Source organism: Acipenser ruthenus, chromosome 3, assembly GCF_902713425.1.
Source record: "Acipenser ruthenus chromosome 3, fAciRut3.2 maternal haplotype, whole genome shotgun sequence".
In the NCBI taxonomy this organism is placed as follows: domain Eukaryota; kingdom Metazoa; phylum Chordata; class Actinopteri; order Acipenseriformes; family Acipenseridae; genus Acipenser; species Acipenser ruthenus.
Genome location: NC_081191.1, coordinates 85,104,332 through 85,222,639, shown reverse-complemented (window position 1 = coordinate 85,222,639; position 118,308 = coordinate 85,104,332). Strand labels below are relative to the sequence as shown.

At 37.3% G+C, this 118,308-nt stretch overlaps 2 protein-coding genes and 1 long non-coding RNA gene across 4 annotated transcripts; 1 reads left to right on the top strand and 2 right to left on the bottom strand.

The window, feature by feature from the left end:
* Nucleotides 1-7,765: 7,765 nt before the first annotated feature.
* LOC117435594 (aquaporin FA-CHIP-like) lies at nucleotides 7,766-12,499 on the bottom strand. The gene is made up of 4 exons (XM_034058908.3): nucleotides 12,088-12,499; nucleotides 10,600-10,761; nucleotides 10,125-10,205; nucleotides 7,766-9,353 (listed from the first exon to the last, which is right to left on the bottom strand). Exons 1-4 carry the CDS (start codon nucleotides 12,451-12,453, stop codon nucleotides 9,177-9,179), a joined length of 786 nt encoding a protein of 261 aa, XP_033914799.1. The 5' UTR covers nucleotides 12,454-12,499; the 3' UTR covers nucleotides 7,766-9,176.
* Nucleotides 12,500-38,620: 26,121 nt separating this feature from the next.
* On the bottom strand, nucleotides 38,621-95,437 carry LOC117435455 (probable ubiquitin carboxyl-terminal hydrolase MINDY-4). 2 transcript variants are annotated; one of them, XM_034058610.3, is made up of 18 exons: nucleotides 95,212-95,437; nucleotides 94,410-94,529; nucleotides 93,203-93,426; nucleotides 89,451-89,733; nucleotides 83,281-83,636; nucleotides 62,854-62,912; nucleotides 62,275-62,384; nucleotides 61,082-61,198; nucleotides 56,874-56,962; nucleotides 53,988-54,089; nucleotides 53,065-53,128; nucleotides 52,719-52,784; nucleotides 52,391-52,458; nucleotides 46,870-46,933; nucleotides 45,122-45,283; nucleotides 43,407-43,587; nucleotides 42,728-42,800; nucleotides 38,621-40,689 (listed from the first exon to the last, which is right to left on the bottom strand). In XM_034058610.3, the coding sequence occupies exons 1-18, from the start codon at nucleotides 95,272-95,274 to the stop codon at nucleotides 40,641-40,643; spliced, it is 2,250 nt and encodes a 749-aa protein (XP_033914501.2). In that variant the 5' UTR covers nucleotides 95,275-95,437; the 3' UTR covers nucleotides 38,621-40,640. The 2 variants fall into 2 exon arrangements, with proteins under 2 accessions (XP_033914501.2, XP_058873946.1); XM_059017963.1 differs by lacking the exons at nucleotides 83,281-83,636; nucleotides 89,451-89,733.
* A 1,042-nt stretch (nucleotides 95,438-96,479) lies between these two features.
* On the top strand, nucleotides 96,480-106,981 carry LOC117435736 (uncharacterized). The gene is made up of 4 exons (XR_009320354.1): nucleotides 96,480-96,638; nucleotides 102,412-102,497; nucleotides 105,517-105,677; nucleotides 106,709-106,981. It is a non-coding gene; the product is annotated as an uncharacterized LOC117435736 (long non-coding RNA).
* Nucleotides 106,982-118,308: the final 11,327 nt, after the last annotated feature.

Genomic DNA, 118,308 nt, shown 5'->3' with positions numbered 1-118,308 from the left:
TTATGGACGAGCGAGGCAAGTATAAAGAGAATTTAAACAAACAATTGTAACTTAAACCACCAGCCTTAATCCTTGACTGACTCAAATTCTGAAACAAACGCTAGCAGGAACTTAAATGTTGTTTTGCTTATCACCAAGAGCGGCACTGTGAGAGTAAGAAGACCAAACGGACGTGTAACTTTTACTAGTACAGCAGGTAACGTGAAGTGGCTATCAGCGTTGGGTTGTATTTGTGGTTTGGGGTCTGCATGAAACTTGAGCGTTGAGCAGATTTAGGGGAATGTCAGGTTGGATGGAAATGATGATAAGCAGCACTTGCTAGGTCATGCATCTGGCTAATGCAGCGGTCACTCTAAATTTCAGTTTATGATCAGAATAAACACGCATCCCTGGTATGGATAGTACGTTTGTCCTCAGATATGTTCGTATTGTTGTGTTTTTTAACTGGTTGTGGTTGTTCAAAAGTAGTGTATCTTGATTCAAGTCCTGTTGCTGAAAATGTCTAAAATCGAGTGATTATGGTCCAGGCTCTTAATTAATCCAGTTAGAACATAAGAACATAAGAACGTTTACAAACGAGAGGAGGCCATTCAGCCCATTTTACACGTTTGGTTGTTAGTAGTTTATTAATGCCAGAATTTCATCAAGCAGCTTCTTGAATGATCCCAGGGTGTCAGCTTCAACAACATTAGTTGTTGCAAGCTTGACATTTGTATACTATACAATACCAATCGAGTAAACATGTGTTCCAAATACCAACTGGTAGTCAACAGCAGGAAAAGGACCATCAAAGAATATTAACTGTCTATCCCCTAGTCAGTTAGGAACTTGTTGGTTTTCAACTTGGTTCAAGAAACAAAATCATGGTTGAAGATAAATGATATGTAGACATATAGAATGGAGCACAAATGTCAACATACAGTATACATTTTTGTATATGTTAATTTAAATGTTACTTGTCTTAAATTCCCCTTATCAACTGAATGTATAACAAGTATATATTTAAATTAGACATAAATCCATATTGTAGTTTTACCATTCAAAATCAGACATCATTAAAGGTAATGCTCCTGGGGGAAAGTCCCCTTAAAGAGATAAGCAAACATCTTACACAATTAATGTATTCATTGTAATTCTCAAAGTAAAACACAACAAGATAATACCTTTACTGGCTTCAATAGGAAAAAAAAAATACAAATCACTGTAGCTTACTACTCATATCTACTGTGTTGCAATATGAGACAATTTAGAGAACATAGCAAGCTTCTTGTTTCAGGGTCTATAGTATTTGTTAAAATGTCAGCTTTTATTAGCCTCTTTTGGATTAAACCTCTTGAAAAATCTAAAGGGGAAAGAATATCAAGATAATGTTTTGCAATGAAATCCTGTCAAGGATTTATAACACCACTTAACTATGATGTGTATATGGGTTTGTGTGTGTGTGTGTATATATAGAGTATAGTGTGGAGTAGTGGTTAGGGCTCTGGACTCTTGACCAGAGGGTTGTGGGTTCAATCCCAGGTGGGGGACACTGCTGCTGTACCCTTAAGCAAGGTGCTTTACCTAGATTGCTCCAGTAAAAACCCAACTGTATAAATGGGTAATAATATGTAAAAAATAATGTAATTGTATTTAAAAATAATATGTGATATCTCGTAACAATTGTAAGTCGCCCTGGATAAGGGTGTCTGCTAAGAAATTAATAATACAAAGGTTTACAGCTTTCACTTTAGTTGCAACTGAGACGTATTTTGCAGAGTTGATGGGTGTTTGATGAATGAGAAAAATATTTTAGATGTCTTGATAAACTTGGATAAAATGCAAGGAACAAAACATTTAAAGATGATGCTAAAAGATGGAACTAATGTCACATGAGACAAGCCCATGTTGCAAGTATTAACTTTATACTAGATTGTTATTTAACTTTTATCAGTTTATAAAAAAACAACCACCATGCTTTTATCTAGGTAATTTACTGTATTTGCTCGAAATAGAGCCTGGGCGCTCTTATTTTCTCAGTATTCTCTTTACCTGGGTGGTTATTTGAATAATAGCATCTAGAGTAGGCACAAATTCACTTGAATGTTTTACAGTGGTTGAATCCTGATCTCCACAGTGTATTCATTCCTAAAGTTAAACGCTTTGTCCAGCGGCTCAGACAAGCCTGACATGCAGGTTTCACATTTGATCTCAATACCATCAAATGCTTTGAATGTTTAATTATAAACATGCTACAACAGTAGATACATAATATAGATTTAAAATATGGTAAATGACTTACCAGGATACACTGACAGAATGTGCTTAGGGAGACACTTATCTGCTTTTCGGTCATTTTTTTCCTAAAACAACACAACTTGTCTGTACATTAGAGCCCATGTACACTGGATGCGAACGGAGCAAAAAAATAAATACAATAAACGTATTGATTTAAATTAACTAATGCAGACAGCAGGTGAAGCAAACAACACTAAAGCTTAATTCTGTAAAAAAGCTTCAATTGTTCATTTAATGTGAATTGGCCCATGAGTGTTTATTACTTGCACAGTCCTCATGTTTGACCTAATTGAATAGGTATGTTAATTGTTTGCATTTGAATGATCGACAAAACCAAATTAAATCATGTTCCAAAAATACCAAAATCCAAAAGTCTAACACGCCTACTAAACAAATGCCACCACCTGTTGTTTTCAGCCGTGAAAGGTTGCTTGCGGGCTCAATTTGCCATGGCAACATACTTTTTTAAAATGTTATTTTATTACAAATAAACACTAAACAAAATATTCGCAAATAATTATTTTCATTGTGTGTAAGAAAAATAAAAGTTTTTTGACTTGTAATAATATTTTAAGATATTGAAAAATGAATGGGGTGGGGGGCGCTTTGGAGAGCGTGGGCGCTTATTAAACTTTTTCCAGGAAAACTGGATGCTAATATGAATAAGGGTGGACAATCTAGACATGGTGCTATTTCGAGCATTTATGGTATGTAAATGAGAAACAGGGGTCCCGGTATTGGTACCTGTAACAGAGCGAGGAGCCCTGTAAAATGTATTATTTATTTATTTTTAGAACGGGGTCTGCCCCTCCGCCCGTGTTATTTTGTGTTTGTTTATGTATTTATTATTTATGACGACGAGGCACCGTGTGTTCTGTTATTATTTCTGTATTTAGTTATTGTATTTAAATGACGACGAGAGCCGTACGCCGTAGGTTTTGTTATTGTTTTGTTTTATTTAAAGTGTTCTGGCAGAGGCGAGATTGGTGCTCGTCCTCTGCCAGGAATAAATTAAAAACCTCGTGCAGAAGGTGGCCATCTCCCGAATTAATTAAGTGATTTCATTTGTTGCTAAATCGGGAGATGGTCATCTGCGTAAAAGCCTGCAGCTCTCTGCGCTCTGTATGGGGTGTATGAGGAGCGAGAGCGAGAGCGAGAAAACGAAACTTAAAAATTAAATACAGGAACAGTGACAGCAGTTGCCCAGCCTGACCTGTGTTATTTTAATATTTTGTGTTCGAGATTTGTTTTGTTTGAACTTTTATTTTGCTCTGTGAGCACAGTGATTTTGTGTTTAAATATTTATTTATTTTAATCTGCAGTATTTGGTGTCAGTGTTTTTAGTTACTGCTTCTGACCTGACATAACCGCCCAGCCACCCTGTCACACGTGGTGTCCAGAGTGGAATCACCAGCGCCTCCTGGACTCAGGCAAAAGAGGGTACTGCAGTTTTTTTCGTTTTTTTCATTTCTTTATTATTACGTGTGGAGTGAGGAGGAAGAAGGATGGGAGGAAAACGAAGGATGGGAAGGAGGAAGAGCTGCAGAGAGCTGCAACAACAACAGCAGCAGCAGCTGAACAAGAGGTGGTGGTTCCGGGTGCCAACTAAGTTTGGGCCCCCGGACTGGGCAGCCGAACAGGAGCAGTGGAGGATGGAAGGAGCTCCCACGTGCGGCGCCTGTGGCGAGTTTGGGCACGTCCGGGAGGACTGCCCTTACGGGGACCCCCAGTATGAAGAGGCATGGAATCAGGGTCTGGTGGGGGACGCTGCAGAGTGGTTCTGGACAGTGGACCAGACCCGGACACGTCCTGCGCCTGAGTGGGAGGAGCCTGAACGTCCTGCGCCTGAGTGGGAGGAGCCTGAATGTCCTGCGCCTGAGTGGGAGGAGCCTGAACGTCCTGCGCCTGAGTGGGAGGAGCCTGAATGGGAGGAGCCTGAACGTCCTGCGCCTGAGTGGGAGGAGCCCGAGCGTCCACAGCCCAAGAGGGGGGAGTCGGTGCGTCCACAGCCGAAGAGGGGGGAGTCGGTGCATCCACAGCCCAAGAGGGGGAAGGCAGAATGTCTACAACCCAGGTACCCGCCAGCAGAGGGAGAATACCTGCTGGTTCCACCTCCACCTCCGTGGGAGGACTGCGTGTCACTCCCACCTACACCAGCAGAGGGAGCATGCCTGCTGGTTCCCCCGCTACAGCCAGAAGGGGAGGAGCCCCTGCCGCCTTCGCAGCCAGTAGAGGAGGAGCCCCTGCCGCCTTCGCAGCCAGAATGGGAGGTGCCCCTGCCACCTTTGCAGCCAGAATGGGAGGCGCCCCTTCCGCTTTCGCAGACGGAAGGGGAGGCGCCCCTGCAGCCTTCGCAGCCAGAAGGGGAGGCGCCCCTGCCGCCTTCGCAGCCAGAAGGGGAGGAGCCCCTGCCGCCTTCGCCAGGAGCAGAGCAGCAGGAGCTCCCTCTGCCTCCACCACCACCACCACCCGAGGGAGAGGAGCAGGAGCTGCCTCTCCCATCAAGACAGGACAGACCAGGACAAGATGCTGGCGGTCCACAGCCGAAATGGATCGGGAGGTTGACTGAAGATTGGATGTTGGATTGGAAGTGGTGTTGATTGGTTGAGAGTGATATTATATGCTATTTTAAACCAAAGGAGTTTCCATTAGGGTAGTGCCATCATTATTATTATTTGTTTGTTTTAGTAGATTCCTTTATTCAAGGCGACTTACAGAGACTAGGGTGTGTGAACTATGCATTAGCAGCTAGGGCAGCAGTGTGGAGTAGTGGTTAGGGCTCTGGACTCTTGACCGGAGGGTTGGGGGTTCAATCCCCAGTGGGGGACACTGCTGTTGTACCCTTGAGCAAGGTACTTTACCTACATTGCTCCAGTAAAAATCCAACTCTATAAATGGGTAATTGTATGTAAAAATAATGTGATATCTATATAATGCCCCCCCGCCCCCCCCCCCCCCGCCCCCGCCCATATAATCTACTAAATAAAAACATTGTTTTTCTGTCATCTATATGCAGGTGTATGAAATCAGTGATCAGCTTAGCAAAGAAACATGCAATATATTGCTGACAGCAAGTAGCCTACTACTAAAGTGTTAGAAAATATAACCTTTTACAGACAGTTATTTAGTAAAAATAGTAGTGAACTACAGAAATAATAAAAAAGGCAGGAAAGATGCTTATGAAATATGGGCCGGATCAAACACTTCAGATGTTTCCTGGCAAGCATGTGTTGTCGGCACTTGGCTGTGATTGGTTAATCCACCGATGGTACTGCACAGCAGCCGGAAAAAATCGCTCTGGTTTCGATTTGAGCGGTACCGGTCAGCATCACCGCCGGATTAGCGATATTGACCTGTGCTGATCTGTCCAACACCATATGAAAGCAATGGCAGCGATACAGCCGGCAATATGCCTCGCGCGCCAGTTAGTCCCAGGCTTAAGAAGAGGTGTCAAGTTTTTGGAGGGTCAGCAATTGCCTAAGTTCAACATTTCTGCCTTCAAACATCAATAAACTAGTGTAAATGAGACAGCTATGAACTGGACCCAGCAAATTGCTTGGAAAAAGGATTAATAATAGGATTAATAATAATAATAATAATAATAATAATAATAATAATAATAATAATAATAATAATAATAATAATAATGCCAGAATTAATAATAATTCATAAGGCCAAATAATTCATAAGACCAGGCCTTATGAATTATTATTACAATAAATATGGAATATATTTCTCCTGTCACTTCACATTGACCTGAAGATCTTAGGGGAAATTAACTCTTAGCCTTGGGACATTATTCATCATCATAACGTACCTTGTGATTTGTTTATTAAGTTGGACACAAACATACATGCTGTAAACACAGTAAACATGATTTAAAAACCATGTAAAGATTTTTAGTATTGTAGTACATTATATGAGATGCAGATATTGCTGTATGTTCTAACTGGGAAAAACTGTAACTTTGGTCAATTGAAAACATAGGCTTGTGAAATGCCTTGCACAAATGTGTTATTTTTGTTTTTGCTGCCATCTGCTGTTAAAAAGTTTGACTGCGACACAACTACAGTTGGCAGTTGCTTTTCTTCAAGCACTAACTGTATACTGTTCCAATTTTAAAACATATTCCACACAGTAATTGTCCATATTTATCATTTCTTCTATCACGAACAATTCAGCAGATTGTTATTTGGATCCTATTCAAATCTGTATATTTCATTTTAAGCAGGGATACGTTTTATCAGCCGAGTTCTTCATATACTTGTCATAAGAATAAGTTGTCTTCCTAAGATTTTGAAAGTGATTAGTGTTTCTGATATGACTATCCTTATGAAAGTTTTAAAAAGTAATTTTGTAGTTTTACATGATTTTCCTATGTAGCTTTTTAAATCATGATATGTATAATGATTTACAATGCATGCCTAATTTGCAGTATCATGATTTAACTGAGCTTTTTAGAAGTGGAAAGTATTTTGGTGTGGATTACTTTGTGTATTGAGAGCTATGTGATTCAATCATGTATAATGTCCAGGATTGCCTCTTCTGATGAGCTAATTTGGACCAGTTAGACTTTCTTTATCTGCTTTTTGGTTAGATTATATTAGATGAATTATTGATGGCTTTTGATCCCCACATAATTAGCTATTGCTGTCTCATAATAGTTTTCCTCACGGCGTGTTTGCCGTACTTTTCAGGAAATGCGTTGCTATGCAGTTCTGATTTAGGAAAAAAAAAAAAAAGAAAAAAAAAAGCGGCCGTACCAATGCTGATTACTCAATTCATAGTCATTTAGGGGAGGGGATATTTAAATGTCCGTGTCTGCTTACTAAGTAGGAAAAGAACAGCTCTGAATATCGTGAGGAGAGCTTCATGCATTGCCATAAAAACATTTAACAAGAGAAATTAATTCACGTGTTGTCGCGCACATTCTGAATTACGCCGCGCATTAGCTACTTGTTTGTCTGGTTACCTTTCCAACACACACACACACACACACACACACACACACGTGCGCGCACACACACACACACACACACACTTACATAAAACATATCGGGTTGTACGGTTTTTCTGCTGGAGATTATGTGAGATTAAGTAGGAAGAACAGGATCTTAACTGCTGAAATCTCATGAGCCACAAGAACGATTGCTCTTCTGGTTTACATGGGGTTTTACTATTTTTAAAGTGAGAAAGTGATTGACCCTGCATTTAAAATCGCGCCGCCAAAAGGACATCCTTTTGCTGTTTCAGACAACGTCACACAGTCATGACTGTAGAATCGATTTTCACGTGCATGTAAACCATGCCATGGTTATTATATCTGATTCACACTACCTACATAGTGCACACTCGTCACCGCTTTGGCAATCACATGATTTCAATATGTAATGTGACTAGGGTATCATTATATATATTTTTTTACTATTATTATTTTCTCAAATACCAAAAGACAAAAAGAAAAAAAAGTAATAAAACAAGATAAAGATTGAGGGTAATTTAGGATATCATATTTTGTGTGTCTTGATTTCGACATACCATTTATTCATAATTGAAGCAAATAAAGAACTTATCAAACCTGTAGTCCAGGTGAAAGGATGTTTTTTTCAATATCAGAGATAATAGCATTAGGTAAAAAGAACCATAAAAATACACATATCAAACATTAAAGTAAACAAATGAAATGTCTACACTGGAGCCGAGCGACTGGAGCAAATTTTGTATCTATATCAAAGATGAACGTTTTAAGTCCAGAAACTTTCACAAGACCCTGTCCGTATATATTTCTCATATTTGTTTTTGACAGCTGATACAAACATGGACTGACAGATGCAGTGCTGTACTTCTCCTGTGTATGTATTTATTTATTTTTATGGTAGCTGCGGTTCAGATTACCAAAAGGAAGCCATGGCATAATATTAGACCCACAGAGGAAGACGTGAAAATCAACAGCAAGCCTGTCATTTCTGTTTTAACCAGTTTGTGAAAAAAAGAGAAAAGCGCACACGAGCACCACACGAAGGGCATTTAAAAAACAATTATAGTAGGCTTTATTTTTCCAGAGTAAAAGCCCCCTTACCCCAGTATATTCATTAAATTCACTCACCAGACATACTAGTGTATGTATGTATGTATGTATGTATGTATGTATGTATGTATGTATGTATGTATGTATGTATGTATGTATGTATATATATATATATATAATTGTCCTTTTTACTGTTGTGTTTGTATGAATTTAATGAACAATCGTAGAGCACAGGATACCGCGAAAATAGAACACAGTTCTAATCCGGTGTCGCTCACTTCACCCAGCCTGGCCGCTCGCTCGGGTGGTGTAGACGCATCCATACATTCGTCACTTCTAAATTATTTTCTAAATTCTTCTTCTATATAACGGTGGCATTTCAATTTTGTATATAATAAATGTGGCTTAAAAAACAGTAACAGTTGGCTAATACTGGTCAGGCCCCCATCTAATCTTGGCGGGTATCTTGTTTTCACAGGGAAAAAAATATATATATACATATATATATATATATATATATATATATATATATATATATATATATATATATATATATAATCAAAGTGACTACATACTAGTAGTATAGTACTCATATATTTAAAGTGATCTTATCATATAAAAACATTTGTACAAAAATCTTAACATAAATTGTTTTACAGGACTATTTTAAAAATAAAAATATCATAACATCACTAAAACTATTGCATAATACTGTTAAAATACCATGAAGCCTTTTAGATTTAAAAATAAACAATACTGGGAAGCAGAAAATGTGTAATTTTCTGTAAACTTCCAGTATCATTTTGTTGCATGGATCAGTATAGCTCTAGAGCAGCTGTATAAATAAAGCATGTGTTACATCATCTTCTGCTTATTTTGATGTCATTTCCACTCTGTTGTCTTCAGGTGAGCTGACATCGTATTCTCCAGCCTGACCATTAACCAGCACTTTCAATCGATCCGGCAGATCATCAGGTTTGGGATACAGGATGAAGTCATAAACAAGTGCAGCGGCGACACCGCCAACCATGGGTCCCACCCAGAAAACCTGAGATATTGAATTAAACAAACAAATAAAAAAATCAACACTATGATCAACTATCTTGACATTTACCAAAGTATTAAGTGATTCCATGTTCTCGGCCTATTTAATATTTACAGTAGACACAGTGCTGAATTTTCATACACATAACAAGCCATTGAGAACACGACACAATACAAAATTGCCCATAGTGGCCCCTGTTGAAGCAATATCACATGGTGATCACATTCTATATCTACCATGTTGTGATTTTAAACAGAGCAATAGCTGGATGCTGGCATGATTTGGTATGATTTGGCAATCCATGGAAAGTGGGGGGCAGAAAGGGTTAGCAAATCAAGAGAAACAGAATTTCCCTTTAATGTGGGATACTTCTTACTGCACATGTATTTATAATATTAAAATATGCATTAATTGGTTCTAATATAGTAAACTGAACATGATAATGAGGCCAATCACCACATTTTTGACCGATAACTGGCAGTAGCTTATTGGCTAGATAAGCTACAAACGAAGAAACATTATGCCAGACCTTTACAGCAGGTCCTTCATTGTGAACAACACACTTACATAAATAAGCTGTTCATTTGTTCTGGCATTCCTGACATACAGAGCTCTACTGACTGCCCATGGTTACTGTACAACCTGTGGCTACAGATTTTTTTTGTCCTACGCGATACATTGGGTTTAATCGGTTGTTGTTGTTAGTTTCTGCTTCACATTTATTACATTGCATTCATTAATCATTTGGATGTTTGATTGAAACAATGTGCTTACCCAATGATCTTTGAACTCCCACATTACAGCAGATGGGCCAAAGGACCGGGCAGGGTTCATTCCACAGCCAGTGTAGCTAATCTGGAGTGAAAAATACAGACTTGATTAACAGTCTGATTCCAGAATATACAAATAGAAATGTATTTACATTCATAAATTTAAAGATGCCCCCTAAATTGTTGGTGGGTTATTATGTTTGTTTGTTTTAGTACCTTTAGTGTCATATTTTTTAAATATATAAATGACCTTTAGTTCTCCATAATGGCTTGTATAGACTGTTTTGTTAACAGAAGGAGGTATTTAATCTGTGCATAATAGCAATGATAGTCCTCAGTTCTTCACCCCCCCCCCCCCCCCCCCCCCCCCCCAAGGTAAACTGTTTCTCAGTAGAACCCTCTTGTGATTATTTGCATTTTTTGTGATTAGATGGATGTGTTTTGATATAATATGTAATGCCATATACATTACAACTTACAGCCCCAAGGTGTCCAAGAGCAACCGACAGTCCAATGGCCAAGGGTGCAGAACCAGAGACATCACTCCTTTTCTTGTCTGTGGTTGCTATGACACAGAGGACCAGTTGGAAGGTGACAAGAAGCTCAATAAATACAGCCTGGCCAGGACTTGTGTTGGTTAACTACACCAGAAATGGAAGAAGGTAAAGGAGATTTAGTCCACAAATTAAAGGTTTACACTGGCAAACTGACTTGTTTGAAACATTATATTTTAGAAAAAGTATCATTATATACCATTAAATACAGTCTATACCTATAGGGAATAATAGGGAATTTCTATATATTAACTTACATTCAATTTAAATAAGGTAAAAAAAGAGAGAAAGTTTATATCCATCAGTAAATTGTATATCATGTACTACATGTAGGTCTAAAGGTATTTTTTATGAAGAGGTGTGTCATGATGTGTTTGTAGGTTAGTGTTAGTCAGGGTACATGCGCGTCATACTTGGTGGTTGTTTTTGTGTTTTGATGTGCTGCAAAACTTAACGATGCTAGAGGTGTTGGGGTGCATGACTTTCTTGGCACTGATTAAAACGTGGTTATGAGTCCTGCTTTAGCATCACATATTATATCCTGTAGTTATACTTTTTCTTTGAATCAGGTGATCAGTTTTTTTTTTTTTACAGCAGATGTCAGAAACACTTCATAGAATATACCAGTAGGGTTCTGAATTCATGAGTAAAAGCAATACAGAAAGTTTCAATACACTATAAGCCTGTAGGTCAAAGTCTAGAAGAACTTCATCATAAGCCCTAAATGTGTAACGATTTATAGGATGCAATGTAATCACAATTTTACACCGTACAAATATGTTACTTTCAATTTTAGTTTTCTTTGTCTTTACTTGCTATCTGCCTAATTTTCATAAAATGGGTTTATCATAAAAACAGTGGATACAGAATAATTGTCACTAACTGTAATTAATTGTATTTGTTTATTGGTTCTGTTCTTTTGTGTTTATTTACATACTGAAGGTATAATTTGTACTAGCAGTGGGTTATGTTTTTATCCATAAGTAAACAATGAAAGCAGAAATAACCAGAGATACAAAATGGTAGATCTTTTAGGAAGCTGTGCAAGTGACAGAATATGAGTAACTTAAAGTGTAAGAAAGGGAATTGAATGCACACTTTTCATTTAATATGTATGATAAAATAAAGTACAAACCAAACAAGTCAGCCGTTAGTATAAATAAAACTACAGTGAAATTCAAAAATCAAGGATTTCTGCCTTAAATACATGAAATTAAAACAAAAATACAAAAAAAAACATTATATATTCAACAGAAAAAATTACTAACATATACTATACAGTACCAGAAATAAGGAAAAAAAAAAAACATTAACTACAAAACCCAGCTGGAGTAAAAGCATAGTGCTCAATGTACAATTTATTTCAGTACTTCATCAGCATTTTCTGTAAAGAAATGTAAGTTCCACACTTACCTTGTTCAAACCAAGGCTAGTGGTATTGTTTTTTGGTTGGAGTCCATAGACAATTCCACTGGCCACTGTTGCACCCAGGACCTGAACAATTATGTACACTACAGCCCTGAATACACTGATCTGGCAGCTTGTAAGCAGCCCTAGAGTCACTGCTGGGTTCAGGTGAGCCCCACTAATGTGACCCAAACTTTGTGCCAAAGTAGCAATAGCTAGCCCAAAGGCTAGCGACACCTTCACTTCTTGGTCAGCACCATTGGATCCTGAACCAAGAGCTGCTGTTATGCTAATGAAGACAAATAAAGTCATGCCTATCAGCTCGGCCATCACACCCCTCCAGAATGCATGGTTACGGAATTCTTTGGCCATGATTAGGGCTCCTTGGTGGTCTTGGTTGAATTATCCAAGCACAGCAAAGATCTTGGAGAATTTATAGAGATCCCAGTTGTTAGTGGGAGGAAGGGGGAGGTGCAGAGTTTAAGACAAGCACTGACCATCAGGATTAATCCCTGGCTCATTTTCCCTGGCATGTTTTCTTTCCCTTTTGAATTCTAAATGTTAAGCAGTTATAAAATGGATAACATATACATATCCCCGGGATGCTTTAAAATAGTACATGAAGGCGATTCAATATTGTATTAAGTAAATATTTTATTGTGATGTCAGTAAAACTAAAATATGTTTTGCGTAAGACTCACAAATTGAAAAATACACATTTATTTTCTTTTTTTTTACCACTATATGTTGGAAAATACACCTGGAATAAATTTTGTAAAGAGAAAGTAATCCCTATATTTTCTAGAGGTAGCAAAACTCGAATGTGACTAATGAAACAGAAGATGGAGGAACTTTCAAATCCAGCTGCTGTGGATAGTTACTACAGTGATAGTTACTACTATAAACAGCTTTTCAGAAATGGGGTAGATTGAAGTGATTATTACTACCCCTTCCCTTCGAGCTCCTGACTCTTCTCTTCACAGTGCATGGATAGGATATCATTTTATTTACAGGACATACATTTTGATGTTATTATTATTATTATTATTATTATTATTATTATTAAATATAAATAAAGGAATATAAAAAGGAAAAGATATAAAAAGGAATTTACAAATAAAGGTTGAATATGTGGGTTTTAAGAAGACAGCAGAAAGCAGTAAAATTGGTATCTGGTTCCACCACAGGGGACAAGGGAAGAGAAGGAGTGATCACGGCAGGAAGTTGAAACGTTGTTGTCCATCTATTTGTAATAAAGTTATGGAAGTTCAATTTAAAATGTTCATCAAATACACTTGCAAATATCTGAGGCCATTCTCTCTGAATTATTACAAAATGTGATTAATCTATTTAAAAATGCAAATTCCAGTATTTACAAATAAACAAACAAATAAGCTTTCTGTCTTGATAATGAAGGCTTTACAGGCTTGCATATACATTCAAACTTGATATGCTTTTTGTATATTTGCATAAAATGTTAACCCTTCTTTTTCAAAAAGGGCCTCCTGCATTAAATACTGTAAACACCTTTGTCTCAGAGAGAAAATCACCTGGCAGGTGAAGGTGGCTGTGGAAGGTTACTGGACATGATGCAGTCTTATATGTCATGACCAGTAACTTTCCATAGCCACCTATCTTAAGTTATTTATGGCCCCATTATTAGGGTGTTAATTGGGGGCATTTACGGGTCATACTTCATTTGCAGCCAATACTAATCGAGTTAATTAAAACATGCCAGAACAATCATTCTAAATATTGCTGTGCTTTCACACAGTAATATACAGATTCATTAGGTGTGTATATTTATGTACAGTTTGTATTACACTTAATTTGTCATAAATTGTCTTCAAATCATTAAGAAATATAGAAGGAAGAGTTTTCTATTTTTTGTCATCGCCACTAGGTGGCATTGTAGTATTTGTGGATAGGCAGGCAAGTGCTTTGCTTGGAAGGTGTGTTCAGTTCCTTCCTTTTTTCTTTTTTTTTCACAAAACAGTGAAAAAAAGAAATTACCTAGATTTTTTTTTTTTTTTAATTTTTTATGGTAGTTGACTATATTTGATCAGTTTTGGTTTTGAACTATGCAACAGTGGGTAAAATAATGTGTGTTCATGTATCACAATGGTTTCTCTATAGTACCACATTCTCTTGTGCTTATCAGGGGGCTTCACAGCAAAGCATGCTAGGAACCTCGGGTATCCTTTGGTGTTTTGTTAAAAAACAGAACACGGGATCAGCAGGGTTTTCAAACAAGGTTTTAGTGACATTTCTGTGCCTCCCCATTTAAAGATAAGGATATATATTACAGCTTGTTTTCAGACAAAAAAACTTTTTAGGATTAATCTGTTTGGCCCTCCCTTTGTATCTGCATAGTAATGTTTAGGCAGACTTTGCTTCGGAAGAGACTGCAGATACATTTTTTGTAACCAACGTGTGGTTCAGGGTCAGGAGCAAAGGCGTCACCCTGCCATAGAGGTTTGGCAGCACCAGGCCTTATCTAAGGGTGACCTCAACGGGATGGAGGGGAACCAGATCCAAACAAACCACTCAATCATATCTGACTTTTACCAAGCATTGCTCCTGTCCAGTGAATTTGCCATCAATGGATGTCCTGTTTACAAAGTGCTTCAGGCCAGCTCTCAAAGCTGCTGATCATGTATTTTTTTCCCCTTTATTGTTGCAGACCATGCCATAATGGCTGAGAAATACCAGCTAATTCAGTAGGGGGTTAACCTTATGTTCTTCTCTTAAGACAACTATTGACAAGGCATCAGTTTGAATTTGAGGGGTTATTTTATATGTTTCCTTTATTATGCTGTTAAACCCATTTGTCAAGCTCCAGCTTCCAAAGCGCCATGCAGAGATATTGCAAGTTGATGATTTAGCCTGTTCTACAGTATGTCAGTGAACTCCCCTGAATTAGCGTCATCATTCTTTCTCAGCACAGTGCGATAAAAGTCTAACTTTTAAAGACGCTGCTCAGGTTGCTAGGATATGGTCTGCCTGGTGTCCCATGCAGCAGTGTCATCTCAGATGAATGTTTTAGACCATTTTAGACATTTTTTTTTTAACTTTTTGACACCACTAAATCAATTTAATATGTTCATAAAATGCCTACTGCAACTTAAATTATATACAATAAATTAAATACCAAGAGTGCTCTGGTGGTGACCTGAGGTCAGTACCAGGGGTGGGGGCTGAGGGGTAAGCAGTGGCATTTGATTTGTGTGATAATAAATGTAATAAGATTAGACATAACAAAAATATTTTATATTTAACTGAAGTCATTATACAGTATATTTGTCGTTATTTATTCAAAGCTTTTTATTCTTTTTTTTTATTAACTATCTCCAAAGCCACCCATGATAGGTTAAAAATTCAAAGAGGTATGTCTTCCTGACACATATCATTAACCAATCATTAACTTTTTGAGCGATTGATAGATGGTTACAGCTTCGAGATACTGCATCAAAATTTGTACACTGGACACAAAATATGACACGAGCCAAACATGTTGATTGGACCAGTGCATTCTGAGAGTGTTTATTCCACTATCACCAAGAGAATTCAGTAATCAGTTCCAGACCCATGGTATCTAAATTGCAACACTTTCCTTAGTTCTTGAACAATTGAGTACCACAGTAAGAGTAACAGACACATATCTATATAGCTGAATACTTTTCAGCCAACTATTCAAGCAATTCAATTTGCATTTGTTTTTGAGGTGGTCTAATGTATAATATCTGTAGAGAAAAATATACCTTAATTAACAATAGAAAAAGGAAAGAATAATTGTTTTCTAGGAAATAGAAAATGTATACCCTACCCTTTAAATAAACCTAAATATTCTACCACTAAATGAACTCCTAAACTATGAAATTATCAAAAAGTGAACTGATATTAATTATTTAGAATTATACAAGCAGTCTTTCTTTTAGTACCTAAAAGGAAGGTTATTGCTTTAGCTAGCAGGTGGCAGCACACTCCACATACACACACAAACACACACACACATCTAGATACTTATTATACTTCCGCTGTCACACGTCTCCCAGTCCTCCAAGGATGGCCCCAGACGGTTTTACTTGTACCGCTGTGTACAGTTCCAAAAATACTGATGGTTCAACAGATGGTGAGTGTGGAAACAGTACCGTGGGCTGTGGTTTGGGAAAACGTTTGTTGTCCTGCTTCTATCCCTCGTAGTCCTTATGGCCGCAGAGGATCACAGAGAGAAAAAGACCCCATGACGTCAGTCCTTCAGCTGTGAGTCTTGGTACTCTAGTGGTGCTCCTTGTTACCGTCAGTGTAGAAGGCCCTCCCCTTCAGGCTGGTTAATGGGTCATGAAGCAGTCCCTCCCCAACCCGGAATAGACAACCTGAAAAGAAAACAAGGTATCAGGAACTTTAGCCCCGTTCTTCTGACAATGGGAGAGGAACGCTAAACTAGTGTGTTGATTAGAAAGAGGACAGACTTGCAAGAGTTTGTCTTCATCCCAATCCTTAGCAAACCACTTCAGCAGACCATTATTACCGCTGCTAGTTACTGTACCCGTTACAATTTATATTGACAACCAGCTGACTGTTTTAGCTGGTATTTTAAACAATAATATTGCAGACCTGATGAGCTCACCCAGAGCTCTTTCCCTGCTTCAACAGTCTCTCTCCCAGTCCAACCGTGCTCCCCTGAATGTTAGCAAATTTAAAAATAATAATGCTCCCTGGATGACTGATTGGGCTTGTCATGAGGTTTGGGGTCCTCTGCATTGTAACTTCCAGGAAGTTCTAGCTGGCACTTTCCTTTCAAACTGTCCGGGGAACCACTTGAATTAAGGCTTCAAGCGATCGTGATAGATGGGAGTAGTTTCTTGTAGCCATGTAGAGATCTTTTAACAGTATATGGTTCCCTCCAAGGATACTGTAGCTTAGGAGACAAACCCTGTTTCCGTTTTGGGAAATGCACCCAAACTTTTTCTCTAACAGCGTAGGGCCCATGCCAGGGTCGGTCCCTTTGTCGTTTTTGTCTCTGAGTCACACTTTGATTGTTTTGTGTAGGTAATTTTTTCCAAAGCTTTAGCTATCGCTTCATTTCTCTGACATAGTCAGAATGTCCTCAGTATTGGCACTGGGGAGCCAACCATTATATAACGATTCCCTTCATGTGTTACAGGGAGCTCTCCATACAGGTCCACTGCAACACGTTCAAAAGGTCGTGAGACAAGATGGGTCACGTTGGTTCTCTATCTCTTTCGTTGGGATTTTTCCGGCTACCACAGATTCTGCAGCTGCGACACCAGTCTTTTCATCCTGATGCAAAACTGGCCACCAATACCTTTCCTGAACCACCTTCTATGCTTTGTTTTGGTTTTGTGACAGATCAGCCTCTGACAAGTTGCAGTTCTTTCCATTTGATGTATGGTAGGGCAATGGGATCATCTCTTGCAAGCGTGGCTGGAGGTATAGTCTCACTTCGATCCAGTCCACCCTTGACGATGCAAAATATTGGATCTTCAGCCTGTGCCACTCACATGCATTTCACCACACTTTCTTCTGGGAGTACCCACACAGGACAGACATCACTACTATCCTGTTTCAGTAAAGGAGATATCACATCAGCGTGTTGATGTTTTTTTCCTGCCTGGTGCACAATGTCAAAGTCAAACTGTCCAAGCTGTTTTACCCAAGTTGATCTTCAGGGTTCTTAAAATTCTTTAGTCATCTGAGTGACTCATGGTCAGTTCTTATCAAAATCTTCTTTCCCAACAGGTAATGATGGAAATAGGTTGTGAATACCACCACTACTAGAATTCCTCTCCTGGTCACAGAGTAATTGCGTTCAGCCAAAGACAAAACCCTGCTAGCATAAGCTATTACTTTCTCTTCACCTTCCTTGCACTGTGAGACAACTGCTCCAATTCCTGTATCACTAGCATCTGTGTCCAAGATAAAAGGTTGCTCAAAATCAGGATAAGCAAGTACTGGGGCAGAACGTTCTTTAAGTTCCTCAAAAGCTTCCTGGCAATCTGCAGTCCACTGAAATCGTCGTCCCTTCTCAGTGAGGTTGAAGAGTGGATAAGCAATAAGAGAGAACCCTGGTATGAAATATTGATAATAAGATGCAAGCCCCCAGAAAACTGTGAACATCCTTTGAGGCAGTCGCCATTCTTGGACTGCAGCTACCTTCTGTGGGTCTGTGGCAACCCCACTCCTTAGACACTACGTGACCCATGAACCGTGTCGCATAGCAAGCGACACTTGCTTGGCTTCACCTTAAGGCCAGTTTACTGCAGTCTCTGGAATACTTGTCCCAGGTGTCGTATATGATCATTGAAGGTGCAGCTGAACACAATAATGTCATCCAGATAAACTAGACAGATTTGCCACTGTAGACCTGCAAGGGTGAGCTCCGTTAGCCTCTGAAAAGTGCTGGGGGCATTGCAAAGTCCAAAGGGCATCACAATAAACTCAAACAAGCCTTGAGAGGTAGCAAATGCTGTCTTGGGTCGGTCTTCTAGACAAACTTCGACCTGCCAGTAGCCACTGGTAAGGTCAAGTGTAGAGAAGTACTGGGCCGACCCCCAAGGCATCAAGGGTGTCATCTATTCTTGGGAGCGCATCCTTTTCAGTTGCTGCATTGAGTTGCCTGTAACCTCCAGGTCCCATCCTTCTTCCGAACCATAACTACTGGAGCAGCACCACAACTAGTTTCTTCCAGTTTCTTCCATAGGGTGTAACTGCAGCTCTTCCTCGCGTTTCACCCAGGCTTCAGGTAGTTCACCTTCTTTCAGCCAAGGGATAGTTTGATTCCCCATGTACAATATTTTCTGATTGCAGTTTAAGATGCATCGATTTCTATCTAAGAAATCTCCTCCTAGTAAAAAAAGGTGTGCTGAGTCGTGGCACGATGACCACTTGATGCTCCACTTTCTTCGTGGTGAACCTGGTATGCCAAAGTCCCAAAGCTGGTATGTCACTACCATTTGCAGAGCAAAGTCTGATCTTAAAGGGAGCGAGGGAAGCATCCTCCTGGTTCCTGGTCTGCCAAGGTGCATCCAGCCCCTGAATCTACACACATTGGAACTATATTTCCTCCCACAAGTCCATGAATGTAGACACCCTAAAATGGCTGCCCTGCCCCAATTTCATTTCGTGTCTTCACTACAATACTGCGAATATTCTCTCCTGGGTGTTTAGGAGACGCTCTATCTGAGGAACATTGAATTTAATTTCCTGTGGCCCTCGATGACTGTGATGCAGCTGGGGGCTGGGCTATGCCTCCAGCTATTCGGAGTTTAAAGACTCTGTTACTGCTTGCTTTTTAGGGCGCTTTTGGGAAGGCTGTGCAGGACAGGGCTGGTCCTTCCATCTTTGCTGTGCATTTACTGGGTCATAGAAGGTTTTGGGGCTGCCTACCTGCAGTCAGCTTTAATACTGTAGTAGTGCTGGGAAAGGAAATGTGAGCCACTCGTTCTTCGGGTTGGGTCGGGTCGGGTAAATAACTGTCGGTTCCGGGTCGGCTCGGTTTGATTTATTTGGACCCGTTTATTTTAAACTGAATGATTTTTGCTAATTGTAATGTGACAGAGTGGCTGAGGAGAGTGTAAATTATCAGCCTGGAGTCTTGATTTACAGTTTTAAACCAGTGTTTGTTTTATTTTCCTTACATTGCAGTGGTGAAACAACCGCTAATAAAACAAACAAAATAAACCTAGCTCTCAGTTGGAGTACTAAGGAAACAATGCAGTACTTCGTGTGGAACAAACACTAGATCTCTTACTCATGTTTTGGTTTATGTTTCTCTTTCTTTCTTTTTCTTTCTCTTCTCTATACCTATACATCACAAAGCTGTCGGCTAAGCCCTTTTTATCGAGGTGCCATTAACTTTAACAAGCAGACAGTTAGCCAATTGACCATTATCCTTAATTTGTTAAGGAAAAGCAGCTGTGAATTTTTCATGCGGGAACTCGTGACATCTAGTGGTCAACCCATTACACTGCAGGGAACGAGATCTTATCATTCTCAGACTAACATACTGATTCTCCACCACAGCAATCATATCGGTTTGCTTTTAAGAATCAAGCGCTTATAAGAATCAAATCACCCGGGACGGATGTGATTCTTATAAAAGGAGTGCACTGTATTATTATTATTATTATTATTATTATTATTATTATTATTATTATTATTATTGGCAGACGCCTTTATCCAAGGTGACTTACAGGTGTTACAGGGCAGCACTGTGCAGGGTCACAATGCAAGTTTATATTTAAATACAGTATAGTTTACAGTAAGTGCAAATATTACTAAATAAAATGCATGAAATCTGGGATTAGTGTTTAGTTTCTGCTAGCTAGATACTTTTTATATGCAATTGTACCTCATAACTATAGATTAGGAACATAAATCAATTTGAAATAATGTAATCACTGTGCTTTGATAAGGTTCTGCAGACTGTGACTGGGCTATTTGGAAATTACACTTGCATTGATATGCCAGTGGTGCATGTCCCATGTGTATTAAAAACTCTGCATTTTAAACATCATCAGTAAATTAGAACTCAGATTTGGGCACAAGGCATTTTATAATAAGCAAGAATATGAACAGAACATACATCAATTGCACAGTATATCTGAAAATCTACAGTTTTGTTTTTTCATAATACTGCAATTTTTTTTCTGTAAGAGAGTATAGTTTTATGCAATTGATCGGTATAACTTTAAAGCAATCCGTCAATAAAATAATGATGATCATCAAGTAATTGGTGATGCGTTCTGTCATTTAGGTTTCTGTTGCTTCTGGCGTGGTATCAGCCTCTAGGTTACACAAGTTTAAGTTATACAAACAGCACAGTGGAGAGGTGAGGAATGTTTTAGCTATAAGCAGGCTAATCTTTGGAATTCAATTGAAAATTGACTGTTTATGTTTAAAACATTTAAGTGAAAGACAATGCAGTTTTACTGTATACAAAGAAGATCAATATAGCATGCAGCACAAGATCCTTATCTTAACACAAATAAGATAACGTCCTTATCTTAACAAAAATAATTAACCTGCAGCAGTATATTTCTTAAAAACTGAATTTATCTGAGACCACAGACGTGGCATTGAACAGGCAGTTAATCTAGTGGTTTAGTCTACTGAACTCTAAAACAAAATTGGAGTTTCACTCCGTTTACTCATTGTGAACATTGTGTATTGTGGACCTATTCACAATAAAAATGCACTTGCCATTTCTGATTGTCACTTGTTACGAGACTGGAGTCTTACCAAGCTTTTCAAGGTAAAATCCTTTGCAGCTGTAACACTGAATACAAATATATTATTAAATTGGTTTTGGTGAGCTGTATCCTTCTGTTGTGATATTGCTACCATTAAATATTTAAACTGTGATCTATACAGCAGCTGAATCATTTTCATATTACTCCTCACTGTACTTCTTTTTAATCGTGTCCTAAATGTTTATGATATTTTTTAAGCCAGTTGTTTATTTGTTACAGGTTTATAGTTTAGTGGCATTTTTTTTTTTTTAACAAAAACAATTTGTTGTTTGTTTTGTTTGTTAATGCATTAATGTAACCTAAACTTTGGGGACTATGAAATCAATTTGTAACCCATGATTGTACTGTTGACCACATCACAATACCTCCATAGAATTTAGCATAGCATTAATCATTTCTGCAGACTAAGGTTAATGTGGTTGGATCAATAAATAATGACCTTGGTTTCCTGGCCTGTGTTCATGAGATCCCTTTAAACACGCCTTTGTCTCCATGTCTGCATCCTGCCAATCTCTCACGTCTGAGGGATGCACATCTGAAGAAATGAAATTGTTTTCTTAAGGACCTTCCCTGGTAAAATGTTTAGAAATAAATAACTGCACAACAGACTGTAGTGTCTGGGGATATATGGTTTATTGTTGCTTGAAAATATAATTGTATGTTTGAATAATGAATGTCAAAACATACATTACACATAATATTCTATGCACAGAGACAAATAAAAACAGAAAGTCACAGCTGCACAATTACAGTGGTTAATGGAAAAATAGAAAAATACAAATGTGTCCTGTGATCTCGACAAATCGGTTTGAAATGTCCAGCTTGTGAAATGTGAAATACTCTATGGTAAGACAGACAGATAGGGTGCTTCTAAACTTTTCAAATAGTTTTAATAGTCAAGAGTATGTGCTAAACATTCTTTGGCCAGTTTCATCATAATCAGATATGTGGTTCTCTACATATGTGTAAATGTGTAACAGACAGGCAAAAAATAAATATTATACTATCAACTTGTGCTAATAAATTAGCAAGTTTAATGAACATTAGATAAGTGGTTCATAGAAAAAAAAAGTGACATACTGTATGTAATCTAGTGGGGATAATAACTGCAAAACAGACTGTAGTGTCCAGTAATATCTGGGTTGTTGTTGCTTAATTTGTGTTGCATGTTTGATTTGGATAGGCTTGAAGGGTGTAAAGATGTCCAGCTCATTTGTACAGCAACTTCAGAATCACCCTGTACAATACGTAGGGGTAGGTTCCATTCTGTAATACTATGTCTGAAACACTATTTTCACTAAATGAGCAGAATTGTTTGTTAAATTAGGTTAGCTATCAGCAGCTGTTCCCTGATGTTTATTAAAAAAAAATACTTTTAATGCAGATATGCATACCATTTAATTAGAGCTCATACGAATCTTCTTGTCCCTTGCCTTAACACCTAAGAATTAAAATCCGTGTTTCACCACATGTTGAACCAAGACAAACATTCTTTTTTTTTTTTTTTTTGCAATTTTAGTATAGGATTAACGCTATTACCAGCAAATATAGATACTGGTACATGATATAATTTAGTCGTCAGAGAGGGTTTTTTGGTGTTAATTAATCACTAAATGGTATCATTTTGATAAAAACATAAAAAAATACAATATAATCCTTTTTAAAACTCGATTTCAATTTAAAACTAAATCAACTGGGCAAGGGTATTTCATTCCCAACAGTCCCTGAATCCAATGCAAGTACGTACTTGTAGTAAAAGCTTCACATATTTATTTTTGTAGTCAGCTCCATGCTGTGAACAAACTGCTTGTGAAGTCAATAAAGGCAGTTTCCAACACTCCCACTGGCATAGAACAAAAATCTAACCAGGGGTGTAACACGTTATATTGTGACATTCAGAGACGTGGTGTCCATACAAATGTGTTTACTATTACTACAATAACAGTGAACAGCCTCCAGAGCCAAAGAAGCATTCATTTTAAAGATTTTGAAGCAAGATTAAAGTATTTAAAATATGACATTCTACCTGGTTGTTCTAGTCATTATAGGTCAGTATACAAATTACAGAAGGTCCTGAAAAATAAAAATGATTAATGGTCTGTGCAGCTATTTTCAGTAAATAAAAAAGGCAGTCAGCTGCTGATCCCCTGGCACTTTTGAGAGAATGATTTCCAGAAATGAAACAAAGAAAAACTTGGTTATACAAAAGCTGATTTGAAATGCATTCATTGTCCATAGTTTCATGTTGAGAAAAAAACAGCAACACAAAAAAACATTCGAACATAACATACAGTTCTGAGGGAATGTCACCATGGAAACACAAACAACAAACATACTGACTACCAATGAAATTGCCACAGTATACAGTTTGTTTAATTTACAACCAGCTAATCAGTATTCTAAACTATATTTACAATATGATCTGCATAATAATAAACACATTTCTTTCTGCAGGCATACTTTAAAGCGATAGTGGTTCGTAATTTCAAAGTGTTTACACTTTAATGAAACCTTTTTTTTTCTTTTTTAAATGAGAAAATGACATTTATGTCAGAACATGAGAACAAACCCATGTGTTTTACTCTTAGGCACTGGGAGTTAAAAAGGCTGGAGTAAACTCTTTGAAAATAAGCCTCAGTAGGTCTGTTGTTTTAGGAATGTAAGAGTACAGTATGGTTAAATTGAAATCAGGTAACCAGACCTCAATTTAGTTTCTTGAAAATGATCTATGTATACTGCTTTGTTTTTAACAACACATTACCAAATTATTTAATGGTTATTAAAATGACAATTAATATTATCGCCTTGGATAAAGGCTTCTGCTAAATAAACAAATAATAATAATAATAATAATAATTATGATTTATTTTCAGTTTATCTCATTAACCGAGATACAGTTGTTTTAAGTGTTTATGGAAGGGCATTTAATAATGGCTTGTGTTTGTCTTCTGTAGTTTATTTGGTTTAACATTTACTGTGTTTTGAAAACTACACATTTTGTCATTGTCATCCCTGTTACATAAATATATGAATGCCACCTTCCTTATCTTCACTTTGGACCGCCACTTAAACAATAGCAACACTTCCCTTAATCAAGAACTCATTACTCACAATGTACAATAAACATCTGAGTAATAAAAGCAATGCTAAAAAGCTTCTGACATGAATCGTCTGCTCCAAGAACAGGGTTTTTATGACCTTGATCCCTATTCACAAAATCCATGAGTGTTTTAAATAATGTTTTCTTTTTAGTCTGTTTTGATGGATTAAAGGTACATTATCGAAGTAGATGCTATAGAGTCATTTTTATCTCATAGATAACTAATTACTACAAGAGTTAGGTGTAAGGGGTATGAAGGATATTAATTATATTATAAACCAATTCTTTTTTTGGGGGGAGTGCAATATTTTTTTTTAAATGTGTTTTTTTAAATATTTTGTTATGTTTATTAGTCTGCTTTTAGTTTATGTTGCCTTTCAAAGTGAGAGTATAGATCGTCCCTTTAGCTTTGAACACTGCTGTAGGACAACAGGAAAATGTGCCAAGGTGTCATTTTGACCCTTGTTTGTTTTCCTATGTTGTGGTTGACAGTGGAGTTACGTTATGTTAGCATATTTTTTACTACTGACATTGTCTGTTATGAAAATGAATTATTTTTGGACAAAAGTCCTGTAAGCAGGTACTGGTCTCTCCTGAAGGCATGGGTTCCAATTCAAAGGCAAAAAAAGAAGTCAAATCTGACCAAAAACATTTTTTATGTAACATCCCAGTTAAATATACACATAAAGATGTAATATCCTATCTACAAAAAGCAATGAGGTAATTGTGGGCTAGTTCATTTATAATTTAACATGCAATTTTTATTGTTTGTTGCCTATAGTCCATTTTAACTGGTTGCAATTCTATCGCTACGCAGTCAATCCTATTCATAATTCAGTGTCAGCATTGTGGTTGCTTGTTTGGGGTATGGGTGATATTAGTGCTTAAGTTTTGGCCACTGGTCCCGCATCTCAGGGGGAGAAGGAGGACACTGTCCTCTGAAAAAGAAACTTATCTTAAGCGGCCAGGTCAGCAGTGTGACAAGGCCACTTAGATTAGGTGAGTTTCTCTGAAGTTTAAATAAATTAGGCAGGACAGCTCAATAGGGGAGGCAATAGTGATTTTAATTTGGTCCTGGCACTTTAGCTGAGCTACCCATACATTAATGGCCACTTTTAATATCCACATTAGCCTCGTATGAAGACTAAATGCCAGGAGACACACAGTACCTCATCTGCCAATGACTGGACTAATTTTAGATAACCTGATTAGATAGATGTAGCCTTACACATCACTAAAAATAACAAAAACATAACGATAAATTAGGTGCATGCAAGAATAAAATGCAAGTTAAAAGTAGGATCGGGGGTAAGCAATTAACAGAATTTGTCAGCTCTGTTTGAAATAAAAATACGGTGAAACAAAATCAGGCTCAGTCAAGATATGAAGGTAAAACAAGTGACTTGTAATTAAGAGCTTTTTTCTGAGTTTAGGAAACAGAATCAGCTCAAAATAAGTTTAAAGGGACATCATGTGATCAAAAATAAATCCCCAACACTTCAAGCCCTAGTTGTAATGAATAATGATGAATGTGAAGCAAATGTATGCGTTATTACAAATCATTATAGATTGACTTTGATTGATATTAGCAGAATCCACAAACACCAGCTTCTATAAGCTTATTTAATGTAGGCTAACTGTAATTATTAATTTCTATCATGAAGACAAAAATATGTAGATGACTGTGACAGGATAGCACTGTGGGCCCAGGTGTTACCAGCAGGGAAGGAGACTCAGACACAGGGAGAATTTGGTTTAAGCGCTAATGAACATTTTTAATTAACAAAACAATAATCAAAAACAGAAATCAAAAGGCACAATGGCCAAATTAAAAGGTTAAACAAAACACAAAACAACAGAGTATTCACTATACTGCTATCTCTATACATTCAAATTACCAGCACCACAGTGCAAACTCAGCCAAAAACCCTCCACCAGACAAATCATTTCTCCTTTTTACCTACTTCAGGCTCCAGCCACATTCTCACATGTATTTTGGCAGGGAGGAATTTAACCCCCTCCCTGCCAACCCAAAATTCCCCTCACACACATTATTTACAAGGGCGGGGTTGCTGCCCTGCCACAATGACATTTTCTCAGTAGAACAAAAACATAAAACAAGGGTTTACAATTTCACATAATAAATGTCATTAATCATTACTAAAACTATACTGAATCATTTTTAACTACCATACCAACAGTACCTACCTACCTTCTTCAAGGTAAGTGTCGATCAAGACTTGCACATACTGTACTCCTTTTAAGAAATACTGTAATATCAATGTTCAATACTGTGAAAATATGGGAGGAAATATATCATGGGAGAATGGTTTTTAGGGAAGAAGAGGTGTTGGTTAAAATAATTAAAAGAGGTCAGATATGTGTGCTATTCAAGTCTTTGAATTAAAGTTGCAACAAAAGCTGCAAAGACCTACAATAAAGCTCAATTGTATTATATATATATATATATATATATATATATATATATATATATATATATATATATATATATATATTGCCATTCCAGTTTGTGAAGAAGATATGAACATATAACAGTTTATACATTTGATGTAAGTAAATTAAACTAGTATTTAAATAACATTTACAAACCATGAATAGGCATGGCAGGAATGATTTTTTGTTGACTGAGCATACACAATGGGAAATTCACAGGGCGGGAGCCAGGCTACCTGTAGTGACGTCACCTGACTTCTCGGAGAGCCACCCACAGGGCGAGATCCGCGTTGTGGTGAAGTCACCGTCACAGTTAGGTGAGACCACAACGTGGTGAGACAACTTCCAAGGCTGGGTGCACGGCACCCTCAGGGACATAGAGTTAGTAAAGATTGAATACATATAGAAATGCGGTCCCTGTCTCTTGGGGGACCCGACATACACAAGGGATTCCCGTCTCTTGGGGGATCCGACATATGAAAGAGGGGTCCCCATCTTTTGGGGGGCGTACCTAAATAGAGGCTCAAGAAGGAAGGAAGAAAAGGGAACTCTGACACAGAGAGCTGCCCTCGATGAGGTGAATTATAGACTTCCAAAGCTGGGACGCAGACTCACCCCCAGACCTGAAATGAGAAGAGAGCCATGAGTTACAAAGGAAGAGCTCTTACAGTGAGGTTTAGCAATAATACGCTTAGCTCCTCAGATTGCGAGGGTAGTGATAGATCATGAGATGCTAAAATTTTGGGTTTGGCCGGGGCTCCTATCTGACTTGTGAAGAACCCTCCTCGCGGAGGTAAAGGAAGTGGAGCCTAACCAAGGGTTGGAGAAAGTGAGATCACCCCGGAACCCCGGCCCCCAGCTAAAGATTCCTATGAGTGCATGCAAACAAAAGAACCACCAATGCATATACAAAGAAAGAAAACATTTTACACAACAAAGAAGGTTAGTAACTGGCTCCCTACTAACTATGTGAAGACCCTCCGCTCAGTGGAAAGAAAAAAAAGCCCTTTCTTTTTAGGGGGAAACCTTTGGTGATCCCGGTGGAAGGGTCCTCCCCACTCTAGCAATAGACTGTTGTGCAGAAGATATCTCAGATGGGGAAGAACGTATGTATGATTCAACTGCTGATGAGGTCCAGCGCCCCATATTTTTAATTAGATGCTGGTTCACCTTTGCTCTTGCTGCTAATGTGGCTGCCCCGATTGTGAATGAATGAGGAGTATATAATTGTGGCGGAAGTCCTTCTCTGTAAACCAATGTGGACAGATAAGATGTGAACCAATGTCTGGATATAACAGCCCAGCTTGAATCGATGAACAGGGTCGGAATTTTAAATAGGTTTGTGTTCTGTGATATATTTTTGCCTGGAAGCATATGGGCATAAAGGACAGTCAGTTTTTGATAGCTGAATGAATTGACCTTGTCGAAGCTGATCCATTTTAGAAATGTGCAGGAAGAGGACAAAGTGGGAATCTAAGATGAGTGTGAGATCACTGCAGCGAATACCCAGCATAGGAAAGCTGGCAATAGAAGGAACTGCATATTCTGAGCATCTTAAAAAAAACTAAAAATGGAGTTAGGCATATAGATTTCATTGTTAGGTCATCAAATGTAGAGAAGCAGCCTTGACAGAGGATTGAAATCAAATTGCCCAGAATATCTATAGAGATAGGCAGACGAGAAGGAGAAGCGGTCGGAGAGCTCTTAGAGATTCCGCGCAGGAGGAGATGGACAGCTGGCATTGATATGAGAGTTGGGGAGGTAATGGACATCAAGTGAAATTGGTATTGTATTCCTGACAGATAGGATTTTATTGTAGCTGGTGCAAGATGTAAAGAGTCATTTGTGTGCACTATAAAAGCCATAATCCAGTCCTGGTTGAATGGGGTCAGATTAATCCTGCTTTGAGAGCAGAAAGTCAAATCGGTGGTCCAGCCAGTGGAATAAGAGGATCTGGTGGAAGGAGCGAGTGCTGCAGCCATGTATGCTTGCGCTGTATTGAATAGTCCGCTGATAGTTGGTTGAAATGGGGTGTCACTGCTCAAGTTGGCAGAGCAGTCGGGACCAGACGGTGAAATCTGTAAATCTGTAAATGAGAAAGAGCACCATCTGCATTATTATAAATGCCCGGTAGATGGCAACCTTGGATTAGAAAATTATTTGATACTGAAATCTACATTAACCACAGCAGTAATTGCATAATAAGAGGTGAACTGGATCGATGTAGGAGTCCAAATTGCAAAACTGAAGTGTACCATTTCGTTTTACTGATCTGAAAGGTCTTAGTGAGAGAACGAATAATATTGAGTTTAGATATGGGGAGGGTGGCTTCAAACTTTTCTGCATCCAGTATGATTCCTAGAAATTCCAGTGAATGAAGGGGGCCGATTGCTTTTTCTTCTGAAAGCAGGACCGTGACTTCTGAAAATAAACTTTTAAGATTGGTGATCGCTTCTGCTGGCGGATCTGAGGGAGGAGAGATCAAAAGAAAATCATCAAGTAGGTGGAGCAAAAATGGAACATGATATGAATTGAGAAGTATCCAGCATAAAGCTTCTGAAAGAGTATCAGATATTTTCAGGCTGCTACAGCAACCAAAAGTTAACTATGTAAAAAACTTTTTTTTTTTCTTCCCAGCATATCCCGAACAAGTGACAAAGAGAAGGATGGATTGTAATTACTTTAAATGCGTCAGATATATGTGGTTTTCCTAACCAGGAGCCGTAGCTAGCCAATTTCATTGAATGAATTGCGTCAGATATGGTAATGTATTGTAGCAAAAATTGACTGTGAGGAATGAGCAAGTTGATGCTGCTGGTGCTTGATCCCCGTGGTGCTGACAGGTCAATGATGAGACGCTTTTTTCCTGACATTTTCTTAGTGGCGATGCCAATGGGGTTAATCCTGAATATTGGAAACAGGGTGCTGCAAATGTGCCGACCATAAATCCTTTTTTTAATCTCTTTTTGAATAAAAGACTGAGGTCTTGAATAGCAGAATGGAGGTTATTGCTTTGAAATGAGGAGGGAGGGATTTGACCGAGTCTGGTTGAAAACCCGTTTTTTAGTACACAATTAAATAGTTGACAAGATTTTATCTGGATGATTCAGAAGTTCTTAATATTTATAGGAGTGGAAACTATGAGTGTTGAGGAAAGTCACTTTGGAGCTACTGGGCAGGTGGATTTTAAATGGGCGTCCCTGCAGAAACTGCACATATGGATGTTTTTGCATTGTCTCATCGAGCAGATACCGAAGTTGAAATTGTTTTATATTTGCTGATTGTTTGCCCAAATCTATCTTCTCTTGTGGATTGCTCAGGTTGGACTGAAGAATGGATGGAGTGAGGGATCGAGGTTCTGTTAGAAAAAACAGGGAAGAGTGATGCAGATTGCTGATCTAGAGGTGGTTGAGGCTATAGCAGCTTTCGGGCAAAGAGACGTTGAGTGGCTGGTAGAAACGCAGACCCTGCAAGCATTGGATTTGAGACTGCTGAAAATTCTATTGAATAGGTCTAAATCAGATTGTGCCCAGTCGATGATGTGATTATCTGTTACCAAAATAGCTGCTGCTTTTGCTGAAAATGATTTGTGGTAACCGAAAAAAAATGGTCCCTCCTTATCTGACAGATAGCTCCACTATATAGAATTCGTAAGAATACAGTTCTTGTCTGCGGTTTGGGTATCCTGAACATAGCACATCTCTGTATATAGCGAAGGCATGGACGAATTCCCCCAGAGTTAGGTTTTTCAGTAATCTAGGGTCTCTGGATTTCAGCATAATTGATAAATCTCTGCAATCCATTGCTCTATAGTCTAGAAACTCGGATGTGGCCATCAATAGAGAAACCAGATTAACGTCCTCACATTCAATTTTGCTGCACCGAATCTGCAGGGATATTGAATAACGACAGCCATTGGTTGAGGCGGCGGAACCGTATCCTGTTGCAGATGCAAGGTTGCAGACCGGAGGCTCTACTGTAGGGACCAGGATTGGTATAAAACCGGAATTGGCGGTAGCTGACTGAGGATAAGGTGTCCGCAAATGGTTGCATGAATGCTTTTATTTCGTTAAAAATTGGAGAATGTTCCTGTTGAGTTTCGCTGGCTGGAGTGGCTGCCTGCTGACGTGATGACATGCTGGCAGCGGGAGTAGCTTGCTCTGAGATGGTCTGCCTGCTGTCTGACCTGGGCCGCTGAACAGCTGAGCACGGCAGGGGAGTTTCCTTGGGTGGAAAAATAGGTTCTGCTGAGATGGATTCACAATAGAAAATGAAAAGGGATTCTCGATTGCTCCCTGCTGGGATGAGAGTTTGGAGCCGCTTGGATCGGCAAGGATGAACTCCTTGAACGGTGGGTTCAATGGTATGGTATCATGCTCGGGAGGCTGTTGTTTGGATGTTGCGGAGACGCCCTATAGAGGGAAGAGTGGTGGTGTGATCAGCTCTTGGACTGACGCTGTCGGAGAATGCTCTGATACAGACAGTAAGTTATTCTCAAAACTCTCCGAATCCGAGGAAGAGATGTGAGGTAAGTACTCCATACTTGATTTTTATGCTGAAAGAAATTAGCTGGGGGTCTTGCAATCCGCTTAGGTTCAGAATCAAAAAACAAAAAACACAAGACAACTGCATAGGGTGTGACTAATGATTTAAATAGGAAGTAGATTTGATTGATGATAGGAAATGAAAGGATAGGAAAGAGCCCAAGTCCCACCCCCCTGAACCACACTGAATAGGTTATCATGATAATACAAAACCGCAGACCTCATTTACACATCTTTGTTATGTACTCAAAATATTAAAGCTAAAGACTGTATTATCAATAGGGTTGTTTCTGGTGTTTATTTTTAGAAATTGTCTGGCTTTTGAAGATGCTGTTTAACTGGTCTTTTATTTTAAGAATATTTTCTGGCGTTTCCTAAGTACTTTCCAGATCTTTTGATTGGTTTGGTTATCCTGAGAGTAAATAAAATAACAGCACAGATGGGAATCAGACATTGCCAGTCATGGTTCAGCAACAAAAAAATATCACAGTGTTGCCACCTTGTTTTATCAGAGCAGCTTTTGAATAAGCTGCACTTCATTATTCCTAAAAACTGCAGGGGCACTGTAGGCTTAAATGATATTGGAAGACAAAGCTAGGGGAATTGTATCTTCCCAATGTACAGTGGGAATCAGTGCATGCTATACCTCCATTACAACAATGGTTAAAACCTAAAATCGGAATCAGCCTGACAGCCCAATGTGCTGTAAACATGGGTTCTGTACTATTAGGCCATTCAAAAAGTGAACAGCAGTACTGGTTGTGATTTGAAATTTATAAAGCTAGGTGAAAATATTATAGCACCACTTTTAAACATTTTTATTGTTTTGCAAGAGCTGTCTTACAGATGGAAGCAGTCATGTTTACATAACAGTGTTTACTGCTGGTGATACAGATACAATAGTAGTGCTGGGCGAAATATTCGAATAATTAAAACATTGTATTCTTCCAAAAAAAAAAAAACACGTCTGTGTCTGCTACAAATTATAAAATTGATAGAAATTAGAAATACGTATCACAACGTGTTGCACCGATTTACAAACAGAATTGACGCTAGTTTCTAAAATAGCAAGTGAAAACAAAAACTCCACCTGATTTGTGGAATTAACCCTTTGCGGTCCTATGTCGGACCCTGTCCGACATTATCAAAAAGACGTAAAAAACAGTTCTTTAGTCGTTTTTTCTCCGGAAAAAGCAGAGAAAATCATTCAATGGCCAAGTGAGACTGATAGGAGCTGAGAGAAACCAGAAATCTTTTTTAAAAAAGGGGCGTATCTTAGGAATACAGATAGCCCCGGCACCACAGAGATAACACGGACATAAACAAACAAGATAGCTGCTTCTGCATCCAGCGCTCAAAGAATATCACAGACACTTGCAGAGCTTTTTTTACATGTTATAATAATAAAATAATGATTTCGATCGCATTATTGAGGAGTTTGGTGATAAAACGAGTGATCAGGAGATGATTTATCGGTATGCACTACTATGAAGAGGTATGTGAAAAATACAGCGAACAAGGGGTGGGACAGGGCTGGAGATGCAGTACTGAGTGTCCTGTTGATATGCAATGCCTTTTAAACCTGTTTTACTGTGAAAAAAAATATACTTTTAAACAGAGCGTCTAAAATAAACTGCATGTGTGAAAATAAATTGGACCTGACACGCTGAATAAATGGACCGCAAAGGGTTAATACAAGAAAAAAAAAACAAGGATCAACACAGCTGCCTTGACCCTCTATTTAAAATGTTTTGGATTTTGACAAGAAGTAGTAAATAGCCCAGATTAGGATGCACGTGCAATCAAAGCTGCCAAATAGTTATCGCTAGTAATTCACAGGTGCTGCTTCACATTTGGGAAGCAAGCCATAATTGGGAGAAACAGATGAAAGTATGTCAGTCCAAAATGCCTCCTGTTGGCCCAAACTGGTCCAAGTTGCAAGGGAAATGTTAATTATAGTGATCAACATTTTGTTTTATGTTGTGATCCTATTCTCTGTTACGTGGAATGTAATAAATGAGAACCAAAAAATGTTTTTCATTGTACAATGTCCCTTTTTCCACATGTTTATTAAAGTTAAATTTGACAGATTTCACTTGCTTATTCAGTTGAAATCATAAGTAAACCTCAGTAATGAAAATGTGTCTTTGGATACTTTGTTTATTGCAAAGAAAGGAACATGGCAGTGATTTAAAAACAAACAAACTGTGATGTCTACTTTATGTATTGTTTTTGCTTGAAATACATAAAATAATATAAACTACTGTACCACATCCCTTGCTTTGTAGGTTATCCAGTGGGTTAAAGTAAGGCCTTCACAACATATTCCTACTTCTGGGGTATGTTCTTACAGTGTTAACTATAATTATATCCAAAGAGATGGTTAAACTATAACCATCTCTTTAGGCATCTTCCAGAAGTCTTGTGGAGTCTATGCCACATTTTGTCAGGGAAAACAGTGGTCAACAAGCTATTGGGTGCATGTCCTAATAAAGTGCCCAGGCAGTGTATATCTATACTAAAACAGTGGTAATTGTGTTTATGAGTTTTTAGTTTGTAAATAAGATACCATACATTTCTGAAGCCATTGATTAATTTAAAGCAAAAAGAACAAAGATCTTAACGTACAAAAACTATATGAATACAATAACCTTTTGACTTTTTAACAATCTCAAAGTCTATCACATTGTACAGTGGACTCAAAAACAATTTTACAGTATTGGTTAAATAATAAAAAAACTATTTTGTATATTTGATTGTAAAAGGATTTCCTGTCTTTTTCAATTGCATTAATTGAGAAATGTAATTTCGTGCTGCCCAAAACAGGCTATCCAATCAAAATGAAATATATATTTCAGATATCTTCTCCTCAGATCATTTCTCCCTTATCATATTTCCACATGGTTGTGATTACTTTACCATATTATGATCTGAATGATCAAACTTTTCCTTTTGTTAACCAAATGCAACAATTCATTTTTACATCCCTTGTTATTATTGTACAGGCTAGTTCCCAGACTTGTTTCCAAGACACACTTTTATACATGTGAATTGGCCATTTATTTTTACAACACACTTTGGAAAGTTTTCAAAATAGGGTTGCACTAAGGTGACATGAAGTTTAACACGTTAATGGCAACATCATCTTTATAGGGCAGCAGTGTAGAGTAGTGGTTAGGGCTCTGGACTTGACCAGAGGGTCGTGGGTTCAGTCCCAGGTGAGGGACACTGCTGCTGTACCCTTGAACAAGGTACTTTACCTAGATTGCTCCAGTAAAAATCCAACTGTATAAATGGGTAATTGTATGTAAAAATAATGTGATATCTTGTAACAATTGTAAGTCACCCTGGATAAGGGCGTCAGCTAAGAAATAAATAATAACGCATTGACCCGGAAGGGAAACGACGTGGCAGCCGCAGATTAGAGAGGCTGTTGCACTTGTTTACCAAGGGGTCATGTGTGACAGCATAAAAGGGGACGGAGAATCGTAATCTGTTCCTTTGTTTTGGTTTGTGTTTGTTTGAACCAAAAGGACTGAGAGACCCTGTAACCACTGTTTCAGTATCGTGAGTTTTTTGTTTGTTTGTCTTTGTGTAATTCGTCTTGTTTGTAAATCACTAGAGGGCTAACATGATTCCAGACCTGTTGCTAAGGGCCAGCACTAGCCGGAACAACCCTGCACTACTATCACAAAATAAACTGTATCACCCACCACTACTGCACGCACCCAGGACTGGTGACCATGCCAGTATTATTGTGGGGCAGATACAGACGTGCTCAAATTTGTTGGTACCCTTACAGCTTATTGAAATAATGCTTCATTCCTCCTGAAAAGTGATGAAATTAAAAGCTATTTTATCACATATACTTGCATGCCTTTGGTATGTCATAGAATAAAGCAAAGAAGCTGTGAAAAAAAGATGAATTATTGCTTATTCTAAAAAGATATTCTAAAATGGCCTGGACACATTTGTTGGTACCCCTTAGAAAAGATAATAAATAATTGGATTATAGTGATATTTCAAACTAATTAGTTTCTTTAATTAGTATCACACATGTCTCCAATCTTGTAATCAGTCATTCAGCCTATTTAAATGGAGAAAAGTAGTCACTGTGCTGTTTGGTATCATTGTGTGCACCACACTGAACATGGACCAGAGAAAGCAAAGGAGAGAGTTGTCTGAGGAGAACAGAAAGAAAATAATAGACAAGCATGGTAAAGGTAAAGGCTACAAGACCATCTCCAAGCAGCTTGATGTTCCTGTGACAACAGTTGCAAATATTATTAAGAAGTTTAAGGTCCATTGAACTGTAGCCAACCTCCCTGGGCGCGGCCGCAAGAGGAAAATCGACCCCAGATTGAACAGAAGGATAGTGCGAATGGTAGAAAAAGAACCAAGGATAACTGCCAAAGAGATACAAGCTGAACTCCAAGGTGAAGGTACGTCAGTTTCTGATCACACCATCCGTCGCTTTTTGAGCGAAAGTGGGCTCCATGGAAGAAGACCCAGGAGGACTCCACTTTTGAAAGAAAAACATAAAAAAGCCAGACTGGAATTTGCTAAAATGCATATTGACAAGCCACAATCCTTCTGGGAGAATGTCCTTTGGACAGATGAGTCAAAACTGGAGCTTTTTGGCAAGTCACATCAGCTCTATGTTCACAGACGAAAAAATGAAGCTTTCAAAGAAAAGAACACCATACCTACAGTGAAACATGGAGGAGGCTTGGTTATGTTTTGGGTCTGCTTTGCTGCGCCTGGCACAGGGTGCCTTGAATCTGTGCAGGGCACAAAGAAATCTCAAGACTATCAAGGCATTCTGGAGCGAAACGTACTGCCCAGTGTCAGAAAGCTCTGTCTCAGTCGCAGGTCATGGGTCCTCCAACAGGATAATGACCCAAAACACACAGCTAAAAGCACCCAAGAATGGATAAGAACAAAACATTGGACTATTCTGAAGTGGCTTTCTACGAGTCCTGATCTGAATCCTATCGAACATCTATGGAAAGAGCGGAAACTTGTAGTCTGGAGAAGGCACCCATCAAACCTGAGACAGCTGGAGCAGTTTGCTCAGGAAGAGTAGACCAAACTACCTGTTAACAGGTGCAGAAGTCTCATTGAGAGCTACAGAAAACGTTTTGATTGCAGTGATTGCCTAAAGGTTGTGCAACAAAATATTAGGTTAGCGGTCCCATCATTTTTGTCCATGCCATTTTCATTTGTTTTATTATTTACAATATTATGTTGAATAAAAATCAAAAGCAAAGTCTGATTTCTATTAAATATGGAATAAACAATGGTGGATGCCAATTACTGTTGTCAGTTTCAAGATATTTCAGAGAAAATTGTGCATTCTTCGTTTTTTGTGGAGGGGTACCAACAAATTTGAGCACGTCTGTACGTATTGTTTATTGTTTAGGGTCTAGAAGCCCATTATTATCTACAGCGTGCAGTACACATTGCTGTGTATTTCCGGGGGATTATTGTTTATTGGGCACCAGACCTGGATAAAAATAAAGCACACTTTCCAAACTGGATTACAAGGTTCTGCCTGATTAACCCTTTGCAGTCCATTTATTAAATGCACGTCAGGTCCAATTTATTTTCACACACGCAGTTAATTTTAGACTCGCTGTTTAAAAGTATTTTTTTCCCACAGTCAAACGGGTTTAAAAGGCCCTGCATATTAACAAAGCACGCACTAGGCATCTCCAGCCCCGCCCCACCCTTTCGTTCGCTATCGCTTTCACATATGCGAAGAAATAAATAATAATAGTCGTACATACCGATCGATCATCTCCTGATCACTTGTTTTATCACCAAACTCCTCAATAATGCAATCCAAGTCATTATTTTATTGCTATAACATCTCAAAAAAGCTCTGCAAATATCCGTGATAGTCTCTGTGCGCTTATTCAATAACAGCCAGCTTGTTTCCTTATGACCGCCCCTATGTAATGCCAGGGGCATGTATGACTATTCATGAGATACGCCTTTTTTTATTTTTTTTATCGGCTTGTCTCGGCTCCTGTCGCTCCCACTCAGCCATTGAATGGCTTTCTCCGGAGAAAAACGACTAGAAACCTGTTTTTTGCGTTTTTTTGATGATGTCGGACAGGGTCCGACAATGGACCGGATAGGAATAATTGCAATGTTGGACCAGGTCCGACAATGGACCGCAAAGGGTTAATTACTGCACTGCATCACTCCTGCACCTGTTCCCACTCAGCCACTTTGTCACAATCCCTCTATGCCTTGATTAGACACAAGGGTCCTTGAGGGTGTATGCTCACACCACCAACACTATTTGGCAGTAGCGAGGCGTCCCTCGTATGCTGTCCCCTCACACTCTCTTGCGACATCTTTGGTATACTGTTCCCAAAAGTATTGGTTGGTGGTTGTCTTCAAACTGAAAGGAAACGATTCACTGAAAGTTTGTAAACTAAACAAACTTCTTAGTCAGATAGAGAAACCTGTGTTGGCTCAAAACAGACAGTATACGTTAACATACAGTGATTTTTTAAAAATATTTTGGGCAATTGTCAAAAGTGAACACTCAGAAGTTGAGTCCAAACTATATACCATTACAGTGCATGGATTTAAGAAACTGGATTTACAACAAATGTCAGTAGTCTCTTCAGTTTAGAATAATTGAATTTTAACACCTACAAAATGTAATTCTTCTTAATGTTTTTAATCAGTGTTTTTTTTTTATATACTAAATGAGCCAAAAAGACATTTCTCACACCTAAACAATGTCTTTTGTTGATTTATAGGAGACTATATACTAAGAGAATTGTTTCAGCTGCAGCCAAATTTCTAAAAACAAAACAAAACATTTGTAACAGCAGTAGTTCAAAACGCACCATGACAACCACCATTTAATAATTAATCCTATACAGTCTCCATTCATCTCCAGCACCAGAACGAAACTGGTCAACCAACCATTCTATTTCGATACTTCGAATAATACTTCAGTATTCAGGGTGCTCAGTGGTGCTTGAATGGAACTCTACATACAAATCATATACAGAACATGAAAAACAGCACCCATGAAACATAAGAACACACTAAATACTAAAAAAGGAACACAGAGTTAAGAACCATTTGAATGTAAACCTCTACCGCTCTAAAAGGCGAAAGAAATAAAAAACAAATATGCAAAATCAAGTTTATTAGATACATAGATATAATTTACACGGGGAACATGTCCCCCTCACTTTTTCAATGATGGGGAAATATGTTTTTCAATATACATTTTCTGATACTGTTTGAAAGGAATAAGTTTAATAAAAAGAACAATCAACTTACTTTCAACTACGATGACACGGTAAACTTGCCGTGAAAGGAACTTACTGGACTACAACAACAACTATCAACAATATTATTATGTATAAGAAGAAGAAGGTGGTGGTGTTCTCCCCCACCATTAATGGTATATCCTGATGATTGTGACCCTTTCATTACACAAATGGCAAGCATTTTTAAGGTATACCATCGTTTTCCATTATTTTAGCAGGAGTAACAAAAAGAAATGTGTAATTTCGAATCACTGACTCAAATGTATGCTTTTTTGGGTTTCTTTTGTTGAGAAAACAAAAAAAACAAGCTGATTTTCACCATACATGAACCATTCTTGCAAATATTTCTGTAAAAATCTTGAGCCAAAGTTGAATAAGAAGATGCAAGGTACATGTATAAGAGATCATGAAAGAACCAAACCACAAGTTAACACCTTCAATATAGCCAATATAGTAACTTGAAACCTTTTTACTGGACCAAATACGGTGATTAAATTATCAGACACCTAGGCCCCGTCCACACTATGCATTTAAACTGTGTTAGTTGGTTTTAAACCAGCTTAAAAGTGCTAAATACAGAGCGTTTCATACCGTACTCGAGAACCAGACTCAGACCGCCTCGGGAGGTAGTCTCGAGTCTGGTTCTAAATTAGATTGCATCAGATACTGTGGTTTGTCATAAGTTTGGACGGTGTAATACCGAACAACATTTTCTGTGCTTCCTTTAATATCCCAAAATGCTGTCTGATATGTTTGGCACTTGGACGCTGCAAATGCAGGCGCCTGAAGGAGTTTAGAATGACTATCAATACAGCTTCACGGTATATCATTTTTGCGGCTTGTGCTGTAAAATGGTAGATCATAGAGCAACATGATCAGATGCTGAAATCAAGGCACTCTAGAGAGGGCACTCTAGTTCTGGGCAGCTTACAGGCAAGCCCACAGGCGCCTGGCCAGACTACAGGAGTCGCTGGTGCACGGTGAGCCGAGAACACCCTGGCCGACCTAGTCCTCCCTCCCACTGCGCGGCGCTCAGCCGATTGTGCGCCGCCCCCTGGGAGTTCCCGTCCTCGGTCGGCAAAGAAATAGCCTGGACTCGAACCGACGATGTCCAGACTATAGGGCGCATCCTGCACTCTACGCTTTTACTGGATGCGCCACTCGAAAGCCCCCTTGAAACCAAACTACTTTAATAGTGTTTGTACACATTAAGCCAGACTGAACATGAAACGGTACTTCAGTGTGGCCGCTTTGAGCTAGATTAACTTGAACATTTGATTACGGTTCTCGAGATTGGTTATGTAGTGTGGACATAGCCTAGTGGTCCATCAAAAAGGTACTAAAAACAAACCCCACTGAACAACAGGCATCCAAGACACCCATGGAAACCTGATGAATCCATTTCATTAGGGCTTTGTCTTAGCTAAAGAATGTTAAATAAAATAAATACTGAAAAAGTAGACAAATACAACTGTTACAATTTTTATTTTTGAGAAGACCTTTCATATCATATTCAGTTAATACAGTGATTTCCAGTGTTAAGGCCTCACTTATGAATATATATATATATATATATATATATATATATATATATATATATATATATATATACACACACACACACACACAATATATATATTTCTCGGCTATATCTTTCACAACTTCCACATCTTGCTTATCATTTTTTTTTCTACTTACATATTTACCCTTATACATCAATGCCAAATAATTCATGTCCAACACCACTGACAATATGACTGACAAGTATAGTGGTTTAACTTCCACAAAAATACATTTCATCTACACATGCTGTACCTTTAGTATCTTATGCAAATTGTAACTTCACTGTACTACAAAGAGTTGTTTGGGGTGCACAAGCAGATCAAAGCAATGGCTCCGCACCATTCCAATTAACCATGGCACCTTTCCATCTAAAAGAAAAAAAATAAAATAATCATTAATTTGTCAAAGGAATGCAAATAAAAACAGCAAGACATCTTCTTTTGATTTAAGATTTGATTTAAAAAAAAGTACGTCAGGAACATACATCCACTGCCATTGCTCCTTATATACATATGAGAAACATCTGGATGTACATATTTTCACTAAATCCCAGTCACCAGATTTTCTTTCGACTCTGCAAATGTTTTAACTAACCCTGACTGCTTGACTGCGTGCTGCTACTGGTTGCTAGGGCGACTGCCTCTTCCCAGCTTCTGTTAACATTTGATTGGCTGGCATTTTGTGGAGCGTAACTGTAACTTTCATGCTGAAAGAAGATTTCACTGACAAAAGAAGATACAATTTACTTGCATTTCCACCCTTACACCAGATTCACCCTTCGACTCCTTTGATTGGACAGCGCGTGTGCACGTACTGTTCAAACCGACGTGCGATGAGACATTGAAGTCAAAGATTAATATAGTGATTTTTTTCACAGGCTACTGCCTTTAAACCAGTAGTTCTCAACCTTTTCATCTCAAGTACCAGTGTTTCCAGCAGGGACCACCAGGTGTACCAGTAATTATGTGCAATCTAAAGCCTGATTCACACTGAAGTAAAAATCACCACATAAACAGGTGGTTTCGGATTTTTTTACCGACACCGGTGATATTTAGTCTTGTGTCATTTTACTCCTGTGTCAATCAACCATATCAGTGGTATGTTACAATTCATCTAGCATTTCCGGGATATTCGCCTCAAAGTAATAATGCCAGCCTTCACAATAAACCACAATATAATATTAAAATTGGCACGATCTGTCCTGAGATTCTACAGTTCAGTAAAACACAACGATTGGGCATAACGAAAGTGGGGACGGGCGAAAATAGAAAACATAATTCGCAACTCTTAAAAAAATGTTATGCTTTTAACGGTGCATTGGAGATATGTATGGAAATACACATCACTAAAAGAATGAAATGGTTATTCTAGCCTTTGGAAAAGAAAATATCCCTATCCCTGCCAAATAAATGAGAATGTGGCTGTTCCCAAATTAGATAATTGGTGCTAATTGGGAACAGTCACGTGATATGAAACGGGAGCTAGAAGCTCCATTAGAGAGAGTTGGGAACGAGTCGGTTAGTGAAAACTGTGTTGTTTGTTTTATGGCTATATGGATCAGTGAAGGGGAAGGCCCAGCCTGACATCAGTTTTGTTTTGTGTTTGTAACTTGTTTTGTTTACCCTGTTTATTTTGCTCTGTGAGCAGTGTTTTGATTTTATTTTGTTTAAATGCACACCCTTTAACATCCTGTCACAAGGGAGATTTTGAGTTCATTGGAAGTTTGAAGTATAGTTAAATTTTACTTTCAGAAACATTTTTCATAAATTATTACCCATCTGCAAATATGCCCCCCCCCCAAAAAAGAGAATCCTTCCACTGCCTCCTAAGTCTTCAAGGTAAATGTGTTGAAATCTACTATACATTTTATCAAAGTGGGCCATATAGTCATTTTAATACAACACAGTAATTTGTATAGACACAAAGCACCTGAAAAACAATGAGCTCTTCAGACCTTTATTAACCCTTTATACCCTGATACCTGATACCATGTATGACTATTCATGAGATACGCCTTTATTTATTTATTTTTTTTCAACTTGTCTTGGCTCCTGTCGCTCCCACTCGGCAATTGAATGGTTTTCTCGGCTTTTTCCGGAGAAAAAACGACTAGACACCCGTTTATTGCGTTGCTATAATGATGTCGGACCCAGTCCAACAAAGGACCTGGGAGGAATAATTGCAATGTCGGACCCAGTCCGACAATGGACCGCAAAGGGTTAAAGCCTGCCACTGCAACTGGAACAGATTTGCAACATAGTAAAACTTTTATAAAGAACAGGTCAGGTTGTGCATTTGTTTAACACATCAATCATTAATGAGATTAATTAGCACAATGTGTATGCTCCATATTAAGGAGTTTCTAATTATTTATCCTATATTAGCCTGTTGACTGAATGTACTTACTTGGTCCTAATACAGTGTTCAATAGGAGGAATTAGGTCATTTTCTGCATCAGGAACGCAGCATTGTGAAGTATCTTAAAAAAAATAAAAATAAAAAAAAAAATCCAAACATATTAAACCACTATACCTATAACCTAAACCTTCTGTTTGCAATTAAGTTGTTTCCTGCTTTTTTATATTATTGTTTTTACAGAAAATGGGGCAAAATGTTGCACTCACTTTGCAATGCAGTATGATATAGGTTTATTTGTAAATGTAAGACAAGCAACTGCAATGGTGTGACCTATCATTTTGGAATGTTTAAAGGTTCAGGACTCTGTATTATTGCAAATCACTGGCAATGTTGAACTATATTCCACTGGATATATATCATCCTGTATACTGTATATAGTATGTCTTGACAAGTACAATTCATTTTGGACATTTTAAATAGGACAAGAAAAGGTTCACATCTGAAAAAAGATCTAAACACTGACGTAATACGTAGATATGTATGTAGATATCCTAAACAGTATTTACAAAACAAATAATGAAGGAAATTAATTATGGAAATATTTAAAATAATAAATACAAGTTTAATTAATTCATTATCATTTATGTAACCAGAAGAGTACCTATTAAGAAGCCACGTTTACAAAGGCGTCCCAACTGTAACAAGTTAACAGATGCTATATACACACCAACAGTCAGTCGAATTTCCTCCTGCTGATTAGCTAGTCCATCATAGTAATACAGGTCAAACCGTCTCTCCATCCTCCAGTCATTCATTAATTCCTTTCGCACACAGAAGAGCACACTGAAGTGGCTTTCACTGCAGATCACCCAGATTGGGTACTTGGGAGTCTTCAGATATGAGCCAACCTAAGGACAATCAGATAAAGGAATCCCAATACACATTATATCTCCTCGCCGAACCTGGGGCGAGCACATTCCCTCTTCCCCTCTCCCGACCCACTCTCCTTCTCGCACTTGGTTTGCTTGTCTGTCACTTCAAACTGAACTGAACTGAACGACCACCATTTAGCCAGGCTATTTATAGTTTAAAAACTGCTAATTAAAATAATACACAAGTGGGAATGTTACCTTTTTTTGTTGTTGTTGTAAAAAATATAGCGTTGATTACATGGTACCTTATGCATGATTAATTCACATAAAGTTACATGTTTGCTTCACTATATGTGCATTATAGAGAGGGAGTTATTTTATTTTGTATTTTAGTCAGATGTGTGATGTTGTGTCCCGTGACGCCCCCACCCCCTCCCCTGTTAACGCTCTTTTTGTGTGTCTCCCGAGACCCGCGTTATAGCGAGGGAGCACTGTGTATATATATATATATCCTGTGGAACATTTGACACAACATTTACTTTATCTGCCATTGTTTGCCAAATCTTATTTTTCTCACTGTTATCTTATTTTTCCCTTTCAAAACTATTTGTCTTCACTTTCTAAGACAGTTGTCAGCTGTTATTATAATCTCTTCAATGATGTTCCTTTAGAACACTTTGAGCCTTTGTCTTACATTGTGTCAGTTGAGAGCATACTTTGAGTTGCGACTAATTTCCTGTTTAGATGAATTTAAATGTATTTATTTCCACAGCCTTGCAATATTAGCAATTTCCCTGCAACTCTTTTGAATTTCACAGACTTATGAATATATGCAAGATATTCACAATGCAAGCAGAGTTGCAAAAAAAAGTTGCATACATTTGCAAAATCTTTTAATTTCTGGCTCCAAACACTTAAAAAATAAATGCTCAAGAAAAAAATATCTTTGTTGCCTTTTTGGTCATAACCAACTAATCAACAGCTTCAGAATCACATGACTACACTATTCAATGCTGATTTTATTTGCAGCTGGATTTTTGTCGAAATGGAAGAGTTCTTGGAAGGTCACGCTGCAAAAGGCCATAAATCAAATTTCTGCCTTACATATTCGTTTCAGTCCGACAAAATGTAATACAAACAAGGACCGTTCCAACACCTAAAAGAATGATAAACACTGAAAGAACAACATTGTAAGTTTGAGTTTATTTTCTTTTAATGATGATAAACTCTATGGTTTGTAAAAGAAAAGCATTTGCTTCAGAGCATTAGCCATGCACAGCACATAGTACCAAATCAATTTTCAGCTGATTATAACCTGGGATATTAAACGTACATACTAACTTTACAAAAAAAAAAACAAAAAAAAAACCCAGATTTATTCAAGTTTCAAAAAATCACAAAAAGTTGAAAGACGTATTTTAAAGATCTGTACCTGTTCACAAAACTACTGCATTTTATTCTATTTAGTGATGGTTCTTGTTAAGGGGAGCTCAACCCCCCCTCCCTCCCCCCTTAATATTACATCTACATAATCTACATGTAATCAGACAATATACAGATGTATACATACCTTGCATAGATTATAATGTTCAAACAGTGAAAGTAATCCAATATCACTTCTTCCTGTAATTCCATTTAAGACAGTGCTATTTCCATTCCCAGAATCTAATTCTATTACATCATTAAACACATTTGACACCGCTTTCCCAGTAAGCAGAAGGTTTACAAGTTCCTGTTAATTAAAAAAAAAAAAAAAAAGATATATATATATATATGTGAAAGCAAACAGGGTAAACCTATGTTTGATTTCTAGTCATGTGTTTTGTTTTTTTTCTAATCTGGTTAACAGTCAGCTAAAATAGGACATTTCCTCACAAGCAGTTTATTTATTTTTTCAACATACAAGGTCAATCAGGATAAACATATCCGTTTAATGAAACTGTATATAGAGATTTTTCTTTTGTATATATTTACTTTTTTTGTTCTTGTACTTCAAATACAGATGGTTTTAATTAATGATTTTTTAAGGACCGTTGAAGATAGCAGAAACATTCACTTAGACCCCATTCACACTTGTGATTGAAGGTGGCCCAGGGCAGCCTTTTCTCATATGTGAACTCTCCAAAAAAAGAAAAGGCAGCCCAGGGCCGGGCTAGATTTAGGCCATCGTTTTGATGTGGCCCAGGGCCTGCAATTGCAAGACCAGGGCTGGCCTTTACATATATATGAATGCAAAGAAGACTTAGGGTCACCTTTTCATATCACATGACCAATTTGATTATATAGCTCAGTACTCCCATACTTGTGAAAGGTAAATAGAAAGGTGAATGCTGTGCTAGGCAAGAAGGCAGTGGATCAATATTGAATGGTAATTATTTCTACATCATACAACTTTAATTATATAAGTAGTACATTTTAAAAAATCTAGTGGGTTAACGTTCAGGTTGTTTCTTTCACATAATATACGAGCTGCAGTGCATTCATAATTAAGCTTCATTTGTCACAATTATCTTTGCTTCCTGTTATTTAGTAACTAAGCGATCAATATAAAAACTGCAGGAATGTGGATCTCAATAATGCTGGCAAGTTGGCATATTCAGCCACCATTGTTTATTTTGCATGCAACGATATACATAGCTACAGAAGTGTGCGTCTACATTAAAATTTCTTTTAGCTGCTTGCTTTTACACACACATAAAATACTGTTCTCATCCACAAATATTAAGATTGTTGATGCGCCATAATGTTAAGTCAAAATAGTTAATAATATATATCGTTCTTTTTTAAATATATACCATATATCCCAGTAGCGCTACCACTCTGAGTGCAGGCTATCATTCCATAAAAAAACAAGCAATTTGCCACATTTTAGGCCTGCTTTTCTGTCACATATGTGAACGCGCAAAGGCGCCTTAAACCTCAAAAGTGAGTGGGGCTGCAGACCTAAATATGCAGCGGCCCTGGGCCAGCCCAATAGTGTGAACGGGGTCTATGGTTAAATTGTGCTTTGAAAAAATAATGAGTTTAGGAACAGGCTTTAATCTTTGTCAGCTATAAAAAATGTTAATTAAAAAAAAAAAAAAAAACATTGCTTCAAGTATTGTGAAAAGGGTCCATTGTCATCCATGTTTCAACACAATTAAACCACTGATGCATAACATGAAGTGGTTGATTGAATTCAACAGTGAATTCAACATTGTCATTATAGTATTTGGTTGATGCTTTGCACCAGTGATTGTATTAAGTGGTTTACACTGTTTTAGAATTTTGTATTATTATTAAGTTTAGTTTCTTCAAGGTGAATATGACCATACCAACCTGTGTGCAGTATCCATGAGCCCCAATGAGTGAATTTGTAGGCACATCAAAATCTTTTATGACCCTGCAAAGAAGGTCCCATGCAAAACTTTTACAAGTTGGTATACAGTGTCTTACAATAAATTAGTCAAGCTAAAGAAAACATAAAACATTATGTTAAAGTCAAGAAAATTCTTGTGATTAAAGAACAGTATTTTATTACAGACATAATAGATATTTCCATGAACGGTAGTACATCTTTTTGACTAGCTTTGGCGTTCGGACTTGCCTTATGAGACACTCTGCAAAATAAGATTCACAGGTACTAAAACATGTGAACTACTTCCTGCTGCCAATCTGCACTCATAGCCCCCTGGGACCCTAAAGGGACAGGCTGGACAGGTGATGCTGAATGTTCCCGCAGGAACTCTATGAGGACAGTTCCTTGGTGGAAAACTGCTACCCATAGATTCTCCATTTGCTCCGAGTCCGCCGCTTGCTTGGACCGGTGACTCTTCTTCCTCGGGGGACAAGACTGTGAGCACGGCTTTCTCCGTGGGCTACTTTCCCGGGTGCGCCGTCCACTCTCCCTTGACACAGAGCCATGGGGGGAGGACACAGCCACCTCTTTAACAGAGGATTATAGGGAAGAGCACTGTGCAGGTGCAAGGGACGCAAAGCACTGTACAGCCATGGGAGAGACGTTTCTCCAGCGTGCGCTTGGAGAAAGACGCTCAAAACTCACAGAAAGTGCCTCCTTGGCATGCTCTGGCCCCAGGCAGGAAGAGCATTTGCTATGCTTGTCTTCAAGAAGCAGAATGACCTTGAATGTGTCGCAGAAATAAAACCCAGGCATGATGCATGTAGCAATGTAGTGTACAGTAAACAATGTACAGGTGTTGCCTCAGTCTGCTTATAGACAGCAACGGGGTGGATCAAGACCCAAACAAGACTGGCCTGGTACCGGACTGGGGATGTAAGCATCGGGTCGGTAGGGTACGGCACTGGGTCAGGGTCGGTACGGTACCGTGTCAGTTCAGTTCCGGTTCGGTGACTGTAGCACCGGGTCAGTACGGTACGGTACTGGTGCCATACCGGTGCCATATCGGTGCCGTACCAGTGCGGTAACCTCTGTCCTGGCTCAGGATGGTTCTGGGTTGGGAACTCAGCAGGTCGATGACTTCGGTACCAGTATGCTACGGGTCCACTGGTTTGCAGTTACTGCAGGTAGCACTGTACAGGGCTGCCCACCTGTACAAGCTACACAGTCAGTACCCACACAAGACTGGGGGAAGCCTGTTTGTTAAGGTACTAACAGCCTTCGTAATGGTGATGCAAAGCAGTAACCAAAACTTCAGCGATATACTATGGAATGAGATTGCGAGCAATTTCAATCCGAAGCGCGTATCTGAGCTGCTGAGCCCAGTATACGACAACAGTAATAACACAATTACAGTTCAGAAAATAAATGTCTCGTAACTTAAAATGAGAATTTTTATTTAACTCAATCCGGAGCTAAACAGCCTGCGAGGAGACTTATGTTGCTTGATCCTTGGGAAGGAGCGACTCAAGCCACTGACTTCACGCAGGGCACAAGGCCGCTGCGGGACGTAACAAACAACAGGCTGTAGTGCACAATATACGGGTAATTAATTAAAAAAACTATTACAGCATAATAAAATATTGCAGAAAATATGTAAAACACAATAATTAGCTAAAATGATACAGTCATAAGCAACAAGTACTTATATGATAACAGGATCCCCTATCAGGAAAGGAAAAATGGCGGGCATGACTGTGTCACAGGCTCGGCTGAGCAGCTTTGGTATAGAATATTCAGGTTTCGGGGTCTTTAGGTGGTAAACACCCATTAGGTAATGGTTACATTTCGTACTTGAAAGGGAACAATTAATAAATGAAGCTCTAATAAAAATCACTTTTACATCACATCTCTATAGTTGCACAAACTGTTTCACTGCTGTTGGATGCAGACCTGACATAATACAATTGCCTTAATTTTTTTTTTTTTTTTTTTTAAATGTAGTCGTTGCCAATTAGTTTTTATTATTTTCTCCCCAATTTGAAATGCCCAATTATTTTTAGGCTCAGCTCACCGCTACCACCCCTGCGCTGACTCGGGAGGGGCGAAGATGAACACACGCTGTCCTCCGAAGCGTGTGCTGTCAGCCGCCCGCTTCTTTACACTCTGCAGACTCACCGTGCAGCCGCCTCAGAGCTACAGCTTCGGAGGACAACGCAGCTCTGGGCAGCTTACAAGCAAGCCCGCAGGCGCCCAGCCAGACTACAGGGGTCGCTGGTGCACGGTGAGCTGAGGACACCCTGGCCGACCTAACCCTCCCTCCCCCTGGACGACGCTCGGCCAATTGAGTGCCGCCCCCTGGGAGTCCACGGTCGGCTGTGGAATAGCCTGGACTCGAACCGGCGACGTCCAGGCTATAGAGTGCATCCTGCACTCTAGCGAGTGCTTTTACTGGATGCGCCACTCGGGAGCCCCTAATTGCCTTAAATTTTAAGTTGAAGTTCAACCACACAAATAAAACATGCTAACTGTATCAATCAAATGCAGGAGTATTAACACAGCAAAGTTACAGTGCCGATAAAAATGCTAAATACTGTTGTTCAGAATCAATTTGGAGTGCAAAGCAATTCAGTCAGCTGCAAACCTCCTCCTTACCTAACATTATCCTCAATGATGTCCAGACAGGTAATAACATCCACTTCTCACTGATTGTATGGGGCTGTGTGCTTTTGCAATATAACTTTTTTTTTTTTTAATTGGGAAATTGAGCAACATTTTGTTTTTACTTTACCACCAAAACGAATACTAACCAAATGGCGAGCAGTCAAAGTATGAAGATTATGAACAGATTCTGATAGAAGATGATTCTGATAGACCTAATAATATGACACATCATATTTGTTGTTGAGTTCATTGCGTAAGGGGAGGAAGGGATTGCAAAATACATTATTTATAAAAAGAAAAATCTAGTGACTGTTTTGTGTTGTTTACTTAATAAAAAATGAAAGACATAATAATATTTGTCCTTTACACTGATGTACAAATATTTTTGTAGTGTTAACTATACCCTCCCTGTTCAGAGAGCCACCTTCACTGATCTACATCACTTCTTTGGGACACCGGTAGTACTGTTTCTTCATATGACTTTCACTGTCAGTAGTGATTCTAGTGTGTTTTATAAAATATTAATCTAAAGTATGCATTGAGCCATTTTTTATTTATCATACGACAAGGCTTACATCTTCATTAGAATTACACGAACATGCAGTTTAAAAGAAAATATTAATAATACAGGAATGAGTAGTTCATTTCAGACTGCATCTTTACCCCTTGAACACATTTATGTTGTAAAAAGTGTACCTCCCTGTAATCCTGCCTTTGGATGTGGAAATACCCAATATTTGCCAAAAAGTTTGTCCTGTATATAGTCATAGTCGTTTTTGCCTCTCTATTATTTTAAGTTGGCTGGAGCCACTACCCTACAATTGGAAACGGGTGAACCAGAGAAGGTTGCTAATTGAAATCCCAGCTTAAAAGAAACAATTACCAATGTATAAACAGGTGATAAAAGTAGTGTTTCCCTTTCCTTTGGCATATAAGTAAGCCATGTTGTGACGATCTAGGATGCTGTACATGGTGCGGCTATAAATTGTTGATCCTGGGAAAGTGTCAGTTTTGGTACACTCTTTATCTGTAATTGTCTAACAAATATGAAAAATACTCCTGTGACAATGTTAAAAACAATTCCATGCAAACAATGCAGGGAAATGCATCTTGCCAAACGCCCAGGAAAAAGGTGCGGCTTACTCCTGCATTCTTTTTAGTTCCTTGACACTCTGCCAACACATGTGGCAATAAGAAAGCACACTGCCTGAAAGCACTAAACAGAGTACTTTACAGAAGCATCAAATGCAACACTACATACTGGCTGGGGAGGTTCACTTGCTACTGTTTTCCACAGTGAACTTGGAATCAAACAGGAAATTGTTGAAGGTTATTCATCTTTTGAAGTTTTAACCTTGACAGAATTTTTGAGGCTACTGGATTCCTTAGATTATATCCTGTATATCAATGGTCCTACGCACAACCGTGGCCATACAAAAATCTGGTCATTTCTCATGGTTTAGCTGTTAAGAACGTCATAACTCTAGATCTTTCATAAAACGTCTTTCTTATCCTAGAGGGTTTTAATGTAACCTTAAAATTGCTGCTTTTGTATTATGTGTATACTGTTATTTAAATGGCAGCTCTGACATCTGGTGTTCCAGTGATAAGGTGCCTGGTACACAAGACATGCTGCCTCATTTAGGTTTTTAACTGGGTAGTATGTAGAGTTCATTGGAATGCATACATGAGATCCTGTGTTTTGATCAGGTCACATAAATAATTGAATAGAAGATTAAATAATCTTCTATTTTCCAGGCTTACACAACCTAGTTCCATATACAGTACAGTACTGTTGAGGCCTTTCGTTTTTGGTTTTTATTTTTCTTAATTTCCTGGGAATTTATCGCAGTTTATTATAAAAAATAAAATCTCGGTGAAACAAGATCTACAAAATCTACATCCATTACAATGATATATTTAAATAGATTTACCAGCCTTATGAAAGCCTGCTAGATGCATGATATAAGGGGCTTCAGTGTAAATTCCAAAGCAGTTTTTTTAAAGTGTCTTTTTCGAGGCTCGTTCTCCTGCAGTCTTGGATGTAGCCGAATGTAGAAAATATTCTCTCCACATCAGCTGAGCCAGGCAAGACACTGAGGATGTGAGAAGCAGCATGGCTCAAATTTGGAAAGTCGTGCGGTGGATTTTTCAACATTTAAACGCTGTTGTCTGGAGAATAATTAACAGTACATACAGATATGCACGTGCGTCTGTGTGTGTGTAAATTACGTGTGAGTAGATCTTCCACGACATTGCCTTACTTTAACAGACAGTAAAAGTATACGTAGCCTAATTTATTATTAACATAAACACATATATGTAATGTAATGCATTGTATTTTCTTAACAGAATCATCTATTTTTATGTACTTGAGTGGACAATGAGTGAATGAAATTGGTTTCCAAGCCATGTTGTATCTGCTGAAGATGACTAGATGCAATTCTGGGATCAATTAGTCACTGTACTAGGAGCAGGGCAAGCACTGAGGGCTGAATGGTCATATATAGCTTATCTAATGTTCTTATGAGGCAAGTACAGTAGTTATTCACAAAATGCATACTTATGTAAAAGCCAGTTGTCCCTTCATGAAATTCAAATTATTGATTTTGATCTACACAAGGCAACTCAAGATAGGCCGTGGGGCTTACCTATGGTATCACATTATGTTCGCCTCCAAATTTAAACATCATAGTCAATATATCTTGGGCGCTTCACACAACATCACAGTAAATAATCTTGGGCGCTTCACATAACATAATAGTCAATAATCTTGGGCGCTTCACATAACTTTCTTCTGTTTACCTGGAATTCAAACACTCATGAACTTGTACTTACAGGTCTGTAGTTCTTGACAGAATAGCAGACAGAGTGAGTAAAATACACCCGTAGGGGCCCAACTCAAACTGAAAGAAAGAAGTAAAAAGTAAAATGTCTTAGTTTCCTGAAATTAGCAGGGTGCAATTTTTATATTTCCATAACTGTTAACTAAAGATTTTTAAATTTTGGGACTAATTTTAGTTTATCACAAATACTGTGGGATACAAATGACCATATCATTTCCCAGGTGAATTTTAGATGTCCCACGCGACCCAGAGCTCATGACATTGAGCCCTTGTTATTACGTGTATAATGTTTTTCAAAATGCACAATACTAACTGCATACCTGGTGAATATTCTGCTCCAAAAACAATGTTAAGTCTTCTTGAGTACTCACTGTGTTAAGTATTATCTTAAAAAATAAAAAATAAAGACAAAAACAGTTATTGGTTTAAATAAAATCGGTACAATATATAAAATACAAAGTGAACTGATTAATGATACAAACTACCCTGTCTATGACATGCAAAAGAATATATAATTCATAGGTGTTGTACAATTTATTGGCATACCAAAAGTAAAAATCCTTTCACTCATCACAGTGGAATTCCTAGTGTTGCTGCAGTTTACATTCAAAGTTTCAATTCTGAAGTCTGATTTTAATAATAATAAAAATTAAATAAAATCCACACCGTTTCAAGAATTCCATCTGATTTATATCTTCCTGCTGGAATAAATTGTTTTCTTCCAGAGGATCTTAAAAAAAAAAAAAAATCACACACTATGCATTAGAAAACCAAAAACAACTTGTAGAGAATCAGTTACAATATCACGTTTGTTTATAACTCAGAATTTAATGGAATTTGAGTAATGCTTATGTATTTATTTATGTATACTCTATCAAAAAATACAGTTTCAGGATTACTTTCAAAATTCTCCTACTTGCCTACAAGGCCCTCCATCACACAGGTCCAGAGAATCTCTCCAACCTGCTGACCCGCTATGTCTCTGCACGCAAGCTGAGGTCCTCTGACTCTGGCTTGCTTGTTATACCCAAGCAAAAGTGCACCACACTCAGGGAGCGCTCTTTTAGCTTCATGGACCCGACTCTCTGGAACTCTCTCCCAGCTTTAGTGCGTGTAGCTCCCACAGTCGCATGCTTCAAATCAACTCTCAAGACTCACTTGTTCTCTCTTGCTTACAATGCTCTTCAAGCCTGATATCTGTTATTAGCTGTTGTATAAATTGCTATTTCAGGTTTTTCACTCCATCTTATTTGTATGATTCTGCTTGACACATGCATCCACAATGTTTAGAATTCACATCCTAGCCTTGTATTTAAAGTATTATGCCTGTATTTAATGTATTTGCATTGTTTTTTTACTATTTGTATTTAATGTACTATGCCCTGTATTTCACTGTATTTAATGTATTAGGTATTGTTCCTCAGTATCTTGTAAAGCGCTTTGTGATAGTGGTCCACCATGAAAGGTGCTACATAAAATACATATTTATCAATCAATCAATCAATATGTTGTGTCTTCCTAATACTGCTATAGAATCACATGTTTTCCCATTAAAAAAAACTGAAAAGGTGTAACAAACATTAACTTACAGTGCAACAACAGCCTTTTTTCTGTCTCCTGCACGCCATACAATGTTGGCTAGTGCCACTGCAAGTTTTTTGCTTCTATTAGACTTTGAAGGCTGCAGTCGTCTTTAAAAACACAAAAAAATTAAAAAGCTTGATATATTCTGATACAATTAAAATGCAGAGAAGTAGGAAAAAAATGTTTATCAGTATTCAAAAATTGTTTTGCAAATAAAAGTTTAAAAATCTCTAAAATTGTGTTAATGTTTTATGCCACAGCATAATGGTTTACATGGGCACATGTCCCCCTCACTTTTTCATTATTTCAGATAGAATAATCTTTATGCATGCATCAGCTACAGAAGCTGTCCCCCCCACACACACACACACATATATATATATATATATATATATGCATGTGTGTATATATATATGTATGTGTGTATATATATATGTATGTGTGTATATATATATATATATATATATATATATATATATACAGTGCCTTGCGAAAGTATTCGGCCCCCTTGAACTTTGCGACCTTTTGCCACATTTCAGGCTTCAAACATAAAGATATGAAACTGTAATTTTTTGTGAAGAATCAACAACAAGTGGGACACAATCATGAAGTGGAACGAAATTTATTGGATATTTCAAACTTTTTTAACAAATAAAAAACTGAAAAATTGGGCGTGCAAAATAATTCAGCCCCCTTAAGTTAATACTTTGTAGCGCCACCTTTTGCTGCGATTACAGCTGTAAGTCGCTTGGGGTATGTCTCTATCAGTTTTGCACATCGAGAGACTGAAATTTTTGCCCATTCCTCCTTGCAAAACAGCTCGAGCTCAGTGAGGTTGGATGGAGAGCATTTGTGAACAGCAGTTTTCAGTTCTTTCCACAGATTCTCGATTGGATTCAGGTCTGGACTTTGACTTGGCCATTCTAACACCTGGATATGTTTATTTGTGAACCATTCCATTGTAGATTTTGCTTTATGTTTTGGATCATTGTCTTGTTGGAAGACAAATCTCCGTCCCAGTCTCAGGTCTTTTGCAGACTCCATCAGGTTTTCTTCCAGAATGGTCCTGTATTTGACTCCATCCATCTTCCCATCAATTTTAACCATCTTCCCTGTCCCTGCTGAAGAAAAGCAGGCCCAAACCATGATGCTGCCACCACCATGTTTGACAGTGGGGATGGTGTGTTCAGGGTGATGAGCTGTGTTGCTTTTACGCCAAACATAACGTTTTGCATTGTTGCCAAAAAGTTCGATTTTGGTTTCATCTGACCAGAGCACCTTCTTCCACATGTTTGGTGTGTCTCCCAGGTGGCTTGTGGCAAACTGTAAACGACACTTTTTATGGATATCTTTAAGAAATGGCTTTCTTCTTGCCACTCTTCCATAAAGGCCAGATTTGTGCAGTATACGACTGATTGTTGTCCTATGGACAGAGTCTCCCACCTCAGCTGTAGATCTCTGCAGTTCATCCAGAGTGATCATGGGCCTCTTGGCTGCATCTCTGATCAGTCTTCTCCTTGTATGAGCTGAAAGTTTAGAGGGACGGCCAGGTCTTGGTAGATTTGCAGTGGTCTGATACTCCTTCCATTTCAATATTATCGCTTGCACAGTGCTCCTTGGGATGTTTAAAGCTTGGGAAATCTTTTTGTATCCAAATCCGGCTTTAAACTTCTCCACAACAGTATCTCGGACCTGCCTGGTGTGTTCCTTGTTCTTCATGATGCTCTCTGCGCTTTAAACGGACCTCTGAGACTATCACAGTGCAGGTGCATTTATACGGAGACTTGATTACACACAGGTGGATTCTATTTATCATCATTAGTCATTTAGGTCAACATTGGATCATTCAGAGATCCTCACTGAACTTCTGGAGAGAGTTTGCTGCACTGAAAGTAAAGGGGCTGAATAATTTTGCACGCCCAATTTTTCAGTTTTTTATTTGTTAAAAAAGTTTGAAATATCCAATAAATTTCGTTCCACTTCATGATTGTGTCCCACTTGTTGTTGATTCTTCACAAAAAATTACAGTTTCATATCTTTATGTTTGAAGCCTGAAATGTGGCAAAAGGTCGCAAAGTTCAAGGGGGCCGAATACTTTCGCAAGGCACTGTATATATATATATATATTGTTAGTATTCACTACAAAAATCTGTGGCGTACTGTCTCTTAAAGAAGTGAAAGTAAAATACTGGTGAGAGCTGAGTTAAAAGGTCAGAGCCACAAACAGTAAACAAAGTGCTCGAACAATGGCATGGAAGGGGGGTAAACAAATCTAAATTTAGCGAATAAGCTTTCGCAAATGTGTAGTATTTTGCTGAAACAATCTTAACATTGGAGGAAGGAAACAAGGGTGCCTGCATTTAAAGAAAAAAAAAAAGAGAAAAAAGTGACACTTCTTGGCAGACAGCTTGCTCAGTCTCAGTGAGTAAACAAATCTGCTGTTTAAATGGAAACAACTTGAATCTCATTAATAAAGTTGCAGCTTGGAGAATTGTCATTTCCTAAGGGTGTAACAAAAAAGATTGCTTTACAAAAAAGTGAAAAACATTAACACCCCACTTATTGTTTTTTTTTTGTTGTTTAACATTTTCTTCCTGCTTCAATGCCACTAAAATAGTGGATTTTACACTCCTCCTTACTAATGCACAAAATGCCACACACCTAACATTGCTTGTATTTGTATACAGCCAATCACCTCTCCACACACTGTCTCTAATTACTTCTCAATCAAGAATCAACCAATTACCCAATCTCCAATATGCATAGAATGAAAGAATAAATAAATTGATAATTGACAGGGCATAGATGCATTCATTGCATCAATATCTGGTGTGTCCAGACGAGGGTGTGAGAAGATTCAGCAATGTTTTGGTTGTAAAGTATGCACTTACATAGATCCATTGCTGCTGCTAGTCTCTTCAAAAAGGAGTTTTTGCAACACACAGGCTTGGACAGAAGCCAGTACTCCACAAGGGCCACCCTGGAAAATCAATTCATTCATGTTACTTAGATCCACAAGAAAAAAAAAGTGAAGTTCTGCAACTGTGAATAAAGTTTGATTTATTATTTTACACAGTTTAGCAATTACAAAGGAAGGATCCACTTCCATATTTTTTTCATGTTACATATTTAAACAAAATATTTGGCAGTGAGAACTAATACAGCACAGTGCACCACCCCAGCCACCAGCTCTGCCCTAATTTTAATATTTTATCTTACTGAACTAAAGCTTGTGGATAAGGAGAATATGCATTTGTGTATGTTAAAGTACATTGTGCTTGCTTTCTTATTATTTTTTAATATAGATTTAAGTTGTATGTATTGCATTTATATTCTTCTTCCAATCCATTGCCCCAGCTCTTCTTCCTTTTATCTCCTCCCTCATTAACACCTCTATGTTCTCTGGCTCCTTTCCCTCAGCCTTCAAAACTGCTCAAGCCACCTCCATTCTTAAGAAACTTTCACTTAAGCCTACCTCTGCCCAGAACTATCACCTTGTCTCTCTCTTCTCGCTCCTCTCAAAAAGTCTCAAGCGAGCTATCCACTGCCACCTGGCATCCTTACTCACCGAGCACTCCCTGCTTGACCCTCTTCAATCTGGGTTCCGTCCTCAACATTCCACAGAAACTGCCCTCCTTTCTGTAACTGACTTTCTCCTCGGGCTGCCTCTCTCTCTTCCATTCTAATTCTCCTTAACATCTCCTCTGCCTTTGAGAGTGCTGATCATGCTATTCTCCTCTCTTCTCTCTATGACCTGGGGATCTCAGGCACTGCTCTTGCCTGGTTTTCCTCCTATCTTTCTAACCGTTCCTTCCAGGTTTCCTGAAGTGGCCCTATCTCTACCCCCTTGCCCTCTTTAAAGGTGTACCTCAAGGATCTGTCCTGGGACCCCTCCTCTTCTCACTGTACACCCTCATTGCTTCTTTCTCAGCAACATCTACCAAATCCTTCCTTTTCTCACGACTATTATACCCAACTCCTGGTCCAAGCTCTTGTACTCTCCAGACTGGAATACTGTAACTCTCTCCTTGTTGGTCTCCCTGCAATGGCTCTCAACTGATTTCAACTCATTCAAAATTCTGCTGCTCCCAACCTCGCTATTCTCATCTGCTTCTCACCCTCCACTCGCTACCTATCTCTGTTCGCATTCAAGACCCTTGTTCTTGCCTACCGCGCTCTTCACCACACTGCCCCCTCCTACCTCCAATCCCTTGTGTCTCCCTACACCCCCTCTTGCCCTCTCCACTCCTCCTTTAAATGCCAACTGGTCATGCCTTCCCTCCACTCTCCATCCTCCCGATTATTAATGTACCAAGCAGTAACTTAACATAGTATACTATTAGTTGCACACAAAAAAAATGTAATTTATATAATAGTAAATTAGAAATAATTATTTAAATTAGCAGTAAAGTAAAAAAAAACATATTATTCTTACTATAGCTCTGCATACATGTGTACTGAAACCTACCCGTGTAGAGATAAACGTGCTTTATGAATACACAACTTCAAATAACCACAGGTTTTAAGAGCTTCTAACAGATAAACATACTTTGCGAATACAGTTCATTCAGCTTTACTATAACGGCACAGCAACATTTATAATGAATACAAATTAAGTATCAGATAGCATAATGGAAAAGCTTAATCACAAACTACAAAGGAGGATCTGCCTGGAATGACTGTTTGCTTCAAGGCCATTTTAAGAACCTTTCACACCCCAGGTGACACAACATGATTGAATCCTATTTTTTGCACAAATATCACACTAAAGATTGATGCATACTGAGCAAGCAAAGCTCTACATCCAAGCATGTGTTCTACTTGGAAACAAAGTAGTTTCCATTATTTCAATTAGCAGTCTCTCTGGACCATGGGTAACCAAGGAAATCTATGACAAGCCTGGCAAGATTACAACAGGCATTACCTTGCATCAAAACCAACTCTGGGTCAATTGCACCTGCAAATGGTCTTTCTACTGTCAAGATTTGTGTGACCTCCAATGCAAATGCCTCCCTAAATCATAAGTGACTCCAAAACTGAGCAAATCCTTTTCCCAGGGCTCTCCATACTCGAACTTGTGGATCATTTGTGGACAGATGAAATCTTGATTCATCAGCAAACAAAACAGGTGCCAGTGTTGGAGTTGCCAGTTCTGGTGATCAAGGCAGTCTTTGGTGCTGTGTGGTTAATTGAGGAGCTCTACCAGACTCATGCAATCGTGTTCTCAGGTCTGCAGTAGGTGTCCTGAAATGGACATTGAGCCCATCTACAGTGGATTAGTGTCCTTACTGCCATATTGTATAGCTATCAGTCATTGTGTGGTGTGGTTTACTTATCACGACCTTGTCCAAGACATCTAGCGTACACACTTGTGATTTGATAACATGTCCATAATCTAGAAACAACAGTAGGGGACACACCGAACTGACCAGCTACATGTCTTTGTGGATCCCCAGATTCCAGCATTCGAAGAGCTCTGGCAGTGAGAAAGCTTTGCCTGCCACCACATGGTATCATTAGAAGCCATTACTCCCAAATAATGTTACTTGGCAAATGATCAAATATGAAGTCTAAATGGGGTACCTGCTTTAAAGGGGGGCAGCCGGTGCAGAATGCTGTCACAATTTTTTGAAGAACATGTAAAACGGAGGGTCGTGGGTTCAATCCCAGGTGGGGGACACTGCTGCTGTAACCTTGAGCAAGGTATTTTACCTAGATTGCTCCAGTAAAAACCCAGCTGTGTAAATGGGTAATTGTATGTAAAAATAATGTGATATCTTGTAACAATTGTAAGTTGCCCTGGATAAGGGTGTCTGCTAAAAAATAAAATAAATAATAATAATAATAATAATAATAATAATAATAATAATAATAATAATAATAATAATAATAAGGATTTTTTTTTTTGGGGGGGGGGGGGGCTGATTTGAAGCTATAGTGTAAGATTTAGATTTTAGAAAACAATGTTAATTTCAAACATCAAACTGTCACATACAATAGAACATGTCAGCTAGCAGTGTTGTTGCCTAATGAATTAGAGTCGGAAGATTGTTTGTCATTGTAAGCATTGCTACATGATTTCCTTTTTTTGTTCTCCAGACTTTACATTTTCAAAGCAGTATAAATGATTTTAATGGATTCAAGGAAATCAGAGATATTAGGAATGGTATTGTGTTGCTTTGTGTTGTCACTATATCACCGTCACCAGTTATCTAAATCTATTATATTTTGAAAGGTTAATTCATATTGAGTTACATGGCAATAGTCATAAAAACTGCTGCTGCTGGAGTTCTTTTTGATGTTTTTGTTTTCAAATACATTTTGCATTTGTAAATTTAGTGCCGAATGTTGAAGGACTTGTTAGTGCAGTTTGGGACAGGTTTCCCCACAAAACTTTGCCAATGCACGTTATTCTTGACATGAAGGACCAACACTGCTATAAAGTCTGTGGTCTCCCCATAATAGATTTTGCTCCTTATCAATGAGTCAGTTCAACTGTTTGAGGGTACAGTGCACTTGCTAGGACTCTTTTCGTGGAAAAGTATTCTTCAGCGGCAAAGGAGAAAGACAGTGAGATTAAATAAATAATAAACATAAGATAAAAAAAGGGCATGACCTCTATAACAGAAGAGAAAATGATAACAGAATACTGTCAATGAGCATTAATTGCTGGAATGTGTGATGATGTCTACTTGCTAAATGCACAAACTGACATGAAGCAGGTTATGTTACCATTTCCCCCTGTATTGTAGCAGGTATGATATATGTGCATGGTGCACTCCATCACTTACTTCTTTGTTATTTCATATGCATCAAACTCCTCCTGGTGAGTCAGACTTAAATAGTATATACTCATAACATCAATACCCTGAGAAATAAAAACTAGACAGAAGTCAAAAGGAACATTTTGTTTAAAAATTGAACAACAATAAAATAAAAATCCTAGCAATGTGCTTAAATTCAACTTTGGAGGAGACTGCTAACATGTTGTGTGGCCTAGAAGCTGAAATAGAACTACTAGTAATCCCAGTTAGAGTGTTAACAAGTTATAATTTGTAACGTAGTGTAAGAGAACAAGAAACCGAATACTTTATATTACCTTCTTCTGCACAATGCCATATCTTAAATCTGGTAAATCATTAAAGGAGAAACTCTGAATCTTCCACTCATCATTAAAGCAGGCGAAACTTGAGCCAAAGAGAATGTTTTTGAGGTCCTAAAAACAAAAACAAAAAATGGAAGGATAATTAACATGATTACCAAAATTACACTCAAATCACTTATTCTTAGAGATAATACATCATTTTGGCTGCTCAGTTAATTGCGGGCCACATAATAGAATTAACTTCATAGAGTCAAATGAACTGCTGAATAATGTTATGTTAACATACTTAATTACATACTGCTTTGTAGTTTTCCATATACCGGTACTTAACGAAAAATTGACAAAAATTGAAAAATGTGACATTTTGAAATCTAACATGAAATATTGTACTACTATTATGGCTTCTGGGTGACTTTTGCTATATAATTATGTACTTTCTTTGAATACAATGATGTTAAATAAAATATCTAAATTATATCCACATGGTTTTTCCTTATATTCTAGGTAATGTAAAACTTTTGGCCATAGCTGTACATTAATTTTTCAGGGAAGTGCTTTTAAAGGTTATCAGATAACCTTAGTCAGCAATAAGGCTCTTTTTAAAATAAACCTGTTAAGGCTCAAGCTTGATGCACATTAAGTCTGATTTTAAGGCTTTTCTCATGACATTTAGTGGATCTGGTACATACCAAGAATCGCAATCCAGTTCTGTCATGTCTTGCCTTTGCTAAACGCACTGCACTTTTAACCTTAGCTGTTGGTTAGTCAAGGGGGAAAGCTTGGACAATATAGACATTGGTTACAAAAGAAACCATGATCTTCAGTATCACACTATTTTTTCCAGTGGGCTGCATATGTTCAGTTGTAACAGTAATCTCTTTCTTGTATCAACAGTCAGCATGGGGGCCTGGACTTTCACCCCCAGGTTTTATGACAAGATAACTTCATGTGAAAAGAGTCAGTCAATGTTGTTAGAATAATTGATAGTACATGTATTCTGAGGTTAATCAGCTGATGACAGGCATGTTTATGAATAGTGTAGCTTTTAAGAGACTAACAAAGTTAAAGATTTCAAGTTAGAGAACTCCTCTGCACATTTCAGACATTTTCAAGCTTCCCAGGTGCCAGTGATCCCAAAATAATACGTTTAAAAGAAAATAATGACAAGACAATCTAAATATTCTTACTACTGCAAGGTTAAGGTCAATGGGATGTGCATCTACATTGAGCCTGGACGCTCTGGAAAAAACTGGTACTCTGCTAAGTTCACAAAACTCCTCCTCATCTTTGATATCATCTGCAAATGAAAAAAAAAAACTCAAATCAACAAATACATTGGTTAATGTAATATTTACAACACATTTTCTTAATAAATAACCTTGTTTGCAGTAATATTATTGGGTCTATGTTCATTCATGGACAACCTCTTAACATAATAGTCCTGTGTTTGTTATGGACATAGTCTCCTGTGGTGGTGGCCCTTTCATTGGTGAGAAACAGTAGATCATTTGTATGGGTTTCCTCTCCCAGCTCCAGTTCTAAGGATCACAGATAAGATTAGGATGCTACACATTTCCTGGTTATTTGTGCAGCTTTTTAAGCTAAATTATTCTACTACAGTCTATCACTATATATTCAACTCTCGATTACCTGGCACCTACAGATATACATCACAATGACACTTAAGGCGTGCACTATACATATTAAATTATCTGTCACTCTCATTTAAACACCAACTTGTAAAAATATATGAGTAAAGATTATACCTAGTTTCATTAACTTCATTTGAAGAACATCCGCTTTGGGACTTGAGGTAGATTTTTTTCTGAAAAATTTAAATTAAAATAAGTATTAATATATTAAGAAACCTCAATATGTTAGTGAAAACTTACCTACCTTTTAAACGTGAATGCTGGAGTACACACAGTAAAATGAAAGTCCAATTCAATTTTTTCAAAACATGTAGAACACTCCATGTATGAATTGAGTTTTCAGTTAATAGTCCTGATATTAAAAAGCAAAAAGCCGTAACTTGTTAAATTTAAACCAATCACATCACAGCCTTCCAGGACGACGAGCCAGCTACACAGGAGCCCACTGTTATAGGTCTAGTGCAGTGGTTCCCAACCCTTTTCAATGTGGGGGACCACCATGGTGTTTGGATTTTCCCCACTGACCACTTGCCTCGTATTCATTCACAATAGCATTTCAAAACTACTTTTTATGTGTATATGTATAAGTACATGTGGAAGGTAAAGTATTTATATAACAAACCTAACTTAATGAGATTCCTGGTCGTGAATCTTCACTACCAGGTCAGCAAGGAATGTTGTCATTTTGTGCATTGAAAGTTGCTGATGGAAAAAATCCTGTATCTTTTGTTTATTTATTTTTTCTACACATTCTGAATGCTTTGTAGATAAATGGTGTCTCAATTTTGCAGGTTTAAGAGTTTTGTTTGACAAAAACTCTTGACAAATAATGCACTGGGGCTTGGGTCATCCTCGGATCCAGTAAATGTAAATACCAGTGCTGGTCCCCGCAAACGTTACCTCGTGTAGCAAATTAATCCATCCATTTCTAATGCAATTTATTGCACTTACTGAGTCGCAGACTTCGCTCGATGTAATATAAAAAACACTACAATATGAAGATGCGGTGGGTGGGAAGCAATTTGAAAAATTAAAACATACTTGGAGAGTGTACAGGATGTTACATAGCACTTCTGGTGGGCTGTGATATGAAAATTAAATGGGACTGGTGGCACACAGTCGATAGGATTTATAGCATTTGGGTTAATGATGACACCGTCAAGAACAGATTACACATTATTTCCAGAAGTGGTGTTAATAGAATTTCCTTTTGGCATAAGTTGTGTTTGTGAGATATTAAACCTGGCTGAATAAACTCATATAATAACACTGAGCTGAAACTGATCATTAACACTATGGTACAGTTCACAAGTCAAGCTACAAATATAGCCTCTTTTTGTTTCACATTAACTTTATATGCAGCTAACCTCTCCAAAAACGTATTGAAATAATGGTATATTCCTATATCGCTTGCAACACTAGCGCATATTTTATTATTGTCATTCCAACCAATTTAGGAATATTCAATGCATTGTGCTACTGAACAGTGAAGAATGAGCACAGATTAGAAAGATGTGTATTTACGTGAATGCTAATTTACACGATTTTTTTTTTTTTTTTAAATAATTTTGGCTAAAGACAAATGTGCCATCATAATGTGTAAGTTATTTAGTTAGTATTTGTTTCACATTAGAAAGCTATTTCAGTTAATGGCGGCTTTGAAGGCGATGCTTGGTATTGCATCAAAGGGAGCTGTAATATATACTAATTTATAAACACAGACCACCTGGAGTTTACTCACAGACCACAGGTTGGGAACCACTGTGGATTATGACGTGCCATACGAATTTACATACATATTTATTTGAATTTTGCTTATAGTCTTTTTTTTCTGTCAGTTCGTGTACAAAATGAAATACAGATCTTATTGAGCAACAAGTATGAAACTAACCATTGGATGGGTCCTTAACATAATTGAAAAGAGAAAGAATGATCACAGATCACAATTTTTGCTTAGTTTCTGGAATTCCTACTAAAACTGATTATCTGTTAGCAATAAGCAGATTTTAAAGTAATTGTACCTAACAAAATAATTTCAGAAATATTACCTGTTTTGCACTTCATTAAACCAAATAGGTCTCAAGTGTGCAGGTTTGAAAGAAACATGTTATAGCACACGTATATTTTTATTATAAAACATGATATCTGGTACTGACTTAGGTTAAAAAGCTCTTTCTATGCCTTTTTCTTGGGTTATCTGTTTGCACCTGCACTTTGTGTCTTCTGAGTAAAATCATGTTATTGAATGATAGCATTTCAGTTGATAGGAGAAGCAGCTGGCTTGCTAATGGCAAGAAAGAAGCCACTGAAGGGGTGAAACCACCAAGCAAGTGCAACACTAACTGAAAGTGCCTTGCAAACAGAGATGTCTTTAACCACGTGTAATACCATACATCACGTTTTAAAATACAAATAAAAATGTACTATAACTGGACATTTGAGATGTTAATAATGAATGAAAATACGCAACCAGTTATGGGATTATTTTGTTAAATACATTCACATAAAAAATGATTTATGAACTGTTTTGGCTCAGGGGAGCTCAAGATCCATCTATTAATTCTTGATTCATAACAGTTAACAGTTAAGGTCAAGGTAAAAAAATAACACAATAAATCCTTATGCTGTCATTTCTTAGACCTATTTGATTCAGAATACCAGATGGTTTTCTTTCCAGTTTTGCAACACTGTAATACCTCAATATAAAGATGTTGACCTTCATCTGGTAAGTTTCGGACCATTTCACACCAAGTTGTCAGCGATCAAGGCCATTTGATGGATGTTTTTTTTAGTGTGAATATAAAGGGCAAAGAATGTTAATGATGATAAATTATTATATATCAGTTGTACCACTGTATTTCATCTCCTCCTTTCTGGCAAGTGGAATGGAATGCAGTGGTAGAAAACAATGATATATAGCAAAAACAGCACTTGTAATTGGTTTACAGCAACTGTCATGTGAGATAATGATTTTATTACTGTATTAGTGTTATTACTAAGACTGCTTCTTATTATTTTTATCAATGCCTTGCATAAAGAGACAAAGAGTCACTACCACCTTTTCGTTCGCTATCGCTTTCACATATGCTAAGAAATAAATAATAATAATAATAATAGTCGTACATACCGATTCAATCATCTCCTGATCACTCGTTTTATCACCAAACTCCTCAATAATGCGAACAAAGTCATTATTTTATTACTATAATATCTCATAAAAGCTCTGCAAATGTCCGTAATAGTCTCTGTGCGGTGATGCAGTATCAGCCAGCTTGTTTCCTTATGACCGCCCCTATGTGATGCCAGGGGCAAGTATGACTATTCATGAGATACGCCCTTTTATTTATTTATTTATTTTTATCGGCTTGTCTCGGCTCCTGTCGCTCCCACTCGGCCATTGAATGGCTTTCTCGGCTTTTTCCGGAAAGAAAAACGACTAGAAACCCGTTTTTTGACGATGTCGGACAGGGTCCGACAATGGACCGGATAGGAATAATTGCAATGTCGGACCAGGTCCGACATAGGACCGCAAAGGGTTAACAGTCCACAAATACTACCTTGCTATGGTTTAATTTTCAAATTTATGATTAGATGGTGCCTATATAAAAATAAAAAAAAGAAACTGACTGAAACTGCCCTCCAAAAGACTTAGCCCATGTGCAGTTGCGTCCCTTGAACCCTGAAGGTTCTATAGACATTGTCATCACAAATATATTGCAAATGTCGTAGGCTTTCTTATGTACTTATGATATTGTATATTAACAGGAATCTACATTGAATGAACTTTAATCTAATTTGTCTAGCTTTGCCTAGCGATAACGATCAACCTAACACCTTGAATGCATCAGGCACTCAGGAAACAAAAGGCTAATCAAACCCGTCTCTAGTGAGAGAAAGGTGGTTTAGCATAGGAGTCTGAAAGAGAGAAAAATAGCTTAAAGATTTAGAGATTTAAGACAAATTTCACATCGTATTGATTTAATACCACTATGAGTACAAGATGCAAGCGTTTTTATTAATAAATCCCTAAGAGAATTAAACTGTTTGCAATGTCTAACCAAAGTCACAACCCGACATATTTGGTCTCTAAAGAAATGTAATTTCTTATGGTAAAATAACGGGAGTTCAGAATAAAATCAGAATTATTTAGTAAAAGTTATGCACGTTTTAAAAGTTTCCCCTTTCCAGAATATGATAATGAACTAATCAGACAGAGGAAGGGGGAAGCAATCAATCAAGGTTTCAAGCCCATTCAGCTACAAAATAGCCAATCGGAGCATGCAGCGGGAAATTCAAATAATCTCTTTGTTTGAAAAGTATAAAAGCCGACTGTAAACATTAGCTCCTTGCTCCTGCTCTAGCCCCTGCTCTATGCCCCTGCTCTATTCCTCTGCGCTATCCCGACTGCTGATCCCTGCTCGCTCAGATTCAAAGAAACTACAAGACTGCACCTGGAGCTGGTAACTGAACACTGAAAGTGACTGCTTTCCAGGCTATGTTACAAAACTCTTAAATATCTATTTAGGTATTGTGTAATTATGTACTAGTATTTCTTTGGTAAACTGTTGTTTTAAACCTTAGTTCTCATTGTAATGCTTTTAATGTGACATTAATTGTGTAACCGTTTTGTGTGATTTTCAAACTTATTTTGTTGCATGCTTAATAAATGCCATCTATCTAAGAAGAGATTCCCAGTATTGAGTCATTCGCTCATGTTGAACAAACACGATTTATAAACCTTGTTAACGTGTAAATTCGCTATCGTTTTCAGAGAGCGTTATTAAAAACGTGTTTGTTCATTATAATAGGACACCGTTTATTGTAGAGGTCCCACCAAGATCTTGACAATCGAAGGTATCTCTTTATCCCCTACTCTCTTTAATGCATTGCTTTTAAGAATATATTAACTGCCTACAATAGTACCCACAACCCCCCCCCCCCAAATGCCAGCCCTGGTTATATGACTAACTGTCTATGCAAATGCCGACTGCACTCTGCGTCGCATGTGCTCGAATATAATGGTGCCACCGGGAATGAATTGCTAAGAGTGCTAAGAGGGTCAAGACACATGAGTGCGATTAACATGCTTTAAAAAAAATAATCTCCAAAGAAATTAACACGTTAATCACAGAAGTATATATAATATTAGGGCTAATTGATAGCCCTAATATTATATATACTTTATATATATATATTGCACTACACTCACATAGAGACATTAGAAGCATTATCTTGCATGCCCTAAGCTATATATTAGGTGCACTTCGCATTGTACAGGATGTTTTGTACCTCTCTTGATGAGAAACTAAAAGCTCTGTATTGTATCACCTGTTTAAGCAATCAAAGCATAATAGACCCTGAACTACAGTTGAACTTCTGTTTCATTACAAAGGTTCTAAATTTAGCTTGGTGCCAGATTTAAATAATTAAATTAACAAGTGTAGTGTGTGTCAATTTCACATGAGTTAGCCTGGGGAAATGGCAGAAACAGTACCCCTTTTTCAATGTAGGTAACACCCTGGTGTTTGGATTTTTCCCACGGACCACTTGCCAGGCACTTTTACACAACAGCATTTTGAAACTAATTTGTATGTGTATATGTATAAGTACATGTAGAAAGTAAAGTATTTATATAACATTTATAACTTAATGAGATTCCTGGGCTTGGATTGTCACTACCAGGTCAGCAAGGAAAGTTGTCATTTTGCGCATTAAAAGTTGCTGATGGCAAAGTTTCTGTTTTTTTGTTTAAGATTGTGTTTTTTTTTCACATTCTGAATGCTTTGTAGATAAATGGCATCTCAATTTTGCAGGTTTAAAAGTTTTGTATGACAATACCTCCTGACAAATAATGCACCGGGGCCTGGGTCATCCTCGGATCCAATAAATGTAAATACCAGTGCTGGTCCCCGCAAACGTTACCTCGTGTAGCAAATGTATCTATCCATTTCTAATGCAATTTATTGCACTCAGTGATCGCCAACTTCGCTCGATGTACATATGGAAAACAACGGAATATGAATACGCGGTGGGTGGGATGTAATTTGAAAAATAAAAAAAATTATTGGGTAAATTAAACGGGATTAGTGGCACACAGTCGATAGGATTTATAGCATTTTGGTTTAATATGACTGCGTCAAGAATATATATATATATATATATATATATATATATATATATATATATATATATATATATATAAATATAAATATTTTTTTATTGCATTCTGTCTCCTTGTAGTATTCTACAATTGCCAAGGGAAGGATAGGTGTGTCAAGCCAATATTTTGTTGAAACTGTTAACCCCTTTTGCCACAAGAGGATTACCAGCAGCTCATATTGCCCTTCAGTCAGTGGTTCAATCTAACATATGTGCTGCAATCACTGGTGAATAATGAAACTGAAAACCTAAAATGATGATTTCAATAAAAAAAAAAAATCATACATGGTTAAAACAAATGTTATTAAGCAATCTATCAAATACCATTTTTCAGAGGGTAATTTTCATATATGAGTGAAAAATTAATACCTGTGAATAAAGGCAAGCCAGGGCCATGCTTCACTGAAATAACATGCAGTTCTGAAATACCCTATGTCTTTTCCACATGAAAAGTCTCTTTCTCCTTGTTTTTGATATACAGTACACTTTAACACTAGGCGCTTTGAGGTTTACACATCACTGCTTTAAACATATGTGGATTTACAGTCATGGTGAATTTGCTGCACATGAATGAGAAGGAATTGGAAAACCTGAAGCTACATATTCAGTTAAGGTACAAGAGAAAACAATTATAGTTACATTTCAAATAATTAGCCAAAATAACAAGGTCAGATATGTAACAGCTTAGGTATTATTCTAAGGCTACAGCAGGATCAATCATTTTTGTGCTTTGATTAAACCCAGTTGGAGTTAGTCACCACATATCTCCAGCTCAGCCAAACAGCATCTGATTCCCCAAAACACTCTTAAATGGTACTGGTATAATAACAACCTTTTTTAAAGTATGTTATCCAGCAACACCTTTATATGTCATAATTATCCCTATTGTTTTTACAATATGTACCCAAGAACATTCTATTTAATCTACAACACATCGTTGTGTTTTTTTAATAAAATGCATTCTTTAAAGAAACACATTAAATAACCAAGCCATTAGGTCTTTTGATTAACAAAGGCATTTTTCATGAATATGAATGGTACTTATTGTTTGCCTCATCAATAGTTTTCATATAATAATGTCTGTAAATGTTTATGCATTCCAATGGAATACCTGTGAATTATATATATATATATATATATATATATATATATATATTTTTTTTTTAGCTCAAAGAGCCAGCTGCCCAACTTTTCGATATGTTGTACATATCTTTCTCAAGGGAGCCTGTGTTTGAATCCAAACATTGGAGGTATTTATAGGTTTTTGACGGCATGACAACTACTTGTTATTGTTTACATTCAAATTCATGATTTATTCTTACATGATGTAATGGTGTTCTATATATTGTGACATCATTTTTACTTCTATCTTTGAATCTGTATTAATTCTAATTAACACTACTTTATATAAACTCAGTCTAGATTTGGCCTCCCCAGCGCATCAGCATGCACAACTTTTGAATGAATTTTGTTTATTTATTTAAATGTTATATATTTATTGAAGTTAATTAGTTCATTCTTTTCTGTTGAGTCCCGCTGGCATAATCGTGTTCAGTCTATTTATCCATTTACTTTCTTTTATTCTTCTATATGTCGCATTGTCTAATTTGAGCTGTTCTAATACTACAAACTTTACATCATTTATGTCATGTCCCTGACTGGTGAAGTGCTGTACTATTGGTTCATTCATTTTTTTATTTCTAATTAATGAAAGGTGGTTCTGAATTCTTTTATATAAAGTAGTTCCAGTCTCTCCAACATATTTGATTTCATCACATTTTTCACAGGCTATTCCATAAACAACATTGCTATTTTTACAGTAGGTATTCGTTTTTAGTGGATATGTGGTGTTCTTATGTTTAATTATATTTTTACGTTTGTCTATGTATTTACACACTTTACATCTACTAGTGCATATGTTCGTAGAACCTATTTTGTCAATTATTCTTTTATGTTTACTGTGAACTAAAATATCACCTAAATTAGCTTCTCTTTTGAATGCTACAACTGGGGCCTTAAGAAATACTTTTTTTAATTTTTCTGAATTATGTAGAATCCGCAAGTGTTTCCAAACTATCTTAGAAATATTGGGCAAAAGTTTAGAGTAAGTCATTATTAATGGGACTCTTTTGACCTTTTTATCTCTATTTTTATAATCTAGTAGATCATCTCTTTTTAGTTTATCCACTTTTCTTAACTCCGTCTCTATAATTCTTTCTTTGTATCCTCTTTTTTTAAGATTTGTTTTTAATACATTTCTTTGTTTTACATAGTCACTTTCTTTTGAGCATATTCTTCGTATTCTTATTCCTAGACCCTTTGGGATTGCCCTTTTAGTGTGTATCGGATGTGCAGAGGACATGTGTAAATACTGGTGCATGTCAGTAGGTTTACAGAAGAGGTCAGTCTCAATTGAACCTTCTTCAAGTTTTACTATGTTATCTAAAAATTCTATTTCTTTCCTTGTCCATCGAAGGTCCACCTTAATATTACTGTGTATTTCATTTGCCATTTTATGAAACTGGAAAAGAGATTCTTCTTTGTGTCCAAACCCCAAAAATATCATCTACAAACCGAATGTATTCTAAAGGTTCTCTTTTTGATTTTCTAAGTAATTGTTCTTCCCATTTCCCCATGTATGTACTGGCAAAATGCATTCCTAATTTAGATCCTATTGTGGTACCATCGTTTTGTTTGTAATTCTTATCAACAAATGTAAAATAACTGTTTTCTAAAACTATGTTGATCATGTTCAGTACCTCTGCTGTAGGTATTGCTTTATCTAGTCTATTATCTAGTGCTTTTTGACAAGCTTCTAAAGTTTCTTTACGAGGGACACTTGGGTACAAGGATTTTACATCCATGCAAAATAAAATTGTATTCTCTGGAAGGTTGTGTTTTATTGATTCAAGTCTTTTTAAAAATTGTGTTGTATCCTTAACATAGCTTGGTAATCTCTCAACGTGCTACCTAAGTTGTTTTTCTGCTATTTCAGCTATTATGTGTGTTGGATTATCAATTGTACTGACTATCATTCGCATAGGGTGATTTTCTTTGTGCATTTTAGGATTTCCTCTCGCTAGGCCTGTTCTTGCATTATGTGGCTGCATGTATTTTTTTAATTCTTTTGATATAATGCCTTTATTGTATAGTCTCTCCGCAATTATAGTGCCTATAGAAAGTCTACATCCCCTTTCAAAATGTTCACCTTTTGTTGCCTTATAGCCTGGAATTAAAATAGTGTTTTTTTTTTCATTTATCTACACATCCGACCCCACAACTTCCAAGTGATAAAAATATTCTAGAAATTTGTAGAAAATTAATAAAATATAAAAACTGAAATAGCTTGATTGGATAAGTGTCCACCCCCCTTGTAATAGCAATCTGAAATTAGCTCAGGTGTAACCAATCGCTTTCAAAATCACACACCAAGTTAAGTGGCCTTCACCTGTGTTAAATTGTAGTGATTAACATGATTTCAGGATAAATTCAGCAGTTCCTGTAGGTTCCCTCTGCTGGGTAGTGCATTTCAAAGCAAAGACTCAACCATGAGCACCTCAAAAGAACTCTGGGACAAAGTTGTTGAAAGGTACGGATCAGGGGATGGGTATAAAAAAATATCAAAGACCTTGAATATCCCTTGGACCACGGTCAAGACGATTATTAAGAAGTGGAAGGTGTATGGCACCACCAAGACCCTGCTTAGATCAGGCCGTCCCTCCAAACTGGATGACCGAGCAAGAAGGAGACTGATCAGCGAGGCTACCAAGAGGTCAATGGCAACTTTGCAAGAGGAGTGGCTAAGGAACAAAAATGTAAATGTCCTTGAGTGGCCCAGTCAGAGCCCCGACCTAAATCCAATCGAAAATTTGTGGCATGACTTGAAGATTGCTGTCCATCAACACTCCCCAAGGAACTTGACAGAGCTTGAACAGTTCTGTAAAGAATGGTCAAATATTGCCAAATCTGGGTGTGCAAAGTTGGTAGAGACCTATCCCAACAGACTCACAGCTGTAATTGCTGCCAAAGGTGCTTCCACCAAGTATTAACTCAGGGGGGTGGAGACTTATCCAATTATGATCTTTTAGTTTTGTATTTAATATATAATTTTTTTCTCAATAAAAACTTTTTTCCCCTTAACAGTGTAGAGTATGGTGTGTAGATAAGTGGAAAGAAATCCTCATTTAAATGCATGAAACTCTGAGGAACTGACACAACAAAATGTGAAGTTCAAGGGGGTGTAGACTTTCTATATGCACTGTATATAATATATATATATATATATATATATACACACACACACAAATATAATATATATTGTAAAAGAACCTCACCACTTTTGGTTTGTTGCCCCTTTAAAACACAGACCCAGGACACAGGAATTGGATTTTAAGCACGGCTGCGCTATTTTTAATACATGAAGCAAACAAAAAACTAAATAAACAAAACAAACCCCTAGCTCTTTTTTGAGCACTAAACTAAAACACAGAACACTGGAACCTACCTATAAACAGGACAGCTAAACCACACCGGTTTACACTACCTTTCTTTTTCTTTTTCTATGCTTGTGTACACCAACAAGCGGGCTCCTATACACACCACACCACCCTGAGCAGACTGACTGCACTCTTTAAATACCCTGCACCTGGTTCGAATTTACAATAACTACCACGTGCAGGGGATAATTAACAATAAAACAATTAACAAATCTAATTAAACAATAAAGCAAAACAATTAAACTACTAACAAAAATGTGCCTGCGCACATGTTTTACGCAGGGAGGATTTTAACCTAGATATCCTTTGGGATTTTCAGTGGAAACCTAGTTTCCATTAAGACATTTTCATGAAAAAGAATATTCATAAGAACAATACATCAAAGGCTTGGTATCCTTTATAAGACAATTACACTATTGTCTGCCCCAAATGTGCCATGGGTAAATGTGTGTCAGCAAGCATGGAATTGTTTCTACTAAACAGGAACAGTATCCCACTATAATAGAAGGAAAACGTTTGATGTATATTGATGTGTGCACTATTAATAAATAAATCTTAAAGTTATGAAATGCCTGTCGGGGGAAAAAAAGGTCTGTTCTTCCAAGTTTTGACATTGTTCTGCAAAACACTATGTACCTCTACAAAAACTAGGGATTGTTTACATGCAATCTTGATAAACCTTTTAATAAATCATGTGCCAGGTAATTATATATATATATATATATATATATATATATATATATAAATTCTGCCTTAAGTACTCAGGACTTATTTTAGCAAAACAAAACCAAAAAAAAAAAAAAAAAAAAAAAACACACAAAAGCCATTTTTTAAAAAATTTGAAAATAGCCTAATTCTAAAAGTAGTAGCTAAGATTAAGATTTCAAGACCCACAGTCTTAATGATTCCCTCTACACACACACACACACATAGATTCTGCCGATCCCCCACACGCGACACTTTTAGATGAAAGTAATAAAAAATCATAACTATGCAGAAATAATGCCTGAGGGGAAATACCGCAGCTCACCTGAAAAAAGTGCCTAGAAGTATTTGATCTGTGCATTCAGACAATTGCTTGCATCATCAATGGTGAAGGTTCAGATGACGAAGACATGGAGTTCGGCAGTTTCAAATCAGATCTGCAGTCTGACTGATTACGCTTTCCTGTTACACTACAATCCATATTTTAGATTTTTTTGTTGTTGTTTTTAGACACTGCAAGTGCATGTAACTGGCATTTTTTTATTGAACATTTTAATTCTATAGCGTTACTTTGGATGTTAATTTATTATTTTGTGTTGTTTTTTCACACTGGACGCTGCAATTTCTTACTTACATAGATTATGTAAAGCCCTTTGTTTTAGAGGAGCGAAAATTTTAAATTTAGCAACTTTTATTCTAGTGTTTTTCACCTACATATGTGATTGTTCATGACATGCTTTTGCACTAGACACTGCAGCTTTAAAGTTTAATGTCTGTTTTGTGAAAATATTTGACAAAACAATGGACATACTGCACCAACTTTGAATTGTATTTCACCAGGCAATAAATATGTTAACTGCACTTCTTGATTCTTTAGCAGGACTGTGTGCTATGCTCTACTTTAAAATTTTAAGCATGCCTAATTGTAAATGTAATTTTCAGTGTATGAGGTGTCTATCAAAATTAGAGCTTCATGAGGATTCTAGATATTGCAGTACTTTTGTCCAAAAATCATATACTATGCAGCCAAACTGACATTTTTCAGCAGCTTGCACAAAAATAAATCTTAGTTGTCCAAAAATCTGAATGTACATTTTATAAAGATGATTACAATGACTTGTATTCAAGTCTTTCACATTGCTACTTAGTTTCATATTTCAATTATTTTTAAAACATGTCATGTGTTCACAACTACATTTTGACAGCATAAGGTTAAAGATCAGGCCACAACACGGCAAATAGCAAAATGTCTCATATGGTCTTCCTAGATAATAATAATAATAATAATAATAATAATAATAACAATAATAATAATGATGAACACACGCTGTCCTCCGAAATGTGTGCCGTCAGCCGACTGCTTTTTTTTCACTCTGCAGGCCCGCCATGCAGCCACCTCAAAGCTACAGCATCGGAGGACAAAGCAGCTCTGGGCAGCTTACAGGCAAGCCCGCAGGTAACTGGCCAGTCTACAGGGGTCACTGGTGCGCGGTGAGCCGAGGACACTCTGGCCGACATAAGCCCTCCCCACCCGGCCGACGCTCGGCCAATTGTGCGACACCCCTTGGGAGGTCTCGTTCACGGTCGGCAGTGGAATAGCCTGGACTCGAAACGGCAACCTCCAGGCTATAGGGCACATCCTGCGCTACACAAGGAGCGCCTTTACCGGATGCGCCAATCAAATAATACTAATACTAAAAATACTACTAATAATAATAATGGCATCTGCTAAATAAGCAAATAATAATAATACTTAACATAAAAGTATTCATTTTTTTAAATGTCAGAGACAAATGTATATTTTATTCCGGAGCATTTTCAACCTCACCCTTGAATCATTTCACCATTGAATGCAAAGTTTACTTGGTGCCTAACCACCCCCTTGTAACATAGAACACAGGTACCAATAAACATAGCAATGTTGGTAGTAGTCTTGGTTTGTGACAGATGGGTTGTTGAGCGCTTTTATTCTCAATTTAAACAATGAAAGATGTTTCCATTATATCTGTGGTTGTGGGGGGTCTTAATGCTTATCGAGGTGTCAGATATGATCACACTGAAGATATCAGGGATACAGACAGGCAGATAGTAAATAAAATGCTAGTTAGATAAGGTTTAGTCAGTGAACTAGATGAATGTGAGGATCGAGGGGAGCTCTCAACTTGAGCCAAGTGGTAAAATGTTAATAAACTGAGCGTTCCAAACTTTCCAGTTGTAACTACTGACTACAGCTAACAGATGGTGTATAGCAGGCACAGATCTGTAACAAAGTATTTCTTATGGATCAAATATGAACACCCTATAAAATCTTGGTAATGTCAATGTCCAACTGGTAAAACGTTTGTTGGTACCTGTGTCCATGTCACCAATGTTATATATGACATGGGAGCGGTTAGGCACCAAGGAGACTTTACTCAGCATTTAATGATGGAAAGGTTTAGGGGTGAGGTGGAAATGCTCTGCTCTTTATATATGTATTTATTTATGTATTTCTATTATTTTTCTTTTAGATCTGGAATATAATAACTGGTATGGTGTTTGCAAACTATTGAGGAAGTGCTACAGGAGTTACTGAATTCAGATTCCTGGGCAGGTGTATGACCAACCAACCTCAGATACTGTATATTCTACAGAACCAGCAGGGGTCTGCCACTGTTACACAAAAGACCAGGCAGAGTGGAGAAAAACATTAACATTGTTAGGATACATGCATTTTCCAATAGGCAGACAGACTATTTTAAATCAATTTGCTCTATTGAGAAATACTAGTACCACTCAGCATGAAATAGTTTATTTCTGGTCAAATAATGCACGATGGTATATAATTAGGGTCTGTTTTTCAGTTTTTATTCATTACATTTTCGGTGCTCGTTTTTAGATATTTTCAAGTTACATATAAATGTTTTTTTTTTTTTTGCTTTATATATGATATATACAAGTCAGGAAGGAGGGACATTGCCCAACTCCACTGAGAAAGGTATTTTTTGTTGTTGTTGTTAGTAGTTGCCTGGGAAAGCAGCTCCCTGCCTTGTACCATAATTAAATGCATGTTTCCATGTGTCAAACATTCTGGAATAAAACTTGCTTTTAAAGCTTAATAGGGCTGCAACAAAGGGTACATTTTGACCTTCAAAGGTTCGGAACGCTTTAGCAAAGGAAGGTTTGAACCTTCGATGGTACTGATTTGCATAATTTACGGGTGACGTCACCATAGCTACTTGTTTATATTTGACTGAAAATCCTATTATTTTACAGGTAATCCATATAAATGGAATAAAGCATTCCCATGTAGTTTAAAAATATGTTATATAGAACAGAAATCATGTTTTTATAATTGAAATGAAAATGCATGTTGTTTATTTACGCATAATTGATATATACAGTAAGCCGGAGATTGGTGGTGCCACCATGATACATCAACAGCAGCTTGCACAGTTTGCATTCAACTTTTTTTTTGGTCGTCTAGGCATTTAACAAAAAAATCCCAAACGGAGGGTTTTCGAGACATTTCTTTCAATACAGCTTACGCTATACAACGCTTTGCTGTCGATGTGGAGAATGAAGAAATTAAAAGTTTGCCTCTTGATAACACAAATTGGAGGGGGGAGGGGCAGATGGTGCTCAATTTTTAAAATTAAAATTATTAGTGTTAGCGTATATTTTATATGTTTCAAACATATTCTACCATAGCACTTCTCTTACACTGTCTTGTACACTAGGTATTTAGTACATACATTACTGAAGCACTACAACCGCTATAGGTACCGCCCCAGTGCTTTGGACAATATACCCTGCTCCATACACAGAAGTGGCACCATATAGAGTTGCTACATATAACGATTTGGTAGTGAATTTTAATACAACAACTTTTGTTTACGTAATATGCATTATACAAATCAAAAGATCCAATTTTTGCATGTGAGTGACATTCAATGTGTGATTTATATAGTATTCACATACTGTCAAATGGTTTCTGTTAACAGAGAAAAAAATAAATTAATAAAACACAGTCCGTGAATGTCATCTGACAAACTTTCAAAGGTTTAAAACTACCTTTGAATTCCTGGCAAGTGAACGAACCTTCAAACACAGCCCTAATACATAAAAACACTCCCTTAACAGTCCAGAACAGTATCATAGACAAAGATGGTCGCTATGTACTGATAGAAGGTATACTATATAATGAACCGACTGTAATGTTGAATGTATATGCACCAAATAATGACCCAGTTCCCTTTTTCACTCAGCTAGCCAAACTACTTGCCAGTTACACAAAGGTTCCAGTACTGATGGGAGGGGATTTTAATTCTGTTTCTAACCCCAATTTAGACAACTCAAATAAACCTTCTCCGTCAGACATAAGGATTTTGAATGCTCTAACAGATATGTTTACAGAAGCAGGGTTATCAGATGTTTGGAGATTAATAAACCCTAAAGAAAAAGATTATACATTTTATTCCAGACCTCAAATGTTACTCTAGAAATGACACTTTTTGGGTTACACAAGATATTTGATCAAATGTCTGGGAATCTAAAATTCAGAATATGATTTATTCAGATCACTCCCCAATTTTTTATCATTCAACCTTTATTTTACTAGGAAATCACATTGAGACTGAAAACTATTTTGCAAGTGAGGAAAGGTACAATAAAACATATTACAATAGATAAATACAAATACATTTAAAACACAAACAAGTCATACTCAATATAAGAACAATCAATCAGTTAATGACAATCAATTAGTGACAGGTGTAATCAACTACTTAAAACAAGCACAACTCTCAATTAGATAATCATGCAGTTTACTCTTAAATTGTACTAAAGTTATTTGGGACTGCAAGTTAAGTTTAGACTGTAAGTCATTCCAAGACCATGGAGCAAAATAGGCAAATGATCTTTTAGCAGCGTCAGTATGCACTATAGGAACCGTAAAATACAAAAATGAGTGCAAAATAAGACTGTAGTTACTGCAAGAGACTGTAAAGTATTCATATATATATGGAGGTAGCTTACATAGAATAGCCTTGTATAAAAAAAAATATATACTAGTACTTCAACCTTCGCAATGCCAAAGAGGTCCAGCCAACCAAACCATATAACACACAATGATGAGTACTGTAACTTGCATTTGTAATATATCTCAAAGCTGCATGATATATGGGATCCAATTTGCTTAATGTTAAGGACGATGCAAACCTATAAACTCTGTCACCATAATCAATTTGTGCTAGAAATATACAAGCAATTAGCCATTTTTTTGTAACTACAGAAAAACAGATTTGAGTATAGTCACTACGGGCCTTGAAATCGAGATTACATTACTACCCAGCCAAATACCCAGATACTTAGAGTTATCAACTACCTCAATGGTTTTGTTACCTAAAGTAACTAAAGTTAAATCAACAGTAGCATTTGTCCTTATAGCAGACAATACCATAACTTTTGTCTTACTAGAGTTTAAAAGAAGCTTTAAATTAATTAAAGCTTGTTGAATGGCGTCAACATCAGACTGCAAATTGTTTATTGCCAAAGGAGGAGAGGGATGACATGAATATAAAATTGTATCATCTGCATAGAGATGGTACTTACAGTATTTAATGTTGTCACCGATATTATTAATATATAGAATAAACAATAACGGACCAAGAATTGATCCTTGAGGAACACCCTTATTTAACAAAACAGGATTTGACATCAATCTGTGATCTATTAGTAAGGTAATTTTGAAACCATCCAGAAGCTTGCAATCCAATACCAGCGCTCAATAATCTTGTATTGAGTAATGCATGATCAAACGTATCAAAAGCCTTGGAGAGATCAATAAACAAAGACATACATGTTGATTTCTTATCTAGGGCCATTTTGATGTCATCCATATCTTTCAATGCTGCAGTCACGGTACTGCGACTTGACCTAAAACCAGACTGCATATTGATTAAAAATGTATTTGCATCCAAATAACATTTCAATTGATTATTGACCAAGGATTCCAAAAATTGACAAATTAGAAATTGGTCTGTAATTATTCAAGTCAGATGGATTTCCAGCTTATAATAGAGGAGTAACATAAGCCGATTTCCAGACATTCGGCAGTTCATTGGACTCAATTGAAAGGTTATAAATATAAGCAATAGGTTCTGTAATAACTACAGCAGCAATTACTATATCCTTCTCCCATTCAAACTTTCACATAAATAATTCCCGCTGGAGACTAAACAACTCGATTTTATTAAATACAACATATACCATTTTTTATTTATTTTTTCATTAACACTGAATCTACTGAATCATTTGCAACTGTATGGGATGTGTATAAAGCTACAAGCAGAGGCTAGTTTATAAGTTATATAGCTTACCAAAAGAAAGTAAGGAATCGGAAAATACACAAACTCACTAAGACTTTGACAGATCTTGAAACAAAGCATAAAGCAACTCCTAGCGATGAAGAGATTTATACTGAATTATTAAAAATACAAAACGGAACTTTGTGACTTATTAAATAAAAAAAAAACTAGAATTTGCTTTGTTCTGTTTGAAAAGAAAATACTTTGAAATAGGTGATAGGGCAGGTAGACTATTAGCATGTAGACTTCAAAGGGCAACAACATCCCAAATTATACCAGCTATATTTTCACCAGATAAAAATCTCCTAAAACAACCCCACAACATTAATGAAAGATTTAAGGAATTTTACTCAAATCTTTACAAACATGAAATCAACCTCACTAAAACTGATATGAATTTAAAAAGAAAAAATGTGGAGGATGGACTCACAGCTGACTTTAATAAGCCTTTTACTAAAGCCAAATAAAGACCCTCTAGAATGTAGAAGCTACAGACCAATTTCATTTTTAAACCTGGGCTGTAAGATATACAGTACGTGAAGATAGTGGCTGAAAGATTAGACTTACTGCTACCAAAACTAATATGCAGAGATCAAATTGGATTTGTAAAACACGGCAGATAATATGAGAAAATTATTGCACGTTTTTTATTATGCTGGGAAATCCACATTGGATGGTCATATCTGTTCAGAACATTAGAGGAGTTCGGACAAGTCCCCGACTTTATCCACCTTACTAATGGGCTAATGGCAGACGCCTAGATGCAAATTAAAATGAATATTTTGCCGAGAATAACTTATCTTATGTGTGCCATCCCACTATCATTTAAAAAAAATAATGTGTTATTTAGTACATTTCTATGGAAAGGGAAGACTCCTAGAATTAACAGGTTTAAATTGTCAATGGATAGGGATAAAGAGGGTCTGGGCCTCCCAGATATCTATAAATATTATATTTCATTTAATGCAAGATATCCCTTGAAATGGGCTTATGAGACAAACCTTGAACAAGCATGGTATGAGGTTATACAGCAGGAATTTATGGAGGTAAATATACCCTTTTTCCACCTGCACACCCGAGCCGAGCCTGTGTCGAGTCGAGCCAGCCTGGTACGGCTCGGGTAGCTTGAGTTGCTTTTACACTAGAGAAAGGCGAGCCGAGCTGAGAGACGTCATGCATAATGTCGATTTAATTAAATGTCACAGACTGCAAAAAAAGAACTAAGCATTCATTTAATGAAATATTTTTTTATCATGTTTTTTTTTTTTTTACTGCGGAAAAGTACTGAAAATACGGGAGGGGGGTTTAAATGCATACCTAAACAAAGGAAGCAGATAGAGGACCATATTACAGATACACATAATTATATGACACAGTGCTCCCTAATTGTAATGCCTTATTACTGTAGGGTGCCACCCTTAAAAAAAAAAAAATATATATATATATATATATATATATATATATATATATATATATATATATATATATATATATATATATATATATATATATATGCTGGCTTCCAAAACTAGTGTATGAAGAAGCTCTGAGTGACTTTATAAAGATGCTAAAGTTAGAGACAGATATTATAAAAAAACACTAACCAAGGACAAATAATACTCATAAAAGGATAAAAATACATACAATAATGAAATAACACTGTTAAAATAACCACGACAGAATAAAATCAGAAGACTAAATTATAAAGATAAGTCTTAAGCCTTGATTTAAAAGTAGCCACTGTGGGCGAAATTACATGATAAGGCACAGAGTTCCACAGTTGCGGAGCCCGAACACAAAAAGCAACCTCTCCTTTCTTTCTAAACCTTACCCTTAGAGTGCAGAGCAGGCCACTATCAGCTGACCTCAATGCACGCTGAGCCGATAGCGAGACAATTAATCTGGTGCCATTCCATTTAGTGCTTTAAACATAATTTATATAATTTTAAAATCAGTTCTATATTTCACTGGAAGCCAGTGCAGAGATGCCAGCACAGGAGTTATATGTGCTCTCTTTTTTGTTCTGGTGAGAACCCTGTGTATTCTGCACAAGCTGCAGCCATGATGAGGCTTGTTAGTAAGACCAGCAAACAGGGCATTACAGTAGTCCAGTCTAGATTAAATAAAGGCATAGACTACTTTATCGGCACTGGAGAATGACAGAAGTGATCTAATTTTTACTATTTATTAGATGATAAAAAGACAGCTTTGTAATTATTTTAATATGCGACTCATAACTTAAAGCAGAGTCAAAGACAACACCCAGATTTCTCACCTCGGATTTTAAATTCGACCTTGCTGAAGAAAATCTTTTAACATAAAAAGAGGTTAATATAGATATTTAATTTAAAGCCAAGAACCACGTTAAGTATCTGCAGCTTTTAAGAATAACATCCCAGACACCAAAATCATACAGTGTGTAGCCCATTTTTCTAAGGAATTAATGATAACTTGCTCAAATCAATGTAGAAATGACTCAGATTTCAATACTTTGGCAGCACTGACCTCCAGTGGCAATATTGTAGCCAGTTACCTTAAAGCTACTATTTCTTCCGTTATGCTGAACCGAGGAGCAAATTAAATACATCCAATATTTGTTAGAAGGAAGTTAGTGTATTTTGTTAAGTAAGCTGTTAAAATACTCTTGAAGAAAACTGCTAAAATGGTTTTAATTATATTCATTTATCTATCTGTTCAGAACAAGCTGTAAATCAAGATTACACAACATTGTTGTTTGTTCCATAATACATTCTACTACTGTTATTCACCCTTTAAAATGAAAATAAATATTGTATGTGGAAACCAAAAATATATATAATTTAAAGAAAACTTACTTATCAGCCTGTGATATTTCTCGATTTGGTGTTGCACTCTGTCCTCTCTCTTTTTGCCTCATTTGGACACTTGTAATTGCAGGTGTGTCTTTTTTCTCCATGTGTTGAGTCAGAAGGTTAGTAAGCTTTGTATTTTCTTGGACACTCTGCATCCTGTTCAGGTCACTTTCAAAGAGCTCATTAGTAGAGGGGTGCTCTGGGACAGAAGATATGCTTTTGGATTGAGAAAGTTTTAGAGTAGCCAAATTACTAGGTACTGGATTTGTAGTGGAATTATTCTTCAGCTCCTCATCTTTCAGTGGAAGCACAACATTTGATCCTGAAGACCTTCTCAAAAACCGCTTTTTGTTAGACTCCTGAATTATGGAATACAAATATACATTTTTTATGAATGTTTATGTTTTCTCACAACCACCACATACAATTTAAATATCTCTTCTAGATGGGAATGTTGTATAGTTTTCCAAATGCAAGACTTTGCAGTGACAAAATATCTCTGATATGAACCCCAAATAAATAAATTCACGAGGCAGGAGCCATGCCTGCGTAAAGGGACTACTAGAATAAAGAGACCAAGTGCTTAACACTAACAAGAATAGGGGTTTCCCCTTTACTCAGAAAACCGCCCTCCAGGTGAGGCCGAAATGATCGACCTCCAAGGCCGGGAAGCGAGATAACTTCCCACAAGAGGAAACTAAGGAAGGATACAGGATGAACAAAGGTCTCCCTGGCTTACTGAGAAATCTAAATTGAGAGAGGTCAGACTCGGCTGACGCTCCGAGGTCGCATGGAGAGCCTCACAATCTTTGCAGGGAGAACAAAAGTGCTGGAAAAGAGATAAAGAAATAAACACATAAAGAGGGCCAGAGGTCTCCACCCCGCCTCCTCCCCCAGCTGTAAGAGCAAGTTCTGCTCACCAAAGCTTTGCTCTCCTAAGGGGGAGACTGCCATGGGTGCACGTGAATAGACTTAAGCAAGAGAATGGAAAATGAAATGTAGTTAGAAAAGTTTGGGCCGGGGGGTCCCCTCTGTTCAGGGGAAACTTCCTCTCGGAGGGCGAGACAACACTGAGAAGTGAGCTTCACTTGCCCCCAAAAGAGGACCGCCATCTCCCCGCAACTGCACCACCAATGCAAAGAAGAGAAAATTGTGTTAGTTAGAAATGTTAGTTAGTGATTAATTACATTCTTTTTTTTTTTTTTTTTTTTAAGTACTAATCTAGCCACTCAGTGGAGAGGAAAAAACACTCTTTTTGTGGTCTTGCAGAGAGATGGCCCCCACTCTGGGCATGCTAGCAATACTTTGTTGAGCAGAAATAATATCAGGGAGAGAAGAGCGAATGTAAAATTCGACTGCACAGGTGTGGCTGCTGTAGGGATGTCACGGTAAACCAGTTTTACGGTAAACCGTGGTATAAACTGCCTCAGTTTTGAAACTGCAACCATTTTTCTATACCGATTACCGTTCATGGCATCTGTGTTTTTTTGTATTCACCGTTTGTCCAGTGGTGAGCCGCACTGGCATTTTGGAGTTTTGTTTGTTTGTTTCCCGATAATTTTAGTTTATGAATGAGCAAGACAGTGATGCAGCAACTATTTCAGCCAATTGCTGTGCAGGTGCTGGCATTTAGTATTTCAACCAATTGGCACTAAGCAAAACTATGCAAGGGTGGGCGTTCATGGTTTCAACCTATCGCTGATTGTATCAGCATCTGCTGTGAGAGACTGCATTTACTGTATTATGCTTTCGCTAACTGTGAGGTCGGATGGCAAACCTTAAAAATAAATCTCTAACTTATAGAACACCACATTTAAAACAATCAAGAATAAAAATATTTTACTATGTTGTCGTAGCAGTAGTAGCTGAGAGACTCCGGCAGCATGTGCATAAACTCTAGGATTAAAGTACAGCATAAACTCCGGGTGAGATCCCTCCAAGAAAATAGTTTGAACACTAATTTGAAGAAAGTATAGTAATGCATGTTTTTATTTATTTCACGCCTCATTAATGCAGTGGTTTCACTTGCATGGTAGTTTCTATACTGTATTTTATAAATTCTGTGACGTGAATAGAATACGTTTTAATTCAAGTTACGTAATTTGTCCCAGTGCTAAACAAAACAATTGTGCTGCATGTACGGTTTTGCCAAGATTGTACCGTATTGCTACTGCACCATAAAGATAATACAGCTGCATAAGGATTATACCTTTCTACCACAGAATATATTCTTAAGAAATTGCGTGAGAGAAGTGGCTTATGAACAGTAAGTATATAACTTTATTATTATGTATATTATTTAAGTAAGCTGGGAAGCTGGGAAAATATAAATCAAATTCTGTTTTTACGTAGCGTGTGTAAATTGTACTGTATTACTGTGGATACCCTACCCCCATTTGCAACCTAGTTTTTATTTTGCCTCTTGAAAATCAGGCTGTTACCATACAGAATGCGCGTTTTCACCACTTTTTTTTTTATTTTATTTTTTTTATTGTTTTTAGTGGAATCACTATAACCTTATGAAGTAGAACATACAGTATGCATTGTGATTAAATACCTCCACAAGAGGAAATAAGAATTGTGAATTTTCTTTTATGCAGATCTAGACAATGTCTGACTGCCTAATAAACATTGCTGATTTAAAATGTAAATCTTCATATCTGCAACGTGTCTGCCTTGCTGTTCCGTTTAACTCAGATACTGTAATAAAATAAGTATGCAGTCGTGTTGCTGTTAACAGTACACTGACTAGCGAACTTCCTATAACTTGCTGTACATTAACATATTTTTTTAATTTATTTACACATTCAATATTCCATTATGTATATAGGTATGTACACATTTTTTAAAACAACCCCCTGCCTCTGTAATTTGATTTGTTGTACAGTGTATAGCACCTTTTTCATTTGCAAATGGAGATTTCAAAGCCAGACCATTTCATTAGTGTGGTATAATTAAATAGACATTCTGCTGTAATATTTTGTTTTTCAAATTGATGGAAACTTTTTATTTTCCCAACAAGTTTTGTAGCAGAAATTTAACTACAGCAATTTAACATTAAGATTTATTTTTAAACTTATTTTAAAACTTTTTGTTAAAAAATGACTTGACCACAGTGTATTTCTTTAAATAGCCATTTAAAAACGGATTACAAAAAAATGACATTATACTGCGGTAGGACGATAACCGTGGTATATTTTTTGACAGTTACCACACCGTCAAAATGTGTGGTAAGAGTAGAGTAGAGAGCCAGTTTATTGTTATAATAGAATTGTTAGTTGATAAAGATAGGATTGGAGAGGTTAGAGGGGTTGCGACAGGAAAGAAAGTGGGATAAATAGGAATAAGAGCAAAGAGGTGAGGAGTTTGCACAGCTGAACAAATTGCCCCTGTCGTAGCTGATCTGTTTTAGAAATGCGAAGAAAAAGGAGATAGTGAGAGTCACGAATGAGAGAGAGGTCGCAAGAACGAAGACCCAGGGATGGAAAACTTGAGGGGGAGGGGACAGCAAACTCAGAGCAGCGAAGAAAACCAAAGAATGAACTGATTCTATGACATGAATTGAGATGAGGCAATAGAGAATAGCTGAAGTGATAGGGAGATAGGAAGGTGGAGGAGGAGGGACACTTTTTTGCCATTCCCCTAAAAAGGTAAACAGCAGGGACAGATGAGAGAGGAGGACAAGAAATGCACAATAGGCGATAATGGTATTGAATTCCAGCTAGATAAGTTTTCATAGTTCCCAGGGAGAGATGCAGCTTGTCTTTTGCATGAAAGAGAAAATAAAGAATTAAATCCTGGTTGAATGGAGAAGGGGAGATGTGATGTTGCTTGCAGATGGTTGTGAACGTGGACCAGCCTGTTGAAAAGGAGAAGCGGATAGAAGGAACGAGGGCATCAGCCACATAATCTTGAGCTGAAGTCAGAAGATTGAAAATGGATTAAATTAGTTGAAAACCAGTTTGCTGAATGGAAGAATGGGTAGAGGGAAAGGTTGAGCTGAGGGAACCAGATGTCTGAATTGAGCAATCTGAAGTAGGGATGTCGATTTAAGCTGAGGAGGATGATTTTTGATTTCTGGAGTTCAGACATCTGAGAACCATTGATTAAGAAAAATTGAGAATTGAGGGAAGGGAGGGGCTGGAAACGGGCCCTCCATGAATCCCTTTGAGATCTCGGAATTGATGAGACAGTCAACGGCTTCTGGTTCCTTTATAGGAGATTGGAGGTTTTTACAAACTATAGAGGAAGAAGGGATGGATTTTAAACCAGTAGAAAAAACATTAGTAAGGCCACAAATTAGATAATTATCAAAAAAAACAATCAGGGTGATATTGAAGAGAGCAGGGATGTTGATGGGGTAGAGGCGATTAGTAATGATGAATGGCATTTAGATGAAAGAGGGAAGATGGAACGTGAATGAGCATCACCACAGAAACTGCACATATGTAAAAAATGGCATCCTTTGGAAAAGCAGAATGAGGAATTGAAATTATTGCACAGCTGTCTGCCACCGGAATATTTGATGGGTTTTCCATGAGAATCTTTCCTTGATGAAAAAGCAGGCGCAGCTAAAGAATTAATAGGAGAAACTGCACACACACGATTCCTGAAGAAAGGAGTGGTGTGGAGAGCAGGGGAAGAATAAGTTGAGGCTGATGAGGAGGCTGAAGAGGAGGCTGCTTTTGGACACAGAGAGGTAGAATGGGAGGTAGAAGCACAAACTCTGCAAGCGCTAGGATGGAGACCACTGAAGAATCTAGTAAACAGATCAGGATTGGGTTGAGACCAGACACTCAGTGTACTGTCCAATGCTAACCGAGATGCTGCTTTGACTGAAAAAGCTTTATGATATTCATAAAAAATGGTACCGCCATATCTGAGAGATCAACAATAAAAAAGGACATCAGGAAAAACAGAAAATACAAGCACAAATTCTCAAAGAGTAAGATTCTTACACAGCCGAGGATCCCGAGATTTAACAGTAACAGACAAATCTCCACAGTCAACTACCCCGTGATCCAGAAATTCTGAGGTTGCACTAATAATATTGCATTTGAGTTGAGGAGAGAGAGAGAGTGACGATGAACTACAGAAGCAGAAGAGGATCCACAAATAGAGGCGGTCCCTAGAGTGAAGAATGGCAGCTCAAGAGCAGGTGTGGGTGTGGCTAAAGCAGTGGAAGTGACAAGCGCTGCTGCTGGTGACACTGATGAGGAAGTAATGGCTGCCGGTTCCAAGAGAGTGATTCTGCTATCTAGCGCATCCAGGTGGTCAGATCTGTAGAAATTGAGGTAGAAAGAGGATGAATGCTTAATGTCGTTAAAAATCTGATAATGCAAATCAGAGGAAAGATCAGATGAAACTGAAGACTGAGTTGTGGTCACGGGATCTGCAGCGAGTGAAGATTGCACATCAGAGGCGGAGCGTGAACTGACAAGTTTGGATCTCTGCTGTGACATTTGAGGGAGAAAAACAGGCTCAAGCAATATGGAATTGCAATATGTATCTTATAAAGCAGCCCGGTTGCTCCCTGCTTCAATGGGCAATCATTTTTTGAAAAGAGCTTTCAGGAATTTGTTGATAGGCCAATCCTTGTAAAAAAAAAAAAGTTGCACTGGAGAATCATACTGAGGTTTAATGCTTTCAGAGCAGTGAGAAGGAATGGGAGCTTCTTGAGCTTGGGGAGCCGAGACAGTGAGACTGGGCACAGCTGTTGAAGCAGCAGGATTGGCGGAGGCTTGATGGAAATCTTCGGCAGCACTGTCAGATACAGGAGAAGCAGGACGGGCAGATTTCTCTGAGAATTTTTTCAGCTGATTATTTGTTGAAGGAAGACAGCCAGCAGGATAAAAAAAAAATCTTCATCCGAGTCAAATGAAAACGAAAGATGCCTCGGGTGAGTAGTCATTTTAAACAAATTGGAAACAAAGTTTTTAGTTTTTTAAAGTCTGAGTCTGCAAATATGTGTGGTAAATGCAAACTAAAAAGCAAGACAAGAATTAGGGAGCTGGCTAGAGTTTAAATAGGTTGACTGACAGGTAATTGTAGCGGGATGACTCAAAGGGAGGAGCCCAGCTCCATCTCCCCAAAATACACCAAGGTTCTACCTAAATTAAATGCAGTAGGCTACGTATGATTTTACAAAATATGAACTTCATCAAGATGCTTACCTCTTGTGAACTAGCAATTGGTCCAGCCATCATGCCACGTACTATGCGACTTGACCTGGGTTTTTGGAGCTCTGTAAATGCATTTTTAATCTCTGTAGACAGCACATCCACTTTTAAACTATTGCTGTCCTTTGCATAAGAAAAAGACCTTTGTTGACTACCTCTCTCCCCTTCTGAAGATGAAGCGTTGCTTCCTACACACGTTGTTGATATTTTACTGATACTTTGAGAAGTTTTGTATGAAAGCAGCTTGTAAGATGTGCAAGCAATATCATCAGAAGATCTGAAAAAAGGAAAAACAAACAGATTTTTAATTAAAAAGAAAATTAGGAACAAGAAACAACCTTAGGTGAAATACTTCAATCATTTATATTAGAAACGCAGTTGGCAGGAATTTATTTATTTTTTATGAGATTTATGGGATTATTGTTAGATGGTTTTATTGCTCCCAGAAGAAAATGTGGGCATCCTCTGCATTCAAAACCATTTCCTATTAACATACAGCATTTTGAAGCAAGTGCCAGAATAAAAAAAATAATGTGCTTTATATGGCTTCTAGATATCATTCTAGAATGATTATTGAAACAGTATAATTTATACTATTGCGCTTTAACTGTAAGAAAATTACAATGTTAAAGCCTGTTTTGAGTGCTTCCGCCAAAAAAGTCTGAATTCAATTTTGACATCTGTGACTACATCTGTCACTAGAGGAAAACAAAGCACAAACGTACACACAATATTGCACTGTACCCAGCTTGTTTGACAGACTTGTAGAGGTATATACTGTACTTATTATTAAATTATTTAGCCGACTTACTTATCACATACTTCTTATTGTTATTTATAATTTTATTAGGCCTAATATTTATTTATAATACTATTATATTGTTACTAAAACAGTAAAAATAATTTTAGCAATGGTTAAATGGTGTGCTGTAATGTTTTGTGGTAATTCCACTTACAGTGGACATAGTGTCCACTTATTTCCAAACGATCCTGCTAAAAGGTGACTTTGGGTCAAGTTTGTCCTAATTAAAAGGAAAGCTTTTCATGAGACGTTGAAATCCGCGATTTGTGGCAATCATTTTTGCCGTCAATTAAATTATTCTCAGAATACATTTCAGTCTCTGCTTTGACCTCACCTCAGATAGGTGTACGGGAATGCTTTGCATGGAAAAAAGTATTAGTGAAAGTAAAATCAACCAGCCCGTCAGCCCACTTCAAGTTCAAGATTTCTGATGCAGAAATCGTAAAAGAATGATTCCGCTCATCCAGCTTTTTAGGTAAGCTTTGGATTTACAATGTTATCTTTAAAATGTTGATATGCTTGTGTGGCCTTCATGTGACATTTTGTTCACCCTCCCCCACCACCAAATATATATATTTATATATTTTTTTAATAAATAATTAACACCCTTACAAAATGTACAATAATAATATGTTATCAAGGTAACGAGGTAAAAACAGCTGAGTTTCCCCGAAATATGCGGAGTACGCTACCACCACCACAATACAAACTACTGCTCTTACAAATAATAATAATAGTCGTGGGTTTCATAAACACACACACACACTACAATATGCACTTTTCACACTACTTACAGTTAACAAGGACCTTATTTAATTTGCCTCTGGTATTGTGCTATTTAATTGCCAGATAAGAAACATGATACAACAGACCAAAATACACATAAGTTAACTGCAATAGCCGGGGGGAGCTGTACAGAATTTATAACACTGTGTAACAAATTATTTTTTTTTTTGGTTCCTGGGTAGTAAGTGTTATTTCCTAATTGCTTATGCCTCAAAAGTATAGAAAATGGCTATTATTCCCCACAAACTTTGCTTTTGTGACCAGGACGCTGATATTTTGAAATTTACCTATTTTCCAGAACATTCCAGATAGATTCAGTGCTGAGTAAACTTGGAGTAACTTCTAGAATTTTCTAGAACTTTCCAGAAATATAAATAGTAGTATAAATACAGGGGCCTTAAGCCCACCAGTTCAGTTTAGTTCCAGCTGCCTAAGTGGATACATATCTGCATTTTTCTGAGATGGCATCAAGGTCATAGGAGACTTCAAAATGGTGGCATTCCTGATGGGTCTCCAAGGCGGTTTTACCAAGTTTCCCTGCTATCTTTGCCTTTGGGACAGCAGGGACACCAAGGCGCACTACCACAGGCGGGACTGGCCACAGCGGACCGAGTTCTCTGTGGGGAGGAACAACGTCAAGTGTGAGCCACTGGTGGACCCCCGGAAGGTGCTGATGCCACTACTGCACATCAAATTCGGCCTTATGAAACAATTTGTCAGAGCTCTAGATAAGGAGTCGGCAGCCTTCAAGTACCTTCAAGACTTCTTCCATAAGCTGTCTGAGGCAAAGGTCAAAGCCGGTGTCTTCGTCGGACCACAGATAAAGAAGATTCTGGAGTGCAATGAATTCCCCAAGAAGCTCACTAGTAAGGAGAAAGCGGCTTGGAACAGCTTTGTCGCAGTGGTTCGGGGCTTCCTGGGCAATCACAAGGCCGAAAACTATGTGGAGCTGGTTGAGACTCTGGTGAAGAACTACGGCACAATGGGCTGTAGGATGTCCCTCAAAGTCCATATCCCTGATGCTCATCTTGATAAATTCAAGGAAAACATGGGAGCGTACTCGGAGGAGCAAGGCGAGTGCTTCCACCAGGATATACTGGACTTTGAACGCCGCTACCAAGGACAGTATAACGAGAACATGATGGGAGACTACATTTGGGGGCTGATTCCTGAAAGTGATTTACAGTATAATCGTAAATCTCGAAAAACTACTCACTTCTAAATCTTTTGTAGTCATTTTTGTATTACTTTAGTATAAATACATGTTAATTTGGATTCATATGTTGTTTTTTTTCTGACTTTATGTGAACGAAAAGACACAAATTTGCCCGTTTTCTCATTGGAAATAGGTAAATTTCAAAATATCACTGTCCTTGTCATAAAAGCAAAGTTTGTGGGGAATAATAGCCATTTTCTATACTTTTGAGGCATAAGCAATTAGGAAATAACACTTACTACCCAGGAACAAAAATTGTGTTACATAGTGTAATCATACCAATCAGCATTGCCAACCCGCTGACACGGGGGCATATCCCTTGCATTCCTGATGCCAGGATCACTATTTTCCATTGCTGGAGGTTCAAACTGGTAAGGAATCAGGCCTCCAGCCACTTCTTCTACCCCCAGTTTATTCCATTTGAACCCTCACTCTCTCTGGCCTCACTGTCATAAAGATTGTTCAATTTGTCGGAGAAATCAGAATGATCACTTTCACACTCTGAAGCCATTGTATACTGGTATCTCTTCGCAGCACGTTTTTCTCTAGTGACATTACGCTAGCCTCGTGTATCTTCATTGCGTGGTCTGTGTTTTCCAGAATTATTGACCTTTTTATGCCTCACAGAATGTTAAAATCGACCAGTGACATGTAATATCTGGCCCAATATGAAAGTAACCCAAGTACGGCCCAAAAGCCAAAAAATTATTTTCTATGTGAGATATGGACTTTAATTACACCTTTTTAATTGTTTTCAATGACAGCTTTAGAAATAGTATTGACTAATAATACAAATGTATGGTTTTATAAGAGATAATATCCATAAGATTGTAAAGTCAAAATTGATTGGGAAAAAGGGTTACGTTTGTTGCTTCAGGCAGCAAGCTGAGCCTGACCTTGTTCTGGGTAACTGCAAATGATATCATAAGGTTTACATCATACCTGTAAACATCAGTTTTACTTTGGTTTGATACTGCGGTACTCCCACCTTTCTCCTCATCAGATACGTCACAAACACTAACTGAAGACATTACTGAAGACCTAGATGTAGGCACTGTGTTTTTCTGAAATAAACAATCTTCTGTTCTGGTGTTAGTCATATTCTGGTTTTCCATACAGTGTTTTACTATAATCTCTATCATTGCTTTCAGTGGAATTTCCTGGGCCTGAAATAAACAAAAAAATACAATTAATTAAAAAATAATTGTATATACCGGTCACCAGTCTGAGACCGAGTTAATGCTTGATAGAAAAAAAAAGAAAAGTCTATAGTCATCCTCAAATATTTGGCATCAAGATCAAAATATACTCAAATATTTGGCATCAAGAACCAAATATATACACTGGCGGTCACAATTATGGTGTCACCAGTCTTGAAACAGAATGGGGGGTAGGATGTTATTGGTCCTTTTATGCCACTCAGATACCTTACTTACTAAATATATGATCAAGCCATCTCAAGTGCAGTGGACCCCAAAACTGAATATTTGCCAGTTTTCCACTTCCCCAAGCCCCTTTCTCACTAAAATATCTTGGTATCTGTGAATAGTATCCTTTTTTAAATATATGCAAACAATTTAAATGTACTAGCAATGCAGAATGACATGTTTCTGAAATGGTGACTTGCAAAAATCACTTGTGATATCATTCACCACTGCAGAAATATACCATATATTTTTGCTGAACAAATGTCCCATTTAGTAGTAAATAGATACTATCTGTGGTACCACTACACTTGTGGGATTGATTGTTTATTACAATATTTTACATATATTTAAAGAGGAAATTATTAACTATTCCAAGAAATCAATATATTTAGTGAGGAAGGGGCCTGAGAGGGAAAGTTTGACAATAAAAGCTCCACTCCTAGTCATTCGACATTCCTAAAAATAAACATTTTGGGGTACCACTGCACTTGTGAGATGGCTTAATCATTACAATTATTTGCAGATGTCTAAAGAGGAGGCGATTCAGGGATAATAATATATTTAGTAACTAAGAGGTCTGAGTGGGAAAGGGAAAGAAATGCCCCAACCCCAAGGCTGGTTACACCATCATTTTGAATACCAGTGTTCACTATTTTTAAAGGAAAATCTTAAATTTTAGGTACACATATATATCCCCCCCCCCCCCCCCCCCCCCCATTGACCTTATTCTTTTTGTAAAGGGGTTCCAAGTTCAAAACTCTTCTTAGATCATTTCTGTTGTTAACACTTGAATTTGTGCGAGGCAGTTCTTGATCCATGATTGCAATGGTCTTTTTTAAACCCTGAAAAAGGAAATAGCATTACCAGTCTATATAAAAGCTACAACGTGTTGTACTGTAGAGCATGCCTCATTCAATCTACAAATCCAATACATATATAGAAGGTTCAATATTCAAACACAAATACAAAAAGCCTGATAAGATATGAATCTACAAAGTATTAGTTGCATTGTGCTATTTTTACTATTAGCAGTATTGTATCATTACGCAATATTATAATATGTTACTTAGAGCGGTCATAGTTATACTTAAAGGGGGATGTTTGAAACGACTAGGAGTTTTACTGGCACTAAACTAAGGCAGCCGATTTACCTGCTACCAGTACGCTGCACAAATAATAATAATAATAATAATAATAATAATAATAATAATAATAATAATAATAATAATAATGTAATTGAAATATTTACTTTCTCTAAACGTTAATAAAATAGTCGTGTTTCTATTTACTCAGCACCGATAATCTACTGCATGGCAGCAATCTTTTATGGTTTAAAAATGACCGACGATTTGCATCTGCATAAAGTAATATAGCCATATATACTGGTAGCTTATATAATTACCACATACAGTAGTTTAAAATAATTCTCGTTATAATATTTATATATTGTTACCTAATACCAGTACAGTAAAATAAAAGGTGTTAAGTATATGTGATTTGCATAGTACATGCAGAATTGTTTACCTTTCGACTGAGATATTCCCTTACTAAAGAAGCAGCCACCTCTTCCACTAAAGCGTTATTCATTTTGCATAACGCACAACTCAACCTATATAGCTGAAGAAAATATATATAAATTAAAAAACGAAGACATTTGAGTTAAACGTATGCATTCAGTTTGCTTGTGTTTAGTTTGTATTGTTGCACTGTGCATCTGCAGCATTCAAAACCTGCAACGGAAGTCGCGCCTTCCCAACTCAGATTGGACAGAATGGGTGTTACGTATTTGTATTAGACAATTGTATTGGTCAACTTTCACATCAGTTAGATTTCAGTGCCGTGCGTCGAGGTTTCGTTGTCATAGAAAAGCGTTGCCAAGGAGATGGAACTGCGTCGTTGCCTCTTGCAATGAGTTTGGAGCGTATGGAAGAAACAGGCAAACTTCCACGATCACTCTGCAACAACTTGTCCAGGTGTAAAGTGTGAAGCATAAGCTATGTCAACGCTGAGAAATGTGCTCCCTTTCCCCTTTCCAATATTTAGGAACTAGTTTTTAAATTGCTTGTTTTTAAAAATATGCGGTCCACTACCAGAAGCCCTTGAAAAACAACATATGTCCTGTTTTATATTCTGTTTTTAAACTTTCTTTTTTACGTCAATTATTTAAATCGTCTCAAATTATTTCAAAAATATTAATTCATATACTTGATTTTTGTTAAATTAAAAAATTAAATTAAAACAGAAGACAGGCAAACTGATTTTGTGTGTGTGTGTGTGTGTGTGTATATATATTGTTGTTGGATATATATATATATATATATATATATATATATATATATATATATATATATATATATATATATATATATATATATCCAAAAACGATTGTTGATTTCCACGACCTACTGCCACATAATAGAAATAGAAATGATATACAGCTTGTACAATTCTACATTACAACAGTATACAGAACAGTGGATAAACAAACTCTGTTATGCCCTGTGGTAACTATACCATAGCAACCCGATCCATTTTATTGTGATAGTTATATTTGTTCATTGTTTTTTGAGAGACACAGCTGAATGCTGTCTGCAGTGCATGTAATACAACCAGGGACGTCGCTAGGCCTATTTTAGGGGGGCTTTAGCCCCCCTAAAATATTAATTAGCCCCCCGAAATAAATCAATATATCAGTCAATATATTTTCTCTGTGATTTCTTTTTTTTTTTTTTTGGTCAACCGTTCCATCGCATCTTAAACTTCTTACAGGGCGCGCACTAGGACCTGGGGGAGGCTGCTGCACGCGCTAGTGACTGTTAGGCCTGCTTGTAGCTAACATTTTGGTTAACATTAGCAACTTCTGTGGCTTGAGACTGCTAGCTAACAGTAACGGACAGGAAAAGGCTCTGACAGGACGGATTCATGCAGATAGGCTACGATGTGAATTTGTGGTAAGTTAGAACAGAGAGAGAGAGAGAGTATTCACTACTATAGACTTTGGTCATAATCAAAGCTTTGTTTACCAATACGTTTTTATGTGAGGCTGCCTGTAAGTTACAGTGTAACACAGACGTTGCGAGCTAGCTAACGGTAACGTTAACGGTGTCTTTTAAATTCGACATAACATAAGTTATGTGGCGATGATATCTAATTAACGTTGTATTTAATGTAGTTTTGCTATCTGTGCCAGGCTATAAATGAGACAGATGACGTAACATCATGCACATATCTTTTCATACTCAATTGCTTTCATTCAGTAGGCCATTGCAAAACAATTATCAGTAGGTCGTGTGTAGAAAAGGTGACATAGTGTTGATCACAATGTCATTGTATTATCCTCATTTTCTCAACTGTAGGCTAGCTAACGACTAACGTTAGATGGATATACGGAAATTCTTCAAGAAAGGCAGTGCCAGCAGCTCTGCCAAAGGCCAGTCCGGTGAGAAATGAAGATTTTACCAGTTCAAACAAACAAATTAAAACTTAAACTGATTAATCACCTATTAAGCCTTGAGTTATTGTAAATATGAGTTTAATACATGTCAAAACACAGCAGACAAGAATGAGGGAAAGAAGCTGGAGGCTGACAGGGCTGAGGGAGCATGTCTGATGAAGGTTAGTGATAAAAAAAAGTGAGTAGATGTTTAAGCTTTCAGTTAAATTTGTACAGCATATGACAGCATATGTCTTACTTTTGTTAGGCATAAATAAATGATGTTCATGATATCTTAAAGGGTCATGCAGAAAGAGAGGCTTCTGTGCAAGGCAGAGATCAACAGGCTGTATAAGTGAGAGAGCAAGCATGCCCAGAGAAAGAGGGACAAGAAACAGATCCAGAGCGAGAGGAACAGCAAACAGATCCAGAGAGGGAGGGACAACAAACAGATCCAGAGAAAGAAAGTAATCAAGCTGCTGCAGCAACTCCTTCCACAAATGAGAGCGATTTAGGTGACAAAGACACTGGTTCCCAGACAAGTGGTACACAGAAAAGGGCATTTCAGCACTGCTGGTTTGAGAAATACAATTGGGTAGAGTACTCTGTCCACAAAAACGCAGCTTTCTGCTTTCCATGTAGAGTTTTTGGCAAACACATTAAATTTGATTCTTTTGTCAGTAATGGCTGCAAAAATTGGAAAAAAGCTTTGTTTATCTTCGGTAAACATGAGATGGCACAAACACACAGAGATAGTGTTGTGGCATGGCAAAGCTACCAGGCAACTAGCAATCATGGGAACATTGCTCAGATTTTAACATCTGCCCATGCTAGTGATATTGCAGAGAGAAGGGAGTATCTGAGGAGAATTGTTGCGGTCACCTCAATGTTAGGAAGACAGGGACTCTCTTTCCGTGCCAATGATGAATCTAGTGAAAGCACAAATAGAGGGAACTTTCTTGAATGTAGGAGCTTTTGAAGGAGTTTTGATGCCCAATCGATAGCAAATGAGTTGCAACAGCAGCTCCAAATGAGAGGGGTAGCAGGCCTAAAGTGCGTTGCACAGACCTATGATGGTGCAGCTGTCATGAGTGGGTCCAAAGGAGGTGTGCAAGCACATTTCAGAGTGCTGCATCCGGAGGCAATTTATGTACATTGCTATGCTCATGAGCTTAATTTGGTGTTGTGTCATACTTGCAGGAGGCTGCTGAGTTTTTCAGTTTCTTGGAGAATGTGTATTCGTTTTTCAGTACATCCCTAGTTAACCACCACAAGTTCAAAGAAGCTCAGTCCAAACTTGGAATAGCATCAGCTGAACTTGTACAGCTCTCAAACACTCGCTGGGCATGCCAGCTGCGGTCCATAAATGCAGTCCTGGACACTTTAACTGCTATTTTTGATTGTCTATCTGCCATTGGATCCCCCATGGCTGTTGGTCTGAGAGCAAAGCTTCATAAGTTCTCCACCATGTATTTGCTACTGATGTTTCAGTCCCTTCTTTCTATAACTGAGGGACTACACAAGTTCCTCCAGAAAGAGACTGTAGACCTGGCAGAAGCTTGTTTCGGCAAACAAGCTGTATGTGACACACTGATAGGCAAACGCACAGACGCATTTGCCACAGAACTTTATGACAGAACCAAAGCACTCTGTGAAATTCACAATATTCCAGAGGCAAATGCAGCAAGAAAGCGCAAACAAAGGAAAATGGGAGATTTTGTGGTGGAGACCTCCTTGGGTTTAGGCACAGAATTGTCATGTTCCCAAACACTGAAAACAGAGTTGCTCCCCTGCTTGGACAGGATGGTTTGTGAGCTTGACCAGCGATTCTCGACTGTAGATGCAGGTCTGCTCAGAGACATACAGGCATGCAGCCCCAACTCAAAAAACTTCCTAGATACATCATGCTTAACTGAGTTTGCCAAGCACTACGGTATTGATGTTAAAACAGAAGAGATGTTGGTGGCCAGAAACTTTCTTGCCCGGAAAAGAGAGGCTGGATGTCCTCCCAAAGATATGCTTGCTGTGCAAAACCTCCTGGATGATGATATGTTTCCTTCTCTGAAGGAAATCATTCAGGTTGCCCTCACAATTCCTGTGAGCAGCTGCTCCTGTGAAAGGTCCTTTAGTGCACTGTGCCGGCTGCACTCCTGGTTGCGTAAGACAATGGGTCAGAAAAGGCTTGCAAGTCTTGCAGCCATGTCCATTGAGGGTGAAGTGCTTGGGCCACTAAGCCACAATAGTGTCATTGACCGCTTTGCCACCTTTAAAAATAGGAGGTACACTTTGATGCGTCCACCCACAAAATAAGCATCAAAAGAGAGAAGCAGGAGGAGCAGTTCTGTAATATAGGTTGTAATATTTGTTTGGGATCTTACTTTTTTATCAGATTTTATTCCTAATTATTTTTCAGTTTTTTTTAATTTTATTTAGCTCATTAGTTGAATTTAGTTTTGCCCCATTGTGGATGATACTGTTTAAGATGTTCCATGTGTCTGAATTATTGGGTTAATTTTGAGCAACAATTAACAAAAGGGTGAAACTTAAATAAAGATTTTTTTCTAATGGTATAATATGACCTGCATGTCTTCTCATTTCTCTCTCTCTCTCTCTCTCTCTCTCTCTCTCTCTCAAAATAAAATCCAAAAAGTATTTTGGCTACATAGTACAGCCATTTTTATGCCTTTTGTTGGTGTTGGATGGATAGGGACAGAGTGGACTTTAATTTCTTTATTTGGATAGAATTTAAGTAAGTCATATTAGATCAGTGTCTAACACAAACTATGAGACAGGTATACTTTTAGCCAACCTTGACCAAAAATAACCTTATTTTGATAGATTTTACACCCGTTGTTACTCTAAAAATACATGATGAAAATATGTTTTGGGGGCTTTAAAAAAAATCCTGGGGGAGTATGCCCAGACCCCCCTAAAAGAGGCTTAGCCCCCCTATCCATGAATCTCTAGTGACATCCCTGAATACAACCAATTAGGGTCATTCATTCCATACCAGGTCACCTTATGGTGAATATCAGTCTCATGATCATGACATTGTAGCCTACATTTCATTCTCTAAGAAAACCATCCCTTTGTATCCCTCTGCTGCATATTTGAAGATAAGACTCCTAGACCTGTTCTGCATTCTATGTGGTAACTGTAACCCATAGATGACACTAAGGGCCATTTACACAACCGTGTTGTTTTTTTCATATACACAACCCTGCTGTTTTTTCATATACACAACCATGCTGTTTGCATATACACAACCATGCTGTTTTTCATATACACAACTGTGCTGTTTGCATATACACAACCGTGCTGTTTGCATATACACAACCGTGCTGTTTGCATATACACAACCGTGCTGTTTTTCATATACACAACTGTGCTGTTTGCATATACACAACCATGCTGTTTGCATATACACAACCGTGCTGTTTGCATATACACAACCGTGCTGTTTGCATATACACAACCGTGCTGTTTGCATATACACAACTGTGCTGTTTTCCATATACACAACCATGCTGTTTGCATTGTCACAGACAGTTCTAGCACGTCCCTTTTGTGCTATAAGGGGCAGCAGTGTGGAGTAGTGGTTAGGACTCTGAACTCTTGACCGGAGGTTCATGGGTTCAATCCCAGGTGGGGGACACTGCTGCTGTACCCTTGAGCAAGGTACTTTACCTAGATTGCTCCAGTAAAAACCCAACTGTATAAATGGGTAATTGTATGTAAAAATAATGTGTAAAAAAATAATGTAATTGTATGTAAAAATAACGTGATATCTTGTAACAATTGTAAGTCGCCCTGGATAAGGGCATCTGCTAAGAAATAAATAATAATAATAATAATAATGTCATTAGATCCTTTTGCATGGAAGGCCTCGGTTGCAAGGGTATGCGGTTCTTTGATGGACCCAGATTCAGTTCAAATGTGTTTGCCCACTGATGATCGGAATGAAAATGCAGAGATGGGAGCCCAGCTAACAAGATTTAAGTTTTTGCAGGTATCAGACTTTTAAAGACTGTCATCCACACCTGTGAGCAGAAACTGACTCACTGAGAGCAGAAACTGACCCAAGACACAGCTACTGGAAGCAGGCTGATCTTTGGGATACAAATTGAACATTTTTGAACTGCAACAAATATTATAATGACTATAATGAGTTTTACAGAATGTACAACCATTAGAAAATATTATTAGCAGATCTGTGTAAGGCCTGTGTGGAGAAGTTCTTTGCATTGAAGGTCAGACTGACCTGCTGAAAGGTCCAAACCTCCCTTATCAGGCAAAAGCAACTTTTTTAATTAGACTCAGTCTCAAAACATTCTGATCCAGAGAGAGCAGAATGGTAGAATTTATGGAGCACAGTTAATATGCTAGAAGCAATCGAACTATGTTTGATTATAGTAAGAAAAAACAAAAGTATTTAAATAAATAAGAAACCTAATATAATAACATTAAGTAAATGTATGAGCAGTCCTAAGTGTAAATATTTAATTAATATTAATATTAATAATAAAAAATGAGCCTCTTGCCTTCTGTGTGTCTCAATGAAGTAAAATAGAATTGCAGTTTATAAGAGATTGCTATATTGACATATCTGAATTAGAACTACATGTTATAAAATCATTTAAAGTATAAACTGTAAACTTGTTGAAGGAATACAACTAATGTTGTAACCTTGTTGTCACCTGCTTGTAGTAAAAGCAGTGTTGAAGATGACTCATTGGTTTGGCCGATGAAGCAGGGATTTTTGATGGTCAGCGATTTAAAAGCCAAGATCATCTCTATAATGAGCGATCTCGTTAATATTAACGAACAGAAATACCTTTCGGATAACAGAAAATAGGAGTTTATCTTACAATAATCATTTCCTATATATAATAGAAATGAATTAGAACCTGGCAGGAAGAGATGGGAATGGAAAGCGTAGGACGTGTTAATAAGTTAAGTTAGATATTGGTTTAAAATAATGAGTACTGAAAAATGCTTACGATAGTGTTTCATATTAATCAACTCTAAAATTGGCAAAAAGCAAAGGTTGTCTTAAAATCTGCTTTGACTGAATTTTGTATGAACAGTGAAGAAGGTCAGACATAGTTCAGTCACTATAACACTATTACATTCTAATATGTTAACAGTGGCCTGTATTTAGATGTAAATAACTGGACCTTTCATTGAAACCTTAAATTACTTCATAACAGATCAACAGAGTAAAATAATAGTACAATTTCTAGGAGCAACTGTTTAACCTATGTTCCCTCCTTCTCCCCTATCTGTTTTAGATGCAACCAACAGGGGCACCAGGCCAGGTCGTGCCCATCGGCAATGGAGTGTGACGTGGCGTCATGTAATTGGGCATCAGAAGTGGGTAAGCGAGGGGAGAATGGTCGGGAGGGGCCTTGTATTGTTAATGCAGTTTTAGGAAAGGTGGAAACCCATGCATTAGTGGACACCGGATGTGGGCAGATCTTAATTAAGGCAGCTTTCTTAGGTGGTGTGTCGTGGCAGCCACAAGGCCAGGTGGCTATCTCCTGTATCTATGGAGACACGGCGACATACCCTACTTTAAAAGTATATTTAAAGTTTTTCCTTTCCAAACTGAGATGTTTTCCCCCTTTTTTCGTCCGAGAAAAACTAATAAAGAGAGACAGAGTAAAAAGTGGGAGGAAGCATTAATGAGACGAGGCTGGGGTCTGGTGGGAGAATGCGTTGATGGTAACAAACGGCAATTAAAAGCAGTCGGTACACAGTGTGACCGAGAGGGTGAGGTTACTGGGCCATCTAGGGCAGATGCCACTCAATATACCGGACATGTGGCGCTAAAGCGTGGACATAGTGTGGGGCCAACACAACGACCCCTCACTAGTGCACACTTGGGGACAGGTCCGGTCTATTGAAGGTAAGGATGTTGACGGCACTGGGGCGCTAGTATTTCCATATTTCATTATCAGAGGGCAATTGTTGTATAGGGTAAACCTTGCCACAGGCACAGGACAGCCTGTAACACAATTATTAGTTCCCCCGTCTTGTGGTCCCGAGGTCATGAGGCTGGCGCATGATATCCCTTTTGCGTGGCACCTCGGACAGTGTTCGCGCTAGGCCGCGCCATTGCGCCAATAACCCCCCTGAAATAAAAAAAATGTCCCGCTGAATTTCTCTTAACGCGTCCCCCTTCCCAGACCAGACGCAATACCAATACACAGTATATTAATGCATTTTGTATTAACATGACATATCTGACGACAGGCTAATCTTTTTTACTTGTTTGTTTACACTTGCGTTTTCATAATTAAACTCCCGTGCTTTTATTCTCCAGTCCAGTAGAATGCGCTCACACCCTCCCTGGTTACAGTCAGGACGACAACATCAGGCTTGTTAACAACATGGCCTGGCGGAAATATAACCTCGTATCCCTGTTACACCCGACCATTACTTCTGGAAGAATAAGTAATCAGCTTCGGCAGTGACTTGAAATGCAGGCTATTATATTTGTGCTTAAAAATACTGTGTGCAGTAGATTTGCGAAACGAAAACCGCATCATTGACTAAAAAAAAAAAAAAAAAGTAGCCTACGGTAACGTTAGAAAATATGTGAAATGTATATATATATACATATATACAGTGTATGTGATTTTATACAGCACTGTATATATGCCTAAAATACAGCTTGCATTGAGAAAACACCACTGGAATAAAGGAAATTATTATGTAATACAGTTCACGAGCATTCACGGTTTTGGTAAGTAGCATTTTCAAAACCATATCACTATGTGCAGTACCAACGAAATACATATTGTATATTTGACATTTTATTTTTAGAGTTCTGTGTAACACGGGCCATTGTTTAACCTTGAAAAAAATTAAATAGAGTACCTGAAGCAGATATACGAGTTTATCAAATTGTAACGACCCGGACAATTGTATTGTTGCAGGACTTGTTGTCTGTCCCGTTTGTCTTGTCTATCTTTTATGTTATGTGTATTGTAAGGGGAACGGGTCACGCCGTTAGTTAGCAGCGGGAAAAGGGTGACTGCAGACCATGGGTCGATTGGTTGAGCCGGTCAGTGGCGGGAGATGAGGGGAGGTTATATAAGGTGGTGGATGAGTGACAGAGGGAGGAGAGACTGAGAGTGACAGCGATTTGAGAGAAAGCGAGAGAGATAGCAATAGAGGATAAATAAGGGTTTGTTGTTTTAGTGGTGTGAATTCCGGACCCTGACAGGAATTCTCTGTTATTCAAATAAAAATTCGAGACCGAGAATTCCACACTGTCTCCGTGAGTCCTGCTTCATAAACCTGACAAAAACGCTACAATATCAACACCACCAACGTGTGTTGTAAAAATAAAAATAAAAAATGTTTTGAAAACTGTCCAAAATATTTACTTGGGGGCTAAGAATGAAAAATGTCAAGAAAAAAATGGAAGTTTTTTATATGGAAATAGTCAAAATAAAGGGGAAACTGGAAGGTAAGAATTTACCAGTCAGGACAATGGCATTTAAATACTACTACTATTAAACTGTATCTGTTGGTAATGTGGTTTTATTTAGTACCACTTGCCAATCTATTGCAAACTTTTGTCATGTAATCAACGTTTAGGCTAGTCGCAAACACCAGACTGATGTGCTGTGACAGAGCGTTCAGTGCACACATGACTAATTTACATATTAAATATGTACGTTTTAAATAAGCCCTGTTGTTTAAATGTCATATAAACAGTTGGTCTGTCTTTGGGATAAAAAATTACACATTTTAAAAAAACTAAAAGCCTAGTCTTTAACTCATTTTATTTCCTGTGTGCGTTCATGCCTGCAAATCGATATTTATTTTTTTCAATGACCCGATTAAAGTTTATTGTAACTTAAGTACTTCATTTCAAAATACAGAATGTATGGCCAATCAGAAACCAAAGTATTGCCATGCAGTCTAATTTGACAAGCCGTTACGCCTGGTGTGAGTGTTTTTAGCTTTCAATCCAGTAAAAAAATAATTGTTGGCTCACTACTAGTACATTACTAGCAGAGGGCGATCAAGACGAAATACCGTCAGAGATTAAAAACGCCCCAAAAATGTCTTGCGACTGAAGCTCTGTCCAATTTTCCTGCCCTCATCAGTGATTTGTGTGGTAACAAGCAAGGACATCCATCACACTGATACTAGGTAAGCGTTTTATTATTCAGAGGTTTCGTTGATTTTAATTAATTATTTACAATAAAATGATGATGTTTCCAACAACTAGAAACCTGTTTGAGGGACTATTTTTAGCCATTCTTTTATAATACTGTAACTTTTATAATTGTATCTATCACACACTCCAAGGTTTATGCATTTTGTTTTATCGTTATTGTACAGACTTTTTTTCTGTTTTCATTTTATGACTATCTCAGATGGGGATATGCGGTGGACTACATTTTTTGGAAAGGGGTATGCAGCTTAAAAAGATTGAAAACCCCTGTTCTAATGGGATCTGGTACAATGAATATCCTCTACTCAGTGACACACCAGCGTCACTGTGACACATTTCCCAATATTTTCCCCAAAAGTGACAGTGAGTATTGTAGAGACACCTTGGTTGCATCTACAGCTTTACAGTTTTATTTTTTGTTCTTCAGAAACAAAAGGTCCGTAAACTCTGTTGGCATATTTAAAACAAACAAAAATAAGAAATGGTGGTTGGTTCTGAATCAAAGATATTGACCACCTCACTGAAGAAAATGTCCCCCTAAAATTTTGAGAGGGGGCCACATTGACCCTCAGTTTGTAAGTAATAAATAATAATAAAAATAATTTATTTCTTAGCAGACGCCCTTATCCAGGGCGACTTACAAGATATCACATTATTTTTACATACAATTACCCATTTATACAGTTGGGTTTTTACTGGAGCAATCTAGGTAAAGTACCTTGCTCAAGGGTACAGCAGCAGTGTCCCCACCGGGGATTGAACCCATGACCCTCCGGTCAAGAGTCCAGAGCCCTAACCACTACTCCACACTGCTGCCCACTGCTGCTAAGTCCTGGAGCAAACACTGCTCGGAGCTGACAAAACAAGGGAACGAATATTGGTTCGATTTTATTTGGTAGGGCTTCATAATGATGTGTCAAAATATGTAGCCACATGCCCAGACTGCCAGCGAGTAGCGCTGGGTCAAGTGCACCTCGTCCCTTTGGTCCCACTGCAATTATTTCCACTCCTTTTGAACCCATTACAATGGACATAGTGGGCCCTTTACTACCTTCCCGACCTGTAAGGGCAATGTTTAAAGGGGACAGAGTACCCTGGACTGGATGGCCCGACAATACATTCCCAGGGTTAGACGGAAGTCGGCCATCTAGAAAGGGGGCTGAGCTACGATACACTAAATCATCGACCCAGAAGGGAAACAATGTAGCAGCTACGGATTGGACGAGTGGTTGCACACATTAACCAAGGGGTCATGGTTGAGGGTATATAATGGGACGTAGCGAGATGATCTCTTCCTTATTATGGTTACGCTAAAACTGGAAGGACCTGTGTGCTATAGAAAGTGATTTGTTTGTTTTGTCTGTCTGTCTAAAACTCTGTTATTTGTTCACTAGACTAGAAGGCTAACACGATCCGGAGATGTCACTTACGGCCAGCACTAAACCTGGACAACACTGCACTACTTGTTCACCTATAAATTGTACTTTCACCACAACCACTACAACACTCACTTTGGACTGGTGACCGTGTTTGTGTTTTGTGTGTATTGGATTATTGTTTATTATTTGCGAGACTGCAAACCTTAATTATTCACTATTGCCACTATTGTTTACTGTTTGGTCATCAAACCCCTTAGATTAAAATAAACAGAAACCATTTCACCCTTACTTTGTTGTCTTTTTTATTATTGGATTACTGCACCTGCACTGCACCTGCTCTACACCAGCACACTAATTACCACTTTGCCACAATGGCACACAATAATGCTGGGATGGGAAGTAAATGGTAATGTGATTAACATTCACAGAGCAGATCATTTTGGATTATTTATAACAACTGTCGAATACAGAGTGAATAAGCATATTTCCAACAAGCTTCCCAAATCTGTCTTTTGATTCTGTGCATCCAAAGACTTGTAATTAAACATTTTATGAATTACTGTTTAGTATTCTAAGTATCTTTAACCAGCAGTTTGTGAGGACAAAACTGTTGTGACATAAATTATATATTAAACAAACAGGGATTTTTTTGTTTTTTGTTTTTGTTGTTAATCAAATTATTCTGCCTTTAGTTTTTATTGCAGCTGTGGTATCATTCAGTAAAGCAAAAATTGTAAAAGGGGTACTTGAGCTGAAACCTCCAGACAGGGGTACTGTTTTTTAAAAAAGGTTGAAAACCACTGTTCTAGAACATTGCTTGTAACCTTTGAATTCCATTTTCAGTGTTAATCATATTATACCATTTGGAATGTATTGGACAATTGGCCCAGATATGATTGTCTCACTTCAGCAGCTCAAAAGTGCAAATTAAGTAATTATTTGATAGTGTCCACCAGAGGTCAGCAGAGTCTAAGACATTACATTACTGTCAATAGTCAAAAGGGCATTTGTTGCAAATCAATCAATCAATCAATCAATCAATATAAATTTTATATAGTGCCTTTCATAGTGGACCACCATCACAAAGCGCTTTACAAGACAGTGAGGAACAATGCATAATACATTAAATACAGGGCATAGTACATTAAATACAACATTAAAAAACAATGCAAACACAATTAATACAGGCACAATACATTAAATAAAAGGCTAGGATGTGAATTCTAAAAATTGTGGATGTGTGTGTCAAGCAGAATCATACGGATAAGATGGAGTGAAAAACCTGAAATAGCAATTTAGACAACAGCTGATAACAGATACCAGGCTTAGAGAGCAGTAAAAGCAACAGAGAACAAGTGGGTCTTGAGAGTTGATTTGAAGCGAGCGATTGTGGGAGCTGCACACACTAAAGCTGGGAGAGAGTTCCAGAGAGTATGGGCCATGAAGCTATTTTTGCGTTACATAAGTACACTTTTACACTTACACTTTATAAATATTTATTATAGTATACTGCAAAATACTTTCCAAACACCTGTCTGCAAGTCAGTGTCTTAGCTTTCATGCATTTCATGCATACCAGCAACCACTAGATGGAGACAATCATGTGGAAGGCCCCTAAGTCCATCCAAGTTTTCAAACCTGTATCCCAAGATGTTCGTGAGACTCTACCACAGCTTTTTGTAACGAAGCACAAATGAGGAAAGAAACAAATCCTCTTGTCCCAATTAAAAAAAAAATGTGAAAGAATGTGCTTACTATAGAATAATTTAAACACATTTGTTATATAACCATGGCACTGAACACTGCAGGAAATATCAATTTACTGTAGATTTTAATTGACTTTTTTCTTCACTTACTATATGGAAAAAAAATGCAATTTCAGTGTAATCATGGTGTCAATTTACTGCAGTTATTCCTTGTACACCATAGACCAGTTGACAGCAAAATTGCAGTTTACTTTCAAACAAGCTTATAACTCGTCTGCTCTCCATGGCAACATGCAGAGCAGACGAGTTATATCTTCAGTTTCCTATAATACAGTTTTTATATGGGATGTCAGTTGCCAATACAATAATTTTATACTAATGTATATTGGTGTGTAACAAGGTCGAACTGGTGTCCATGGACTCCTCAAAAAGTCAAGCATGTTTATTAACCACTGCAAAAAAATGCAACCAGGTAACATGTGGGGAAAAAAGACTTCAACAAATGGTGTTTGTGTGAACAATTAAAGACATTGTAACCTTACCTAGCCTGCAGGGGTCAGACTTTGTAATGGAACTGCATGACACAACACTGTCTTTTTACATGTGGGACATCGCAGGGCCTGTTGTAAAAATGAATGCATAATAAATGTAGGTCTTAAAATTGTAAGGAAGAAATCAGCTTTGAAGCATCACAACCAGCTGAACATCTGCTGAAGACGCTTGGCCAGCTTAGAACCCATATATGGACACTGCTGAGAAGCAAAGGAAGCCCCTAAATGTCATTTTTAATTTTTTTTTATTTTTTATTTTTTTTTTTTAAATAAGTTTCCAGACAACTTCTAAAATATGATATTATTGCAGCAAGAAAAAAAAAAAAAAAAAAAAAAACTAGGCCAGATTTATTAAATTGATGAAAACGGGTATTTACTCCCACTTTTATTATCATGTCTCCTTCACTATAGCTGTTTCTCCCTTACAGGTTCATTGTCCAACCTATATCAGCAGTACAGTAAAAGTGTATGTTAGGTTTGGGCAGGAATGCACTGGGTACTAAAGGAAAATTAAACTTAAATCAAATGATGCCCTACTCCTCAAACTGATAAATGTGAATAAATATGTAAATACGACATTCTGCACACCAAAAAACAAATGAGTGTCTAGCATTCTAAAAATGAATGTCTTTTTTCAAGTGTCCCTCCATTAATGGAATGTGAAGCTGTGGCACCATGTCTAATTAAACAAAAATACTGCTAACCTTTTTGGATAAAATTTAAACTAAAGAAAAGCTAACCCTGTGGCAACAACAGCTGTATTAAATTATTTATTTTAAATGTGTTTTACAAATAGAATTGGCAGCTAAAGGCCTGACACAGCAGGGACATCATCGTTCAGGCATGATTTGGGACTTTTTTTTTCCTGCATTTTTTGTCTTCATTTTTTTTAGTAGCAATGTGGTGTAGTGGAGAGAGGCTGCAGACATCCAGACCCAACTACTTAAAGGAATTAGTGGCAGTAATTGAGGAATGGCCACGTAAAATGTAAACACATTGCATAATATACAAACATATGATCTGTACATGAGTTCTGATATAGGCTTGTTCACACTAATAATAAAAATATGGGGTTTCCACACGTGGAGAGAAAGTTCTGTCCAAACTGCAAAAATATTTCTGTTATAATAAACACAATATTTTTATTGCGTTTTTCAAACAATTACAAAACATGCAGAAGTCAAGTTAATTACTATACCATAACAAAAAGCAGGAGAAAAATAAATAAGATAAACAAATAAATTACTTAAATAATAAAAACAGGAAGAAAAAAATAAAAAAGGAAGGTGGTATCAACAGATCTATCAGGAATCACACACGGTCATAAGGAAGAAGGAAGTTGTTTGAAATAAGAAAGAAAGGGTTGCCAGGCTGTACAAATGCTCCCTGTGGAAACCCTAAGTATGTGGTTCATTGTCTCCAGTTCAGTATAGGCCATGACCTCTCTGATCCACTGAGTAAAATAGGATGGGGCAGGCTGTTTCCAGTTGAATAATATCAGGCATCTGGCCAGCTGGGTGGCAAAGGCCAAGCTATTGGCCTATAATTTGGAGAGGGGGGCATTAGTTGCAGCATTTGACAAATCATTTATGATGACTGGTTGATTGCTTATACATTATTTATAATAAAGCTTCTAATGAAGTGTCTAATAACGTTTAAAATAAGGGGATTAAATATGTGTTAAAAGCATCAGAATAACACTAGGGAATGGTTTGGGTAAGTACAAAATTTAAAACAAAAACCTTTTTTTATGTCACTTTACCTCTGCACTCATATAATGGTAATGTGTCTTGTGTCACTTAAGTATAAACATGTGTTGTATGTTGACAGCTTTATGACTACTCTCCTGTAAAGGGACCAATGTTCTTTTTTTCTAAAGAAAGTTAATAACATTATTTGAGAAGTACTAATATTCTACCTTGAGTGCTGAAATACAGAAGTGGTTTGATACACAAAATATTGAGCACAAAGTATTGTTTTTTACTGCGAGATGTACTGTATTCCGTTTTGCATTGTGTGGTCACTGTTTTTCATTCCCATGGTACTTTATATTAGGAGCTACTTAAGATCATTATTCTCACAAGAAATTGAAAATGACTCCAAAACCTTGGATATCTTAATATATTTTCTTTCAGTATTTTCTTTTTATTTTTAATAAATCTAATGCTATGGTGCTCTCATCTATGCATTCATCTCCACTGGCAATAATAAACATGTTCAATTGGGTTTAAACAATAATACATATATTTGAGGTGTACCGAAACCTGGATACATCTGTCTAAACACTTTTGATGCTTGGTATCTGCCAATCCATGGATCCTGCAGCTAAAACTGGACTAAAGGCTTAGCTAACCCCTTCAAAATTTCATAGCACCTGTCAAAATAAAAATAATATATAACTTGCAAAAGAAAATTGTCCGATAAACAAGTACGCCCCGCTTTTTCAAGTGGGTAAAAGCGATTCCAGTTTTTTTGTGTTCTGGGTTTTAGATCTCTAACTGTAGAAAAAAAAAATGTAATAGAACACGAGGGCTGTGACTATTTACAGTGAGGGAAATATCTATCCTCTTGATTGCTTCCTGCTCAAGATAAGCAGTGATTTTCATCAACCAAATGAAGTTTGGATCACGTCCTGGTACATACTGTTATTGATGTGGTAAACTTACTTTCTAATCAGCCTGTACTATTGATGCATTAAAACTGTTCACTCAAGGTGCACTGTTATTGTATGATCTGTAGACTTTGAATGAAAGCATGAGTCATACAAATAATAAAACGCTGAATAGAATGTCAGCTTTATCCAATTATTGGCAAAATGAAATGAGCAGAAATGTCAAGGTTCTACTTTTTTGTATTTGCAAAAAAACAAAATACAGCTATAACTTTTGAGTAGGTGTACAATTCTAAAGCAAAAAAATACAATAAAAAAATATTCACTTTTACAGAGGAAGATGATTTGGTTGTGTTTCTGTGTGGGTGGTGGTTGGTTTACGTGCGCAGAGGAAGTTGCATTGTAACTGCATTCACAATACAACACAGTTCTTATACATTTCTTACGAGCCCTTTATCGAAGTGCAACCATTTGGATTAGCTCCCAACAAAGTTACAGACTGCAAAGCATGTATGAAGTGTCAGCCTAACATCCAAATCTAGATGATCTAAAATGTTAACAGCAAATGCAAATTTATGCACATTTTAACCGTTCTAACAATAGTTTAGAGGACCCAGGTTGTGAATATTATTACATCAGTTTAGGTGGCGGTTTGGGGGCTTGCTCCCGATAGACACTGCGATTTACTATTTCATGGCTGGCTATGGCCCTGATATATAATTTATGTTATATGTATAAATTATCTGGGTCTGATGAGTTGTAAGGTCACTGGATCATATAAATAAGGATGCAAAAATCAAAAACCATGAAACAAGGATAACAGTGGCTGCAGTGAAAGCCAAATGGGTCATTCCATTTGTCTGTCTGCAACAGTTTAGCAGTTCTGTAGTTTAGCAAACCCACCACACAATTGTCCGCATGCTCGGGGCTAAATGGAGGTATTCAAGAAGAAATGCAGAGCTAGATCTGTCAAGCTGCAACATGAATCCAGCCACTCACTGCATGTCATGCTTGGAGACTCCAGTAGATATCTTAAAGGGATACTTTATGTCCGAATATTTCATTTTCTTATCAGTTTAATATCCTAGCATTGTCTGTGTGTTATGTATAATCCTCCATTGCTTGTTTTTGCTCTATCACTATTTACCAGGCCTACAAACTAATCACCTTTTCAACCATACGGGCTGCATCTGAAATGACAAATGCTGATTTATTTGTCAGTTTGATTTAGAAATGGCTGCCATGGTGGTTCTAGTGTAAAACCTTGAATTGAACTAATAATATGCTTAATTAGACCTTTTTAATTGTTCTCAGCACCTAAAAAGTTACCTGTTTCAAGTAACTAATAAAATTGTATAGTTAACTTGTAATCCCCAACTGTTTAAACAAAACAATTGAAAACAATTAAAAAGGTCTAATTAAGCTAATGAATAGTTCAATGAATGGGGTAGTTAAGTAATTGATAACTCAGTTGGAATGAACACAAGAAGACACAGTGGGTCCCCAGTTCCAGGATTGGGAAACCTTGATCTAAATCCAAATACATGTTTATTTACAGTGACTAAAATTACTTTTTGTTTGCCTTCAGGGTATGCTGTCTGCAGCCATTTAAATCTGTATCCAGCTCTGCATTTTCAGATTGAACAAGATGCTGGAGACACCCGCGTGAGACTTCTAATGTAGTAAGAAAGAAAATACCCCTAGAGTCAGCAAGAGCGGGGGGACGGAAGATGACTCAAGTTTGGATAACATGGATAACGACTTAAAGTGCGTAAACCGAGGATTAAGTGGGAAAGAGCTTCTGAGATAAAGGCTTGGCACACAGCTGACACAGATCTGGGAACTGTCAAAGCAGTATTTGCAATTTCAGTATTTCTCCATGATTAAAGTTTAAGACCTGCTTTGTAAGTGCTGCCAAATTTTTAAAGAGAATTAAACAAATTATCTGACACATTCTCTCTCATTGGGCCTGATTTTCCAAAGTTAGTAAAGGTGTTTACTCATAAGTAAGGGTTGTTTTGACTAGATTTACTCATTTTTACAATATTCCAAGGTAAGTAAAGTTATACTTTACCTATTTTTGTTTTTTTAGTAAATGTACTTTACTAACTGCCTGCTCACACCAAGTACATTTACGTTTCTGAGTAGATTTACATTTTACAGTTTTCACGTAATTTCATGTGTACATTTATACCATTGAAGTTAATGGTGTAACTGTATGCATATTATTATTATTATTATTATTATTATTATTATTTATTTCTTAGCAGACGCCCTTATCAACCCCTGCTGAAACTGGGATTTTCGGTCAGAGAAAGGCAAGATGGCTTTGTTGCCTTTGTTGTAGCGGAGGCGAGAACAACCGAGGACCTGACAACACCCAGCTGAACGAATTTTTCATTCCAGGGTCACTTGTATGGATGCCACCAATGAACAAGTTTTGAGGCATTATCGCTTTGATAAGCAAACCATTTATGATCTTTGTGAATTACTTAAGGCAGATTTGGAAGCTTACATATACACCTGAAATATGTAATCAGCATTTCTGATTTGATTTACATCTTTTATAGTCTACAATACACTTTTGTTCATATAAAATAAATTAATTTGTTTTGTGTATGAATTAAATAGTGAGGACTAATAAGCTACAAGTTTTGTTTATCCTTTAACGCAGCTTCATTAATTTTGATGGTGTTTTATGAAAATTTGATTATTCATGTGAATTTGGTTTAAGAAAATGGAAAAAATATTCTTATGCAATTCAGCTTTAGTATTTACTTTCATGCATAAATATATTTCCATACATCATTTTCTTAAGTTAAAAAATTTTAAATTAAAAAACAATAATAATTAAGATGTTACAGTTCCTGTTTGTTACCACACTACAATAAAGAGCTTAATCCTGAGCTCAGTACTAAAGCTGGGGATCAGCTAGTCCCCAACTTTGTTCCCCATCTTTCTTCATTGCAATTGGTACTAAGTTAGTACGGAGCTGGGGATGATCCTGAGATAATACTGTATTAGCTGGTACACAACTTAGTACATAGCACCATACTAAAAAATACAAGTTTGTTGCAATTGACACATTGTGCTTATTTGCTTGTTTAGAAATAATAGGATGATGTGTTTCTGTAAAACTGACTGCATTCAATTACATCATCGCTATTGAGTCACATCGTATGGCTGTGTCACTTTCAAAATGCTTCCTACAGGCCTGCTACAATTGCAGTAAATGCAGATGCAGCAACATTAAGAACACTTTAGGCTATAGGGAAAATTCAATATTACTTAGTGAACTAGATAGGATAATTGAATATCTCAGCTTGTATTTCAGTTTTTTATTTCTGATACATGACCCTGTAAGACTATAAGACTGTCAGAAAACCTTGTTATTTTTTCAACTTGATTTTCTGTAACAATTGGATATTTATAGAGTGGATCCCATTAAGTTTTATAAGATTCGCTTGGATGATTTGCAGCAATATGTTAACTTAATGAGCTATTTGCATACCTAATGGTGGGAGTATTAATTATCCTTTTTCTGAGTAATCTATCATTCTTAAGTACCATATCGAAAGTGTCTTTGGTTGTCCATTAAAGCTGATTTAGTATGTCAATAGCATAAACACGTAGGCCTATGGATTCTAGCATCACTAATTAGACAGTACTTTTGCTAATTATTGTGAAAATTGTACTTTTCTAACTATATATATATATATATATATATATATATATATATATATATATATATATATATATATATATATATATATATATGATATCCATTGTGTCTGAATTTGCTCATTATTAAATGCAAAATACAACAATCAAGTAATTTATTAATTACTGGTTTTCTTTCAACATCTGAATACTATCATAACACAAACAATAATAAATGATTCATCTTGGGTAATTTGCAAATTAAACAACTCTGCTACAATTTATTCTTAGAAATATTAGTAGCTACTATTTCAAATAGTTCCAAATGACCTCATGTTTACAACAATAATGGAATTTCACTACCTTCATTAGTCACTATTTACACTGCTTTTTAACAGATTTTTGTTCTTTGTCAGTTATGGATTTTCCCAGAACCTGAATTGTTCCCCGCTGCTATAGAAATAGCATCATAGAAGCGTCTAACATCCCTAGAGGTTGGCTTATAAAAATGCATGTTTAGCATTTTGTAAAATCATATTTGCATCCCAATGCCTGGTTTTTAAAGTACAAAGCATTCGCTAAAAAAATGTTTCAGCTATCAAAAAAGAATTAAACCCCCCGTGGGAAATATAGTCTCCTCAATATATTGCTGGATCATATCTTTCAGTTGCAGTCAGTTGCATTGATATGTCTCAGTTGGTTTATATTGCTGGTGGCAACCATTTCCTTTCAGGAAAGAGGAACATAAAACATAATCTCACTATAGTCTCCATGACTACTTTTTCCCAAGGAAGGGGGTGCATTTAATATTGTGGCAAACCGGAGGGAAGAAGCTATTTCAGGATCAAGTCAGGAGGCTACTTTCAGCTTCCTAACAAGCACCAGCTGGTCAACTCTCACTCTAACGCTTACTGGATCTCTCTTTTACCTGCTGAGGCAAAGGATTCCAACACAATCCTGTCTTCCACCTTTCTTAATCAACCAGACCTGCCAGTGTGCTTCACCACCATGGCCTTTTACAGACAAACAAGTCCATCTGCCTCAGAATATTCACTTTGGGCCAATAACCTCTAGGCACATTGTGTTTTAATGACTAAAAGTCTATGTAAACTCACACCAATAAAATAACTAATAGGTGACTAAAGGGTCCCTATATATATATATATATATATATATATATATATATATATATATATATATATATATATATATATATATATATATTTGCTTTATTAATATATGTTGTCTTTTTAAACAAACAATGCCTTCTCAACCACTTATGTGACCGAATTGGCATAAGTACATAGCCTAGCTAAGGTCACAGAAACATGTCTCTTTGTATTAATTCCCCTTTTCCACAATATATGTAATTCTAAGCACAATGACGTAGGAGTCATGGTGATAAAGGCTCAAGGTTTAGAATCTTTCCACAGCTTTCTCTGAGGAAAGACCAAATGTCAGTTTTAAAGCTGTAGAATGTAAGAAAAGCATAGCAACCTCTTCACAATGTGATCATTTGTTTGCAGCTTTGTGCCACATCACCATAGCAATAGGGATCAAAGGAAGTCTCTCCTGCAATTAAAATTGTACATGTTTTTTTGTTAGTGTAATAAGGAGAAAGCTACATAGATTGCATGACAGGTACCAAGCTATATAAAAGTATGATTCTTAATTTACTGGCTTATTTCAGCATTAGTATTAATCTTTTGATAGAGAACATTTTCCAGAATCCCAGAGATTAATAAAACATGTTTTAACTGCATTATGACAAAATATATATATTTATTTATTATTATTTTTTACCATATGGATAAAACATAAGTGCTTGTTAATACTATATAAAAGGAATACTTGTACCCCTTAAAAACAATCCTTCTTGTGATTCCAGTACACTCTACTTTTTAATTGTCTTGCCAAAGACACCCACCATTTAGGGCAAACAGTGCTGAAACTCTAAGTGTTAATGAATGACATGGAGGTCCTTTACTGGTAGTTCATGACCTGCAGGGTTAGACAGGACCGAAGCCCGTAGGGACACTGAACAAGTGTCCAACACTGTGAGGTTTATAATACAAATGATACTACAAGCACTGCTACACGTGGCTGTAAAACCAGTTAATTATTATTTGTTTATTTAGAAGACGCCTTTATCCAAGACGACTTACAGAGACTAGGGTGTGTGGACTATGCATCAGCTGCAGAGTCACTTACAATTACGTCTCACCGGAAAGACGGAGCACAAGGAGGTCAAGTGACTTGCTCAGGGTCACACAGTGAGTCAGTGGCTGAGGTGGGATTTGAACCAGGGAACTCTTGGTTACATACGCATTTGTATTCCTGTCCCATGTATTCATGTATGTATGTATTTATTTATTTACTTACACAAACTATGGATGCATGTCATTCACTATCTTTCACTATTTACAGTACAAGAAGAAATAACAACACGCATCGAGGGTGCCTGGCAACACTCATTTAAAACTTTACTCCCTTAGTATAATTAGCCACTTTGCATCTTTACATAGTTTAATTATCGTTCACTTCCTGTGCCTGTTTGAAAACAAAAAAAATGTTCAGACACATGCACTCTTTAAAATAGAGTGCTGTATGGGCTGGCATTCACAAGAGCAGCATTAAGGCTTTGTAACATACGTAGTGCAACTGCCCCTGGAAGGTTTATATGAGGTTTATCTTTTTGGCATTTGCACACCACATTTAAAATGAGAGTGTACAGAGAACCAATTACTCATACTCATAACTATATTCAGAAACAAATACTCATACAGATATTCATTCTTATGTACATTTCATTGTTGAGTATCAGTGTTATTTGGGGATTTTTTTTAGCTGCTTATGATATTCAATTTATCTGATAACAAAACGCAAAAAGACTTGGTAAAATACAATGCATTGCCCCAACATACACAACTATGGAAAATATATTTGCCAAAAAAATAACTTTATAAAAACAAATGCTTTCCAACAAAACAGACAATAGCTGTGTGTGCAAATTAAATTAAATTATTAGTTATTTTATAGGCACATAGGTACAACATTTAGGGCACTTTCACACCTAGTTAACTTGCA

Coding starts and splice junctions, on each gene's coding strand:
- LOC117435594 (XM_034058908.3), bottom strand. CDS start 12,453: ATGGCCAAAGAATTCCGTAACCATGCATTCTGGAGGGGTGTGATGGCC. Junction 10,762..12,087: donor CTAGCCTTGGTTTGAACAAG/GTAAGTGTGGAA, acceptor TTTCTGGTGTAG/TTAACCAACACAAGTCCTGG. Junction 10,206..10,599: donor CTCTTGGACACCTTGGGGCT/GTAAGTTGTAAT, acceptor TTTTCACTCCAG/ATTAGCTACACTGGCTGTGG.
- LOC117435455 (XM_034058610.3), bottom strand. CDS start 95,274: ATGAATAACGCTTTAGTGGAAGAGGTGGCTGCTTCTTTAGTAAGGGAA. Junction 53,129..53,987: donor AAAAAGGCTGTTGTTGCACT/GTAAGTTAATGT, acceptor TTTTTTTTTAAG/ATCCTCTGGAAGAAAACAAT. Junction 52,459..52,718: donor TGGAGCAGAATATTCACCAG/GTATGCAGTTAG, acceptor TCTTTCTTTCAG/TTTGAGTTGGGCCCCTACGG.